We start from the raw sequence: 144,179 nt of genomic DNA on the forward strand, positions 1-144,179 counted from the left end.
ACGGAGACGTATCAGCATCCCCAAGCTTAATTCCTGCTCATCCTCGAGTAGGTAAATGATAAAATAGATAATTTTTTATGTGGAATGCTACCTAGCATAATCTTGATCATGTAATCATGGCATGAATATTAAGATACGAGTGATTCAAAGAAATAGTCTATCATTTGACATTGAGACAATAATACTTCAAGCATACTAATAAAGCAATCATGTATTTTCAAAATAACATGGCAAAAGGAAGTTATCCCTACAAAATCATATAGTCTGGCTATGCTCCATCTTCACCACACAAAATATTTAAATCATGCACAACCCCGATGACAATCCAAGCAATTGTTTCATACTTTTGACGTTCTCAAACCTTTTCAACTTTCACGCAATACATGAGCGTGAGCCATGGACATAGCACTATAGGTGGAATAGAATATGATGGTGGAGGAGACAAAAAGGAGAAGATAGTCTCACATCAACTAGACGTATTAACGGGCTATGGAGATGCCCATCAATATATATCAATGAGAGTGAGTAGGGATTGCCATGCAACGGATGCACTATAGCTATAAGTGTATGAAAACTCCAACTGAAACTAAGTGGGTGTGCATCCAACTGGCTTGCTCATGAAGACCTCGGGCATTTGAGGAAGCCCATCATCGGAATATACAAGCCAAGTTCTATAATGAAAATTCCCACTAGTATATGAAAGTGATAACTCAAGAGACTCTCTATATGAAGAACATGGTGCTACTTTGAAGCACAAGTGTGGAAAAAGGGTAGTAGCACTGCCCCTTCTCTCTTTTTCTCTCATTTTTTTGTTTTCCTTTCTTTTATTTTTTTCTCTTTGTTTTGGGCCTTCTCTTTTTTTGGCCTTTCTCTTTTCTTTTTTTTCGTCCGGAGTCTCATCCCGACTTGTGGGGGAATCATAGTCTCCATCATCCTTTCCTCACTGGGGCAATGCTCTAATAATGATGATCATCACACTTTTATTTACTTACAACTCAATATTACAACTTGATATCTAGAACAAAGATATGACTCTATATGAATGCCTCCGGCGGTGTACCGGGATGTGCAATGATCTAGCGTAGCAATGACATCAAAAAACGGATATGCCATAAAACATCATGCTAGCTATCTTACGATCATGCAAAGCAATATGACAATGAATGCTCAAGTCATGTATATGATGATGATGAAAGTTGCATGGCAATATATCTCGGAATGGCTATGGAAATGCCATGATAGGTAGGTATGGTGGCTGTTTTGAGGAAGGTATATGGTGGGTTTAAGGTACCAGCGAAAGTTGCACGGTACTAGAGAGGCTAGCAATGGTGGAAGGGTGAGAGTGCGTATAATCCATGGACTCAACATTAGTCATAAAGAACTCACATACTTATTGCAAAAAATTATTAGTCATTGAAACAAAGTACTACGCGCATGCTCCTAGGGGGGGTAGATTGGTAGGAAAAGACCATCGCTCGTCCCCGACCGCCACTCATAAGGAAGACAATCAATAAATAAATCATGCTCCGACTTCATCACATAACGGTTCACCATACGTGCATGCTACGGGAATCACAAACTTCAACACAAGTATTTCCACAATCCACAACTACCCACTAGCATGATTCTAATATAACCACCTTTATATCGCAAAACTATTGCAAGGAATCAAACATATCATATTCAGCGATCTACAAGTTTATGTAGGATTTCATGACTAACCATGTGAATGACCAGTTCCTATCATCTCTCTAAATAGATATAAGTGAAGCAAGAGAGTTTAATTCTTTCTAAAAAAGATATGCCCGTGCTCTAACAAATCTAAGTGAAGCAAAAGAGCATTCCACAAATGGCGGTTTTCTATGTAAATAGAAACAGGCAATCCAAACTTCAAATGATATAAGTGAAGCACATGAAGCATTCTATAAAGCCATACTCAAAAGATATAAATGATGTTCAGAGAGAATTCTATAAATAAACCAAGGACTATCTCATACCAGCATGGTGCATAAAAGAAAGATGAAAACTAAATGCAAAAAACGCTCCAAGATTGCACATATCACATGAACGAAACGAATCCGAAAACATACAGATACTTGTTGAAGAAAGAGGGGATGCCTCCCCAGCATCCCCAAGCTTAGACGCTTGAGTATCCTTGAATATTTACTTGGGGTGCCTCGGGCATCCCCAAGCTTAAGCTCTTGCCTCTCTTCCTTCTTCTCACATCGATACCTTCTCAATCATCGAACACTTCATCCACACAAAACTTCAACAGAAAACTCGGTAAGATCCGTTAGTATAATAAAGCAAATCACTACTCTAAGTACTGTTGCAAACCAATTCATAATTTGTTTTTGCATTGTGTATACTTTAAGATAACTTTTTCCTGGCTTAATCCACTAATATAAATTGATAGTTTCATCAAAATAAGCAAACTATGCATCAAAAATAGAATCTGTCTAAAAAAGAACAGTCTGTAATAATCTGAATATTCACCATACTTCTGATACTTGAAAAATTCTGCCAAAATTAGGAAAAATAAAAAAATTGTATAGGAAGAGATTGCAAAAAAGAATCAGAACCATTTGACGTTCCAGCTAAAAATGTAAAATCGCACACTACAGCCAAAGTTTCTGTCCTGCACCGTACAAATCATCAAGCAAATGTAAACATCCTAAAGGCAAAACTTGGCACATTATTTTTATAATACAATGGAATTGTACAAGCGGATAATTATTTTTTGTTGAAAATTTTCTATAATCAAGATTCACAAAGTTTCCGTGAGCATGAACAAAGTTCAAGGCTAGCTCCCACTTCGACAATGCTTGTCTCTTTAACTTTCACTTTCCTTTTTGAAAAAGTTTTGGGTTCCCCTCTTTATTTTTGTTGTTTTTAAACTATATAAAAGCACTCAACGGAAATAAATGACTCTCTAAAACTTCCGGGTTGTCTCCCTGGCAGCGCTTTCTTTAAATCCATTAAGCTAGGCTTATAGTGCTAAAGTAGTGAATCCACCCGGATCCCAAGGTATATCAAAGCCAAGTTTGATTAGCAATGATTTGGCATTTAGCAGTGAGCACAAAGAAACATATATCATGTAACGACGAAGTCTAACTCTCGTCCTATGCATAGGCATGTCATAAAAGAACAATTCATGCACACGAAGTAAAGGCCAATGCATAGTATAAACAGTTTCTTGCAATTTTATCATATGGGAAGCATAGAGAGGTGAAGATATAGTTCCTCTCTCATAATAATTGCAAGTAGGAGCAGCAAGCACATGCATATTATAACTATCAAAATCATCATGTGTAACGGTAAAAAGGCAACCCATCGATATAATCCTTAATAAGGGCAAACTTCTCCGATATAGTGTAGTCTGGAGAATTCAAAAAGATAATAGGACTATCATGCGTGGGTGCAATAGCAACAATTTCATGTTTAACATAAGGAACTATAGCAAGTTCATCTCCATAAGCATAATTCATATTGGCATCTTGGCCATAAGCATAGCAAGCATCATCAAAAAGGGATATTTTTTTGACTGTGAACTGTGGGGCAAAACCCCCACAGCAGATCAAAACTTTATTGAAAAAATAACAGATACAACAAGTTGATTACAAGGAGTAACCAGGTAACAAGGAAGAAGAAAAAAGAAAGCCCTACATAACTAGCTTAGGGTGGGAGGTAAGAGATCCATTTGAGCAGGTCATCCTTGTAAGCAGCTCTGATCCTGTGCTGCATGAGGCTAATATCCTGCCTAAAAGCAAACCTCCATTTATTGAAACTGGACCTCTCATTTCTGAACACTTTGGAATTTCTGATGATCCAAATATGCCAGCAAGCAATGAATACCACTTCAGAAAAGAAAGGCCTAGCAAAACCTCTCCTTGCCTGAGTAACCAGCTCAATCATGGAGGTGCCAGCAGACCAATCAATCTGTAGATAATTCTAGACCCTTACACTAAAATTGCAATTGAAGAACAAGTGATCTCTGGTTTCCCTAGCCTGCAAAGGGCATAGCCTATAGTGGACTCCATCCTCCATGTGCCAGTGCCTTCTTTCAACCATATCCTTGGTGTTTAACCTGTCCATAATAAGCATCCAAGCAAAGACCTTGACCTTGAGAGTACAGGAGGATTTCCATATCCAATAGAGCAAACGATTGAAGGACTCAAACTGAAAGGAGTGTGAGTAAAACATCTTCGGCTTGTAAAACTTGTAAGAGCCCTACCAGAACCAACAGTCCTTCGAGCTGGGGTCTCTTCTGTGTGAGTTCATTAAATCCTTTATCAGATTTAACTCATCAAAGGCTTGAGCCGATAAGGGAAGGTGATAAAATTGGTGCAGATCCTGGGTGTTGAAAATTTCCTTAATTGAGACCCAGGGGTCCTTGGCAAAAGAGAAAAGCCTTGGGAATCTTGCCTGTAAACTAGATGTTTCAGAGCCAAGGTTCCAGTTATCAGACCAAAAGAGAGCAGTGTCCCCTTCATTGATCTGCACCCAGGAGCAGTCCCTAAAATGCTGCATGACTTTGCAAATATCTCTCCACTAGAAGGAGCCACAATCATTTGTTCCCTGGGGCATTCTCTCAAAATAATATGAGTCCCAAACTAGAGATACCCAAGGAATTTGTCGTTTGTTCAAGAAATTACTGGCATGCTTGAGAAGGAGAGCCACATTCTGAACCCCCAGATTAAGAATACCAAGACCTCCTTTGTTTTTTGGCCTACATATGAGTTCCCAAGCCGCCAGAGAAGGGGCAGGCTCATCTCTATGCTTTCTCCACAAGCACTGTCTTTGAATTCTTTCGAACTGCTTGAGAATACCAGCTGGGAGAGCAAGACTACCCATAAAGAAAATTGGTAAAGAGGATAGAGAAGAGTTTAGGAACTGTAGCCTTTCTCCTTGGTTAAGGAAAGAAGAACTGGCAGTCATTCTTCTCTCCATACAGTCAACCAGTGGCATGAAGTCTACCATTTTGGGCCTTGTGGTCCCCACAGGTAATTCAAGATAAGTAAATGGCATTGTACCAATTTTGCAACCAAAAGCAGTTGCTAAATCCTTCATTACAGCAGAGTCAACATTGATTGGTATAATGAAGGAATTTTGATAGTTGACATCCAGACCAGTGGACTGAGAGAACACCTGTAGCATATCCTTCAGAGCCAGGAGTTGAACCCTGTCTGCAGGGAGGATGATCAAAGTATCATCAGCATACTGGATCACAGGGTAGTCTGTATCATGGCAGGGTATAGGTAAATGCAGAATTCCCTTCCTGTACATATCATTAATCACTGTTTGTAGCAGGTCAGCAGCTATGACAAATAGCAGGGGAGATACAGGGTCACCCTGTCTAACTCCTTTCTTACAAACAAACTTCCTCCCAGGGACTCCATTGAGCAGAATAGAAGAAGTACCAGTGGTAAGAAGCTGTTTCATCCAAAGAATCCACTTATCATTAAAGCCCTTATATCTGAGAATTTGAAAGATAGCTTCATGCTCAATGGAGTCAAAGGCCTTTTCAAAATCCAATTTGAGGATTACTATTGGCCTCTTTGACTGGTGGCATTGATGCAAGTATTCGAAAGTCCAACCTAGGCAGTCCTGTATTGTTCTGGTCTTAATGAAACCATATTGGTTCTTATGGATGCACTGCATAATCATTGCTTGGAGTCTATTTGCAGCCATTTTGGACAAAAATTTAAGCCCCATACTAGCGAGAGAGATAGGTCTGTAGTCTCCCACTTCCTCAGGAGAAAGTTTTTTGGGCACAAGAGTAATAAAAGAACTATTGATGTTTTCTAAGACAGCCTCTCCCTCATGAAAAGCCTGGGCTAGCTCATAAAATTCCCCAGAAATAAGGTGCCAGCATTTCTTAAAAAACTAGCCATTAAATCCATCAGGACCAGGTGCCTTATCCATAGGCATATGCTTGACCACATTGTCCATTTCCTCCTTTTCAAAAGGCCTAGTGAGCACCTCAAGGCCAGACACTGGTGAGATAAGTGAAGACAAGTCGAAACCCATCACAATCCCTCTAGAGGTGCCCATTCTATTCTTAAAACAGCTCCAGATAATTCCAGCCATTTGGGAGTGATCAGAGACTACAGTTCCATCAGGTAGTCTTAAACTAGCTATAGAGTTCCTCCTATGCCTCTCAGTGGCCATAGCATGGAAAAATTTAGTGTTTTCTCCCCCCACCTTAAAGTATCAGATAGAGCATCGCTTCTTCCAGTACAGAAACTGTAAGTGCAGAAGCTTTTCCAAATGGGTTTTGACAATTCTTCTGAAGTTGTTCTCTTGAATAACAAGAGGCCTCCACTCCTCTAATTCGTCCAGAAGGAAAATGACATGATTGCATTTGCTAATCAATAGCCTCAATTTGGAAATATTCATTTGCCATCTCTTAAGACAAATTCTCAAACATTTAAATTTGTCTGCAATTATAGCAGTTATGTGTGTTTTCCGAGAAGGCTACTTCCAAGAAGATTCAACACAGTTCATGAAACCCTCCAGTTCAAGCCAATAGTTTTCAAACCTAAAGATGTTTGATTTTGGAATGGAAGTCTTGATGGATACTAGACAAGCCACATGATCTGATGCAGTCCTAGCCAGGGGCAGAACTTCAGTCATGGGGTAATCAGAAATCCAATCTACAGAAGTAAAAAACCAGTCTAGCTGCTCAAGAAGTGGGGTATCCTGCATATTGGACCATGTGTAGGATCTGCCTTTGATTGGAAGCTCAAGGAGGCCCAGGTGACCAATAATCTCATTAAAAATGAACATGTCATTTATGTCCCCACCAGGTAGGTTTCTGTTATCCACAGATTGGAGGAAATTAAAATCGCCAAGTAGCAACCAGTGCTCATTGACAGGGATAGCCAGGTTGTATAACCAATTAACAAAGTTGTCCCTGGCTACACCCTGACAAGGGCCATAAACAGCCACAAGAGTCCAAGTTTCATTATTTTGCCTGGAAGTAAACTGAACAACCACGGCAAACTGCTGCACCTCAATTATAATGCCACTAAAAACTGCAGAATTCCAGACAACAATAATTCCACCAGAAGCTCCAATTGAAGGAGAACAGACAAAAGAGTCAAATCTTTTAGGGCAGAAAGATTTGATTGTCCTAGAGTCCAAAGAAGCACATTTTGTTTCTTGCAGACAAGCTATTGAACATTGGCTTTCCTCAATTTTCTGCCTAACAGCTCTCTGTCTGGCTTCAGAATTCAGGCCTCTTACATTCCAACAAAGAACATTCCAATTTCTACAGCTATTACTCATTATAGCAAAAGATAAAGACCAGAAACGACATGGCACACAATACCACATTTCTAAAAGGGCACAGTTTAGTCTGTCCCAACATCATCAAGCACCAAAGTTCCAGAAGCAGAAGATTGCCTAAAAATAAAGATAAAGCAAAATTAAGGGCTTGCGAAACCCAATATGCCAGGGACACTCTAATCATCATGTTTAGGCGAAGCTACAGCAGGTGGGTCCACCATAAGTGCATCCATAGATAGCAGAGCAGCATCAATCTGAAGCTCACGTCCAACTTCTTGGAGTCTACTGACAGGGGTTGCAGGAGGAATTTCATCAGAAGCAGGCTCTTCAAACATCTGGGCCGTGAAAGGCTTGGCCTTGGGCTTCTTCCTCTTGGGCTGTAGTGCGAGCTCTTGGAATGTGGGCTTGAATCCATCACGCTGAGCCGAGCTTCTGGTGCAGCGTCGAACTGTGGTGTCAACAATTGGAGTTGGCGCCAGAGTCTTCCGTGGCCTGCGAGCTTTAACCGCAGCAGAAGGGGGCACATGCACAGGTTGCACATCAACAGGATTAGAAAAAAGCACCCTGGCAACTGGCCTAGCTGGCTCCTCTTCCCTCCATGTAAGACGTGGCAGGTCCGAATCGCTGAAAGCCAAATCCCAGCTCCTCTTAGACAGAACAACCGGCGACAAAGGCTGCAGCATCACTGGCCTGGGTACAGAGAAAGCTACAGGAGCTTGCAGAAGGTTCTCAAAAGACCTCCAAATCATCTCCGGGGGCAAAGGAGGCCCAAAAGGAATCGCAGGCAGAGCAATCTCCTCCGTGACAGTAGGAGGTTGATACACCACAATGGCCCAATTGTTCGCTGCATCTTCATTGACCACAGGCAACATAATTGCTTCAGATAGATCATCCTCCACCACAATGACGGGTGGATCCTGGTCAGTAGCGGAGCTTGGCTGGGCGGAGAGATCCACCACCATTGATTCTTGATCTTGAACAGGTTCAAGCTCAACATTGTCTTGGCCATTCCCCCAATTGTCCTCGGCCACTTCAATGATCACAGGCTCTGGCGGCGAAGGAGGGACTACATTCCACCCCAAGGCGGGGTAGACAGGAAGAATAAACGGGGGTAAATCCGGGAAAGGAACACCCGGAACTGGATGCGGATTTCCATTGAGGGGCATCCAATCTTCATCCTGGGGCATCTGCTCAGCAAAGTTTGCTCCCAAAATGTATAGAGGCGCAGTCCAAGAAACCCGCGCCCCACCATAGGCCGCAAAATCCATGAAGACCACGTCACGTGGTACAAGGATATCCTCTGGGAATGAAGCAAAAACCAAAGAGCGAACCATATAGGGGTCCTCACTGATCCAATGGTGGAATTTGCCAAAAGTATTCACAGCTGCCCTAATGCATTCAGTGTTGCGAAGGTCCAACGGAATACCAAGAAACATAAGAAGTCCCTGATGAAAACCCTGAACTCCCCGAAAATTTTCACCCTCGTCATGCTTCATAAATCGCACAAAACGGTCATTACCCAGCGGCCGAGGCGGAAGTTGCAGTAGAGAAAATCTGACGGCAGCGTCTCGAAGCTCAAAGAGCCCAACAGACCGGACCCAAGGCTGAGCTGACCGAACATGAACACCATGCCCTTGCAACCACTGCACTACTTCCTCTCTAGCAGCACCAATCTCATCTGGTTGAGGAATAGGCATTACCTCCGCAAGCATGAACTCCTCATGGCGGCGCACAATTGGGGTATGTGGCGTCACAAAGGTTTGCGGCAGACAATCTTCTCCACCATCAATGATGTGGTGACCAGCAGGTACATACCGCAGGGGATCCAAATGGAAGTTGGCCATCGGAGTCGGGAGCTCCGCCTCCAGTGACGGCGAGTGAAGGGGTGGGGGAGGGATTGCAGGCGGCGAGGTCGGCGGTGTCTTGGGGCCGGGGCTGATGGAACTGGACGACGGTGTAAATGCGGAAGTGCAAGGGAGGTCCAAGTTTGGTAAAGGATTTGTCAAAGAGATATTCCCGCAGCGCGCCTCGGAAGATGGAGCGTTAACGGGTTTGGCTTGCCACACGAGCCCCAAGATTCTAGCAAATTTGTTGCAATCTTTTTTAACGTGACCAGACCGAAGGCAAGAGATACACCAAAGCGTAGATGTACACGCAGAAGCGAAATGACCCTTCTCAAGGCACTTCTGAGACGTAGAAATTTCATCGACCATATCAGAAATTAAATTATCAAAATCTTCCCTTGCTTGTTGAGACGAGGGGATATCCAGCTGCTCCCCAAAGGAAACCGGCGAAGCCCGGCCCACCTCAGAGGAGGATGATGACTCATCAAGGCCCTCCGAGTCCACGGAAGCAGGCCCAACATGGCCCGGTACGTCCTCATTCAAAATAACAGAATTCCCGCCCGAGATTGGTGGCGTGCGATCAGCATGGGGCCTAAGATCATGCATCGTACCAAACGGGATAGATGGTCTCGCCGACGTCCACCGGAGAGTCGCCGGCAATGTTGGACGAATAATAACCCGCTCATGAGAATAAATTGAGTACCCCGCATGTTCAACATCGCGAATGCAACTTTCCGTAGCTGGATAACGATAATCCTGGCAAGCACCATAGCTCTGAAAAACTTCAAATGAGAGCTTTTTGCCAATTGAATGAGCAGATTTGAAAGAAGACTTAGAAGGCTTAGAACGCAGGGCTAAAACCCCAAGAGCAGCACGTCTCTTTGAGGGACTCACTAGGATCCACTCAGCATCACACTCCAAATTCCAGATCTTGAACTCACGACTCCAATTAGGACCACCGTTACTCCACAGATGGAAGTAACATTTGAATTGTTCACAAGAAAAAGACCGAAGGCGAAGAATAATCATGGCAACAACCTTGCAAGAGACTTGAAATCCAAATACCTTGTCCTTTATCAAAAACACCATGAAATCAATGCCCCGACCACCAATAGCTGCTTCCAGAGCTACGGCCACAGAATCTTCGTTCAAACGAAAATTGTGGCGTCCAAACGAACCCACCATGGTGAAGATGTAGGAATCCTCCATGGGGTGTACCAAAAAGCCCGTAGATTTGAAAACCTTCTCCGCAAAAGCCAAACCCTTGGAGAAGTCCAAGCCAAGGGTGGAACCCTCCATGGAACCCATTAAAGATGGGTATGAACGTGTAGATCTCGGAGCGCCGAAGAGATCCGCTGGAAGGGAACTAGAATTTAGTGGCTAGTGGAGGAGATCGCCGGAAGGGGGTGGAGATCGCCGGGGTGGGGGTGGGGGTGGGAGCGCCATTTTCTTCGGACGACCAGATAACTGACCCAAAACAGTTATCATAGCAATCATCCTTCGGTAAGCACGAAGGGGAATTGAACAATGTATGAGTTGAAGAGTTACTCTCAGTAGAAGGTGGGCACGGGTGATCAATCCGCTCTTCCTCCTTTTGTTCTTCGCTCTCCTCCTCATCTTTTTCATCCAATGAGCTCACAGTGTCATCAACTTCTTCTTCCATAGATTCCTGCAAAATATTAGTCTCTTCTTGGACAGCGGAGATTTTCTTAATAAGTGCATTAATTTCATAATTGTATTCATAATTCTCATAGCAATATTTGAGGATAGCTAAATTTTCAGATCTATAACAAGCATCATCAATATTATCGAACTCTTTAAACATAGATTCAATTTCATAAGCACCCATAAAAGCAACAAATTCTTCTATTTGTTCCACATCATAGTAATCATATATACCTCTAGCATAAGAAGCCAAGGTTACATTATCATTAAATTTGCATGAAAAGGGGAGGTGTGGAGAATTCATCCTAGAGCAACAAGTATAATCATATTCCGAGCATAGTTGTCTAGCATACCACTTCAATATATAAATTTGATCCCATAATAGTTTCCCTTTTTGTGTCAAGCAATAATCTCTAGAGTATTCCCGTTGATCCAACGTTACTCCCATTACATAATTGAATGGGGTTTTCTCAGGATTATTAAAGTAGTACATAATATCTTTCACATAACTAGCATCGAGGGTTTTAGGAGGTTCCCCATCTTCATGAGCAGAAAGTACACCTAATTTTTTTGGTATTTCGTGTTCCATATCCGTAACTAAAGATAAAGAACAACTAAGAACAGCAAATAAAAATTACTTAGAGATAAAGCAAACAAGCACACACGAGAATATTCACCCCACGCTATTGCTCCCCGGCAACGGCGCCAGAAAAAGGTCTTGATAACCCACAAGTATAGGGGATCGCAACAGTTTTCGATAAGTAAGAGCGTCGAACCCAACGAGGAGCTAAAGGTAGAACAAATATTCCCTCAAGTTCTATCGACCACCGATAGAACTCTACGCACGCTTGACGTTCGCTTTACCTAGAACAAGTATGAAACTAGAAGTACTTTGTAGGTGTTGTTGAATAGGTTTGCAAGATAATAAAGAGTACGTAAATAAAAAGTAGGGGCTGTTTAGATAAAGAAACAATAAAGTAAATATAGCGAGTGTGGAAAAGTGGTGGTAGGAGTTGTGAAATTTCCCCTAAGCAATTGACTACTTTACTAGACCGATAGCAAGTATTATGTGGGAGAGGTCACTGCTAGCATGTCATCCCTGACTTGATTTCTATGCACTTATGATTGGAACTATTAGCAAGCATCCGCAACTACTAATGTTCATTAAGTTAAAACCCAACCATAGCATTAAGATATATTGGTCCCCCTTCAATCCCGTATGCATCAATTTCTATGCTAGGTTGAAGCTTCTGTCACTCTTGCCCTCCAATACATAGTCCTATAAACATACAACTAACCCTATGGTGTGATCCACGCACGCAATAATATGATGGGCACCAAAGGACGGCAACATAACTACAAGCAAATTAAATCAATCATAGCAATTCATCAACCACTGATAGGACAACGAAAATCTACTCACACATCATAGGATGGCAACACATCATTGGATAATAATATGAAGCATAAAGCACCATGTTCAAGTAGAGGGTACAGCGGGTTGCGGGAGAGTGGACCGATGTAGATAGAGGGGGGGGAAGGTGATGGAGATGTTGGTGAAGATGGCGGAGGTGTTGGTGTAGATCGCGGTGATGATGATGGCCCCCGGTGGCACTCCGGTGCCACTGGAAGCGAGTGGGGGAGAGCCCCCCTCCTTCTTCTTCTTCCTTGACCTCCTCCCTAGATGGGAGAAGGGTTTCCGCTCTGGTCCATGGCCTCCATGGCATGGGAGGGGCAAGAGCCCCTCCGAGATTGGATCTGTCTCTCTGTTTCTGCGTTGTCAGATTCTTCCCTTTCACCGTTTCTTATATTCCCGGAGACCCGTAACTCCGATTTGGCTGAAATTTTGACACGATCTCTATCCGGATATTAGCTTTCTTGCGGCGAAAGAAGGGCACCAACGGCCTTAAGGGGTGGCCACGAGGGTCAGGGGCGTGCCTGACACCCTGGGGTGCGCCCCCTACCTCGTGGGCCCCTCGAGCATCGTCTCGCGTGGATTCTTGTTCCCAAAAATCATATATATTCCAAAAAAAATCTCCGTCAGTTTTTATTCTGTTTGGACTCCGTTTGATATCGATATTTCGCGAAACAAAAAACATGCAACAAACAGGAAATGGCACTAGGCACTGGATCAATATGTTAGTCCCAAAAATAGTATAAAAAGTTGCCAAAAGTATATGAAAGTTGAATAATATTTGCATGGAACAATCAAAAATTATAGATACGACGGAGACGTATCAGCAGTCTGTCTGGAGACCGGAGATGGCATTTAATTGCAAAACTCATGGAATATTGAGCATCTCCGCAAGTTCTACCCGTAAGGCGCAGCTGTCAGGCCCTTCCCGACAGCCTCCCTTTTTTACAAGCCTTTGCCTCAGTTGCATGTAACCCTAAGCAACAGAGAAATAAACGAAGGGCTGGGGGGCCCCCGACCAAGTTGCATGCATGCATGAGCATTCCAAGAGCATTGCATAAGCATTTCGTGAGCATTGCTTATGCATATAGATAGGGTCGCATCTTGCATCATTTCCATCTATATAAGACTGCAGGTTCCTGCCGTGAGCTTAGCCTCTACCGGGAGTTGGGAAGATGAACCAGCAATGGGATCTCCGGCAAGCCGAACAGATAAGGTCCATAAATGTTCTGTAAGCTAAAACTCATGCATGAGAAAACCTCTCCGCTCTTTGAAACTTAGGTGCCCCCATCCCTAGGCTCGAACGTTGCTTCGGCCAGGATGGTCGTAGTGGCCTTTGATGAAAAGTGATTGGCTGGGGGCTGGTCCTATTATTATGTTCGGTAGGCTCAGTTCTCCGGCAGCAAAATAAAAGGGTACCGGCAGGATAGACTGCCAGGGAAGACTCATTTATTTAAACTAAAGAGGCATTCTACCTCTACCGGCAAGGTTCTTCTTTTTCATTAATATGTTGATAGTACAAGTACAAACCTTTCATAACATAGACATGGACTCGAGAGATTACATTAATTCTGCAAGTTCTACGCGTAAGGTGCGGCTGTCTGGCCCTTCCCGGTAGCCACCCTTTTGTACAGGCCTTGTCTCAGTTGCATGTAACCCCTTGTACAAAGCCAGGCACAGACCTTGGGCAACAGAGAAATAAATAAAGCGGTGGGGTGCCCCCAACAAGTTCCATGCATGCATAAGCATTTCATGAGCATCGCGTGTTCATATAGATAAGATCGCATCTGGCATCATTTCCATCTGCATACAATTGCAGGTTCCTGCCGATAACTTGGCCTCTAAAGGAAGCTGGAAATATGAACCAATACTGCGATCTCCGGCAAGCCAAACAGATAAGTTCTATCTCTTGTCCATACGTGTTCTGTAAGCAAAAACTTGTGCATAAGAGAACCTCGCCGCTTTTCTGAAACTTAGGTGCTCCCATCCCTTGACTCGAGCGCTACTTTGGTCAGGATGGTCGCAGTGGTCTTTGTTGAAAAAAGATTAGCGGGGGGCTGGTCCGTCGTCACCATTTGTGCTCGGTAGGCTTAACTCCCCGGCAGCAAATAGTGGGTACCGGTAAGATAGCCTTCTGAGGGAAACTCGTTTATTTAAAAATAAAGAGGCACTCCACCTCTGCATGGACATATACATGCACGAGTCCGTGACAAGGTTCATCTTTTTCATTAATATGCTGATCAAACAAGTACAAACCTTACAAGACACAAACATGTTTGCAAGAGATTACATTATTTGAACTAAAATTTGGCAACTTCATGTAGATTTAAGATTGAAAAAAGATAAGTGCCCCATAAACTCCTCTCCCTGTCCCTCTTATCCCAGGTAGTGCGGTGGGAAGAGAAAAGGGTGGGAGACGCGGCAACACAACACCACCCCGATCCCGTCGGGGCCTGCCAAAACATAGCCCGACAAGATCAGGAGTGGCAAGGCTACAAAGGAAGAAAATGAATGGAGCACCTCATAGACCCCCTGGTCACAGCTTCCTGGACCAATCCAGAGGCTCCAGCACAGCCACCAGCAAGAAGGACGTCAGTGCCTAGCAGGAAGGCCACTGGAGGAAGCGGAAGCGCCAGGAGGGCGACCCTTTCCCCGACAACTGATAAAATTGTGATGACAGTGCCGGGGAAAGGAGGGGAAAGACAGAAAGACGAGGCAGCAAGTCGCTAGTACGAGACGAATGCATCGGTGCTATCATACTCCAACTGGACGGCCTGCCTCCCTCCTTCTTCATCTCCCTGGCTTCATCTTCATCAACACTGTCCCAGGGGAACACCGACCTCGCGATCCAGCACCTTCCTCGGAGAGAAGGCGAGCGACCAAGACGGCTAGGGTGCTCGGGGGGCGCCGCTCCCCACGTTGGCGGGCAAGAAGGCACACCTCTCATCAACATTGGCCCGAAGGCCTCCGGAAAGGGCAGCGCTAGGATTACCAACGATCGCCGGCCCTGCCTCCTAGGCGAGCATCGAATACGCCGAGAGCTTGGTCGCCAAGCCAACAAGCAGCAGCAGCCCGGGGCTGAATGCCACACTACCCTATGGGAAACCAACCATGGTGGAAGGAGTAAGAATTTCCCCACAATGGGGAAGCTTAATATCCCCCATGCCACGGGCGGCTTGTCCGCGGCATCTTCTCCAAGCAAGGACCAGACTCACTCCCCAAGCACCAACACCAACACTTTGTGGCACCAACCCCAGGCTGGAGCGTTGGGCCTGGCCCAAGGCTCATCTCTTCGACATAAATAGCAGGAGGCAGAGAACGGAGGGGAAGGGATGAAAAGATGGATGACTCTGCTTTCCCCTCGCCCTCCTTTTATAGGCGGTCCGAGGAGGGGAGCCGCTCGCTCAACGTGCGACCACCGTCCTCCCCTGCCAATTCAAGAAGACTGAGCCCTCGCCTTGATGCTCTCTCGCACCACACACCTCCATTTACCTACCCCGTGCAATGCATGCAGCATACGTGGCTAAGGATAAGGGCGTGGTGGGAAGAGTGAATTGGCTGTTTCTACCCCGTGCATTAAAGTCATTCACGGGCCATTACAAGGGCGGCCCCACCACGATTGGCTTTACATGACGCGCAAGAAAAACGGAAACTGGCCCAGGCTCAAGATTATTGAAGAAAGCAAAGAAGACCTCAAGGAGCCAGTGCACTTATTGGGGCCTACCCCGAGGACGCTCGCTAGCATGTTCGGTGCAGGCCCGGGGCATCTGTCGGTGCAACAAACCCTAGGTCTGTTGCCCAGACTGTGCGCAGGCACAGGAGCAAGATTATAGTACCGTACCAGGCCAAAGTAAAAGAGACCAAGATCTTTAAAGGACCAACATACAGATCAAGAGGACTAAGACCAAGCCAGAAAAGTAAGAAACCACTAGGAGAAAGGCCTCCCTTGCCAGGTAGGCCAGCCTGGCGAGGACGGGGTTACCCCCGGAGGAAAACCTCCAAGGCACCATGGTAGGGCCTGCCGGGACTCGCGGAGGTGGAACCACCTCACCAAACCACCTTTCCATGACGCACGTCGTCGATCAGTGTAGTGTCAAGCCGCAAAGTGTACAAGTGGCAGCCATTTGCCTACAGATGACACCCGTCCTACGACATGTCAAGCGAGCAGGCGTGAAGCTGGCAAAACAACCCGACAACGCTTGCCGGGCAAGCGACGATGTGACGTTGAGCGGTGCATTTAATGCACTCTGTCAGCCTGCAGAGTTAGGTATGATAGCACTATTTGCTATCTTATGAGTGCATAATGACTGATTTGCCACTGTGATTACCCCTTAGCCTATAAAAGGAGGCCCATGGCAACCTTAGAAAGGGTGGGACCCTGTGTTAGTGAAACCACCCCCTCATATTTCCTACGCTCGTAGCCGTTTTGCCCTGAGGCAACCCTGTCGAGAAAACGCACTAGGACCACCACCATTTTTCCACCATTAGTCCACCAAAGAAGGAGTAGGGTTTTACGCCTCATAGCAGCCCGAACCTGGGTAAAATTGCTCATGTGATCTCTGCTGTGCTACCCCGTGCTCTTCTGCTCTTATTGTAATGTGACACCCCCCCCCCCCCCCCGCCGAACCATCAAGGGACCCATGGAACCATGGGTGGCCGTGGTTTGCCGCGACACCTAGCAGTGCATTTAATGCACTCTTTTCCTAACTAGTAGAGTTATGTATCATTGATCTGCATCAGTCCAATCATCCTGTAATGATCATTTTTCCACTTTGGTAACCCCTTTATTTATAAAAGGAGGGCCAAGGCAACCTTTACAGAGGTTCGAAACCTTGCAACACACACGCATAGATATCCGTGTAGCTGCCCTCTCCTGGCGACTTGCCGGGGGAGAGCGCTCCGTGTATTTTCTTCCACATTCACCCAATACATCCAAGCACTTATGTTTCTCAGCGGCCTGAACCTGGGTAAAAACCATGCCGTCTCCTGTTGTACTTGCTCTTCGTGCCAACTGATCCCCAGTCGAACCAGCAAAGGGGCAGCCCTGCCTCATAGATCGCCGGCTCCATGCCAACATCTTTGGTGTGCCAAGCAGGGGATTCGTTGCCGAGAACCCAGGTAGCAGGCGGCGCATCGATTCCATTGAGTTCATTATTGAGGGAGTCCTAGATTAGGGGGTCTCCGGATAGCCGGACTATATCCTTTGGTCAGACTGTTGGACTATGAAGATACAAGATTGAAGACTTCGTCCCGTGTCCGGATAGGACTCTACTTGGCGTGGAAGGCAAGCTAAGCAGTACGGATATGGTTATCTTCTCCTTTGTAACCGACCTTGTGTAACCCTAGCCCCCTCCGGTGTCTATATAAACCGGAGGGTTTTAGTCCGTAGGACAACATACAATCATACCATAGGCTAGCCTTTAGGGTTTAGCCTCTCCGATCTTGTGGTAGGTCAACTCTTGTAATACTCATATCATCAAGAATATATCAAGCAGGACGTAGGGTTATACCTCCATCAAGAGGGCCCGAACCTGGGTAAAACATCGTGTCCCCTGCCTCCTGTTACCGTCCGCCTTAGACGCACAGTTCGGGACCCCCTACCCGAGATCCGCCGGTTTTGACACTGAAATTGGTGCTTTCATTGAGATTTCCTCTATGTCTTCGCCGTTAGGCTTGATGGCTCCTACGATCATCGATAGGGATGCAGTCCAGGGTGAGACTTTTCTCCCCGGACAGATCTTTGCGTTCGGCGGCTTCGCACTGCGGGCCAACTCACTTGGCCATCTGGAGCAGATCGAAAGTTATGCCCCTGACCACCAGGTCAGGTTTGGAAGCTTAAACTACACGGCCGATATCCGTGGAGACTTGATCTTCGACGGATTCGAGCCCCTGCCTTGTGCGCCACGCGGTCACGATGAGTACGATTTAGCTCTACCATTGGACAGTGTTCAAGAAATCGCACTGGCAGCCGCTCCGACCTTCAATTCGGAGCCAGTTGCGCCATTCATGGACGGGTGGATAGACCCCGCCACGGAGGCCGTATCCTCTGCGGCGGTCGAGCCAAATATCGACCTTACCCTTCACGAGAGCCGTGTTGTCAAACTGCCGGATCCTTCTCTGGCCACGGACTTTGAACCGCCTGCGCCCGTTCCTGTCGAATCCGATTGGGCACCGATCATGGAGTTTACCTCCGCAGATATTTTTCAGCACTCGCCCTTTGGCGACATACTGAACTCATTATGGTCACTCTCCTTGTCAGGAGAGTCCTGGCCGAACTACGTCCGGCAGGATTGGGATGCGGATGACGAAGAAATTCACCACCCACCCACCACCCACTTAATAGACACTGTCGATGACTTAACCGACATGCTTGACATCGACTCCGAAGACATTGACGGTATGGACGATGATGCGGGAGGCGAAGAGGAACCACTGCCCACAGGGCACTGGACAGCCACCTCATCATATGACGTATACATGGTGGACACACCCAAAGAAAACGACGACGAGGAACGGAAGGATGCAGCAAAGGGTCGTTCCCTCGAGAAACAGTCAATGCGGCAGCGTAAGCGCCGCTCCAAATCCCGCCTCGGCAGAAGCAACGATCACATAGACCCATCGTTAGAGCAGGGTGAACCATCGCCTAACCACGGCAGCACGGAGAATCAAACCGAACAACCCAACCCCGTCAACGATAACAGTCCGGACGACATCACACCGGACAGGCGCCAGGAGCAACATAATGCCCACCAAAGGCTTGTTGCCACGACGAGGAGTCTGAGAAAACAGAAGCAAAGGCTCAAGGTTGCATAAGACACACTCAAAATCAAATCGAGTGAAGTACTCAACACCGCAGCGAAGTACGGCAGTAATCTCCACACCAAGAGCTATCCGAAGCGAAAGTTGCTACCTGAATTCGATGAGGAGGCCTTAGATCCTCCACAATTTAAAAATAAAATGGCCATCCGGTCGGATAGACGACCTCATAGACAACATGAAGCGGCAAACAATGCCGCACATAAACCAGTACGCGATCCGCGTAAGGGCTCGCATCAAAAGGACGGCGCAACCAGATCCATCTATGGACCACACAAGCCCGCTCCAACATACAATGCAACACAACAAACATCCGAACACCACGGTACACCCAAATACAGGGGTGCCACACACCCCCTAAGTTTCACCGACGAGGTGCTGGACCATGAGTTTCCAGAGGGATTCAAACCTATAAACATGGAGGCGTACAACGGAACAACAGACCCTGGGGTCTGGATTGAGGACTATATCCTCCATATCCATATGGCTCGAGGAGATGATCTCCACGCCATCAAGTACTTACCCCTCAAGCTCAAGGGGCCAGCTCGGATCACCGGATGCAGACGATTTAAGTCATATAACTCCACAGCCCGGTGAGTCAGCCCAAAAACTTTGGAACAGGTTCCTCACTAAAAAGAACCAAATAGTCAACTGTCCGGAGGCCGAAGCCTTAGCAGCTTTCAAGCATAGTGTTCGAGACGAATGGCTTGCCAGACACCTCGGTCAAGAAAAGCCGAGAACAATGGCAGCATTAACAAGCCTCATGACCCGTTTTTGCGCGGGCGAGGACAGCTGGTTAGCCCGATGCAGCACCAGCAACCCAAGTACATCCGAAGTCAAGGATGGAAACGGGAAATCACGATGCAGCAAGAATAAGCGCCGGAATGAAGAAGACAGCCCGAAGAGCACGGCGGTAAACGCCAGATTTAGAAGCTCTCGGCCAGGTCAGCAGAAGCCGCCCTCCAAAGGCAACAGAGACCAACTGTCCAGCCTAAACAAAATTCTAGACCAAATATGTCAGATCCATAGCACTCCTGATAAACCCGCAAATCATACCCATAGAGAATGTTGGGTCTTCAAACAGTCCGGCAAGCTCAACACCGAGCACAAGAGGCGGGATACACCAAGCGAAGACGAGGATGAGCCTCGCAAGCAAAGCACAGGGGAACAGAAGAAATTCCCACCAGAAGTCAAAACAGTCAACGTGTTACACGTGTTAAAGGGGAAAAACAAAGCGGCACCCCTAGAAAGACATGCCCGAGGGCCTATCACCACAGAATTCCGCCACTGGTCATCCCAACCGATCACCTTCGACCATCAGGATTACTCGGCAAGTATCCGGCATGCAGGATGGGCTACCTTGGTATTAGATCCAATAATTGATGGATACCTCCTCACACGAGTCCTGATGGACGGCGGCAGCAGTTTAAATCTGATATATCAGGACACAGTCCGCAAAATGGGGATAGACCCAACAAAATTTTTCCGCAGCAATGCTACCTTTAAAGGAGTAACGCCAGGCCCAGAGGCCCATTGCAGGGGCTCCCTGCTACTAGAGGTTATATTCGGCTTCCCCGATAACTTCCACAGTGAAAATTTAACCTTCCACATCGCTCCGTTCCAAAGTGGCTATCAAGCACTGCTTGGATGCGAAGCTTTCGCTCGCTTTAACGCAATACCGCATTACGCTTCCCTGACGCTTAAGATGCCTAGTCCACGCGGCATCATCAAAGTAAATGGAAACATTGAGCGCTCCTTGCGCGCCGAAGACAAGGTAGCCGCACAGTAAACGGCCTCACCAACTAAAGTATCTGATATGTCGTTAAGACCACAGACACGGTTGGACGAGTCCGGTACAGCTATATATAATTGATACAGGTGTGATGGCTATACCCCTATTACAATACAAGGGGCTCAACGCGCGCGGACAAGTGGCAATAAGGCTCACCTTTACTCATTTTGAACTATATATCATTTATTTAGTATAACTTAAGTTTTGCACGTCAACTTTTCAATCAAGTTCCTCTCTTTTTTAGATGACCATCGTGCTACACCCGTCCAGGATACGGCACAACGGATACATAGGCGCAGACCTGTAGCAGGGACCTGTTCCAAGGATTCTTTGTAGATTAAGACCCTGCGTAAACCTTTTTTACTGTCTCTTGTTGATTTACATCCCTCGGATTCTCAGTACAATCGAGAAGGATGCTCACGTCTTGGCATGTGGCCACGCCAGAATAATGCACGTACCTGGAAACCAGGGGCTTATTACAAAGGGTACTGTTTAGACCCGGTTTATACCATAAACACCGAATACCTTAGGGAGTGTTCGGCGTCGCGAGTTTGGCCTTATATGCATCAGCTCCAAATCATGTCTTTGGTCAAATGTTGGGTTTGCCCGGCTCATGTGTTTTGCTGCCTTACGTTTCGCTCTATCGGCTAAGGCGGCACCAGGAGAACTACTGCGATTGTGCCCTGGTTCATCCGAACGAGCACCTCAATAGCGAAAGCCAAAAACTGACTGTCATGATATAGCATGGGACTAGTCAACCACTCGATGACCTATTGGAATCTTCAGGATTCCTCCACATTACCGAAGGGCCGTTTCCCGGCCAGGCATGTACGCACCCCGAATCCGGATGAGTCCGGAGCCACCAGGAGCTATATAGTAGCCCCACTGTCAAACTCCTCTGGCTAAGTGAATGTGTTAAAGCATTATAGTCAGGTTGCCAGTTCCTTGTGCTATCACCTCCTTAATAGGACCAAGACGTTGGATTAAGTGTGAATATGCGTCTTCTGCGAACACCCCCGCATTATATGCATGGGGGCTGAAGCCGACGACTGCAATCTTTCAGGTTATATACATGTATACATAAACGGCCCCACAGGAGGCATCACAATACTTTCGGGGAAAAGTATAAATACAGCCTTCATAAATTCAATAAAATGTTGTTTTTACTATGGGAATACATGTCACTCAAACATAACATTCTTCGAGCATTGGGCCTCTATCGAATGAGCACCCTCAAGAACTTCTTCAAAATAGTGCTCGGCAGCCACTCGGCTTATGGCCGAACCCTGTGCCGCGACAGTGGTGGCATCCATCTCCGCCCAGTATGTTTTGACATGGGCAAGGGCCATCCGCGAGCCTTCTATGCACGCCGACCTCTTCATCGCATTAATGCGTGGCACCGCACCAAGGAACTGTTGCACCAAGCTAAAATAGTTGTTCGGCTTTGGCCTTTCCGGCCATAGATGATCCACGACAGACCTCATGGCGAGTCCAGACAATCTATTGAGTTCGGCCCATTCGGCAAGCTGATCAGTCAGTGGAAGCGGACGCTCTAGAATGTTAAATTGCGACCAGAATAGCTTGTCCACTTCATGATCTATTTGATCTCGGAAATATTCAGCCGCATCGACAGCGCTCGCCGCCAAGTCCAGATATGCGTCGGCTGAACTCCACAGCCGCTTCAGAGGGGCATACCGCGGATCGCCGACCTTCCTCCGCAGCATAAAGGGGTTCCCAGCCACAATGTCCCCGGCTTCACGCAGTTCCTCCTTCTTGGCTCTCATTGCAGAACGGGTGTCTTTGGTCGCCATTGTGGCCTTTTCGTGGTCCGTAGCCTTCGCCCGGTTTTCTTCTTCAAGAAACAGGCAGCGGTCGGCTGTGTCTTTTAACTTCACAGCCATCTTGGCCATTTTTTCTTTGTTCTCGCTATGCGCGGCCTTCTCTGCTCTCAACTCTTCGTCCGCCTTCAAAGCAGCCGCATTACTACTTCTTGCTTGCTCCTTGGCTCGGGCAAGCTCCGCCCGTAGGGCCTCCACGGTGGCAGCTCCATCTGCAGTCACAACATATTGAAGATACTGGCATCACGCTGCTCTTACTATGTGACATTCACTAAAAACATCACCTACCCTGTGCCTCGTCAAGCCGCTTGTTAACATGCTCGATGTCGGCATCCGCCGCATCCAGTCGCCGCTTTAGTTCAGCGACCACATCAGTCCGGCTAGCCACCGGAGCTTCAGACACTTGCACATAAAGGCGGTCTGGTTGTTGCCTGGGACTATGATCCTCTGTTCGCCGCCGTTCTCGACGACAACCAGAGTGTCAGAGGCTACTATCTACACAGGGCAGACCTAAAACTGTGCGGTACTATCACAAATGCATATCATTTCACATACCTCAAAGCCCGTCAGTAGACTCATAAAAGCTTCATGCAACCCGCTTTCGGCGGACGAAATCCTTTCAATCACCGTATCCATCAATGTACGATCCTCTTCTAAGATAGTGGCTCGCCCTAGCAGATCCCTCAGTGCGTCCAACCGCATACCAGACGGTGCCGGATTCTTTTGGTTGCTCTCTTCAAGATCCGGATACTGGGGACTTCGGGCGACCATAGGATTATCTTCTGGCCTCACCGGATCCGGAGTGACCCTCCGCAACGACACTTCAAGGTCGCCCGCTTCTTGAGCTGGGGAGTCCGGGGGAGGCGTTTCGCTCTCCATCATCTCCGGAAGAAGATGCCCCGAAGACGAGCTCTGCTGAAAAGGGCTCAGATCCGAACTGCAAGATAAATGCTTCGGTTATTTTCCTCAGAAGGTAGTATATCTTCGCTATTAAGTACTTTTTAATTACTTACAGCTCGTTAGAGGGATGATCCCCGCATGGACTTTGTGCGGCAAGAGCACCCTGTGAGGCAGGACCCTCTGGTGGAGTTTTCTTCTCCTATTTGGAAACCTTGGTTTCCGGATCTTTAGGGGTAGTCCTCTTCCTCCCCCGGGGCGATGGAACATCAGATGCTTCCCCTTGGTTATCCTCCCTCACGGAGGCGCTCGTTCCCTCGGTTGGAATAGGTAGCAGTGGAGGCCCGCTTTTGCCCCCTTTATTCCCCCCTTCATCTTCCCTTGAGGGCACCAGGCAAGGTGCTGGCTCGAGCATCTTTTCCAGCACCGTATTGTCCAAGCCCTCGCGAAGGGGAGCCAAACACCGGATCATCTTCTCCTTTGTTATCCAGTCCTGGTCAAGGAGAGATTCTTCAGAATGATGTCATGATAAAAGAAAGACAGTGTGTTCGACTAGAGGATTACTTACTTGGGCCGCGGTGCGGTTGCTGCTCAGGCCCACGTCCTCGGTGGTGTCCGGACACTCTATTTGGGGTCCAAAGAACGACTTGTACATCTCCTCATGCGTCAGGCCGAGGAAATTCTGAATAGCGCGCGGTCCTTCTGGGTTGAATTCCCACAAGCGGAGGGGCCGGTGTTTGCAAGGCTGGACTCGACAAACCAGCATAACTTGCACTACCATAACCAAACTAAAATATCCCTCGAAGAGATCTCGGATGCGGCTCTGCAGTATGGGCACATCCTTGGCTGGACCCCAGCTCAGCCACCTGCTGATCCATGACATTAGTTGTGGCGGAGGGCCCGAGCAAAAGGCGGGGGAAGCTACCCACTTGGCACTTCTGGGAGCGGTGACGTAGAACCACTCCCGTTGCCATAATCCGGACACCTCTGGAAAGGAACCCTTTGGCCATGGAGCTCCAGCGATCTTGCTTATTAACGCACCTCCGCACGCCGCATGTTGCCCCTCGACCGTCTTCGGCTTCACATCAAAGGTCTTGAGCCACAGGCCGAAGTGAGGGGTAATGCGGAGGAAGGCCTCACATACGACAATGAATGCCGAGATGTGGAGAAAGGAATCCGGGGCTAGATCGTGGAAATCAAGCCCGTAATAGAACATCAAACCCCTAATGAAGGGATCCAGAGTAAGGCCTAGTCCTCGGAGGAAGTGGGAGATGAACACGACGTCTTTATTGGGTTCAGGAGTAGGGACGACCTGCCCTCGGGCAGGCAGCCGATGTGAAACTTCGGCGGTCAGGTATCTTGTCTCCCTCAACTTCTTGATATCCTCTTCCATGACGGAGGAGGGCATCCACCGGCCCTGGAGGCTGGATCCGGACATGATTGAAGGTCTGAAGCACCTGAACTGGCCTTTGGGTGTTAGAACTCGAGGCGGGGGAAGGATTCGATTGAGCACGGGATGAAAAAAGTAAAAGCCTTGTCCCTTTATAAAGAGGGTGAATGTCAAGCGTCCTCCTCGTGGCCGTTTGGGACTTGCCTAAAATCTAGGAGTCCTATGCATGGTTGGGTTACCCACGCCCGTATTGATGAGAATCACGTAATAAGGGGGACACGATCTCTTCTTTAACAAGACGTGTCAAGAAACTGTCTCGCGTTATGTGCGGGGCTAGTTAAAGAAAAACGGTTCGAATAATCACCGAGCCATGGCATGATGTCATGTTGCCGAAATGTGTCAGCAGATTAGATTTGTGGAAATATTATTCTCTCTACGGTGGTATGTGGAACTCATTTTGCAGGGTCGGACACTACCCTTTTATTCAAACTCTTCTGTGGTGTATCCGGAGGAGGAACCCGCCTTGCAATGCCGAAGACAACACTGTGCGCTGAATTCATCGTCATTGAAGCCTGGTTCAGGGGCTACTGAGGGAGTCCTAGACTAGGGTGTCTCCGGACAGCCGGACTATATCCTTTGGCCGAACTGTTGGACTACGAAGATACAAGATTGAAGACTTTGTCCCGTGTCCGGATAGGACTCTACTTGGCGTGGAAGGCAAGCTAAGCAGTACAGATATGGTTATCTTCTCCTTTGTAACCGACCTTGTGTAACCCTAGCCCCCTCCGGTGTCTATATAAACCGGAGGGTTTTAGTCCGTAGGACAACATACAATCATACCATGGGCTAGCCTTTAGGGTTTAGCCTCTCCGATCTCGTGGTAGATCAACTCTTGTAATACTCATATCATCAAGAATAAGTCTAGCAGGACATAGGGTTTTACCTCCATCAAGAGGGACCAAACCTGGGTAAAACATTGTGTCCCCTGCCTCCTGTTACCATCCGCCTTAGACGCACAGTTCGGGACCCCCTACCCGAGATCCGCCGGTTTTGACACCGACGATTATCATCATCACCGCCCATGGCACCCAAGAAGAAGGGCTCCATGGCTGTCAAGCCTTCTACGTCCCAGCACCAGTCGCCTTTATCTGCGGGCGGCGCAGGTGGCGTCGCCACCGCGGATGGAGCGAATACCATGGTGGGCACGACCGGTGCACGCGCTGCGGTCACCGATCCCGCCATGACGGGAGAAAACGATGGGGATGCTGGAGGTGGACGCTTACCTCAATGCTTAGGCGAAGACGACGGTCATGGCGGAGGCGACGCGGGTGCTCTACCCCTGCCTCCTCCGCATTCCTGCGAACGCGGCCACCGGAGTGACCCCGTTCGATCGGGCCCAGACCATGACTTTCCCGCTATGGTAGCACAGGCGGCGACCAGGCGAGGCAACCCTTGCAACGAAGCATGCGTTGTTAGCCCAGTTGTCGACAAGCCAGCGCCCTGCGACACGGGTACCTACTTAGCGGGGTCGGGTACCCGGCAGTACTACCGGCCGCGGCAAGTCCACTGTATATCCACTGGTCCCTGACAAGTATGGGATGCTGCTGGGATGTCGTGGCAAGATATCCACCTTATTTTTCCACAATGGAATTCCCAACACGTTAAGATCCTTGGTACGAACCATGTGTAGAGGAAAGAGACCTTCGCGTACAAGGTTTCCAGAGGGGGGGAAGAAAGGAGAAAGGGTCATCTGTCCCACAAGACGAGGACTATAGCAAAAGGAAATGCTAAGTTCAATTTTTTCTCAACTTCCTATTCCTAGTTTATTCTTTGTGATTCCCTTCCTGAACCTGATGAATGTATAAGAAACTTGCATGCGAAGGAACCTTGCCATGGTCATTCGCGCCCTTGTCTATTTTGAGCCTGATCAATAGCTTAGGTGGATGCGTTGATAGCATCGACGAATAACTTGTTGGTGGCAGCACTACTAGCAGGCTTCTAAGGATCCATCCTCAAAGTGCTCGTGGCTAGTGATTAGCCTCAACAAAGTTCCAACATGTATAGGGTGCTCAATTGTACAATGACAGAAGGAAAAATAAATCGAAGGGATAACATGAGTTTGTGCCACTACTTAAAAGTAATATTACATCACGAAAGTAGCAAAGACTTACCATAAGGTCAAATTTTGTCTTTTGTTTGGCAGTGTGGGGATAAACATAATGACGAGCCTAATTAGTGCGGTCGCCTTGGACCCTGGGAACTATGAGTACCTTGTCAGAGATGGGTGATACGTCTCCGTCGTATCTACTTTTCCAAACACTTTTGCCCTTGTTTCGGACTCTAACTTGCATGATTTGAATGGAACTAACCCGGACTCACGTTGTTTTCAGCAGAATTGCCATGGTGTTATTTTTGTGCAGAAATAAAAGTTCTCGGAATGACCTAAAAATCAAGGGAGAATTATTTTGGAATATAAAAAATACTAGAAGAAAGATCCATGTCAGGAGCCCGAACACCTATCCACGAGGGTGGGGGCGCGCCCTAACCCCTGGGTGTGCCCCCTGCCTCGTGGGCCCCTGATGCTCCACCGACATCAACCTTGAATCTATATATTCACTTTCGGGGAGAAAAAAATCAGAGAGAAGGATTCATCGCGTTTTACAATACGAAGCCGCCGCCAAGCCCTAAACTCTCTCAGGAGGGCTGATCTCGAGTCCGTTCGGGGCTTCGGAGAGGGGAATCCGTCGTCATCGTCATCATCAACCTTCCTCCATCACCAATTTCATGATGCTCACCGCCGTGCGTGAGTAATTCCATTGTAGGCTTGTTGGACAGTGATGGGTGTTGGGGAACGTAGTAATTTCAAAAAAATTCCTACGCACACACAGGATCATGGTGATGCATAGCAACGAGAGGGGAGAGTGAGTCCATGTACCCTCGTAGACCGAATGCGGAAGCATTAGCACAACGCGGTTGATGTAGTCGTACATCTTCACGATCCGACCGATCCAAGTACCGAATGCACGGCACCTCCGAGTTCTGCACACGTTCAACTCGATGACGTCCTGCGAGCTCCAATCTAGCAAAGCTTCACAGGAGAGTTTCGTCAGCATGATGGCGTGGTGACGGTGATGATGATGCTATCAACGCAGGGCTTCGCCTAAGCACCGCTACAATATGATCGAGGTGGATTATGGTGAAGGGGGGCACCACACACACCTAAGAGATCAATGAATAATTCTTGTGCCTATGGGGTGCCCCCTACCGTCGTATATAAAGGAGCAAGGGGGAGGAGGCGGCCAGCCAGGGAGAGGCGCGCCAAGAGGGGAGTTCTACACCCACTCGGAGTAGGACTCCTCCTTTTCCTAGTAGGAGTAGGAGAGGGGGAAGGAAAGGGAGAGGAGGAGAAGGAAAGAGGGGGCCAGCCCCCCTTGCCCTAAACAAATTCGGTTTGGGCCTTGGGGGGAGCGCCCCGCACTCCCCTTTCTGCCCTCTGTTTCCACTAAGGCCCATGTAGGCCCATTAAGCCCCACGGGGGGTTCCGGTAACCCCCGGTACTCCGGTATATGTCTAAAACCTTCCGGAGCCTTTTTGGTGTCCGAACATAGTCGTCCAATATATCGATATTTATGTCTCGACCATTTCGACACTCCTCGTCATGTTCGTGATCATATCCGGGACTCCGAACTACCTTCTGTACATCAAAACACAAAAACTCATAATACCGATCGTCACCGAACTTTAAGTGTGCGGACCCTACGGGTTCAAGAACTATGTAGACATGACCGAGACACGTCTCCGGTCAATAACCAATAGCGGAACCTGGATGCTCATATTGGCTCCCACATATTCTACGAAGATCTCTATCAGTCAAACCGCATAACAACATACGTTGTTCCCTTTGTCATTGGTATGTTACTTGCCCGATATTCGATCGTCGGTATCTCAATACCTAGTTAAATATCGTTACTGGCAAGTCTCTTTACCCGTACTGTAATACATGATCCTGCAACTAACTCATTAATTACAATGCTTGCAAGGCTTATAGTGATGTGCATTACTAAGTGGGCCTAGAGATACCTCTCCGACAATCAGAGTGACAAATCCTGATATCGAAATACGCCAACTCAACAAGTAGCTTCGGAGACACCTGTAGAGCACCTTTATAATCACCCAGTTACGCTGTGACATTTGGTAGCACACAAAGTGTTCCTCTGGTAACGGGAGTTGCATAATCTCATAGTCATGGGAACATGTATAAGTCATGAAGAAAGCAATAGCAACATACTAAACGATCATCGTGCTAAGCTAACGGAATGGGTCGAGTAAATCACATCATTCTCTAATGATGTGATCCCGTTAATAAAATGACAACTCATGTCTATGGCTAGGAAACTTAACCATCTTTGATTCAACGAGCTAGTCAAGTAGAGGCATACTAGTGACACTCTGTTTGTCTATGTATTCACACATTTACTAAGTTTCCGGTTAATACAATTCTAGGATTAATAATAAACATTTATCATGATATAAGGAAATAAATAATAAATTTATTATTGCCTCTAGGGCATATTCCCTTCAGTCTCCCACTTGCACTAGAGTCAATAATCTAGTTCACATCTTTATGTGATTAGTTCACATCTCCATGTGACTAATACCCAAAGGGTTTACTAGAGTCAATATTCTAGTTCACATCGCTATGTGATTAACACCCAAAGAGAGATCATGTTTTGCTTGTGAGAGAAGTTTAGTCGACGGGTCTGCAATATTTAGATCCGTATGTATTTCACAATTTTATGTGTCTACAATGCTCTGCACGGAGCTACTCTAGCTAATTTCTCCCACTTTCAATATGTATCCAGATCGAGACTTAGAGTCATCTAGATCGATGTAAAAAGCTTGGATCGTAGTAATTCTTTACGACGAACTCTTTTATCACCTCCATAACCGAGAAATATTTCCTTAGTCCTATAAGGATAATTTTGACAGCTGTCCAGTGATCTATTCCTAGATCACTATTGTACTCCTTTGCCAAACTCAAGGCAGGGTATACAATAGGTCTGGTACACAGCATGGCATACTTTATAGAACCTATGACTAAGGCATAGGGAATGACTTTTCATTCTCTTTTTATTTTCTGTCGTGGTCGGGTTTTGAGTCTTTACTCAACTTCACACCTTGCAACACAGGCAAGAACTCCTTCTTTGACTATTCCATTTTGAACTACTTCAAAATCTTGTCAAGGTATGTACTCATTGAAAAAACTTATCAAGCGTCTTGATCTATCTCTATAGATCTTGATGCTCAATGTGTAAGAAGCTTCATTGAGGTTTTTTTTTGAAAAACTCTTTTCAAACACTCCTTTATGCTTTCCAGAAAATTCTACATTATTTCAACAATATGTCATTCACATATACTTATCAGAAATGTCATAGTGCTCCCACTCACTTTCTTGTAAATATAGGCTTCACCGCAAGTCTGTATAAAACCATATGCTTCGATCACTTTATCAAAGCATATATTTCAATTCCAAGATGCTTGCGCCAGTCCATAGATGGATAGCTGGAGCTTGCTCACTTTGTTAGCACCTTTATGATCGACAAAACCTTCTAGTTGCATCATATACAACTCTTCTTTAAGAAATCCATCAAGGAATACAGTTTTGACATCCATTTGCCAGATTTCATAAAATGCGGCAACTGCTAACATGATTCAGACAGACTTTTAAGCATCAATACGAGTGAGAAAATCTCATCGTAGTCAGCACCTTGAACTTGTTGAAAACATTTTACGATAATTCGAGCTTCGTAGATAGTAACACTACTATCAGCGTCCGTCGTCCTCTTGAAGATCAATTTATTCTTAATGACTCACCGATCATCGGGCAAGTCAATCAAAGTCCATACTTCGTTCTCACACATGAATCCCATCTCAGATTTCATGGCCTCAAGCCATTTGGCGGAATCTGGGCTCATCATCGCTTCCTCATAGTTCATAGGTTCGTCATGGTCTAGTAACATGACTTCCAGAAAGGATTACCGAACCACTCTGGTGCGGACCATACTATGGTTGTCCAATGAGGTTCGGTAGTAACTTGATCTGAAGTTACATGATCATCATCATTAGCTTCCTCACTAATTGATGTAGGAGTCACTCGAACTGATTTATGTGATGAACTACTTTCCAATTCGGGAGAAGGTACAATTTCCTCATCAAGTTCTACATTCCTCCCACTCACTTCTTTTGATAGAAACTCCTTCTCTAGAAAGGATCCACTCTTAGCAACAAAGATATTGCCTTTCGGGTCTGTGATAGAAGGTGTACCCAACAGTTTCTTTTGGGTATCCTATGAAGACGCACTTTTCCGATTTAGGTTTGTGCTTATCTGGCTGAAACTTTTTCACCTAAGCATCACAACCCCAAACTTTAAGAAACGACAGCTTAGGTTTCTAGCCAAACCATAGTTCCTACGGTGTCTTCTCAACGGATTAGATGGTGCCCCTATTTAATGTGAATGTAGCTGTCTCTAATGCATAATGTGACGCCCCCGATTTGACCGTACACTAATCATGCACGCAAATGTGTACGACCAAGATCAGGAACTCACGGGAAGATATCACAACACAACTCTAGACACAAATTAAAATAATACAAGCTTTATATTACAAGCCAGGGGCCTCGAAGGATCGAATACAAATGCTCGAAGGCACAAGAGTCAGCGGAAGCAACAATATCTAAGTACAGACATAGGTTAAACAAGTTTGCCTTAAGAAGGCTAGCACAAAAGTAGGAATGATCGAAAAGGCGAGGCCTCCTGCCTGGGACCTCCTAACTACTCCTCGAAGTCGAACTCCACGTAGAATAATCCTCGGGATCCTCTGGCTCCTGGACTCCGTCATCTGGTCGCAACAACCGGGTACAGAAAGGGGGAAAAGGGGGAGCAAAGCAACCGTGAGTACTCATCTAAAGTACTCGCAAGCAAGGAGCTACACTACATATGTATGCATTGGTATCAAATGGAAAAGGGGTATCATATGTGGACTGAACTACAGAAAGCCGGAATAAGAGGGGGATAGCTAGTCTTATCGAAGACTACGCTTCTGGTAACCTCCATCTTGCAGCAGGAGAAGAGAGTAGATGGTAAGTTCACCAAGTAGCATCGCATAGCATAATCCTAACCGATGATCCTCCCCTCGTCGCCCTGTGAGAGAGCGATCACCGGTTGTATCTGGCACTTGGAAGGGTGTGTTTTATTAAGTATCCGGTTCTAGTTGTCATAAGGTCAAGGTACAACTCCAAGTCGTCCTGTTACCAAAGATCACGGCTATTCGAATTGATTAACTTCCCTGCAGGGGTGCACAACATTTCCCAACACGCTGATCCCCTTTGTCCGGACACACTTTTCTGGGTCATGCCCGGCCTCGGAAGATCAACACGTCGCAGCCCTACCTAGGCACAACAGAGAGGTCAGCACGCCGATCTAAATCCTATGGCACAGGGGTCTGGGCTCATCGCCCTTTGCACACCTGCACGTTGCAAACACGGCCGGTGAGCAGACCTAGCAACCTCCATTACAAAGGAAGTTGCGTTACGTGGTCCAACCCAGCGCGCGCCGCTCAGTCCCTGATGTCACGAAGGCTTCGGCTGATACCACGACGTCGAGTGCCCATAACTGTCCCCGCGTAGATGGTTAGTGCATATAGGCCAGTAGCCAGACTCAGATCAAATACCAAGATCTCGTTAAACGTGTTATCTTGAAGACACCGCGAACGCCGACCAGGGCCAGACCCACCTCTCTCCTAGGTGGTCTCAACCTGCCCTGTCGCTCCGCCACAAAGATCCACCCAGAGAGCCATCGGGACAAAGGTCCTTTCAGCCCCCAATCCGTGAATCACTCGCGGGTACTCCTCGAGCCAACCCGACATTAGTCATCACATGTATCATGTATAAGGTACAGGTATATATCCATGATCAACTCCCGAGTGATCATGGCCCGATAGTATAGCATGGCAGACGGACAAGAATGTATGACCACTGATGATAAACTAGCACCCTATACTAAGCATTTAAGATTGCAGGTAAGGTATCAACAGCTGGAGCAACAATGACAGGCTATGCATCAGAATAGGATTAACGGAAAGCAGTAACATGCTACACTACTCTAATGCAAGCAGTAGAGATACGGGTAGGCGATATGTGGTGATCAAAGGGGGGGCTTGCCTGGTTGCTCTGGCAAGAGAGAGGGGTCGTCAACACTGTAGTCGTACTGGGTAGCAGCGGTGTCGGTCTCGGTGTCTAGCAAGAGAAGAGGGGGAAGAAACAATAAATATAATGCAAACAAATGCATGACGATGCATGACATGACAAAGCGTGATGCTAGGTGTGCGCTAACGCGGTATGAGGTGGTACCGGTGAGGGGGGAAACATCCGGGAAAATATCCCCAGTGTTTCGCGTTTTCGGACAGATGAACCGGAAGCGGAAAGTTGTGTGTTCGCTATGCTAGGGATGCGTGGCAGACGAACGGGCCGCGTTTTCGGATTCGTCTCGTCGTTCTGAGCAACTTTCATGTACAAAGTTTTCCCATCGGAGTTACGGTTAATTTTCTATAATTTTCCAAAGTTTTATCAATATTCTAGAATTTTGTGTTTAATTTAAATCCGAATTGACCAAGTCAATGTGACTAGTCAAAAGGAGAGGTGGTGGCCCACATGTCATGGTCATAGGTGTAGATTACTTAGGCTAAATTAATTTAAACTAGGGGGGCACATGGCATTGTTTATAGACTAATTAGCACTAAATTACATCCTACCTAAACTAGTCCTAATTAATCCTAGCCTAATTAAACCATGGGTCGGCCGGTGGCATAGCCAGCCGTGGCTGTGTACACAGACGCAACGCACATAGCTAGGGGTTACTTTTGTTCCAACAAAGCATTTTGCGATTTTTATAGAATTTATGCCATATTTGAATTTGGTCCAATGGAATAATTTGGAGGTTGCTATGTGTACTCCCAACACAAATTAATTTCAACGAAGTTAGACTTTGTTTGACCATAGTTTTGTTGCCATCCAGAGAGCTAAGACGATGGAAATAGCAAAAGCTAGCCAGCGCTACAGTAACATTCAGTTACTGTAGCAGCGGCAGCAGAGCAGCGAAACGCAGTGGCAGGAGTTAAGGAATAGCAGCGGCGGCATCACCTATGCATCCGTAGTAGTAACAAGAAGCAGCAGTAGGAAGCAAGCAACAACAGCAGAGTTTCAGCGGCATCAGCAGTAAAGGTAGCAGGCAGCAGGGACAACACGGCTGGGCGCGGGCGCGCGTTGTGCAGGGCCGGAGCTCAGGCACGCAGGGGCAGGGCGACCAGGGGGCGCGTGGGAGCACGCACGGGGGCGAGGCCATGCGCAGGCGGGCAGGCACGGAGGCGCGCGGGCATGGCATTTACGCGATGGGCGCGGAGGCATGAACAGCAGTACGCGGCAAGCGACGTTGGCAGCAGAAGCAGGTCGGGCACGAGCGAGCGCACGGGCAAGGGGACGCGGGTGTGGCGGGCAGAGGCTCATGGTGTGGCCAAAGGGCTTGAGGACGCGCACGGTACGGCGGTGAGCTTCGATCGCGACGAAAACGTCGGCTACAGGCAGGAATTCGAGTACTAGTGAGAGGGCTTTCAAGCGAGTTCTCACCAGGGAGCACAGGAAAGGCTCGGCGAGGGACGGGAGCAGCAGAGGGTGCCGGAATCGACTGTGGCGCCGTGGTGGCCGTAGGTGGAAGAAGGCCTCGATCCACTCGACTCGGCACGTTCCAGCTCGATCCGTGGACGTAGTCGAAGTAGCGGACGGCGATGAAACGTGGGGAAAAAGTCTCAGGTGCCCGGGAGCTCAGTGAGCGCGGGAACGGCGAAGGCCATGGCGGTGGTGGTTCGGCCTAGCGGGGGCGGGGAGGCCGATGGCGACGCGAGGAAGGGAGGGGGATGGATCTAGGGTTCGGGGGGCGTCAGGCGAAGACCTTATAGGCGGGGGCAGGGGGCGGATGGCCGCCACACACGGCCATCGCCGGCTGATGGCCGCCACGGCACCCCTCCCTCCTGTAGCGAGAGGTGGGAGGCAAGTGGGGGGTTGGCCAGGGCCGTTTTGCTAGATGGGCCAAGGGGCCAGTAGATTAGGTTTCTGATCCTTTTACTAGTATTTTTCCATTTACTTATCTGTTTATTTACTTAGCTACTATTTTGTACTTTCTTTTTAAATCAATTAATTTTGTAAAATGTAAAACCTTGCCATATAATTACTATGCATTATTTTACTCTGCCACAAAAAGTTTGGGTTCGAAATAATTTATTAAGTTTGAGTTCATATTTAAATGGGATAAAAGGTGTTGTTGGTCCATTGTTTTAATATCGAGAGGCAATTTTATATTTTGCAAAATGTTAATTCTTTCATGACAAATTGTTAGTGAATATTTGCAACCTACCGAACATTTTGTTTTACCGTTTCCAGAAATAATAATTTGACTTGTTATTTAAAATTTTGAATTGTTTTTGAATCTTCATGAGATTAATAATAGTAATCGCAGTGACATGGCATCATTAGAAGAGATTCACTATAGTTTAATTATCCGGGCGTCACAATTCTCCTCCACTACAAGAAATCTCGTCCCGAGATTTAGGAGAGGGAGTAAGGGGGGGGGAAGGGATTTGGTTATGAAATTCTAACGGGTCTTCTCGGTGTTGGTTGCTCTTCCTGAAGTAGTTGACCCTCTACATTGACGTCTTCATTTCTCTGCTTCAGGTTATCATGGTGAAGTCGGCATCCTTTCTTCAAGAACTCCATCATAGTTACGAAAAGGATAAGGGATAGCTCTACAACGATAGAATGTTATAAGGGAAAATCATCTGGGGGTTATCCCAAGAATGAACATAGGAGTATCTCTTGAGTTGAACAAATGAAACACATCGAGAGCAAAGTAAGAAAGCACCATAAGAAGTTTCAAGCGGATAGAAAATTGTCGTTGCCTAAAACAATGCGTGTAAGGGGTTCAGAGCAACGAGAATTCGTATTGTGTCTGATACTAGAATTGATCACTAGGAAGGTGGCTCGTGAATTAGATACGAAGCCAAGCGCAAGGGATAACTTTGAAACAAGGATGTATAGGAGAGTCAGGTTTTGATCCTGTGGAACTGTGGGTTATGGGCCCACCATGTGGTTAAAAGTAGGAAGGTCGGTGACATCTTGCACGATCATGTAAGCAAGGCATGTCAGAGGATAGTTTGTCGGTCATGTCGGCAACACATCAGTACCAAGGGCGAGGGACAAAGAGAACCATTTTCCTGCTCGTTGAACGAGGCGGACCAGTAGGCAAGATTCTCGTCCATTGGTGGTTACCGGAATGCCATCAACAAAAGTAACAGGGTCTTTCTAAAATAGTGGTACAACGAGGTGTTCACATAAGCAAGGATATATTACTGCTTATACAATATAGATCACAAGAAGGTTTAAACAAACCAATGGAAAGGAAAAGTGATTATCAGGTTTTAAACAGAACAATGGAAAGGAAAATGTGTTTAAACACATATTTCAAGGGTATATTCTTCCCAAGGACAAGCAGAACATATTATCCATGACAGGATATAATGTAGAAAACTCTTTAGGTAGGGGAGAGAGTTTTCATGACATTACTCGTACAACGGTGTTTGGATAATTGAGCAGGAAACATTTAACATTAGGCTTTAAATGTTCTTGTTGAAAATTGGAGTACCATATATATGCTTCGAGATAGCTTTGACATGGTATTCAGGCAAAGGTCAGACTTTGGAAACACAAAGGATCCATCAGGAATAACTTGTAGAATAAGTCTTACAATTTCCTCATGGAAGAATGGATAACCTTGCTGAAAAGGAATCTATAACCATAGGGCCTCCGGCCCGGTGTGCTAAGCACGACATCCTTGATATAAAAGATGGTAATACTCCAAGGTAAAGAAGAACAAATGTTGGATAGCAAGGATCTCCAAGTATAACTCAAAACACGAATAAATTTGTGTTGGAGGGAAGTCAATAAGGTGGTCGATGATAGCACAGATCATCGAGGGCAAGGATGGTACTTCTCATAATGAACTCAATTGACATCCTGGATGAGCTCAGAATGCTGATGCTGATCACGACACAATTGTTGAGAGATTTCATGAAGATGTAATCGGCCGGCGATGACATCCAGCCAAAGGAATGATGAAGCGAAAGGTTATTGAACCCAAGGGTATGACACAAACTCGAAACCAAGCTCGTTGTTTAAGGCTAAATGGTATGATGAGGAAGATTGACGTAAGCTTAGCTCATCGTCGAAAGTTGTGCTCCAGGAATAAGGACCGTATAGCACAGTTAAAATCATCACAGTAATGATATAGCCAAATAGGGTAGGAAGGACGTGACCGGGTACAAACTCGTAAGCAAAGATGATTTATAATAGTTGTTGAACCGTAGTGTGGACTCGGTTCAGTTATCGGTCTTTGAGTGTTTAATAACTCAGAGCCCGTGAAAAATTGGAATCAGTGAGAATGTAGTAATCGATGAAGAACTCGTAAGAGGTTATGTAGTACTTGATATTATCGAGGTACCATGGTGTAATACTCGACGGAAGATCAAAGTAAAGGTTGGACTGGTGTATTGATCTACAGAAGACAAGTGCTAAAACTTTACTGTGAAATGGGTCAAAGAAATACATATGGTCGAAACCACGATTGCAAAAGGCCGAGTCCCAGATATAAGAACTTATACCAAGGGAAAGTTTAATTTAAGAGAAGCTCTAATGATAAGATCTACATCGTGTCCATGGGCATGAACACAAAGTTCAAGGTCAACTCCCACTTCTTCAATGCATAACCTTTCATTCACTGCTCTAGATAAAAATGATTTCAGTGTCAAAACCTACCTGGTGAATTACCAGAGGAGTATGACCCGTGAAAACTTTCGGGTTCACACAGATTAAGAAAGGCATAGGTTCAACCCGTTAGGGTATCGTGGAAACATATACCACTAGCTTCAATGGTAAATACCACCAGCTAAAAAACAGAGCATGGTTGAGAAAACAGAGGATACAATTTACCAAAAGCATTATGTATCCGAGGAAAAACTCACAAGGTTATTGAATAAGGAGGACACTGTCGAATAATAATCCAATAAAGGATCTGATGGTCCATAGCGGAGCTGATGTGAGCATCGGCATACAGTCAGTTGAAGAAAGGATGCAAGGGCATCAGATTATAGGATACCTGAATGATTCGATGCTTAGATATCAAAGGAATTATGATTTCCAAATAGAAGGATCAGAAGCAGACGCTCTGATCAAGGGTGGATAAGTTCAATAGACCAAAGGGTACAATTGACGGCAAACAGATTGGTCGAGAACAAGCTTATGTTCAAAAATGACGTCCGAGCCAGAAAGATAATTTAAAAGGATCAAGTGATGATTGCGTTCATTCGCACTCATGTTGAATCAATAGGATCAAAATGACGGTGTCTAAGGATACTAACGAATATTGCCAGACATATGGAAAGCATCCATAATGCAAGCAGACAAGTATTGCAGAGCAATAAGCTACTGAGGAATTTTGGAGGATCGAATAGTACTTCGAAGACAATTGTGAAACACCTGAACAACTGGGGATGAGCGGATACTCGATAAGGGCGAGCAATTATCCGTAGGGGTATTCAGGTGGCAAGGAACTGCAAGGCAGTCGGAAAAAGGATTCTCGAAAGTCAGAGAATACTTTCGGGTATCTTGTAGTAACAAGAACAACTAGGGATGAAAGTATGAACGGCTAGGGTACACAGTTATCCATAAGGATTCAACGGTGTTAAGGGATTTCAAAAGAAATCAACACAAGTTCTCGGGAGTAGATCGGAGAATATCTTCGAAGTCTTCTGGTGATGTAGGCAACCATCTGGAATGAAGGGGCTCTCTAGGGAAAGTCGTTACAAGAACCTAATGTAGTTAGTAAAATCATTTAACCCGAATAGAAGAGAGAACAGAGTCCCAGAGTATAGACGAGGAATAAAATATCCTGTTACCACCCAGATGGCGACGTGGGCCCATGGGCCACACAGCCATGTTAGTAAAACATTTTTCACTGACTAGACTCGACTTCGGCCAAGGAGTGTGGAAGGGAACTCCTTCTTTGACTGTTCCATTTTGAACTACTTCAAAATCTTGTCAAGGTATGCACTCATTGAAAAAACTTATCAAGCGTCTTGATCTATCTCTATAGATCTTGATGCTCCATGTGTAGGAAGCTCATCGAGGTTTTTTTGAAAAACTCTTTTCAAACACTCCTTTATGCTTTCCAGAAAATTCTACATTATTTCAACAACATGTCATTCACATATACTTATCAGAAATGTCGTAGTGCTCCCACTCACTTTCTTGTAAATATAGGCTTCACCGCAAGTCTGTATAAAACCATATGCTTCGATCACTTTATCAAAGCATATATTCCAACTCCGAGATGCTTGCGCCAGTCCATAGATGGATAGCTGGAACTTGCTCACTTTGTTAGCACGTTTATGATCGACAAAACCTTCTGGTTGCATCATATACAACTCTTCTTTAAGAAATCCATTAAGGAATACAGTTTTGACATCCATTTGCCAGATTTCATAAAATGCGGCAACTGCTAACATGATTCCGACAGACTTTTAAGCATCAAGACGAGTGAGAAAATCTCATCGTAGTCAACACCTTGAACTTGTCAAAATAATTTTACGATAATTCGAGCTTCGTAGATAGTAACACTACTATCAGCGTCCGTCGTCCTCTTGAAGATCAGTTTATTCTTAATGACTCACCGATCATCGGGAAAGTCAATCAAAGTCCATTCTTCGTTCTCATACATGGATCCCATCTCAGATTTCATGGCCTCAAGCCATTTCGCGGAATCTGGGCTCATCATTGCTTCCTCATAGTTCGTAGGTTCGTCATGGTCTAGTAACATGACTTCCAGAAAGGATTACCGAACAACTCTGGTGCGGACCATACTAATGGTTGTCCTACGAGGTTCGGTAGTAACTTGATCTGAAGTTACATGATCATCATCATTAGCTTCCTCACTAATTGATGTAGGAGTCACTAGAACTGATTTATGTGATGAACTACTTTCCAATTCGGGAGAAGGTACAATTAACTCATCAAGTTCTACATTCCTCCCATTCACTTCTTTTGATAGAAACTCCTTCTTAGAAAAGATCCACTCTTAGCAACAAAGATATTGCCTTTCGGGTCTGTGATAGAAGGTGTACCCAATAGTTTCTTTTGGGTATCCTATGAAGACGCACTTTTCTAATTTAGTTTTGTGCTTATCTAGCTGAAACTTTTTCACATAAGCATCACAACCCCAAACTTTAAGAAACGACAGCTTAGGTTTCTAGCCAAACCATAGTTCCTACAGTGTCTTCTCAACGGATTAGATGGTGCCCCTATTTAATGTGAATGTCGCTGTCTCTAATGCATAACCCCAAAACGATAGTGGCAAATCGGTAAGAGACATCATAGATTGCACTATATCTAATAAAGTACGGTTATGACGTTCGGACACACCATTATGTTGTGGTGTTCCAGGTGGCATGAATTTGTGAAACTATTCCACATTATTTTAGTTGAAGACCGAACTCGTAACTCAAATATTCGTCTCCGCAATCAGATCGTAGAAATTTTATTTCCTTGTTATGATGATTTTCCACTTCACTCTGAAATTCTTTGAACTTTTTAAATATTTCAGACTTATGTTCCATCAAGTAGATATATCCATATCTTCTCAAATCATCTGTGAAGGTCAGAAAATAACAATACCCGCCACGAGCCTCAACACTTATAGGATCGCATACATCAGTATGTATTATTTCCAATAAGTCAGTTGCTTGCTCCATTCTTCTGGAGAACGGAGTCTTAGTCATCTTGCCTATGAGGCATGGCTCGCAAGCATCAACTGATTCATAATCAAGTGATTCCAAAATCCCATCAGCATGGATTTTCTTCATGCGCTTTACACCAATATGACCTAAACGATAGTGCCACAAATAAGTTGCACTATCATTATTAAGTTTGCATCTTTTGGCTTCAATATTATGAATATGTGTATCACTACGATCGAGATTCAATAAATCATTCACCTTGGGTGTATGACCATTGAAGGTTTTATTCATGTAAACAGAACAACAATTATTCTCTGACTTTAAATGAATAACTGTATTGCAATAAACATGATCAAATCATATTCATGCTTAACGCAAACACCAAATAACATTTATTTGGGTTCAACACTAATCCCGAAAGTATAGGGAGTGTGCGATGATGATCATATCAATCTTGGAACCACTTCCAACACACATCGTCACTTCACCCTTTAACTAATCTCTGTTCATTCTGCAACTCCTGTTTCGAGTTACTAATCTTTAGCAACTGAACTAGTATCAAATACTAAGGGGTTGCTATAAAAACTAGTAAAGTACACATCAATAACATGTATATCAAATATACCTTTGTTCACTTTGCCATCTTTTTATCCGCCAAATACTTGGGGCAGTTCTGCTTCCAGTGACTAGTCCCTTTGTAGTAGAAGCACTTAGTATCCGGCTTAGGTCTAGACTTGGGCTTCTTCACTTGAGCAGCAACTTGCTTGCCGTTCTTATTGAAGTTCCCCATCTTCCCTTTGCCCTTTTCTTGAAACTAGTGGTCTTGTCAACCATCAACACTTGATGCTTTTCTTGATTTCTACCTTCGTCGATTTCAGCATCACGAAGAGCTTGGGAATCGCTTCCGTTATCCCTTGCATATTATAGTTCATCACGAAGTTCTAGTAACTTGGTGATAGTGAGTAGAGAAGTCTGTCAATCACTATCTTATCTGGAAGATTAACTCCCACTTGATTCAAGTGATTGTAGTACTCAGACATTCTAAGCACATGCTCACTAGCTGAGCTATTCTCCTCCATCTTGTAGGCAAAGTTCTTGTCAGAGGTCTCATACCTCTCGACACGGGCATGAGTATGAAATACCAATTTCAACTCTTAGAACATCTTATATGTTCCGTGGCATTCAAAATATTTTTGAAGTCTCGGTTATAAGCCATAAAGCATGGTGCACTAATCTATCAAGTAGTCATCATACCAAGCTTTGCCAAACGTTCATAACGTCTGCATCTACTCCTGCAATAGGTCCGTCATTTAGCGGGGCATCAAGTACAAAATTCTTCTGTGAAGCAACGAGGATAATCCTCAGATCACGGATCCAGTCCTCATCATTGCTACTATCATCTTTCAATATAGTTTTTTCTAGGAACATATCATAAATAAAATGGGGAAGCTATATGCAAGGAATTGACTACAACATAGATATGCAAATACTATCAGGACTAAGTTCATGATAAATTTAAGTTCAATTAATCATATTACTTAAGAACTCCCGCATAGATAGATATCCCTCTAATCATCTAAGTGATCACGTGATCCATATCAACTAAACCATAACCGATCATCACCTGAAATGGAGTAGTTTTCAATGGTGAACATCACTATGTTGATCATATCTACTATATGATTCACGCTCGACCTTTCAGTCTCAGAGTTCCGAGGCCATATCTGCATATGCTAGGCTCATCAAGTTTAACTTGAGTACTCTGCATGTGTAAAACTCTCTTTCACCCGTTGTAGATGAACGTTGAGCTTATCACACCAATCATCACGTGGTGTCTCGGCACGACGAACTTTGGCAACGTGCATACTCAGGGAGAACACTTTTACCTTGAAATTTAGTGAGAGATCATCTTATAATGCTACCGTCAAACAAAGCAGAATAAGATGCACAAAGGATAACCATTACATGCAGTCAATATAAGTGATATGATATGGCCATCATCATCTTGTGCCTTTGATCTCCATCTCCAAAGCACCGTCATGATCACCATCGTCACCGGCGCGACACCTTGATCTCCATCGTAGCATCGTTGTCGTCTCGCCAACTATTGCTTGTACGACTATCGCTACCGCTTAGTGATAAAGTAAAACAATTACATGGCGATTGCATTGCATACAATAAAGCGACAACCATATGGCTCCTGCCAGTTGCCGATAACTCCGTTACAAAACATGATCATCTCATACAATATAGCATCATGTCTTGACCATACCACATCACAACATGCCCTGCAAAAACAAGTTAGACGTCCTCTACTTTGTTGTTGCAAGTTTTACGTGGCTGCTACGGGCTGAGCAAGAACCGTTCTTACCTACGCATCAAAACCACAACGATAGTTCGTCAAGTTAGTCTTGTTTTAACCTTCGCAAGGACCGGGCGTAGCCACACTCGATTCAACTAAAGTTGGAGAAACTGACACCCGCCAGCCACCTGTGTGCAAAGCATCTCGGTAGAACCAGTCTCGCGTAAGCGTACACGTAATTTCGGTCCAGGCCGGTTCATCCAACAATACTGCCGAACCAAAGTATGACATGATGGTAAGCAGTATGACTTGTATCGTCCACAACTCACTTGTGTTCTACTCGTGCATATAACATCTACGCAATAACCTCGCCTGGATGCCACTGTTGGGGAACGTAGTAATTTCAAAAAATTCCTATGCACACACAGGATCGTGGTGATGCATAGCAATGAGAGGGGATAGTGTGTCCACATACCCTCATAGACCGAATCCAGAAGCGTTAGCACAACACGGTTGATGTAGTCGTACATCTTCACGATCCGACCGATCCAAGTACCAAATGCACGGCACCTCCGAGTTCTGCACACGTTCAACTCGATGATCTCCCGCGAGCTCCGATCCAGCAAAGCTTCACAGGAGAGTTTTGTTAGCACGACAGTATGGTGATGGTGATGATGATGCTACCGACGTAGGGCTTCGCCTAAGCACCGCTACGATATGATCGAGGTGGATTATGGTGGAGGGGGGCACCGCACACAGCTAAGAGATCAATGATCAATTGTTATGTCTGTGGGGTGCCCCCTGCCCCCGTATATAAAGGAGCAAGGGGGAGGAGGCGGCCGGCCAGGGAGAGGCGCGCCAAGAGGGGAGTCCTACTCCCACTAGGAGTAGGACTGCTCCTTTTCCTAGTTGGAGTAGGAGAGGGGGAAGGAAAGGGAGAGGAGGAGAAGGAAAGAGGGGGACGGCCGCCCTTGCCCTAAACCAATTCGGTTTGGTCCTTGGGGGGCGCACCCCACACTCCCCTTGCTGCCCTCTGTTTCCACTAAGGCCCATGTAGGCCCATTAAGCCCCCTGAGGGGTTCCGGTAACCCCCCCGGTACTCCGGTATATGTCTGAAACCTTCTGGAACCTTTCTGGTGTCCGAACATAGTCGTCCAATATATCGATCTTTACGTCTCGACCATTTCGAGACTCCTTGTCATGTCCATGATCATATCCGGGACTCCAAACTACCTTCGGTACATCAAAACACAAAAACTCATTATACCGATCGTCACCGAACTTTAAGCGTGCGGACCCTACTGGTTCGAGAACTATGTAGACATTACCGAGACATGTCTCTGGTCAATAACCAATAGCAGAACCTGGATGCTCATATGGGCTCCCACATATTGTATGAAGATCTTTATCGGTCAAACCGCATAACAACATACGTTGTTGCCTTTGTCATCGGTATGTTACTTGCCCGAGATTCGATCGTTGGTATCTCAATACCTAGTTCAATACCATTACTGGCAAGTCTCTTTACTCATTTCGTAATACATCATCCCGCAACTAACTAATTAGTTACAATGCTTGGAAGGCTTATAGTGATGTGCATTACTGAGTGGGCCCAGAGATACCTCTCCAACAATCGGAGTGACAATCCTAATCTCGAAATACGCCAACTCAAACAAGTACCTTCAGAGACACCTGTAGAGCACCTTTATAATCTCCCAGTTACGTTGTGACGTTTGGTAGCACACAAAGTGTTCCTCCGGTAAACGGGAGTTGCATAATCTCAGTCATGGGAACATGTATAAATCATGAGTAAAGCAATAGCAACATACTAAACGATCATCGTGCTAAGCTAACAGAATGGGTCAAGTCAATCAGATCATTCTCTAATGATGTGATCCCGTTAATCAAATGATAACTCATGTCTTTGGCTAGGAAACTTAACCATCTTTGATTCAACGAGCTAGTCAAGTAGAGGCATACTAGTGACACTCTGTTTGTCTATGTATTCACACATGTACTAAGTTTCCGGTTAATACAATTCTAGATGAATAATAAACATTTATCATGATATAAGGAAATAAATAATAACTTTATTATTGTCTCTAGGGCATATTTCCTTCAAGGGGTTGGATGAGATTTATCATGTAATCGAGTTAGTTTTGTTAGGGTTTGATCCCTATTATCCACTATGTTCTGAGATTGATGTTGCTATGACTTTGCTATGCTTAATGCTTGTCACTAGGGCCCGAGTGCTATGATTTCGGATCTGAACCTATTATGTTTTCATCAATATATGAGAGTTCTTGATCCTATCTTGCAAGTCTATAGTCACCTATTATGTGTTATGATCCGTTAACCCTGAAGTGACAATAATCGGGATACTTACCGGTGATGACCATAGTTTGAGGAGTTCATGTATTCACTATGTGTTAATGCTTTGGTCTGGTACTCTATTAAAAGGAGGCCTTAATAGCCCTTAGTTTCCATTAGGACCCCACTGCCATGGGAGGGTAGGACCAAAGATGTCATGCAAGTTCTTTTCCATAAGCATGTTTAACTATATTCGGAATACATACCTACATTACATTGATGAACTGGAGCTAGTTCTGTGTCACCCTATGTTATGACTGTTGCATGATTGATCACATCCAGCATAATTCTCCATCACCCATCCAATGCCTACGAGCTTTTCCTATATTGTTCTTCGCTTATTTACTTTTCCGCTGCTACTGTTACCATCACTATAAAACTCAAAATATTACTTTTTGTACCGTTACCTTTTGCCACCGTTACCACTACTATCATATTACTTTGCTACTAAATACCTTACTGCAGATATTAAGTTTCTAGGTGTGGTTGAATTGACAACTCAGTTGCTAATACTTGAGAATATTCTTTGGCTCCCCATGTGTCGAATCAATAAATTTGGGTTTTGTACTCTACCCTCGAAAACTGTTGTGATCCCCTATACTTGTGGGTTATCAAGAACATTTTCTGGTGCCGTTGCCGGGGAGCATAGCTCTATTGCTTATCATTATGAAGAACACGAAAGATCAAAGAACCAAAATCTTTCCTTCAACTACGAGGGGAGGTAAGGAACTGCCATCTAGCTCTGCACTTGATTCACCTTCTGTTTTGAGTAAACTTGCGACACCTAAACCTGCTTCTGCTATTAATTCTGATATGTCGCATGTTATTGATGATTCCACTTCTACTTTGCATGATACTTATGATGAAACTACTTCTATGCTTGATAATACTGTGCCACTAGGTGAATTTCTTGGTGAACAACTTGCTAGGGCTAAGGAGAATGAAATTATTGAAGCTGATAATATTGATGAAAGTGATGATGAAGATTCTCCCCCTAGATATGAACTGCCTATTGTTCCTAAGGGTTATGTTATGGATGAAGAAACTACTAGAGACTTTCTTGCCTGCAATGATAGAAGTGATCTTAAGACACTATTAGCTAAGCTTAAAGAAAAAACTCTGAATACTAGAATGAAATATGATCCTGCTTATGCTACTTCACCAATCTTTATTACTGATAAGGATTATGATTTCTCTGTTGATCCTGAGTTAATTACTTTGGTTGAATCTGATCGTTTCTATGGCTATGAATCTGAAACTGTTGTGGCACATCTTACTAAATTAAATGATATAGCTACCCTGTTCACTAATGATGAGAAAACTCGGTACTATTATATCCTTAAATTATTTCCGTTCTCATTAAAGGGTGATGCTAAGATATGGTTTAGTTCTCTTGATCCTGGTTGTGTGCATAGTCCCCAAGATATGATTTACTACTTCTCCGCTAAATATTTCCCCGTTCATAAGAAACTTCTTTAAGGGAGATATATAATTTTGTGCAAATTGAAGAAGAGAGTCTCCCACAAGCTTGGGGGAGGCTTCTCCAATTACTTAATGCTTTGCCTGATCATCCTCTCCAAAAGAATGAAATACTTGACATCTTTTATAATGGACTAACCGATGCTTCCAGAGATTACCTGGATAGTTGTGCTGGTTGTGTTTTCAGGGAAAGAACTGCTGATCAAGCTGAAATTCTATTGAATAATATGTTGACCAATGAAAATAATTGGACACTTCCTGAACCAACTCCTAAGCCAACTTCGAAGAAAAGGGGCATTCTATTTCTCAGCCTTGGAGATATGCAAGAGGCAAAGAAATCTATGAAAGAAAAAGGTATGAAAGCTGAAGATGTTAAGAATTTATTGCTTGTTGAAGAAATAAATGGTCTTAATTCATCACCTATTGAATAAACACACAGTCTTGGTAACCTGACATAGGTAGTAAAGGTAAATTCTCTCTATAGATATGATAAAGCTGAAATCCCTCCTCCTAAGTTTGCTCGCCAATGCTTAGATGAGTTTGATAACTTTATGGTTAAGCAACAAGATTTTAATGCTTATGTTGGTTGACAATTGAAACGTAATGCTTAGATGATTGAACACTTGAGTGATTATATGGCTAGTGTTAAAGGAGAACTTGAACTTATTAGTAAACATGCTTCTATGGTTACCACTCAAGTAGAACAAGTACTTAAAGCTCAGAATGATTTGCTTAATGAATTGAATAGTAAAAATAATGACTTTGTTGTTAGAGTTGCAACTAGAGGAGGTAAAGTGACTCAGGAGCCTTTGTATCCTGAGGGCCACCCTAAGAGAATTGAGCAAGATTCACAGAGAAATAACGTTGATGCACCTAGTCCTTCTAAGAGGAAGAAAAAGAAAAATGATAGGACTTTGCATGCTTCTAGTGAACTTGTTATTGACACACCTAAGAATCCCAATAATATATCTATCTCCGATGCTGAAACACAATCTGGTAATGAACATGAACCTAGTGATAATGTTAATGATGATGCTCAACCTAGTAATGATAGTGATGTAGAGATTGAACCTGCTGTTGATCATGATAACCCACAATCAAAGAATCAACGTTATGATAAGAGATACGTTGTTGCTAGGAAGCACGGTAAAGAAAGAGAACTATGGGTTCAGAAACCCATGCCTTTTCCTCCTAAACCATCCAAGAAAAAGGATGATGAGGATTTTGAGCGCTTTGCTAAAATGATTAGACCTATCTTTTTGCGTATGCGTTTGACTGATATGCTTAAAATGAATCCTTATGCTAAATATAGGAAGGAATTGTTACTAATAAAAGAAAGATACCAGAAGCTGAAATTTCCACCATGCTTGCTAATTATACTTTTAAGGGTGGAATACCAAAGAAACTTGGAGATCTAGGAGTACCAACTATACCATGCTCCATTAAAACAAACTATGTTAAAACTGCTTTATGTGATCTTGGAGCCGGTGTTAGTGTTATGCCGCTCTCTTTGTATCATAGACTTGATTTGAATAAGTTGAAACATACTAAAATATCTTTGCAATTGGTTGATAAATCAACTACTATACCTGTCGGTATTTGTGAGGATGTGTCTCTTGTGGTTGCAAACGTTACTATTTTAATGGACTTTGTTATTCTTGATATACCCGAGGACGATAGTATGTCTATTTTTCTTGGAAGACCCTTTTTGAATACTGCAGGGGCTGTTATTGATTGCACCAAAGGCAATGTCACTTTTCATGTTAATGGTAATGAGCATACGGTACACTTTTTGAGGAAACAACGTCAAGTCCGCGGTATCAATTCTATTGGAAAAATTTCAACAATCACTATTGGAGGTTTTGAATTCCCTCTTCCTACGGTCAAGAAGAAATATGATATTCTTACTATTGGGGACATGCATATCCCCGTTGAGGTAACCTAGTGTTATTCGAAAATTCTCCAGTTTCATGCAATTCAGAATGAGTTTGTTAACAAGACATGATCAACCTTGTTAGTGGATTCCTTTTGATGAGCATGAGATGATGAATTTAGAAAACACAACTCTCTATACCCTCTTTTCACTTTCTGTTATTTATATTAAATAAAGAAAAAATAGTACTTTTCTGTGTGTTTTTTGAATTATCCATGCAATAAAAAAATACCCCAAAAATAAAAGTTCTCCAAATGCCCTGAAAATTAAATATGATTTTTTCTAGAATATTTGAGAATATCTGGCGCTGAAAACACAGCAGGGGGAGCAGCCACGTGCCCACGAGGGTCGAGGGCGCGCCCTACCCCCTTGGGCGCCCTCCTGCCTCGTGGACCCCACGTGGGTCCCCTCCACTTATTCCAGCCACCACACACTCCTTCTTCCTCCCAAAAAATTCACCAGCCAGCTCAAGCACGAGTTCTAGCGCATCTTGTTGCCATTTTCGATCTCCTAGATCAAAGCCCCATTCACAAAACTGCTTTGGGGATTGTCCTTTGGCATGTGACTCCTCCAATGGTCCACTTAGTTTTTGTTCTACTGCTTTATTCATTGCAAATTTTTGCTGCTTAGGTGACCCTGTTCTTGAGCTTGCATGTTAAATTTATGTGGTCAAAAGTAGTTTTGATGCATGATATTGCCTCTAGGCACTTGTAGGAGTAGTTGCTATCAATATTTTTGAGTTTGGTTCACTTTTATTTTGAAGTTACTAAAAAATTTAGAAATTTTTCAGAGGAAGAAATATGTTTAGGAAAATGTACCAAGGTGGTTCTTCAAGGAAGCAAGGACCCAGGCCTGCAATACGCGATGAGGACGAGGAACCACCAAGAGACGCTCAAGTGCGGCCTTGTGAATGGCCGTCAGAGGATTTCATGATCCGAGCAGGAATTAAAGAGGAATTTGATTCATATGTGCGTAATGCTGAGCTGGAGAGCTTCGAGGCAGATAAGTGCCGTGAATATCTCTATTTAACTGATTCATTTGTGAGAAGGTTTAAATTGTCATCATCACGCAATTCTCACACTGTCCTGTTTGATCTTTATGATAAATCTTATACAATGGACTTAGAAGATTTTACCACTGCTTGTAAACTTCCATAGTGGGGTGATGTTAGTGAAACTCGCAAATCTGAATTTAGAGATTTTCTTGCTAGTATAACTGTGGGGGAATCTAGAGATGTAACACAAGCCATCATAGGGAGCATTCATTTTCCTGCTATACATTATTTTGCTCTCTTCATAGGAAGGTGCATAAACGGTAAAGATGAAGCATGTCACATGTGTGTACCTGATCTCAGCGTTCTCAGGAGCGCTGTTTCAGGAGATAAAAAATACAACTTGGGGGCTACAGTTGCACGTAGGTTGCATAATAATCGTATTCATGGAGATTTCTTTGGTGGAATTTATGCAACTCGTATAGCTAACTTTCTTGAGATACCCATACGTGGAGATGATATTGGGTTGCCTCCTTCTTATCTAGATTATGATGTTATGGTTCGTCATTAGTTTGTTGAGAGGAACGATCAGTTCCTCCAGTACCGACTAATCTTTGACAGACGATGCACCTATCACGTTGCTCTCCCTGCTCCTACTTTCTTTGACTTTCAGGCAAAGGGGAGATATGTTATAACCAGGGAGGAGGCGACCGAGTATGAGAGGAGGGCGGAGACAGCTCACCTCCAAGCTACAGCTCAAAAGGCAATTGCCGCTGCATCTCAGTATGACTCCAGCTACAACTTTGGATATCCGCCAGGCCAGCTGTGGCCATATACCAACTTAGGCCAAAATCCTAAGCTTGGGGGAGTACGTATTTCTCACTGACATTACATTCATGTTCAAACACTCATGCTAGTTGTCAGTGCTCATACTTTTTCACTGTAATATCCATGCTAGTTTATTTTCCTTTTTATGCTTTCTTCTTGTGTGTTTGATAAACCTTAAGAAAAAACAAAAAATTAGTTGTAGCTTTTTAGCTAGTTTACTTTCCATTCCTGTAGTGCTAGTAATTAAAAAGAAAACCTAAAAAGATTTCTCGTTCTTCTTTTTCTTGTTGGGAGCTTTCCCGTGTAAATAGTTTTGTTTCTTTTCTTTGGGGTCGAGAGGAGAAGATCGTAATGAAAATGTTGAGTGGCTCTTATATGCATTATTGTTGATCTAACAAAGAGCCCATATTACCTTGTCTTCTCTTTTGAATTGAATGCTTGTAGATTCCAGCTTAGTCCAATGCATGTGCACTATTATTATTATCCACACTATTCGGTCGTGCAAGTGAAAGGCAATAATGATGATTATATGATGAACTTATTGAGATGGGAAAAGCTGGTATGAACTCGACCTCTCTTGTTTTGGTAAATATGATTAGTTCATCGTTCCTTATTCAGCTTGTTATGAAAAAACATATTTGCAATGACAATTAGGGATTATAGTTGCTTACGCCATGCTTAATTAGCTAGGAGTTTATAATGGTTTACCTTGTGTGCCAACATGCTATTAAAATGGTTGTGATGTGGTATGATAGGGTGGTATGCTCTTTTGAACGATTCGAGTGGCTTGACTTGGCACATGTTCACGCATGTAGTTGAAACAAAATCAACATAGCCTCTATGATATTTATGTTCATGGTGCATTATATCCTACTCATGCTTGCATTCAGTGTTGATTAATTTTAATGCATGTTCATGACTGTTGTCGCTCTCTAGCTGGTCGCTTCCCAGTCTTTTCTAGCCTTCACTTGTACTAAGCGGGAATACTGCTTGTGCATCCAATTCCATAAACCCCAAAATTTTTCCATATGAGACCACCATACCTACCTATATACGGTATCTACCTGCCGTTCCAAGTAAATTTGTATGTGCCAAACTCTAAACCTTCAAATAAACATTCTGTTTTGTATGCTCGAATAGCTCATGTATCAACCAGGGCTGTCTGCATCTTCTATGCTAGGCGGGTTATTCTCAAGAGGAGTGGACTCCGCTCCTCACTCATGAGAAAATGGCTGGTCACCGGGATGCCCAGTCCCATGCTTTATGCAAATCAAATCAAAATAACTGCAAACAAAACTCCCCCGGGACTCTTGTTAGTCGGAGGCACTCGTTGTTTCGAGCAAGCCATGGATTGGTGCTTGTTGGTAGAGGGGGAGTATAAACTTTACCATTCTGTTTGGGAACCGCCTATAATTTGTGTAGCATGGAAAATATCGAGATCTCTCGGTTGTTATGTTGACAATGAAAGTATACTGCTCAAAATATTATTCATATCTATTTCAAAATCGAGCTCTGCCACCTCCACAAATCCCTGCTTCCCTCTGCGAAGGGCCTACCTATTTATTTTTATGTTGAGTCATCATCCTCTTATTAAAAACACCAGTTGGAGAGCACCGTTGTCATTTGCATCCATTACTGTTAGTTTACATTGAGTGTGACTTGACTGGATCTCTTTTACCATGAATTACAATGTCTAGTCAGTCCTTGATCTTTAAAGGTGCTCTGCATTTATGTTTTGCGGTCTCAGAAAGGGCTAGCGAGATACCATCTTGTTATATCATATCATGATTGTTTTGAGAAAGTGTTATCATCCAAGATTTACTATTATTGCTCGCTAGTTGATTATGCCATTTATATGAGTAAACATGAGACCTAAATGTTATTGTGAATATGGTTAGTTCAAAATATTTGCTGAAAACCTGAATGCTGGCTTTACATATTTACAACAACAACAAGAGCAAACAGAGTTTGTAAAAGTTTTTCTTTATAACTTTCAGTTTATCAACTGAATTTCTTGAGGACAAGCAAAGGTTTATGGTCGGGGGAGTTGATACGTCTCCGTCGTATCTACTTTTCCAAACACTTTTGCCCTTGTTTTGGACTCTAACTTGCATGATTTGAATGGAACTAACCCGGACTGACATTGTTTTCAGTAGAATTGCCATGGTGTTATTTTTGTGCAGAAATAAAAGTTCTCAAAATGACCTGAAAATCAACGTAGAATTATTTTGGAATATAAAAAAATACTGGAAGAAAGATCCACGTCAAGGGCCCACCACCTATCCACGAGGGTGGGGGCGTGCCCCCTGCCTCGTGGGCCCCCTGATGCTCCACCGACATCAACCTTGACTCCATATATTCACTTTCTGGGAGAAAAAACCAGAGAGAAGGATTCATCACGTTTTACGATACGGAGCCGCCGCCAAGCCCCAAACTCTCTCGGGAGGGCTGATCTGGAGTCTGTTCGGGGCTCCGGAGAGGGGAATCCATCGCCATCGTCATCATCAACCTTCCTCCATCACCAATTTCATGATGCTCACCGCCATGCGTGAGTAATTCCATCGTAGGCTTGCTGGACGGTAATGGGTTGGATGAGATTTATCATGTAATCGAGTTAGTTTTGTTAGGGTTTGATCCCTAGTATCCACTATGTTCTGAGATTGATGTTGCTATGACTTTGCTATGCCCAGTCCGTTTGGAAATAACACCAATGGCAACGGCATAGTAACGTAGCAAAGATCAATATTTTAAAAGCTCGTAGGCAATGGATCAGTGATAGATAATTATGTCGGATGGCATTCATCATGCAACAGTTTTAACCTAGGGTGACACAGAACTAGCTCCAATTCATCAATATGATGTAGGCATGTATTTTGAATATAGTCATACGTGCTTATGGAAAAGAACTTGCATGACATATTTTGTCCTACCCTCCCATGGCAATGGGGTCCTAATGGAAACTAAGGGATATTAAGGCCTCCATTTAATAGAGAACCGGACCAAAGCATTAGCACTTAGTGAATACATCAACTCCTCAAAGTACGGTAATCACGGAAAGAATCCCAATTATTGTCACCTTGGTGTATGCGGATCATAACTTGTAATAGGTGTCTACAACTTGCAAGATAGGATCAAGAACACAAATATATTCATGAAAACATAATAGGTTCAAATCTTAAATCATGGAACTCGGGCCCTAGAGACAAGCATTAAGCATAGCAAAGTCATAGCAACATCAATCTCAGAACCTAGTGGATACTAGGGATCAAACCCTAACAAAACTAACTTGATTACATGATAAATCTCATCCAACCCATCACTCTCCAGCAAGCCAATGATGGAATTACTCACGCACGGCGGTGAGCATCATGAAATTGGTGATGGAGGAAGGCTGGTGATGATCATGGCGATGAATCCCCCTCTCCGGACCCCCGAACGGACTCCAGATTTGCCCTCCTGATGAAGAACAGAAGGTGGTGGTGGCTCTGAATCATAAAACGCATCGAATACTTCTTTCTGATTTTTTTCTTCGCGGATGTGAATATATAGAGTTGGAGTTAGGGTCGGAGGAGGTCTAGGGCATCCACAAGGCAAGGGCGCGTGCCTATGGGGTAGGGTGCGCCCTCACCCTTGTGGTCACCTGGTGGGTCCCCTCAGGTTGATTCTTTCACCGGTATTTTTTATTTATTGCAAAAATATTTTGTGTAAAATTTTAAGTCATTCCGAGAACATTTATTTCTACACAAAAATAATACCAAGGCAATTCTACTGAAACAGCATCAGTCCGGGTTAGTTCCATTCGAATCATGCAAATTAGACTCCAAAATAAGGGCAAAAGAGTTTGGAAAAGTAGATACAATGGAGATGTATCAACTCCCCCAAGTTTAACCCATTTCTTGTCATCAAGCAATTTAGTTGAAAAACTAAAAGGGATAAAGAAAAACTTTTACAAACTCTGTTTGATCTTGTTGTTGCAATTATGTATAACTAGCATTCATGTTTTTAGCAAAGATCATAAACTAACCATATTCACAATAACATTTAGGTCTCACATTTACTCATATCAATGACATAATCAACTAGCGAGTAATAATAATAAATCTCGGATGACAATACTTTTCCAAAAGAATCATGATATGATATAACAAAATGGTATCTCACTAGCCCTTTCTGAGACCACAAAACATAAATGCAGCGTGCCCTTAAAGATCGTGGACTGACTAGACATTGTAATTCATGGTAAGAGAGATCCAGTGACACTCATGCTCAATATCAATTAATAGCAAAGCATTGAAATGATAGTGGTGCTCTCTAACTGGTGTTTTTTATAAGAGGATGACGATTCAGCAATAAAAGTAAATATATATGCCCTTCGCAGAGGGAAGCAGGGATTTGTAGAGGTGCCAGAGCTCGAGTTTTTTGAAATAGAGATGAATATAATTTTGAGCGGTATGCTTTCATTGTCAACATAACAACCAACAGATCTCGGTATCTTCCATGCTATATACATTATAGGCGGTTACCAAACAAAATGGTAAATTTTTTACTCCCCATCCACCAACAAGCACACCCCATGGCTGGTCTGAAACAACGGGTACCATCCATACCAATAACAGTCCTGGGGGAGTTCTATTTGAAATTATATTTTGATTTGATTTGAGCATGGATCTGGGCATCCCGAATACTAGCCACTTCCTCGTGAATGACAAGTTAATCAACACTCACCATGAGAATAACCCACCTAGCATGGAAGATACTAACAGCCCCCAGTTGCTACATGAGCGATTCGGGCATACAAAACATATTATTATTTGAAGATTTAGAGTTTGGCACATGCAAATTTACTTGGAACGGCAGGTAAATACCGCATATAGGTAGGTATGGTGGACTCATATGGAACAACTTTGGGTTTATGGAAGTGGATGCACAAGCAGTATTCCCGCTTAGTACAAGAGAAGGCTAGCAAAAAGGTTGAGGAGCGACCAACTAGAGAGCGACAACCACTACTACAGGATACTGCTAACACGAAACTATGATCAGAGACCCTTTGCCAAAACTATGTGTGATGCAATAACTACAAACGGTGGTGTTAAAAAACCATCAAAAGGTGCAAAACGTTGGCGATGGAGGATGCATCAAACACGGTTCAGATTTTTTTTGCATGTGCGATGCAGGACACACGGTTAATCCATTTAAACTGTCTACGATGAGGCAGAACAACAGAAACGGGCAGCCATAACAATGTGTGTGCGATGCAGGACACACGGTTAATCCGTTCGAACTGTTTGCACTGAGGTAGAACAATAGAAACGGGCAACCATATTAATGTGTGTTCGATATACGACATACGGTTAACTCGGATGAACTGGTTTTGATTAGGGAACACTACAGGAATGATTCAACTTAACAAGATGTGTGTGATATGTGGCAGATAGTTGACATGGATGAACTGTTTGCGATGAGCCAAAAGAACACAAACGGGTCGTGTAAACAAGATGGGTGTGATACGTGGCAGACAGCCGACTCGGATGATCTGTTTGCGATGGGAAATTACAACACGGACGGTCAATGCAGTTACTTCATGTGCAATTCTGTGTGTACAAAAAACATTGAAAAATGCAAACTAGTAGCTTGCGGTGGCAGAGTATCACACACGATGCGTCTATGAGTACTCGTGTGTGATGATTAGTATGTTACACATACGTTTCCTTATGTTAACATGTGTATGAATTTGCAATATGGATAGTTAATCTGCAAATGCCTTTTGGTCGTCGGGCACACGCTTAAACTCAATGAACTATGTACGGTACTAATACTTTCCATGAAATTTATGAACTTGGGTAACAGCATTTGAGTAACATATATATAGTGGTTACACTATCGACAAAAGGAGGATCTTCGTAACACTTATTTGATAACCATATGGTCCATATCTACATACTTAACATAGTAACAACTATCACATTTTAAGAGGCTAAGGGCCATCAACCATATGGTCGATATCTACATACTTAACATATATAGTAACAGCTAGCACATTTTAAGAGGCCGAGGTCCAACAACCACAACTATCCACTGGAAGCAGCTTGATCACGGTGACTCGGCATATCGTCAATGAAAAGGAAGAGCCCTCCTATGCCTTGGTAGATCATGAGTAGAACAGTGTCTCCAATTTTCCAATATGGATGCATTGCCACGAGAAGCGAGAACTTGTTAATTTGAATGGTTCCATTTTTGTGGGAAATGCAGTACCTTGCAATCACTTTGGCGTTATTAGCAGGCACAAGTGTAATTCGACCACGCCGGGAAATCGATCCAGGAACTGCTACAGGGGGCAATTTATGTTGACATGTAGAATAACAACAATTGTAACATATCGTTGAAGATATATATAGTTTATGGGCATCAACATTAAAATAAGACTTTTTACCAGCGTTTTGTGCACACAAATGGTCTTGCTCAGTGTGTGCACCATAGGTCTAATTAATCCCATCCAAAATCTAGCGTTCATACGCTGCGCTATCTCTGTCACATTATCAACAAAGTTTATGACATGCTTCAAGTCCTTCCAGTGAAATTGGGTGCGCTTAGTAACATACAGATCGTTCATTATGCATCCAACATATCCTGCTTAAAAGGTGGAAAGGTATTATTTATTCAGAACATGGCAGAAGAATATATAGTGTGCATAAATTGGTAAAGAGAATTTGTTACTACGTAGGAATGGAGTCAGTATATGATATCACAATTGGTTGCTTAAATAGTGATAAATTGGTTGCTTAAATAGTAATATGGCTGCAAGGAGAAAGTTGAAAGGACACTAACCTCGATCAGACTTTGATCAGCTGATGATGTTGGGGAAGTAAACATCCATGTTAATTAGACTAGGCTGTGGTGCATGCACTAGAATTTTATGGCCAGCTTTCACTTCATAACACTTAGACATTTTTCTCCAAACTTCCGCATTAAAATAGGAGTGACCAGCTTTATCAAGTTTTACGCTAACCGTCATTGTAAATCGATGCTGCGTTGTCAATATGACATCCTCGGAGTCATCAGCAAAGTAAAGCCCAAGATTTCCTTCTGCTCCTGTTCTTGCAAAGCAAGGGATGTACAACTTGAAATGAAAATTAAGATCGTAAATTAGATATATTGAAATAACAAATCAAGATGCAAATATGGGAGTAACTAATAGAACAGATCCATATATATATTGATGAAAGCAAAGTACAAAAATATAGAATTAAAAATAGATAATTTAACAAAGATTTGATGCAAATATATAGATAATGTAGCAACAGACGGTGTATGTTCACAAATTTAGGCCATGCCGACCGTGGTAGGTTGAGATTGAACATACCGAGCGCTCCATGAAGTCATCCGGAATGGTTAGATAGAACTTCGTTTCCGACTGGCCATGACCACAGTTGCCCGATTTGTGCTCGCACTGTGGACACATGAATGAATACCCAGAATCAGCTAAAACAAAAATGATTCCATGGTGATTTCCACCGGTTGATTAACAACGACGGACGGACTGCGATAAGAGATGAGTGAATATTTTGCTAATTAAGTTCATTACCTTCTCGATGAGAAAAATCACCGGCCCAATCCTGAAGAAAACCCCAGTCGGCCAGAGTCTAGAATGTCGGTGCAGGTAGGCAGCGAAAAGCGGTGGAGGCAAAATCCGGTGTCGTTTGGAGCGCGACCTATGCCCGCTGCCAACAGCCGTCGAGCTTAGGGTGCAGAGTTGCGGAGGATTCCGCGGGGAGTGAGTAGGGACGAAGTGGGCGAGGGTTTTCATTTCCTTTTGCATGTGTGAGTGAACACACACGGTTCACAGAGGCGACGGAGATGAATCGCGTGCGATAGTAAATCACCGAGATTGAATGGGAATCCAAATTTCCTTTGTCCTTCATCCATGAGTTTTTTTCTATGATGAACATAAACCCTCTAATCACCATGTTCAAATTTGACACCTTTCCGGGTTCATTTACAATATTTAGGTGATTGTGTGCATTTTGTAGGCATTAGTGCACGTAATTCAAATTCAAACAATCGGTGGATGAAAGGGTGCACAAGAACGGTCTAGAAAACCATGCTCGTGCTATTTAGTACATTCTCATGCCTTTTACAAGGAATGGGCAGATATTTCAAGAAAATGTGTGGCAATAGTCAACCATAAACACGTCGTTTACTTGGTTAACAACTATACAAAAATGAAATACATGCTTGGAGAGCAGATGACGCCTGGTATGGTGCCATGGTAGGACCTCACCGTGCCTTGGTAAAAATGCGGTCATGCACGTCTTTCATAAAACGAACCATCAGTGAGAAAGTTTCATGGTTTCAAGTGGGAAATCACCAAGATTGAAGGGGGATCCAAATTTCCTTTGTCCTTTGTCCATGAGTTTTTTCTATGATGAACATACAACCTGCAAATCACTTTGTTCAAGTTGGCACTTTTCCGGGTTCATTTGCCATATTTAGGGGATTGTGTGCATTTCCTTGGCATTAGTGCACATAATTCAAGTTCAAACAATCGGTGCATGAAAGGGTCCACAAGAATAGCCTGGAAAACAAAGCTCGTGCCATTTAGTGAATTCTCATGCCTTTTACAAGGAATAATGGATAGATATTTCATTGAAATGCGTGGCAATAGTCAACCACAAATGTTTGTTTGTTGGGCTTTCAAATACAGAAAAAATGAAATAAATTCTTGAAAAACATGACGCCTGGCATGGTGCCATGGTATGACCTCACCATGCCCTGGTAAAAATTTGAGAAGGTTTGGCTTATGTCGTCATGCACGCCCTTCATAAATCCAACTTCACCGAGGAAGTTCTATGCTTTCAAGAGGGAAAATCCCCAAGATTGAAGGGGAATACAAATTTCCGTCCTAGTTTGTCACTCAGTTTTTTCCAACGATCAACATAGCGCCGCAAATGCAACTTGTTCAAATTTGACATTTTGCCGGGCACATTTACCATATTTAGGGGATTGTGGGCATTTTCTTGGCATTAATGGACATAATTCAAGTTCGAACAATCGGTGCATGAAAAGGTGCACAAGAACAGTCTGGAAAACCATACTCATGTTATTTAGTACATTCTCATGCCTTTTACAAGGAATGGACAGATATTTCAAGGAAATGTGTGGCAATATCAACAATAAACGCGTTGTTTAGTCGGTTAACAACTATACAAAAAATGAAACACATGGATGGAAAACCTGACGCCTGGCATGGTGCCATGGTATGGCCTCACCATGCCCTAGTAAAAATTGGAGAATGTTTTCCTTATGTCGTGATGCGCGTCTTTCATAAATCAAACCATCATCGCGCAAGTTTCATGGTTTCTAGGGGGAAATCACCAAGATTGAAGGGGGGTCCAAATTTCCTTTGTCCTTTGTCCACGAGTTTTTTTCTACGATGAACATACAACCTGCAAATCACCATGTTCAAATTAGGCACTTTTCTGTGTTCATTTGCCATATTTAGGGGATTTTCTGCATTTCCTAGGCATTAATGCGCATAATTCAAGTTCAAACAATCGATGAATGGAAGGGTCCACAAGAACAGCCTAGGAAACCATGCTCGTGCCATTTAGTAAATTCTCATGCTTTTTACATGGAATGGACAAATTTTTTGATGAAATGTATGGCAATAGTCAACCACAAATGTTTGTTTGTTGGGTTTTCAATTATAGAAAAAATGAAATAAATACTTAAAAAACATGATTCCTGGCATGGTGCCATGGTATGACCTCACCATGCCCTGGTAAAAAATTGAGAAGGTTTGGCTTATGTCGTCATGCATGCCCTTCATAAATCGAACCATCACCGAGGAAGTTCCATGCTTTCGAGAGGGAAAATCCCCAAGATTGAAGGGGAATCCAAATTTCTGTCCTAGTTTGCCATTCCGTTTTTTTCCAACGATCAACATAGCAACTCAAATGCAACGTGTTCAAATTTGACATTTTTCCAGGCACATTTACCATATTTAGGGGATTATGTGCATTTTATTGGCATTAATGGACATAATTCAAGTTCGAACAATCGGTGCATGAAAAGGTGCACAAGAACGGTCTGGAAAACCATACTCATGTTATTTAGTACATTCTCATGCCTTTTACAAGGAATGGACATATATTTCAAGGAAATGTGTGGCAATAGTCAACCATAAACGCGCCATTTACTCAGTTAATAACTATACAAAAAATGAAACACATGGATGGAAAACCTGACGCCTGGCATGGTGCCATGGTATGGCCTCACCATGCCCTGGTAAAAATTGGAGAATGTTTTCCTTATGTCGTGATGTGCGTCTTTCATAAATTGAACTATCACCGCGAAAGTTTCATGGTTTCAAGGGGGAAATCACCAAGACTGAAGGGGGATCCAATTTTCCTTTGTCCTTTGTCCTCGAGTTTTTTTCTATGATGAACATACAATCTGCAAATCACCGTGTTCAAATTAGGCACTTTTCCGGGTTCATTTGCCATATTTAGGGGATTATGTGCATTTCCTAGGCATTAATGCGCATAATTCAAGTTCAAACAATCGATGCATGGAAGGGTCCACAAGAACATCCTAGAAAACCATGCTCGTGCCATTTAGTAAATTCTCATGCCTTTTACATGGAATGGACAGATTTTTTGATGAAATGTATGGCAATAGTCAACCACAAATGTTTGTTTTTTGGGTTTTCAACCATACAAAAAATGAAATATACTTAAAAACATGACGCCTGGCATGGTGCCATGGTATGACCTCACCATGCCCTGCTAAATATTTGAGAAGGTTTCGCTTATGTCGTCATGCACCCCCTTCATAAATCGAACCATCACCCAGGAAGTTCCATGCTTTTGAGAGGGAAAATCCCCAAGATTGAAGGGGAATCCAAATTTCTGTCCTAGTTTGTCATTCAGTTTTTCTCCAATGATCAAAAGAGTGCCTCAAATGCAACGTGTTCAAATTTGACATTTTGCCGGGTACATTTACCATATTTAGGGGATTATGTGCATTTTCTTGGCATTAATGGACATATTCAAGTTTGAACAATCGGTGCATGAAAAGGTGCACAAGAACGGTCTGGGAAACCATACTCATGTTATTTAGTACATTCTCATGCCTTTTACAAGGAATGGACATATATTTCAAGGAAATGTGTGGCAATAGTCAAGCATAAACGCTTCGTTTACTCGGTAAACAACTATACAAAAAATGAAACACATTGATGGAAAACCTCATGCCTGGCATGGTGCCATGGTATGGCCTCACCATGCCCTAGTAAAATTGGAGAATGTTTTCCTTATGTCGTGATGCGCGTCTTCCATAAATCGAACCATCACCTTGGAAGTTTCATGGTTTCAAGGGGGAAATCACCAAGACTGAAGGGGGATCCAAATTTCCTTTGTCCTTTGTCCACGAGTTTTTTTCTACGATGAACATACAATCTGCAAATCACCGTGTTCAAATTAGGCACTTTTCCAGGTTCATTTGTCATATTTAGGGGATTATGTGCATTTCCTAGGCATTAATGCACATAATTCAAGTTCAAACAATCGATGCATGGAAGGGTCCACAAGAACATCCTACAAAACCATGCTCGTGCCATTTAGTAAATTCTCATGCCTTTTACATGGAATGGACAGATTTTTTTGATGAAATGTATGGCAATAGTCAACCACAAATGTTTGTTTTTTGGGTTTTCAACTATAGAAAAAATGAAATAAATACTTAAAACATGACGCCTGGCATGGTGCCATGGTATGACCTCACCATGCCCTGGTAAATATTTGAGAAGGTTTGGCTTATGTCGTCATGCACGCCCTTCATAAATCGAACCATCACCCAGGAAGTTCCATGCTTTCGAGAGGGAAAAACCCCAAGATTGAAGGGGAATCCAAATTTCTGTCCTAGTTTGTCATTCAGTTTTTCTCCAACGATCAACATAGCGCCTCAAATGCGACATGTTCAAACTTGACATTTTGCCGGGTACATTTACCATATTTAGGTGATTATTTGCATTTTCTTGGCATTAATGGACATAATTCAAGTTCGAACAATCGGTGCATGAAAAGGTGCACAAGAACGGTCTGGGAAACCACACTCATGTTATTTAGTATATTCTCATGCCTTTTACAAGGAATGGACATATATTTCAAGGAAATGTGTGGCAATAGTCAAACATAAACGCTTCGTTTACTCGGTAAACAACTATACAAAAAATGAAACACATTGATGGAAAACCTGACGCCTGGCATGGTGCCATGGTATGGCCTCACCATGCCCTAGTAAAATTGGATAATGTTTTCCTTATGTCGTGATGCGCGTCTTTCATAAATCGAACCATCACCTTGGAAGTTTCATGGTTTCAAGGGGGAAATCACCAATATTGAAGGGGGGTCCAAATTTCCTTTGTCCTTTGTCCACGAGTTTTTTTCTACGATGAACATACAACCTGCACATCACCGTGTTCAAATTAGGCACTTTTCTGGGTTCATTTGCCATATTTAGGGGATTATGTGCATTTCCTGGGCATTAATGCGCACAATTCATGTTTAAACAATCGATGCATGGAAGGGTCCACAAGAACATCCTACAAAACCATGCTCGTGCCATTTAGTAAATTCTCATGCCTTTTACATGGAATGGACATATTTTTTGATGAAATATATAGCAATAGTCAACCACAAATGTTTGTTTGTTGGGTTTTCAACTATAGAAAAAATGAAATAAATACTTAAAAAACATGATGCCTGGCATGGTGCCATGGTATGACCTCACCATGCCTTGGTAAAAATTTGATAAGGTTTGTCTTATGTCGTCATGCACGCCCTTCATAAATCGAACCATCATCGAGGAAGTTCCATGCTTTCGAGAGGGAAAATCCCCAAGATTGAAGGGAATCCAAATTTCTGTCCTAGTTTGTCATTCAGTTTTTTTCCAACGATCAACATAGCAACTCAAATGCAACGTGTTCAAATTTGACATTTTGCCAGGCACATTTACCATATTTAGGGGATTATGTGCATTTTCTTGGCATTAATGGACATAATTCAAGTTCAAACAATCGGTGCATGAAAAGGTGCATAAGAACAGTCTGGAAAACCATACTCATGTTATTTAGTACATTCTCGTGCCTTTTACAAGGAATGGACATATATTTCAAGGAAATGCGTGGGAATAGTCAACCATAAATGCGTCGTTTACTCAGTTAACAAGTATAAAAAAAATGAAACACATGGATGGAAAACCTGACGCCTGGCATGGTGCCATGGTATGGCCTCACCATGCCCTGGTAAAAATTGGATAATGTTTTCCTTATGTCATGATGGGCGTCTTTTATAGATCGAACTATCACCGCGGAAGTTTCATGGTTTCAAGGGGAAAATCACCAAGATTGAAGGGGTGGTCCAAATTTCCTTTGTCCACGAGTTTTTTTCTACGATGAACATACAACCTGCAAATCACCGTGTTCAATTTAGGCACTTTTCCGGGTTCATTTGCCATATTTAGGGGATTATGTGCATTTCCTAGGCATTAATGCGCATAATTCAAGTTCAAACAATCGATGCATGGAAGGCTCCACAAGAACATCCTATAAAACCATGCTCGTGCCATTTAGTAAATTCTCATGCCTTTTACATGGAATGGTCAGATTTTTGATGAAATGTATGGCAATAGTCATCCACAAATGTTTGTTTGTTGGGTTTTCAACAATAGAAAACATGAAATAAATACTTAAAAAACATGACGCCTGGCATGGTGCCATGGTATGACCTCACCATGCCCTGGTAAATATTTGAGAAGGTTTGGCTTATGTCGTCATGCACGCCCTTCATAAATCCAACTATCACCGAGGAAGTTCTATGCTTTCAAGAGGGAAAATCCCCAAGATTGAATGGGAATCCAAATTTCCGTCCTAGTTTGTCACTCAGTTTTTTCCAACGATCAACATAGCGCCTCAAATGCAACTTGTTCAAATTTGACATTTTGCCGGACACATTTACCATATTTAGGGGATTATGTGCATTTTCTTGGCATTAATGGACATAATTCAAGTTCGAACAATCGGTGCATGGAAAGGTGCACAAGAACGGTCTGGAAAACCATACTCATGTTATTTAGTACATTCTCATGCCTTTTAGAAGGAATGGACATATATTTCAAGGAAATGTGTGGCAATAGTCAACCATAAACGCGTCGTTTCCTCGGTTAACAACTATACAAAAAATGAAACACATGGATGAAAAACCTGACGCCTGGCATGGTGCCATGGTATGGTGTAACACCCTCGATGCGACTATATCTCACACGTGTCGAGGCACGACTTAGAGGCATAATCGCATTGAAGGCATATGTCGCAAGTAAGGCAATCTTCACAACATCCCATGTAATATAAATGATAAAAGGGGAGATAACATAGTTGGCTTACACTCGCCATGTCAATCAAGTACATAAATAACATTACATCATCCAAAACACTCATGGCCCAACTACGGCGCCAAAATAAAAGATAACCCAACAAGCGACACGGTCCCGATCACCCCCAACTGGGCACCACTACTGATCATCACGAAAGGAAACATAGTAACGTTGAGAGTCCTCGTCGAACTCCCACTTGAGCTCGAGCGCGTCACCTGGAGCAGAATCATCAGGACCTGCATCTGGTGTAATAGTAATCTGTGAGCCACAGGGACTCAGCAATCTCGCACCCTCACGATCAAGACTATTTAAGCTTATAGGTAAGGTAAGGTAAAATATGTGGAACTGCAGCTAGCGACTAGCAAAATATGGTGGCTATCCTGTTCGCAAAAGAGAGCGAGAAGAGGAGGCAAAGCGTGAGCGAGAAACTAGATGGCAAACCTGCGCAAACATTACTCCAACACCGTGTCCACTTCCCGGACTCCACTGAGAAGAGGCCATCACGGTAACACACTCAGTTGATTCATTTTAAATTAAGTTAAGGTTCAAGTTATGTACAACCGGACATTAACAAATTCCCATCTACCCATAACCACGGGCACGACTTTTGAAAGTTCAAATCCCTGCAGGGGAGTCCCAACTTAGCCCATGACAAGCTCTCACGGTCAATGAAGGAATAGACCTCCTCCCAAGACGTTCCGATCAGACTCGGTATCTCGGTTCTTCAAGACACTTCGACCGGTTAAAACAAATCCAGCAACACCGCCCGAATGTGCCGACAAATCCCAATAGGAGCTGCACATATCTCTTTCTCAGGGCACACTCAGATTTTCCTAGGTACGGGTAAGATAGCCCAGAGTTTCCCCTGGTGGCCACAGGTAGCTGACAGGTGGACCAACACTCAGAGGAGCACTGGCCCGGGGGGTTTAAAATAAGATGACCCTCGGGCTCCGGAAACCCAAGGGAAAAAGAGGCTAGGTGGCAAATGGTAAAACCAAGGTTGGGCATTGCTGGAAAAGCTTTAATCAAGGCGAACAATCAAGGGGTTCCCATTATAACCAAACCGCGTAAGGAACGCAAAATCCGGGAACATAACACCGATATGACGGAAACTAAGGCGGCAAGAGTGGAACAAAACACTAGGCGAGAGGCCGAGCCTTCCACCCTTTACCATGTGTATAGATGCATTGTGATAACAAGATAATATAATGATATCTCAAACAAGTAAATAAATGTTCCAACAAGGAACGGCCTTCAATCTTCACCTGCAACTAGCAACGCTATAAGAGGGGCTGAGCAAAGCGGTAACATAGCCAATCAACGGTTTGCTAAGACACGGTGGGTTAGAGGTTTGACATGGCAATTTGGGAGGCTTGAAAGCAAGTGGTAGGCATCGTAGCATTGGCATAGCAAAAGAGCGAGCATCTAGCATAGCAAAGATAGTAGTGATTTCGAGGGTATGATCATCTTGCCTGCACAGTTGTCAGAGTTGACTGGATTCTCGAAAGCAAACTCAACGGGCTCCTCGTTAGCGAACTCGTCTCCCGGCTCTACCCAAACAAGACAAACAAGAAACAAGGACACAATCAACCACGTGCAAGGATCAAACAAGATAATGCAAAGATGATATGCTATGCGGGATGCGATGCGGGATGCATATGCAAGATGTGACAAGGAATGCATGAACCTGGCCTCAACTTGGAAATCCAAGAGTGCCACTGGAAAGATGAGATGAAATCGCTTGAAAACGATATAAAGAATGCCGGAACCGGAGTTACGGTTTGGAAATGGCAAGCGATTCAAATATGACCACGTTCTGCGATTTACAACAAGTAGCCATCTAAATGCAACAAGATGAACATGATATAGCACCCAAACATGACAACAAAATACATGGCAGGGATGCATTCAAGATGCTTAACAAAAGTCTAGCACTGAGCTACGGCCAAACCATCCATTAACAGGTTCAAACAAGCATGGCAAAAATGCATATGGCAAATAGATCTCAGACTTTGTGAAATTAACACTTGTCTGGAATTTCAGATCAGGTAGCACTCTTCGGAGCAACAAAACTACATGCTAGAGGACCTGAACATGGCAAAGTAAAGCATGGAATGGAGCTACTCAAAGAGCTTAACAAAAGTCCCTTAGTGACCTTGAGCCAAAAGGGATCAGAAAATACAATTGCAAGTATGTGAACATGGCAAAAACATAATCAGATCAGACTTGGTGAAAACTGGCACATGCTGAAACATAACTCAAGTAGGCATGTTTACGAGCTCGATGCACTCACTACAGAGCAAGTCATGATAATCTAAGCTTACACCCATCAAGAATACACAAAATGCAGGCTAGACATGGCAAGAACAATAGCATAGCATGCACGGATCAACTACAACATCCTCGGCAAAATCGCAAACAAGTTGACAATCTGCCCAGATTCATGAAGTAGCAAAAGTAGAGCTCGATTGACTCAAGCTAGGATGCTCCATAATTGCAAACAAAGACATCGATGGATAGAGCACTAAAAGATTAACAAAATATCATTACTGATCATCCTCAAAAGAGGCACGGATCACTATGAAACAACATGAACATATGACCATATGAGATAAACAGCTCAAGGACTTAGTGGAAATGCTAAGTCCCTGAAATCGGAATTACCAAGTGCACCACTTTGCAAGCTTGTGCTAGTCACCACAGACATCACAAAAATACATGGGTTGCACCTCTGGAAATATGACAAAACCCTTAACAAAACATATGTAGAACTCAGGGGCATATCATGCACGCATTAATCATGGCAAAAATGACAAAAAGCTAAATGGAGTAGCAGATCTGACAATTATCTCAAGTAGCCTCCTTCTAACAGCATTTCAGGCATCAAGATGAACTCAAATGAAAATGATGCAATGGAATGAAATGATGTACTCTCTGAGGTGAACATTTTGATATGCTATATGCCAAAAACGGAGTTACGGATGCAAACTTACGATGCGATGAACATGGGCATATGGATTAGGGTTTCGAGAGAAAAAGTCAACCCGAGGAGATAAAACTCAGATCTGGATCGCACGCTTCCCGAGGTTGGATCCAAGCTCGCTGGAGGACTGGTCGGCGACGATGGATGGTGGTGGGCTGAGTTCTCCGCGGGGAGGAGGGAGGCGAGGCCGCCCGGCTTCGGAGGGGGCCGGAAGGGCGGAGGAGCTCGCCGGAGTGCTCCCGGCGGCGAGGGCGACACGGAGGCGCGGGGCGGCCAGGAGGCGTGGCGACCGGGCGGCGGCGCCGAGCTCACCGGCGGCGGGGCGTGCGGCCGGGCGCGGGAGGCGGCGGCGCGAGGTTGGGGATGAGGCAGCGCCGCGCGGATCCGGCTCGGCCCGGATGGACGGCGGGAGGGCCCGCTTCGGGCTCTCGGGCCCGCGGCGGCGAAGTGGGCGCTGGTTGCCACTTGGCGGCCGGTGAGTGGCTAGGCGCGGCGTGTCCGGCCCGGGGTGGACATGTCCTGCCCCTCAATAGCCGCGACCTTCGCGGCTTATTCTGTGGTGGACCTCCCTTGTCCGCCATCACCTCCAACAAGTCTGGTTCTTCGACCTGGGGGCTGCAGATGGAAGGGGCTAGTGAAAAAACAAAGGAATGGAAATATCGAAGCGAATAAAGAAGCCAGTGGAGGCAGCCAGAGAGTGAAAGGGAAAAAGGGTTAAGCTAGATACCTGGGGAAGTCTACCGGGTAGGGTTCTCTGTTTCCCCGGCAACAGTCATTGCCGGGTCACGAGTATCGCCCTCTGCCAGGGTCGACTCGGCGGCGTTCTACCCATGACGACATCTTTGGTTTGAGCGGCGGGGACACGTGCTCCTCCCGGAGTGGCTCACCCTACGTTGCCTCGCCCCCTCCCCTGCGTGAAGGGACGGAAAGGCTATCTCCATCATCTCCAGCGAGCGGGGTTAACTCTTTGCTCCTAGGTCGGGGGCTGTGTTGGGGGCTCGACACGGGGTCTTTGGCATCCTTCCCCGCCGAAGTTGATCCCTCTACGCCCTCCAGTGACCCGAGGTGCCGGAGCTTCCTCTGGGAACAATGGATGAGGGTCTCCGTCTCCTCTTCCACTTCCCTACCGGTGACAACAAGAACAAGAGGTCAGTCGGCAAAAGCATTCATGTCTGCTGGGAGAGATATCAACCACAAAAAGAAATCCTCCTTACTCTTCCGCAATGAGCATGGAGTTTAAGTTGAACTCCGTGGGAGGAGGGGACTCTCGTCTTCTCTTCAGAGACGGAAGGATGGAGCTTCTCGGTAGCTTCGACACTTTCCGTGACATCAAGGGATCTGGGGGAGACGAGCTCTGTGAGGAGCTCGAGCCAGAACGGGAGCTGGACTCCGCCTTCGTGGCCACCGGCCGTTTGGCGGGAGGGGGTTTGGCTTGAGCAAGAAGGTGCTTTGGCTTGAGCAAGGCGAGGAGATTGGTGACACGCCACCTCAGACTTGGTAGACTTGTTGGAGATCTTCTTCACCTTCTTGGTGGGTGGTGCCGGGTTGGAGGTTGCCGCCCCTCGGGCGGCGGCGCGCCTACGGGTATGCTGGTCTAGGTCCGGTGAGGGGGCTTGCGGTCCTGCTGCAAGCCATTCCACTTCAGGGGTTGCTACCGCGCCCCCATCCCTCTCCGCCTCCTCTCCCTCCTGGAGCTCCTTTGCTGCCATGGCTAGAGCGTCTAGCCCGGCGAAGTTATCCCCGACAAGCTCTCCCCCGGCAATATCTTCCGTGGTTTGCGCCTCGCTACCACCCTGGGCAGAGCTCCCGTTCCCAGCCGTCCCTATGCCTTTCCCAGCATTAGCGGCCTTCTCCATCTCTGCGCAGTGGGCATCTTTGTCCTCTACTAGACTCTTCAGAATATACGCTACCTCTGCAACAGAGGTGCGTTTATACATTCCCTCTTTGTCCCTGGTGGCCTTCTCCACCAAGGTGCTCGACCACTTGAGCTCTTCATCAAGGGAAGGGATAGTGTTGCAATCCGGCATCCACTTCAGTATCTGGTCCCGGGCAGAGTTGATGTTCAGGGGAACGATGGTTGCCAGGAGCTTGAACATCTCGATGCGACCAAATAGTTGGTCGCACAACCAAGCATGGCTATAAACTAACAAGTTATTGGCCAGCCCCGGTAGCAGTCTCATCCTATCCGCAGCACCGCCATACATCCACGCAAGCCTATCCCTTTCCTGCAACGGTGAGATGCGGCGGAGGAGGAAATCTGCTCCCACATGCTCGATGGTTAACCCGGCAGCTGCCAGGCAGATGATCCTATTAATTGTCGGGCGCGACTTGTCATCAGCAAGGCCCTTGGATCTCCAATCCTTGCCGCGCTCGACGCACTCCTGTCGCACTTCACAAAACTCGGGGGCTTCTTTGTCCTAGATCCAACACCAATCCCCTCTCCATTAATCCCATCTCTCGCGTTGGTACCCCAGGAGGTAATTCTTCTTCGACCGTGGTATCCAGATGATGATCCCAGAGCGGTTAACTCTGCTCTCCACCCGCGGGACGAAGTAATGCCGGAATAAATCCACATTGGGCTTCACCCCAATGAAATTCTCACATAAATGCGCTAAGATGGCCATGGTCTCCATTGCATTCAGCGTGAAATTAAGGAGGTGAAATCCATAGATGTTCATGATTGCCTTAAAGAACTCCAAAAAAGGAGGACACGGACCACAGATGAAATAAGTGGCGAAGAACTGATAAGAATCGGGGGGATTCGCCTCGCCCGCTTCATAGACCACGGACGCTCCCTGCCCTTCCTCAACAGGCCGCCCCCACAGATAGCCGTACTTTGCCTGAAGGACGGGCCCGCTCGAGGTGGATGGGATGAAGACGACGTCCTGGCTTCGCTTCTTGCTTAGCTCCGCCGACCTTTTGTTACCCTCGGCGGTAGGCTCCTTCACCGCGGTCGTTGACTTCTTCTTGTCCGCGGGTCTCTTCCCCATTGCTGCGACAACGTGAGAAGGATTCGTTGGAGAGGATGGAAGTGGAAGGAGAAGCGAGATGGGGAACTATCGCTTGGCTTGCGGAGGAAGAAGGTGGGGGAGCGGGGCGAGAGACAGATGAATCATATCGCTCTTATTTACCCTGCTCTTAAGAGGGGGGAAAGTGGGACAGAGGTGCGATGCTTCAGAAAGTTACCATTTTACCATAACTGCAACCGCCACAGGACCCCACGACATGCAGTAATTGCACAAAGTGAATGTTGTATTGACTAGTCATTGTGGCAAACCGTCACGCACAACCCTCTCCTGACACGTGTCTGCGCACTGTTTGGAGCCTAACCCAACGTGCCACGCGACACGTATGGCTCAGGCCCGGGGGCTTATGTCCGGGAAAATATATAGGGGCGGGCATTTTCCCCGGACTCGTGCACGGAAAAGCCAGGGACAGGTCAGAGATTGAAGGGCTAAGGGATTAGAAGAACCAACATGCAGCTCAGAGGGATCAAGATCGAGCCTAAGGAGCAAGATATCGGCAAGAGAAGGGCCTCCCTTGCCGGGCAGGCGAGCCCTCCAAGGGGCAAGGCCACCACCAGAACTAAGCAACTGAGGCTCCCCGGCAGAGCCTGCCGGGGCTTGCGGGGGCAGAACCACACCACCAACCACTCAAGCACAACTCACGTCGTCAATCAGTCCGGTGTCAAGCCGCAAGATGATTAAGTGGCAGCCGTTCACCACATGTCATCCATTTCCTACAGAAGAAGCCTATAAATGAAAGATGTCCTGCGACATGTCAAGAGAGCAGGTGCGGAGCTGGCAAGATAGCCCGACAGGCCTTGCCGGGCAACCAGTGATGTGACACTCAGTGGCGCATTTAATGCACCCTGTCAGCCCGCAGAGTTAGTTATGATAGCACCGTTCACTATCATATCAGTGGATAATTACCACTTTGCCACTGTGGTGACCCCTTAATCTATAAAAGGAGGCCCATGGCACTTGTAGGAGGGGTTAGAAGATTGGAAAGTTAACAAACCCAAGCCACCACACGCGCGTAGTCCCTGCGCCCCCGAGGCAAACCTTGCCGGGCAAGTGTACTATGCACCACCACATTCATCCCACCACCAATCCACTAAAGCAGGAGTAGGGTCTTACGCCTCGCGGCGGCCCGAACCTAGGTAAATCGCTTGTGTGCTCTCTGTCGCACTACCATACGCTGGTCTACTCTTTGTGCAACATGCCGTCCCCCCGCCGAACCAACAAGGGGCCACCCGGTCCCATAGGTGGCCGCGGAAATCCCGCGATAACTTCAAATAAAACTCTTCCAGCAAGGCCCAACATTGGTTTTACCATTTGCCTAATGATAATGAAAAACTTGCATAAGGACTTGTCGGCCCCCAATGTCTCTTTATCAACCCCTGGGCCAATGCTCCTCATGACTGTTGGTCCAAACAGGTTTAAGTCCGGCACCCCCAGGGCAACCAGGGTCACAGCCAACCCGACGTTTTGCCCATCCGATGTACCTTCAGAACGAGATACATGCGACTCCTATCAGGCTAGGTCAGTGCATCGAGAGGTCTTGCTAGTTTTGTTTTACCATTGTCGAAATGTCTTATGCACCGGGATCCCGAGTTTGATCGGATGTCTCACGATGGAGGATTGTCTCCGCGGATCATGGGCTTGTCATGGGCTAAGTTGGGACACCCCTACAGGGTCTAAACTTTCGACAGCCGTGCCCGCGGTTATGTGGCAGATGGGAATTTGTTAATATCCGGTTGTGGTGGACTTGAACTAAACTCAATTAAAATACACCAACCGCGTGTGTAACCGTGACTGTCTATTTTTGGGTGCGTTCTAGAAGAGAACACAGTTGGGTTATGTTTGAACGTAAGTAGTTCAGGATCACTTCTTCATCATTACTAGTTTGCGACCGTTGCGTAGTTTCTCATCTTATTCCTGTACACGTAAGTTAGCCACCATACAATGCTTAGTCGCTTGCGGCAACCTCACCACTTATCCATTCCATACCCATTAAGCTTTGCTAGTCTTGATACCCATGGTAATGGGATTGCTGAGTCCTCGTGGCTCACAGTTTACTACAATAACTGTTGTAGGTGCAGGTAATGCGATGATCATAACATGAGAGCGATGTTTACTTGTTTTGGAGTTCTCCTTCCGCTTCTTCTTCGTTCAGGGGATAGATTCCTGGTCGGCAGCCTGGGCTAGTAGGGTGGATGTCGTTTGAGTTTCTATTTGTGTTTCGCCCGTAGTCGGATGTTTTTCTTATGTATGATGTTTGATGTATTCTTGTGGCATTTATATGCCTTTTGTATGTATCCCCATCTATTATGTAATGGTATGTAATGATATCCACCTTGCAAAGCGTTTCAATATGCGGCTCTATCCTTTGTGGGACCTTCAAGTTCCTCTCGGATAGGATCACATATTGGGTGTGAGAGATGTCCTACCCCGGACTAAGTGTCATTGCTTAGGCTGTGCCCATCGGTGAGAGGTGGGGGTGGGAACGGAGTGAACCCCTCGCCTGCACCTTGCGGAGCGTGACCGTCGAGGCACTGCTGATGCTGTTCTCCTCCGATATCTCCCATCCCCATGTCGGCCACGGGGGAAGTGGTGATGGAGCCACCTGCTCCAACCATGTCCCGAGCAGCGTTCACGTCCTCGCGTGCCTCCGCATCCCCCATCGAGTTAGAGGTCACCGGCGGCGGAGCCTTCGAGGTGGATGGATGGGTCGAAGAACCGGACTTCTTCTTGGGTGCCACGGTCGATGGCATCGTCGAAGATAAAGATGGTGATGAAGATGACGTGATACACACACTTTTAGGTTCGCGCAAGCGAGACCCCCACCTGGCACGCGAAAGATGTCGCATGATATCTATGGCAACCTATGGGACCGGGAGGCCGCTTGCTGGTTCAGCAGGGGGACGTCACATTGAACAAACAACAAACCAGCGCGCAACAGCATGCAAGAGAGCACAGAAGCAATTTACCCAGGTTCGGGCCGCCGTGAGGCATAAAACTCTACTCCTGCTTTGGTGTATTGATGGTGGAATGAAGGTGGCGAAGCATAGTACACTTGCTCGGCAGGGGTTGCCTGAGGGCACTAGCAACTACACGCGTATGGGGGTGTGAGTGCATCAACTTTCCAACCCTTTCTACGATTGCTATGGGCCTCCTTTTATAGATCAAGGGTCACCACAATGGCAAAGTAGTCATTATGCACTGATATGATAGCATATAGTTCTATCATACCTAACTCTGCAGGCTGACAAGGTGCATTAAATGCGCCGCTTAGTGTCACATCAATGGTTTCCCGGTAAGGCTTGTTGGGCTATCTTGCCAGCTCTGTGCCTGTTTTCTTGACACGTCGTAGGACAGGTGTCATCTGTGGGTTCCTTCTGGAGGAAATGGCTTCCATGTGGCGAACGGCTGCCACTTAATCACCTTGCGTCTTGACACTGTACTGATGGACGACGTGGGTCATGCTTGGAGTGGTTAGTGAGGCGGTTTTGCCTCCGTGAGCCCTGGCAGGGCCCTGCCGGGGTGTCTTGGTCGTCTTCTTCTGGGGCGGCCTTGCCCCTTGTCGGGCTGCCGCGCAAGATCTTTGGTCTTCCCCTGGAACCGATGAAAAAAAGGCCTGTCCGGCAAGGGAGGCCCTTCTCTTGGCAATATCTTGCTTCTCTGGCTTGGCCTTAGTCTCTTTGAGCCGCATGTTGGTTCTTTGAATCTCTTGACTTCTTGTATCCTAGCTAGGGTTGGTGCTTCAATCTTGTTCCCATGCCTACACAAAGTATGGGCAGCAGACCCAGGGTTTGTTGCACTGTCAATGGTATATGATTATCATAAAGATCAAAAAAATAATATGAGTATTGTGCTAGGATGTAATCTTTAGTCTCCGCACAAATGAATCAATGAGGTGATAGTACCGCCAACACTTATCTGACACGAAGTCCTCAAAGCCAGCATTCTACATGTACGCATCAAATTCTTCCTTGAAACCTGCATGCACCATGAGTTGATCCGACGGCCATTCGCCAGGCCGTACTAGATCTTCTCTTGGTGTTTCAAGGTCCGGCTCATGTATCGTGAGCCTTGGGGCTTCCTTCCATGAGGAACAACCTTGATATATCTTCGTAAACATTTTTCATCTTCTGAGAAATTTCTGAATTTTTTAGTGACTCAAAATAAAAGTGAACCAAACTCAACAAGATTGATAGCAACTACTCCTACAAGTGTCTAGAGGCACTATCATGCATCAAAACTACTTTGGACAATATAAATTTGACATGCAAGCTCAAGATCACAGCAGCAAAAATGTGCAATATATAAAGCACTAGAATAAAAACTAATTGGACCACGGGAGGAATTACATACCAAAGAACAATCCCCCAAAATAGTTTTGCTGATGGAGCTTTGCAGCAAGATGAGCAAGAACATGGGTTTGAGCAATGGGATGATTTTTTCTAGAGGAAGGCGAAGTGGATGGGTGCTGGAATAAGCGAGGCGGACCTACATGGGATCCACAAGCCACCAGGGTGCGCCCAGGGGGTGGGCAAGCTCCCAGGGCTTGTGGCCCACTGGTGCAGCCCCCTAATGCAGCCCCCTGGTGTGTTCTCATTGCAAAAAATTCTCAAATATTTTATAAAAAATCATACTAAGTTTTCAGGGCATTTGGAGAACTTTTATTTTTGGGACATTTCTTATTGTACGGATAATTCAGAAAATAGACGGATAATACTATTTTTGCTTTATTTATTCTAAATAACAGAAAGTAAAAAGTAGGTACAAAAAGTTGTGCTTTCTTAATTCATCCATCTCATGCCCATCAGAATTGATTAACAAGGTTGATCAAGTCTTATTAACAAACTTCTTCCGAAAGACATGAAACTAGAGAACTTTCGAATAACACTAGGTTACCTCAATGGGGATATGCATCTCCCCAACAATAAGAATTTCATATTTCTTGTTGACAGAAGGAAGAGGGAATTCAAAACCTCCAATAGCAATAGTTGAAATTTTTCCAACAGAAATGATGCTATTCACTTGAGGTTGTTTCTTCAGAAAGTGTATCTATGCTCATTACCATTAACATGAAAGGTGGCATTGCCATTGTTGCAATCAATAACAGCCCCTGCAATATTCAAAAAGGGTCTACCAAGGATGGTCGACATACCGTTTTCCTTGGGAATATCAAGAATAACAAAGTCCGTTAAGATAGTAACATTTGCAACCACAACAGGCACATCCTCACAAATACTGATGGGTATAGCAGTTGATTTATCAACCATTTGCAAAGATATTTCAGTAGGTGTCAACTTATTCGATTCAAGTCTATGATATAAAGAGAAAGGCATCACACTGACACCGGCTCCCAAATCACATAAAGTAGTTCTAACATAGTTTCTTTTAATGGAGCACGATATAGTTGGTATTCCTGGGTCTCCTAGTTTCTTTGGTATTGCACGGCTGCACCCTTAAAAGTGTAAATAGCAAGCATGGTGAAAATTTCAGCTTCCAGTATCTTTCTTTCATTTGTAACAATATCCTTCATATACTTAGCATAAGGAGACCTTTTCAGAATATCAGTCAAACCCATAAGCAAAAAGACAAGTCTAAGAATTTCGACAAACGCTCAAACTACTCACCATCCCTTTTTCGGATTGTTTAGGAGTAAAGGGCATGGGTTTCTGAACCCATGGTTCTCTTTCTTTACCATGTTTCCTAGCAATGAAGTGTCTCTTATCATAACGTTGATTCTTAGATTGTGGGTTATCAGGATCAACATCAGGTTCTACCGCCACATCATTATCATTACTAGGTTGAGCATCAACATGAATATCATCATTAACATTAGCACTAGGTTCAAGCTCATTACCAGATTGTGTCTCATCATCGGAAATAGAAATATCATTAGGATTCTCACGTGTGTATATAACAGGTTCACTAGAAACATGTAAAGTCCTATCAGTTTTCCTCTTATTTTTAATAGATGGACGAGGTGCATCAGTATTAATTATTTGAGAATCTTGCTCAATTCTCTTAGGATGGCCCTCAGGATACAAAGGTTCGTGGGTCATCTTAGCACCTCTAGTCATAACCATAACAACATTATCATTGTTCTTACTATTCAACTCACTGAGCATATCATCATGTGCCATAAGTACTTGTTCTACTTGATTTTTTACCATGGAAGCATGCTTACTAATAATATTAAGATCACTAACAGTTCTACTAACAGTCAAGCATGTACGCATTATGTTCCAATTGTCTACTAACATACACTGGTACAACAAGGTGCTATACAAACAGTTTTTAACCCCTTTCCATGACGGTGTTCTGAACCGTCACCTAGTGAGTGACTGCGATAGGGGGTCCTTCCCACATAACCCAGAAACTGCCGGGGATATGCCCTCCTAGCACACACACTCGGCAAAATGAGCTCGCGTGCGACCGGCAAGTGATCAAATACGGTTATACATACAGTAGTCCTAGAAAAATACAATTATACATGCGAAATCATTTTCGGTCATAAGTACACCCCACACAGTCAGTCCTCGCTAAACGTTTCCATTTGTATATACATCCCACACCGTCGCTCCAAGGAAAATGTTTCTGTTCGCACGTACATCACACACAATTTTCCCTGTTAAATCGTTTGTGATAGCTTTGCCATTGCACATTGAAAGCACAAGTGCTCCCTGGGTGGTTTTGGTAATTAATGTTAACATATCTCTTGTTGGACTAACACTTTTACCTAGTATGTTTCAGATAGGTTCAACAATGGAGTGGCATGGACTAGAGGATGTGGAACCCCTTCAAGATGCTAAGGACAAAGGATTGGCTCAAGCTTCAAGATCAAGACTCTACATTTTCTATTTTAGTGATCCAAGGTCACATTGAGTCTATAGGAAAAGCCAATACTATCAAGAGGGGATGAGGTGTTGCTTAATGGCTTGCTTGCTCAAAGTGCTTAGTGATATGCTCCAAAACCCTCAACTACCTTCCCACATCCACATATGACCTAAACCAAAAGTCAAACTCGGCCCCACCGATTCTTTCTATCCGGAGCCACCGAGTTCAGTTAACATAGCCACTGCCAGAAACCCTAATCAGTTCGGTCTTACCGATGGGATCTTGGTCTCACCGAGATGGGCTTGCAAACTCTCTGTTACCTGTTGCAATATTTTTGGTCCCACCGAGATATGCAATCGGCCCCACCGAGTTTGCTTGGCCAACTCTCTGTTTCGCTTATTACCCAAATTGGTCCCACCGAGTTTGAGTAATCGGTCAAACCGAGTTTTGGTTTTACCCTAACCCTAGCACATCGGTTCCACCAAGTTGAACTAGTCGGTCCCACCGAAAACCCTAACGGTCACTAGGTTTACTAATCGGTCCGACCGAGTTTTTCCCTTCGGTCTCACCGAGATTGGTAAATTGAGTGTAACGGTTAGATTTTGTGTGGAGGCTATATATACCCCTCCACCCACTCTTCATTCGTAGAGAGAGCCATCAGAACATACCTACACTTCCAATACACATTTTCTGAGAGAGAACCACCTACACTTGTGTTGAGGTCAAGATATTCCATTCCAATCATATGAATCTTGATCTCTAGCCTTCCCCAAGTTGCTTTCCACTCAAATCTTCTTTCCACCAAATCCAAATCCTGTGAGAGAGAGTTGAGTGTTGGGGAGACTATCATTTGAAGCACAAGAGCAAGGAGTTCATCATCAACAGACCATTTGTTACTTCTTGGAGAGTGGTGTCTCCTAGATTGGCTAGGTGTCACTTGGGAGCCTCCAACAAGATTGTGGAGTTGAACCAAGGAGTTTGTAAGGGCAAGGAGATCGCCTACTTCGTGAACATCTACCGCTAGTGAGGCAAGTCCTTCGTGGGCGACGACCGTGATGGAATAGACAAGGTTGCTTCTTCGTGGACCCTTCGTGGGCTGAGCCCTCCATGGACTCCCACAATCGTTACCCTCCGTGGGTTGAAGTCTCCATCAACGTGGATGTACGATAGCACCACCTATTGGAACCACGACAAAAACCTCCGTGTCTCCAATTGCGCTTGCATGCTCCAAACCCTTCTCTTTACATTCTTGCAAGTTGCATGCTTTACTTCCCGCTGCTCATATACTCATTGCATGCTTGCTTGATATGTATTGTGTTTGTTAAACTTGTGCTTAAACTCCACTTAAACTTAAGAATATTAAAAACTGCAACTTTTGGCACTTAGTGTCTAATCACCCCCCTCTAGACACCTCTTCTCGATCCTTTCACACATGATATTATCAATTTTATACTTTGCGTTATTGAATGCATCACACACGGTTCTTAGAAGAAACTGTTTGGCAAAGGCTGTCCATCACACATAGTTTTTACGTGGTAAACGTTTGGGCAAGGTGGCCTAACACAAACAGTTTTCAAGAGAATGTCGTGTGTGATTGTTCATTGATCCAACACGGTTTATTCCTAGAAACTGTGTGTGTTGCGTGAGGTCTTCGCCCACGGTGTTTTCTCAACAACAGTTTGCAATAGAAAAACCCAATTAGCAGGCTAATTGGTCATTAGCATGCTAATTGCCCTATTAGTAATAATCCATTTATTAATCTAACTGACATTCATATTAAGCACATAATATATTTTATTTCCACATTAAGGAAGCAGGATTTCATAATTGAAATTGTTAGATTTCGGGTTTTGCAGACCCTTGAGAGGTTTGAACTCTGGGGTGCGTGCGAAGAACTTGTCCTCCCCAATCTGACTGCTCGCTAATCTCACAGCCTAGCTCGACGAACCGAATGGACAAGAAACACAACAGTTACCCAGGTTCGGGCCACCTTGCGGTGTAAAAACCTACTCCTGCTTTATGGTGGATTAGCCTCGAGGGGCTGAGGATGAACTAGTAAAGTGGAGAACAACCTCAGGAGGAGGTGTGTTCTTCATCTGGTGGGAGAGGAAGATCTCCAGGGTTCGGATCCCTCTCTATGGTGGTGGCTAAGCCCTATTTATAGTGGCCTTGGTCCTCTTCCCAAATGAATGGCGGGAAGGGATCCCACAACGGCCAAATTCAAAGGGAGACAACTAGTACAAGTTATCCTGACAAAAGTAGTCTTTGCCTGCAAAGGCTCTGGTGGTGACGTTGTAGTGGGCTCTGCGATGACCTCTGTCCTGTCATCCTGGCAGTCTTGGTTTTGTTGCACCAATATGGAAACCTTTGCCTGATTCCTCGGGACTCCACGCCTGCGCCTCCTTAGCACCAAAGGGAAAACTGGTACACTACGCCCGCTGGCTCCCGCCTAGCCTTGGTCGTCATGGCTCACGTCACACGAACCTCGTGAGTTTCACCTTGCATTGATATCTCCGCTCCTCGAGAGCTATCCTGGTGAGGCCGCCCCTAGGGAGGTCTTGGTGTCGTCCGCCTCGCAAGGCTTGGCCCCTCGCAGGGGTCTTGGGTCGTTGCTGCTGAAACTAGGCCGTTGATACGTCTCCAACGTATCCATAATTTTTGATTGTTCCATGCTATTATATTATTTGTTTTGGATGTTTATGGGCTTTATTATACACTATTATATTATTTTTGGGACTAACCTATTAACCCAGAGCCCAGTGCCAGTTTCTGTTTTTCCCTTGTTTCATTGTTTCGTAGAAAAGGAATATCAAACGGAGTCCAAACGGAATGAAACCTTCGGGAGCGTGATTTTTGGAACGAACGTGATAACGGGACTTGGAGTTGCAGTCAAGGAAGCTTCAAGGTGGCCATGAGGCAGGGAGGCATGCCTGCCCCCCCTAGGCGGGCCCCCACCCTCATGGGCCCCTCATGGCTCCCCTGACTGACTTCTTTCGCCTATATATGTCCATATACCCTAAAAACATCAGAGAGCAGAATAGATCGGGAGTTCCGCCGCCAGAAGCCTCCGTAGCCACAGTAAACCAATCGGGACCCTGTTCCGGCACCCTACCGGAGGGGGGATCCCTCACCGGTGGCCATCTTCATCATCCCGGCGCTCTCCATGACGAGGAGGGAGTAGTCCACCCTCGGGGCTGATGGTATGTACCAATAGCTATGTGTTTGATCTCTCTCTCTCTCTCATGTTCTTGAGGTGATACGATCTTGATGTATCGCGAGCTTTGCTATTATAATTGGATCTTATGATGTTTCTCCACCTCTACTCTCTTGTAATGGATTGAGTTTTTGAAGTTATCTTATCGGATTTAATCTTTAAGGATTTGAGAACACTTGATGTATGTCTTGCCATGCTTATCTGTGGTGACAATGGGATATTCATGTGATCCACTCGATGTATATCTTGGTGATAAACTTGCGGGTTCCGCCCATGAACCTATGCATAAGGGTTGGCACATGTTTTTGTCTTGACTCTCCGGTAGAAACATTGGGGCACTCTTTGAGGTTCTATGTGTTGGTTGAATAGATGAATCTGAGATTGTGTGATTCATATCGTATAATCATACCCACGGATACTTGAGGTGACATTGGAGTATCTAGGTGACATTAGGGTTTTGGTTGATTTATATCTTAAGGTGTTATTCTAGTATGAACTCTTGAATAGATCAATCCGAAAGAATAACTTTGAGGTGGTTTCGTACCCTACCATAATATCTTTGTTTGTTCTCCGTTATTAGTGACTTTGGAGTGACTCTTTGTTGCATGTTGAGGGATAGTTATATGATCTGATTATGTTATTATTGTTGAGAGAACTTGCACTAGTGAAAGTATGAACCCTAGGCCTTGTTTCCTAGCATTGCAATACCATTTGTGCTCACTTTTATCATTAGTTATCTTGCTGCTTTTATATTTTCATATTACAAATACCTTTATCTACCATCCATATTGCACCTGTATCACCATCTCTTCGTCGAACTAGTGCACCTATACAATTTACCATTGTATTGGGTGTGTTGGGGACATAAGTGACTCTTTGCTATTTGGTTGCAGGGTTGTTTGAGAGAGACCATCTTCATCCTACGCCTCCCACGGATTGATAAACCTTAGGTCATCCACTTAGGGAAATTTTCTACTGTCCTACAAACCTCTGCACTTGGAGGCCCAACAACGTCTACAAGAAGAAGGTTGTGTAGTAGACATCAAGCTCTTTTCTGGCGCCGTTCCCGGGGAGGTGAGTGCTTGAAGGTATATCTTTAGATCTTGCAATCAAATCTTTTTGTTTCTTATTTTATCACTAGTTTAGTCTATAAATGAAAACTACAAAAAAATGGAATTGAGTTTGTCTCATACGCTTCATCTTTTTAATATCTTTCGTGAGAATGATGGAAAGGAAAATTGTGCTCAAGTACTAGGAGAAGAAATCTATAAAATGTTTGGCACTAGATCTCTGAATGATGAGCATGATTCCAATGTTGTTAGTATGAACTCTTTGAATATCCATAGTACTAATGATGATTGCACTAGTCATGATGAAAATATCTCTTATAAGCATGTCGATTTTTGTGGAGTGCATTGGGTTTGGAAGTACACACCAAATAGGGAAGATAGATATTGCAAGAGGCATAAGAATTTAGAAACTAAATTGTTGCAAGAAAGGCTAGATGTTTGTGCTGAAAATTTAATTTTTCTTAGCCATACTTGTGAACTTTGCAATGAACGGGGTCATTTAACTATCCAATGCAAATTGTTTCATGATCTAATCATGTCCAAAAATTGTGATGACTTGATTTTCCTTGCACATTATAATGAACTTAGTTTGCTTATGGGTTACGAAGAAATGAAACGTATAACTAAGCATCTTCCAGAATTTGCCCGTTATAAACTTCTTGATTTTGATCTAGAGAAAATTTATATGTATTGTATGGTGAATTGCATTGAAAATCCTTATATTGCCAATTACATAAAGACAAGAAAACAAATAGAAGATGAAGAGAATACTAATGAAAGGGAAGAGACTTCCCAATATCCTCCTATTATTTCTTATGATGAATCAGGTAACGAGGAGGAGCCTTCTATTCAACCAATCTCATTAATAAGGAGCTCCAAAAAGAGGATTGAACCCACACATGATGTGGTGAAGAAGAAGAAAAGAAAAAGGAAGAGAGGTAAAAAGATATCTCTCCCAAATAATGTTGCTCCTATTATTGTTGTGCCTCATGAAAATGAATCAAAAATAATTGTGGCAGATGATGCACTTGATGATGATCTCATTATGCCTATTGCTTGTTGTGATGATTATGATTGGGAAGATAATGATACTTCTTATGATCTTGAAAATCTTTTTGGCACCTGCTTGGAAGAATATGATAATTGCTATACTATTGGTGCTATCCATACTATTAATGATGAGAGTGATTATGCTTATGATATGGAAAGGCCCAAGCTTGGGGATGCTATGTTTGATGAAGATGATGTTTTTGAGAATATATTTTCAGCAATTAATTTTTTTCCCAATCTTGGGGATGCTACGTTTAATGAAGATGATATTTTTAGTCTCCCAAGTTTTGATATGCAAATTTATAATGATGATAGCATGCCTCTTACTTATGATGATTATATTGATGAAAGTGAGTTTGGAAGAGTGTCAACTTTAGGAAGTAATGATCCCACTATTTTGGAGGATGTTGAATCTTATTGTAATAATTATGAAAGTGGATTTGGAGAGGTCATGACTTTATTTAGTAATGATTCCACTATCTTGGAAAAGGTTGCAATTGATTATGATGAGAACAAAGTTGCTACCTATGATAATTATTGTGATGATACTTATGCTATAAAGAGTAGTGATGATTATATTTATAAAACTTTCATGATTATGATTACCCTTTTTCCGAACATTACTCTTTTAATGTGGAAAGAATTTATAGTACTCGAGTCTCTTATGATACTCCCACTATTCTGAATGAGAAGAATTTTGCTTACGTGGAGAGTAATAAAATTTATATGCTTGTAGATCATGAAAAGAATGCTTTAGGTGCTGGTTATATTGTTGAATTCTTTCATGATGCTACTGAAAATTATTATGAGGGAGGAACATATGCTTGTAGGAATTGCAATAATATCAAGTTTCCTCTCTATGTGCGTAAAATCTTGAAGTGATGCTTGTTTTGCCCTCCTATGCTAGTTGATTATTGTTCCCATAAGTTGTTTGCTCACAAAATCCCTATGCATAGTAAGTGGGTTAGACTTAAATGTGCTATTCATATTCTTCATGATGCTCTCTTTATGTTTCAATTCTATTCTTTTATGTGAGCATCATTGAAATCATCATGCCTAGCTTGGAGCGTTAAACGTTAGCGCTTGTTGGGAGGCAACCCAATTTTATTTTTGTTCCTTGCTTTTTGTTCCGGTTTAGTAAAAAATAATTCATCTAGCCTCTGGTTAGATGTGGTTTTACTTTTTAATTAGTGTTTGTTCCAGGTGGAACCTTTGGGAAGACTTGGGGAAAGTCTTTGTGATCATGCTGTAAAAAATAGAAACTTTAGCACTCACGAGATTAGCCACAAGGTTTTACTGGAGAGCGCTATTTAGTTGATTGTTTTTTCATATGATTAATAGATAAATTCCTCACGTCCATCAATTTATTTTAGAATTTTTGGGGCTCCAGAAGTATACGTTTGATACAGATTACTACAGACTTTTCTGTTCTTGACAGATTCTATTTTCTATGTGTTGTTTGCTTATTTTGATGAATCTATGAGTAGCAAAGGAAGGTATGAACCATAGAGAAGCTGGAATACAGTAGATATTACATCAAGATAAATAAATAATGAGTTCATTACAGTACCTTATGATGTTGATTTGCTTTCTTATACTAACAGAGCTTACGAGTTTTCTATTAAGTTTTGTGTTGTGAAGTTTTCAAGTTTGGGTAAAGATTGGATGGACTATGGAATAAGGAGTGGAAAGAGCCTAATCTTGGGGATGCCCAAGGCACCCCAAGGTAATATTCAAGGACAACCAAAAGCCTAAGCTTGGGGATGCCCCAGAAGGCATCCCCTCTTTCGCCTCATTCATCGGTAACTTTACTTGGAGCTATATTTTTATTCACCACATGATATGTGTTTTGCTTGGAGCATCATTTTATTTTATTTTGTTTTTCTTGCTGTTTGAATAGTATCCCAATATCTGAAATTCTTAAATGTTAGAGAGTCTTCACATAGTTACATAATTATTTAGCTACTCATTGATCTTCACTTATATCTTTCGGAGTAGTTTGTTGTTTGCTCTAGTGCTTCACTTATATCTTTTTAGAGCATGGCGGTTGTTTTATTTTGAAGAAATAGATGAAATCTCATGCTTCACTTATATTATTTTGAGAGTTTTTAGAACAACATGGTAGTTTGCTTTGGTTATTAAACTAGTCCTAATATGATGGGCATCCAAGATGGGTATAATAAAAACTTCCATATAAAGTGCACTGAATACTATGACAAGTTTGATACTTGATGATTGTTTTGAGATATGGAGATGGTGATATTAGAGTCATGCTAGTTGAGTAGTTGTGAATTTGAGAGATACTTGTGTCGAAGTTTGTGATTCCCGTAGCATGCACGTATGGTGAACCATTATGTGATGAAGTCGGAGCATGATTTATTTATTGATTGCCTTCCTTATGAGTGGCGGTCGAGGAAGAGCGATTGTCTTTTCCTACCAATCTATCCCCCTAGGAGCATGCGCGTAGTACTTTGTCTCGATAACTAATAGATTTTTCTACACCTTGATGCACTCACATTTGCCCACAATTCAACCGTGTAAATGGTTGTGGAAAAGCAGGTGCACCTTGAACATAAAAGTCTTTGGCTGGTTACTTTTCTTTGACAGGCTTAACAACAAGGACCTTGTGATCCGCAGGCACTGGAGATCCCCTCTGGATGATAATCTTTCTGTTATCTGTCAGGTTCTCATATGAGGATAGGCTCCATTTGTTCTTCAACTGCAATTTTAGTCGGAGGGTTTGGAACTACCTTTCTATTGATTGGTCAAGAGGGATGGATATTTTGCAATGTATCCAACATGCTAGATCAAGTTTCGGGCATACTTTCTTCTTTGAAGTAATGCTGACGGCTGCCTGGAACATTTGGATCCTCAGGAATGGCAGAACTTTTAGAGGGGAGAGAGCTACTTTTTCTGCTTGGAGGTCTAACTTTGTACATGATCTCACACTACTATCTCATAGGCTCAAGGAGGATAGTAGCATCAAGCTTAGAGCTTGGATAAATGCTTTAGTCTAATTAGTCCAGGTAGCTTGTGGTAGTCTGGTACTTTAGCTTTGTACACTAGTTCCTTAGCTCTTGTATGTACTCCTTCTGTTCTTTTTGTACAGTCGTTTGATTTTAATAAAGGGCTGTGGGGCTTTGCCTCATAGTAAATATTCAAAAAAAACTAATAGATTTTTGCAATCAGTATGTGAATTCTTTATGACTAATGTTGATTCCATGGATTATACGCACTCTCATCCTTCCACCATTGCTAGCCTCTTTAATACCACAACCCTTTCGCCAGTATCATACACCAACCATATACCTTCCTCAAAACAGCCACCATACCTACCTATTATGGCATTTCCATAGCCATTCCGAGATATATTTCCATGCAAACTTCCACCGTTCTGTTTATTATGACACGCTCCATCATTGTCATATTGCTTTGCATGATCATGCAGTTGACATTGTATTTGTGGTAAAGCCACCGTTCATAATTCTTTCATACATGTCACTCATGAGTCATTGCACATCCCGGTACACCGCCGGAGGCATTCATATAGAGTCATATCTTGTTCTAAGTATCGAGTTGTAATTCTTGAGTTGTAAGTAAATAAAAGTGTGACGATCATCATTATTAGAGCATTGTACCAGTGAGGAAAGGATGATGGAGACTATGATTCCCCCACAAGTCGGGATGAGACTCCGGACGAAAAAGAAAAAAAGAAAACAAAAAGGAGGCCAAAAAAGGGAGAATAGGCCCAAATAAATAATAATAATAATAAAAATAATAATAAAATGAGAGAAAAAGAGAGAAGGGACAATGGTACTATCCTTTTACCACACTTGTGTTTCAAAGTAGCACCATGATCTTCATGATAGAGAGTCTCCTATGTTGTCACTTTCCTATACTAGTGGGAATCTTTCATTATAGAACTTGGCTTGTATATTCCAATGATGGGTTTCCTCAAAATTCCCTAGGTCTTCATGAGCAAGCGAGTTGGATGCGCACCCACTTAGTTTGTTCTGTTGAGCTTTCATACACTTATAGCTCTAGTCCATCTGTTGCATGGAAATACCTACTCACTCACATTGATATCTATTGATGGGCATCTCCATAGCCCGTTGATAAGCCTAGTTGATGTGAGACTATCTTCTCCTTTTTGTCTTCTCCACAACCACCATTATATATTCCACCTATAGTGTTATATCCATGGCTCACGCTCATGTATTGCATGAAGATTGAAAAAGTTTGAGAACATCAAAAGTATGAAACAATTGCTTGGCTTGTCATAGGGGTTGTGCATGATTAAATACTTTGTGTGATGAAGATAGAGCATAGCCAGACTATATGATTTTGTAGGGATAGCTTTCTTTGGCCATGTTATTTTGAGAAGACATAATTGCTTAGTTATAATGCTTGAAGTATTATTATTTTTATGTCAATATTAAACTTTCGTCTTGAATCTTATGGATCTGAATAATCTTGCCACAATAAAGAATATTACATTGATAAATATGTTAGGTAGCATTCCACATAAAAAATTCCGTTTTTATCATTTACCTACTCGAGGACGAGCAGGAATTAAGCTTGGGGATGCTGATATGCCTCCAACATATCTACAAATTTTTTATTGTTCCATGCTATTATATGTAACATCCCAAATTTTCAATTTGGAATGTTATACAATAGATCATCAGTGCATATCATATTTTTTATTTGCATTTTGGGTTGATCCTAGAAATTCTACACAACTCAAGGACCCTCGGAGAGAGTTGGGGATTTCGTTATTTTCATATTTGAGTTTCCTCAAATTTTGAAAATAGGATCATTTGATTTTATTTAATTTTATCTTCAATTATTTATATATTCAAAATATGAGAGAGGGAATAAAATGACTTTCCCAAAATAAAGAAATATTGAGGATTTGATAATAAAATCAAATAAGATTTTATTTTGGTTTTATTTACTATTTTATTTGAATTTAGGAAAAAAGCGCGTTTTTCAAAATTGCATTTAGGCCCCAAATAAATGTTCATCCTGTGCGGCTTGATTTTATAAGCCGGGGAAAATTTATTTAAGGATTTTTGGAGTCCGTTTAGTATTTCTTTTGTTTTTTTCTGAGTGTAATTATTTAAAAAAAGTCCGAACCGACCTAAGGACCGTGTCCGGCCGGGACTCCATGGCCGAGGCCTTTTTATAGCGCACCCCGGGGGCCCGAGCATCCCAAAGCCGCCGCCGCCCCAACCCTAACCCTAAGCCGCCCGCTGCTGCCGCCGCCGCCGCCCCGCCGCCACCGATGAGGTCGACTCCGCTGTCGCCGCCGTTTTTTTAGAAAGCCGTTCGTTTTCACCGGTTTATTTTTGGTTTTTTTTAGTTTCCGTTTTTTAGATAGATCGGTTTTTTTCTCGGTTTAGATAATTAGCGAGCATTCGCTCGTTCGTTCATTTTAACGAACGCGTTCATCGTTTAGATCTAGATAACGAACGTTCATTCGTTAATTTGTCCATCGTTTTTCTTTTTCTCGGATTTATTCCGCGATTTTTCTGATCGCGATTTCTGATCCGATATTCGTTCTAGTATAACTTTTCACTCGTTTATCGGAATCACGCGATTCAAGCGCATGGAGTTTCGTCTCGAAACCCTCTTTCCGTTTAACCAACTCAAACCAGTTTTTGCCTCTGTAAAATTTGACGTAGATCCAGATTAGTAAACGAAGCTTGTTTCCTTTGCCATTTGTCTTTCGTTGCTTCGTTCGATTTGATTCTTTTTGCCAACTGGAGTTCTTAAGTTGAACTTTCTGGTTAGATCTCTTATTTGAGTTTTACCTGTGCATTAGTTGAGTACTTATTGTATGCTTGTTTGTTTGCGATAGAGTACCCGGAGTGCGCCGCTTGCTACTTCGAATCGCTAGGTTTTGCGGATCATCAGCAAGGCAAGTAACACTTTGATCATACTGCATATTACCCAGTTTTTATTGCACTAGATCAATCCTCACACATTGCATGATTAGGAGATAATTAAATTGTGGGTCTGGGAACTAGATGAGGTAGTACCTATTACCTGTTATTATCAAACCTTTGGGAGTTACTTCAACGTTTGCTTATTATGCCATGCTATGCTAGTAGACGTGGATTGGGTGAGTGTATCCATGACAGATGTGAGTTTGTTAAATTAATGGTTTTTCCAAGGTGGCAACTTAAATAGACATCTGGGTGGATTGAGGCACCTGGGTATTCCAGCGATTGCCTGTTTTTCTTTTGGACCGCCACCCAGGCTCAAAGGGATCATGAGATTACTCATACTAGAAACTTCCATGTGTAGCCACAAGCTACTATGGGCTCTAGCATAGTTGACTAAGTTGTGCGAACTCTTACAGTGGTGGACTAGCAGATGTAGGGGAAAGTAGGTGTAACGGTCAACCCGATCGTAAGGTGCTAGCGCTTCTGAAAGACTATGTCTCGGTCATCCGTTTCTCAAAAACCATGTAGTGCGATAATCCCAACGGAGGAGATCGAGTCTTGTGGGGAAAAGTGCGCAAACCTCTGCAGAGTGTATAAACTAATCATGGTTAGCCGTGTCCCCGGTTCTGGACATTTTGAGTATCTAGTACTTGGATTATCATGTGAATCTCATCATGTTACTCTAATTAGTTTGTTGGGTTTTAATGATGATGTTTAATTGGGATTGGGAGGGTGTCTACACTCTCAATGGTTAACAACCACCATGATAGTTAAATAAAATTTATTCCTTTGTAGTAGGGAAAAATTGGCTTTATGCAAAACTGTAACCATAGAGCTTTCCACCAGCCAAATATGCATGTAGTATAGTCTTATTCCTTCATTGCTCTCTATGTGTTACATTGTCAGCATATTCCATGTGCTGACCCGTATTGGGCTGCAATGTTCACTTTTCAGACGACGAGTATGGTGCTGTTAGGTCGTGGTTCTGTACTCAGTGATGCCGTTGGAGTTGATGGACTCACTTATCTTCCAAGTCTTCCGCTGTTATCGTTATTAGATGGCCTTAAGCCATATTTATTGCAATAAGTTCTCTTTTGAGACACTCGATGTAACAAGTGTGTGATTGCTACTCTATTATAAATCCTTCTAGTACTGTGTGGTGTCAGCATTACCGATCCAGGGATGACACCGAAGCCCAGAGATTGGACCATTTGAGGTCTGGTCGCTACAAGATGGTATCGGAGCACATGCTGACTGTAGGACACGGCCACTAAGCTAAAGCCCTAGATCACTACTCACTCTTCTCATTCTGACTCCTCATCTTTTCTACTCTTTTATGATGGTGGATGCAAGGAACAAGTTCACGCAACCGGATGAAGATACACCCTTTGGACGTCACTTGAAGGAAGTCACTAGATATCTGAACAAGTTCACCGGAACCTACAACACCACTTTACCTGAAGAGGAGCGCTGGATGATTCAAGTTCAAGTTCCAGGAAGGACGTTCATGCCAGTCACTGAGCCCATAGAGTTTTCCTCTGATGCACTAACCTGGAGTCTAGGAAAGAGCATGGCAGCTCACATCGCCATGGGACGCATTGGAGAAGTTTACCGCAATGATCTCAAGGATACTATATACCAGATTTGTGGGCGCCGAGATGAGCACTGGGAGATGATCAGCACCAGGAAGGATAGATCAATTACAGCTTTTATCCAGGAATTAAACCAGCACATTCGACGTCAGGAGAACTAGATGTGCACCGACATGATAGATCTAAAGAAGGCGAGGACAAGAATCAAGGAACTGGAGAAAGAACTCAAGGCTACACGTGAAGATTATGAAGAGGAAATCGAAATATTAGTGGAGAAGAATGATGATCTGATCAAGAAGATCGGAATATTTATGGGAGGCCCTACACCAGTAGAAGAAGACAAAGAACCCAAGGAGATTCGCTCGGAGGACTACATCATCATCGACGACACTGACTCGGATCCAGATGATAGCGATGATGACTATGTTGATGAAGCAGGAGGAGATATCATGGAGTCTGCAACCGAAGAATATTTCTAGTAGACCACCCCAACAGTTGTAGTAGTAGTCCACCATGTAAATATAGTAGTCCGAGCACTTTTGCGATAGTTAGATCGATTGTATGCTCTTGTTTGATTGAATGAAGTGAATTGTTTGCTTTTGCCTCATGTGCATATGGGTAGTGTTTTCTCTCTAGACCCCTCTCTATTCTTAAATCTCATCTTTTCTAAACACTCAGATGCCTCCAAGACGTGACCCCGGATTTACCTTCCCACCGTAGCTCGCTCAGTTGATCCAGCAGCAGAACACATTGATGCAGTTGCTAGTCCAGAATCAGAATCAGGGGAACAACAACAACAACCCACCACCACCACCACGTGTTGATCACTTAGCCCGTTTTCTTAGGCTGAACCCGCCGGTGTTTTCCAGTAGCACTGAGCCTATAGTAGCAGATGATTGGCTCCATAAGACCGCAAGGGAATTGACCACGGCAGGACGCACATATGCAGAAAAGGTGAAGTTTGCCGCACATCATCTTGAAGGACCCGCAACATCATGGTGGGAGAATTTCACCGCCACTTTCCCTATCGACACTGTCACATGGGACCAGTTCCAGCAGGCTTTCCGTACTGCCCATGTTTCAGCAGGAGCTATGGTCATGAAGAAGCGTGAGTTTCGCAACTTGCGCCAAGGAGGACGGACAATTGGCCAGTATGTGGAGGACTTTAGTAAGCTAGCACGTTATGCCTCAGATGATGTTGCTACGGATGCAGCTAAACAGGAGAATGCAGCTAAGCAGGAGAAGTTTCTGGAAGGACTGAATGATGAGTTGAGCATGCAGTTGATGGTAGCAACCTTCAACAACTACCAGGAGTTGGTAGATCGTGCTCTTATGATTGAAGGGAAGCAGCAGCAGATTGAGAATCGCAAGAGGAAGTATGGACAAGGGAAGTACACTTCAGGAGCTCAGCAGAAGCCACGTTTTACCCCTAAGCGGGAGGACATTTTCAGCATACCCATGGAGGAGGTAGCTCGCACAATCATAATGGCCCAAGAATGGTAATGGGAATGGAGGAAGCAACGGCCAGAACCGTACCAACCCATCAACCCAGCCAAGAGACCTGAGCCAAGTCACTTGCTTTAAGTGCCAGAAGACCGGACATTATGCCAATGAATGTCCTCAGAATGGAAATGGCAATGGAAGCTCTGGGAAGAAGCCGAACCCTTTCAATAGGGGACAGGTGAACCACGTTAACGTGGAGGAGGTTGAAGAGCAGCCGATGCAGTAATCGGTAAGTTTTTGGTTAAGTCATTTACTGCACTCATTCTTTTTGATACTGGTGCATCGCATTCATACATATCAAGGGGATTTGTGGATAAGTATAACTGCCCACTAAGGTCTTAGAACACCTATGTTAGTAAGCTCACCAGGAGCGGAGTATATGGCAGTAAGGTGTTTTCAAGTGCCATTGAGTATAGGTAGGCATGTGTTTCCTCGATTTAATCATTTTGGAATCACAAGGTTTGGATGTAATTCTGGGTATGGATTGGCTGTCGATGTATGGAGGAAACATCGATTGCGCCAGTAAGTCAATTTTGCTTACCACCCCAGAAGGGAAGAGGATCAAGTATGTATCCCGGCATGTGCCTAAAAGGACTCAAGTAAATTCGTTAACAGGAGTTGTGCAAGAGAAAGTACCAGTGGTAAAGCATTTCCCTGATGTGTTTCTAGAGGAGTTGCCAGGCATGCCACCGGATAGAGAGGTTGAGTTTTTGATTGAGCTTTTGCCAGGCATAGGGCCAATATCTAAGAGACCATATAGGATGCCCGCAAAGGATTTGGTGGAGATTAAGAAGCAGATTAAGGAGTTACTGGATAAAGGATATATCCGCCCAAGTTCTGCGCCTTGGGGATCGCCAGTACTTCTAGTGGATAAGAAGGATGGATTGTTAAGGATGGTTGTTGATTATCGAGGATTGAATGAAGTAACCATCAAGAACAAGTACCCACTACCGATGATTAATGATCTGTTTGATCGATTGCGAGGTGCTAAGGTATTTTCCAAGATCGATCTGCGATCAGGATACCATCAGTTGAAGATTCGAGAACAGGATATACCTAAGAAGGCTTTTCCCACCAGGTATGGGCTGTACGAGTATACCGTTATGTCATTTGGTCTGACTAATGCACCTGCATATTTTATGAACATGATGAACAAAGTATTTACGGAGTTTTTGGATAAGTTCGTCGTAGTGTTCATTGATGATATCCTGGTTTACTCAAAAAATGAAGAGGAGCATAAGGAGCATTTGCGTTTGGTACTTGGTAAGCTCAGAGAACATCAGTTATATGCCAAGTTTAGCAAATGTGAGTTTTGGTTCAAGGAAGTTGGATTCCTCGGACACGTTATATCCGGAGAAGGTTTAGCAGTAGATCCCACGAAGGTTGACACTGTGACAAATTGGGAAGCCCCAACAACAGTTGGAGAGATCCGGAGTTTTTCTTGGACTTGGTTCTTGGACTTGCAAGATACTACCAAAGATTCATTAAAAATTTCTCGAAGATTGCGAAGCCTATGACGGAGTTGTTGAAGAAGGATACCAAGTTCATATGGACCGAGGAATGTGAGACCAGTTTCCAGGAGTTGAAGGTCACATCACCAGTGTTGATTTTGCTAGATCAGACCAAGGATTATGAGGTGTATTGCGACGCTTCACGTCGAGGACTTGGAGCCGTGCTTATGCAGGAAGGAAGAGTTGTTTCATATGCCTCACGACAGCTTAAGCCTCATGAGTTGAATTATGCTATGCATGATTTGGAGTTAGCAGCTGTAGTGCATGCGTTGAAGACTTGGAGTCACTTTCTCATTGGAAATCATTGTGAGGTGTACACGGATCACAAGAATTTGAAGTACATTTTCACACAGAAGGAGCTAAATCTCAGGCAAAGAAGATGGTTAGAGCTCATCAAGGATTATGATATGAGATTGCATTATCACCCCGGAAATGCTAATGTAGTAGCCGATGCGCTGAGCCATAAAAGTCATGTCAACACCCTAATGATGGGAGATTTACCAAGGGAGTGAGCCGAAAATCTTCGTGAGCTATGTTTGGAGATAGTACCGAGAGGCTATGTAGCAGCATTGGAGATTCGGTCTACTTTGTTGGATAAGATCAGAGAAGCTCAAAGGACTGACAAGGAGATTGCTTCTATTAAGGAGAAAATGAGAAGTAAAAGCTAAAGGATTTCATGAGGATGAGCACGATACCTTATGGTTTGAAGACCTTGTTTATGTGCCTAATAATTCGGAGATCAGGAAGTTGATTCTGCAAGATGCCCATGATTCACCATATTCGATTCACCCAGGAAATACAAAGATGTATTTGGATTTGAAGGACACTTTCTGGTGGACTGGAATGAAGAAGGATATTGCGGAGTATGTAGTAGTTTGTGATGTATGTCAGAGAGTAAAGGCAGAGCATCCGAAGCCAGTGGGATTGCTACAGCCATTGCCGATACACGAATGGAAGTGGGATAAGTTAGGCATGGATTTTATTACAGGATTGCCCAGAACTCGTTCAGGCTATGACTCGATTTGGGTTGTAGTCGATCGTTTGACAAAGGTAGCTCATTTCATTCCAGTGAAGACTACCTATACTAGTGCCAAGTTGGCAAAGAAATACATGACCAGAATCATATGTCTGCGTGGAGTTCCTAGGAGCATTGTATCTGATAGAGGAACCCAATTTACCTCAAAGTTCTGGAATCAGTTGCATGAAACTTTAGGTACCAGGCTAGAGTTCAGTACAGCTTTCCATCCGCACACAGATGGACAAACCGAGAGAGTCAATCGGATTTTGGAGGATATGCTGAGAGCTTGTGCGCTAGATTACGGATCTAGTTGGGACGAGAATTTTCCATACGCAGAGTTCTCTTATAACAACAGTTATCAATCCAGTTTGAAGATGGCCCCTTTCGAAGCCTTGTACAGAAGGAGGTGTAGGACCCCATTGTCGTGGGATGAAGTTGGAGACCGCCAGTTGTTTGGACCAGATCTGATTAAGGAGTGTGAACAAAAGGTGAAATTGATTCGCGATAGGCTCAAGGTAGCCCAGTCCAGACAGAAGAGCTACGCAGATTCTAAACGCAAGGAGACAGTTTACGAATTCGGAGGCCGAGTTTATCTTCGAGTATCTCCACTTCGAGGAGTTAAGCGCTTTGGAGTTAAGGGAAAGTTAGCGCCACGTTTTGTAGGACCATACAAGGTTTTGGAGCGTATGGGAGAAGTAGCTTATAAGTTGGAATTGCCCGAAGGATTGTCAGGAGTTCACGACGTGTTCCACATTTCACAATTGAAGAAGTGCCACGTGGAGATGGCTGATATACCGCTGAGAGATACAGTGCCGCTGGAAGCGATTCAGTTGGACAGTGATTTGACCTACAAGGAGAAACCAGTTAAGATTCTTGAGTATGCCAGCCGAGTCACCCACATCAAGGTTATCAAGTTTTGCAAAGTTCAGTGGAGCCACCACACGGAGAATGAAGCCATGGGAGCGAGAGGAAGATTTGCTGAAGGACCACCCCCACCTATTTTCTAGCCAACCCGAATCTCGAGGGCGAGATTCACCTTAAGGGGGGTAGGTTTGTAACAACCCAAATTTTAAATTTGGAATGTTATACAATAGATCATCAGTGTATATCATATTTTTTATTTGCATTTTGGGTTGATCCTAGAAATTCTACCCAACTCAAGGACCCTTGGAGAGAGTTGGGGATTTCGTTATTTTCATATTTGAGTTTCCTCAAATTTTGAAAATAGGATCATTTGATTTTATTTAATTTTATCTTCAATTATTTCTATTATCAAAATATGAGAGAGGGAATACAATGACTTTCCCAAAATAAAGAAATATTGAGGATTTAATAATAAAATCAAATAAGATTTCATTTTGGTTTTATTTGCTATTTTATTTGAATTTAGGTAAAAATGCGCGTTTTTCAAAATTGCATTTAGGCCCAAAATAAATGTTCATCCTATGCGGCTTGATTTTAGAAGCCGGGGAAAATTTATTTCGGGATTTTTGGAGTCCGTTTAGTATTTCTTTTGTTTTTTTTCTGAGTGTAATTATTTAAAAAAAAAGTCCGAACCGAACTACGGGTCGTGTCCGGCCAGGACTCCCTGGCCGAGACCTTTTTATAGTGCGCCCCGGGGGCCCGAGCAGCCCAAAGCCATCGCCGCCCCAACCCTAAATCTAAGCCGCCCGCGCCACCGCCCGCTGCTGCCGTCGCCGCCGCCCGCCGTCGCCGCGCTGCCGCCCCGCCGCCGACGAGGTCGACTCCGCAGCCACCACCGGTTTCTTTAGAAAACCGTTGGTTTTCACCGGTTTATTTTTGGTTTTTTTAGTTTCCGTTTTTTAGATAGATCGGTTTTTTTTCTCGGTTTAGTTAATTAGCGAGCGTTCGCTTGTTCGTTCATTTTAATGAACGCGTTCATCGTTTAGATCCAGATAACGAATGTTCGTTCGTTAATCTGTTCGTCGTTTTTTTTTCTCGGATTTATTCCATGATTTTTCTGATCGTGATTTCTGGTCCGATGTTCGTTCTAGTATAACTTTTCACTCGATTATCGGAATCACGCGATTCAAGCGCCTAGAGTTTCCTCTCGAAACCCTCTTTCTGTTTAACCAACTCAAACCAGTTTTTGCCTCTGTAAAATTTGATCTAGATCCATATTAGTAAACGAAACTTGTTTCCTTTGCCGTTTGTCTTTCGTTGCTTCGTTCAATTTGATTCTTTTTGCCAACCGGAGTTCTTAAGTTGAACTTTCTGCTTAGATCTCTTATTTGAGTTTTACCTGTGCATTAGTTGAGTACTTATTGTATGCTTGTTTGTTTGCGATAGAGTACCCGGAGTGCGCCGCTTGCTACTTCGAATCGCTAGGTTTTGCGGATCATCGGCAAGGCAAGTAACATTTTGAACATACTTCCTATTACCCAGTTTTTATTGCATTAGATCAATCCTCAAACATTGCATGATTAGGAGCTAATTAAATTGTGGGTTTGGGAAGTAGATGAGGTAGTACCTATTAGCTGTTATTATCAAACCTTCGGGAGTTACTTCAATGTTTGCTTATTATGCCATGCTATGCTAGTAGACGTGGATTGGGTGAGTGTATCCATGACAGATGTGAGTTTGTTAAATTAATGGTTTTTCTAAGGTGGCAAATTAAATACACATCTGGGTGGATTGAGGCACCTGGGTATTCCAGCGATTGCCTGTTTTTCTTTTGGACTGCCACCCAGGCTCAAAGGGATCATGAGATTACTCATACTAGAAACTTCCGTGTGCAGCCACAAGCTACTATGGGCTCTAGAATAGTTGACTAAGTTGTGCGTACTCTTACAGTGGTAGACTAGCAGATGTAGGGGAAAGTAGGTGTAACGGTCTACCCGATCGTAAGGTGCTAGCGCTTCTGAAAGACTTTGTCTCAGTCATCCGTTTTTGAAACACCATGTAGTGCGAGAATCCCAACGGATGAGATCGAGCCTTGTGGGGAAAAGTGTGCAAACCTCTGCAGAGTGTATAAACTAATCATGGTTAGCCGTGTCCCCGGTTATGGACATTTTGAGTATCTAGTACTTGGATTATCATGTGAATCTCATCATGTTACTCTAATTAATTTGTTGGGTTTTAATGATGATGTTTAATTGGGATTGAGAGGGTGTCTACACTCTAAATGTTTAACAACCACCATGATAGTTAAATAAAATTTATTCCTTTGCAGTAGGGAAAAATTGGCTTTACGCAAAACTGTAACCATAGAGCTTTCCACCAGCCAAATATGCATGTAGTATAGTCTTATTCCTTCATTGCTTTCTATGTGTTACATTGCCATCATATTCCATGTGCTGACCCGTTTCGGGCTACAACGTTCACTTTTCAGACGACGAGTAAGGTTCTTTTTGGTCGTGGTTCTATACTCAGTGATGCCGTTGGAGTTGATGGACTCACTCATCTTCCAAGCCTTCCGCTGTTATCGTTATTAGATGGCCTTAAGCCATATTTATTGTAATAAGTTCTCTCTTGAGACACACGATGTAATAAGTGTGTGATTGCTACTCTGTTATAAATCCTTCTAGTACTGCGTGGTGTCAGCATTACTGATCTAGGGATGACACCGGAGCGTAGAGATTGGACCGTTTGAGATCTGGTCGCTACATTATATTATCTGTTTTGGATGTTTATGGGATTTATTTTACACTATTATGTTATTTTTTGGGACTAGCCTATTAACCCAGAGCCCAGTGCAAGTTTCTGTTTTTTTCCTTGATTCAGTGTTTCGCAGATAAGGAATATCAAACGGAGTCCAAATGGAATGAAACCTTCGAGAGCGTGATTTTTGGAACGAACGTGATATAGGAGACTTGGAGTTGAAGTCAAGGAAGCCTCGAGGTGGCCACGAGGGAGGGAGGCGCGCCTGCCCCCCTAGGTGCACCCCCACCCTCATGGGCCCCTCTTGGCTCCCCTGACCGACTTCTTTCGCCTATATATGTCCATATACCCTAAAAACATCAAAGAGCAAAATAGATCGGGAGTTCCACCGCCAGAAGCCTCCGTAGCCACAGAAAACCAACAGGGACCCTGTTCCGGCACCCTGCCGGAGGGGGGATCCCTCACTGATGGCCATCTTCATAATCCCGGCGCTCTCCATGACGAGGAGGAAGTAGTCCACCCTCGGGGCTGAGGGTATGTACCAGTAGCTATGAGTTTGATCTCTCTCTCTCTCTCTCGTGTTCTTGAGGTGATACGATCTTGATGTATCGCGAGCTTTGCTATTATAGTTGGATCTTATGATGTTTCTCCCCCTCTACTCTCTTGTAATGGATTGAGTTTTTGAAGTTATCTTATCGGATTGAGTCTTTAAGGATTTGAGAACACTTGATGTATGTCTTGTCGTGCTTATCTGTGGTGACAATGGGATATTCATGTGATCCACTCGATGTATATTTTGGTGATCAACTTGCGGGTTCCTCCCATGAACCTATGCATAGGGGTTGGCATAGGTTTTCGTCTTGACTCTCCGGTAGAAACTTTGGGGCACTCTTTGAGGTTCTATGTGTTGGTTGAATAGATGAATATGAGATTGTGTGACGCATATCGTATAATCATACCCACGGATACTTGAGGTGACATTGGAGTATCTAGTTGACATTAGGGTTTTGGTTGATTTGTATCTTAAGGTGTTATTCTAGTATGAACTCTTGAATAGATCGATCCAAAAGAATAACTTTGAGGTGGTTTTGTACCCTACCATAATCTCGTCGTTTGTTCTCCGCTATTACTGACTTTGGAGTGAGTCTTTGTTGCATGTTGAGGGATAGTTATATGATCCGATTATGTTATTATTGTTGAGAGAACTTGCACTAGTGAAAGTATGAACCCTAGGCCTTGTTTCCTAGAATTGCAATACCGTTTGTGCTCACTTTTATCATTAGTTACCTTGCTGTTTTTATATTTTCAGATTACAAATACCTTTATCTACCATCCATATTGCACCTGTATCACCATCTCTTTGCCGAACTAGTGCACCTATACAATTTACCATTGTATTGGGTGTGTTGGGGACACAAGAGAATCTTTGCTATTTGGTTGCAGGGTTGTTTGAGAGAGACCATCTTCATCCTACGCCTCCCACAGATTGATAAATCTTAGGTCATCCACTTGAGGGAAATTTGCTACTGTCCTACAAACCTCTGCATTTGGAGGCCCAACAACGTCTACAAAAAGAAGGTTGTGTAGTAGACATCACCGTGCCGGGCCGTCGATGAAGCCACGCCGTGGGCCGTAGGCAGGCAAGTCTAGGTACCCCCGTTCCGAGGATGCCGGCACTTAAGTCTGTCAGAATCATGTTAGCAATTGCTGCATTTTATGATTATTAAATTTGGCATATGGACGTCAAAATTGCATTCCTTAATGGATTTCTTAAAGAAGAGTTGTATATGATGCAACCAGAAGGTTTTGTCGTTCCTAAAGGTGCTAACAAAGTGTGCAAGGTCCAGTGATCCATTTAGGGACTGGTGCAAGCCTCTCGGAATTTGAATATATGCTTTGGTAGTGTGATCAAAGCATATGGTTTTATACAGACTTTTGGAGAAACTTGTATTTACAAGAAAGTAAGTGGGAGCTCTATAGCATTTCTAATATTATATGTGGATGACATATTGTTGATTGGAAATAATACATAATTTCTTGATAGCATAAAAGGATACTTGAATAAGAATATTTCAATGAAAGACCTCGATGTCGGCGTCCTAGGAATGGGGGTACCCAGACTTGCCTGCCTGCGGCCCTGGGCATTGCTCCCCCAGTAGCCTGGTACTGCCCATCTTCATCAACAACCACTCAAGACACTCACGAGGCACCAAGCCTAGCGAGGCGGATGACACAAGACCTCCTCAGGGGAAGCCTCACTAGGCTGGCTCATGAGGAGCAGAGAGATCAAGGCAAGGGGCACCTCGCTTGGAGCGTGTGAGGTAAACCATGACGACCAAGGCCAGGCAGGCGCTAGCGCGCATAGAGTACCGGTTTCCTCTTTGGTGCTAAAGGAGCAGGCAGGACGGCAGGACGGTAGGACCAAGACCAGGAGGAGTCCTGAGTCATCAAGCAAAGGTTTCAATATTGGTGCAACGAGACGAAGACTAGCAGGACGGCAGGACGGAGGTCATCATGGAGCCCACGACGGCGTCACCACCAAAGCCTTTGGCAGGCGAAGACCCCCTTTTGTTAGGATAACTTGTACTAGTTGCCCCCCTTCAAATTGGCCATTGTGGGATCCCTCCCCGCCAAATATTTGAGAAGAGGACCGGGGCCTCTATATATAGGACTAGCCACCACCATAGGAAGGGGACCGAGGTCTGATCTTGGAGAGGGACTAGACCTTCCACACACACACACAAGCTCATCGAGCTCAAGAACACCTCTCCTCTGGAGGCCATTCTTCCCTTGTACTTGTTCATCCCCAGCCTACAAGGCAATCCACCACACCCCACTAGAGTAGGGTATTACACCGCAACGGTGGCCCGAACTAGTATAAACTCTTGTGTCCCTTGTTCTTCGGGTTAGGCGTGCTAGGCTTTGATATCTCTGCGAGAGTGTGAGCTAGGGGAGAGAGATCTTCATGTGCACCCCAGTGTTCGAACCTCAAGGGTTTGCCGGAAACCGTAATCCGACATTTGGAGCACCAGGTAGGGGTGTGATGAAGCTTTTCTTCCGTCGATCCACGCTCCGCTGCTCCACCACGTCCATGGCGGATGCACGCCTAGCCCGCGCCGAGCGTCGAGCCGCCCTCGCCGCCCGTGTCGTTTAGAAAGCTCCTACCGCCGGGCCTCCCCATCCTTCTCCATCACCCGCCGCCAACGCCGCCACAGGCTCGGCGGGAAACGAGCAACAAGCGTCATCGTTGCACCCCTCTGTGCGGCGGGAGGGCCGCACCGCCACCCCATCGCTGACTCCAGCCGGCTCATCGTCCCACGCTCATCGCACGACCATGGACGTGCAGGCAGCGCTGCTCATGGCACGCGAGCTCCTACGCTACCGCACGGTCGACGACCTCTATGAGGACTGGCTGCACCGCATCACCGAGCTCATCAGCGTCGCTGGGGGATCTTCCACACCATCTCTCTCGCTGCCTCACCCTCCCCCAGCTGAGGGTGACGTAGCTCATGGAGTGCCTCCGCCACCTCCGCACCAAGACGGTGTCCTAGCGCCAGGATGCGCGGCCCCTCGGTGCTACCCGCCACGCCGGGTGCCCGCGCGCGAAGAAGTAAGCTGCCAAGAAGTTCCCCGACCGCCGGAAAACGCTCCTGCTCTTGTGGCGCCACCACGTCAAGACTGCGTGCCGCTTGTGGCAGTGGTGCGTAGGCATCAAGATCAAGCTCTGCCCCCGCGACGGGAACCGGTGGCCACAGCAGGCTGCCGTGCCTTCACTCTAGAGCTGTGTTGCGTAGTCTGGCTAGGCAAGTTCAAGCCAGACCTGCCTCCATGCTACGACGACACCCCCGACCATGCGGAGTTCTTGCATCTCTACGAGCTGAGCATCGAGGTGGCCAATGACGACGAGAAAGTCATGGCGAACTAGTTTCCCATGGCTCTCAAAGATGGTGCTTGCTCATGGCTCCTGAATTTGTCCCCGGGGTCAATCTCCTCCTGGGGTGAGATGCGCGACCACTTCGTCGCCACCTTCCAGGGCACTCGCGACCGCCCACCAGTCACGGGTGACCTGCGCCGCATCAAACAGTAGCCATTAGAGACCCCTGCAGAAGTACATCCAGCGCTTCAACATCGTTCGCCTCATGATTCCCAAGGTAATGGACGAGGCCATCATCTCAGCGTTCTTTGATGGTGTCCGCGACGTCAAGATGAAGGAGGAGGTCGCCATCCACGAGGAGCTATGCAGGGCACTGGAGACGTTCAACATGGCGACCAAGTGCGCAAGAGCTGAGGAGGGGCGCCTCTCCCTCCTCGAGCTCCCTGCTGCCGATCCAGAAGAGAAGAAAGCCAAGGCCAAGGACGTGAAGTGCAAGGGAGTAGCCGTGCTCGCGGTGGAGCCGGACACGAAGCGCGACCGGGACCACCCCGAGTCGTCTAAGAGCAGCCGTCCGTTCTGCGCCTTCCACAACGTACATAGCCACAACACCAATGACTGCCAAGAGCTCAGGGACATTCGAGATGGACTCTTTGGTCGACACACCGAACGCAACGACCGGGGCTACGGCTGAGGAGGAAGAAGTGGGGGACGCTGGGACAACCACGGCCCCCGTCAGGAGTGGCGCGACTGGCCTCGCGAGGACCACTGGCAGGAATAGCCTCGTGAGGGTGCCTAGAGGGACTAGCCTCATGAGGACCGTCCTCAGGGCAATGCTGCCCTCCCTCCGCTGCCGCCACCACCAAGGAGGAACGATGACCACCATCAGGACGAGGGGCTGGAAGCTTCTAGGAGCCACACGCTATTGCCTGCATCTTGGGCAGTGCACAGGCCCTGGCTTCCCAGCGCATCTTTAAGTAGTTTACTTGTTAGGTGAACGCGGCCCTTCCCAGGCTCGAGGCCACGCGCCCGCTCAGGTGGTCCAAGTGCGCCATCACCTTCAGCTCGGCGGACCAGCTCAAGTGCGCGGCGACCGCCGGCGTCCTTCCGATGCTTTGTTCACCCGTCATCAGCACCATCCAAGTCAGCAAGAACCTCATCGACGGTGGCGCAGGGCTCAATGTCCTGTCCGTCGAGACGTTTGATAGCCTCCAAGTGCCATACGATCAGCTACAGCCTACCAAGCGTTTCTCAGGAGTGGCTGATGGCTCCCCCACCCCGATAGGGCAGGTCCGCTTCCCTGTCACCTTCGGCCAGCGTAACAACTACCGCACCGAGCTCATCGACTTCGATGTCACCCACATCTGTCTGTCGTACAACGCCATCCTTGGGTATCCAGCATTGGCCAAGTTTATGGCAGTGACCCACCACAGTTACAACGTCCTCAAGATGCCAGGGAGTGGCGGACTCATCACGGTCCCCTGCGAAGAAAGAGATGTGGTGTGCTCCATTGAGCGCGCCTTCCAAGCCGCTGTGATCGAAGACCCCGACAACGAAGGCACCACGTACCCTCCTGAGGCCATCCCCAAGAAGAAGAAGCAGCCACTCCACCCAGTGCCTTAGGAGAGCGGTGTCTCCAACGGCACAACCTCAGGACATGTGCCCACATCTAGGCACCTCCCTCCCTCACATACGAAGGCGCGCCCGGTGCCCACCTCGAGCAAGGCCTGGGGGCTCTCTTCTAGAGGGCCTCAAACCTAGCCAACACCATGAGGGAGGCGCTCGGGCACCATGTGGAGGCGTGCTTCGCCGCACATTTCCCTCAGGAGGGCACTAGTTGAGGAGGGCGCTAGGCGAGGAGCGCCCGGTGCTCAGCAGTTCATTGTCAAGGCGACCCAGGAGCTTTAAGAGGCAAGGGCCATACGTGGCGACCGCCGCCCACCGCCCGGCGTAGCTCCCCATCCTGGCGAGGATGGCGGGCTGCGCGTCTGCGTCGATATTCCAGGCCTCAAGAGGGCTGCATCTCAGGAGCGCTTCTGGCCTTCGCGCGTTGGTCGGTGCGAGGGTCCACCTCACAGCTACGTTCGCATGCCATTGGGCTTGCTGAGTGCGGTCGTCACCTTCCAGTGCCACTTGCGGAGCATTCTGGCGGCTCAGGAGGCCAGACATCACGCCGTCCTGGAGGAGATCGCGACAGTTCTCTAGGAGCCACCAAGGCTCACGGAGCCTCCCGAGGCTCAGGACCCTGGCGGCTCATGAGGAGCATCTTCTTCAGCATGCACTTTCAACTACTACAACACCACTCCAGCTACAGTATTAGGTGACCCTTTCCAGTTTGTTCAGTTGGGGGTGCCCCTCGGGCAGCATCACCCCCAAGTCGCACGGGCCTGTCCCTGTGACATGTATCCTTTGATGGGGGCGCCCCTCGGGCTACATCATCCCCAGGCCGCATGGGTCCGTCCATGGGGCATGTATTGTTCTTGCATCTATCCAAGGTAACCTGCCTCTTTGCTTGAGTCGTTTTATGATTATCACCTGCTTATCTGGTACTTCGATACCCCACCCGCGACCGCCCTCGTTACCACGGGAGCCGCGCGCCGGTTGTCTTTCTTTAGGATCCCTCGCGTGAGTAGGCTAGGCACGGCGTCTGTGCTCGATTCCGTCCCTGCAGCTTCGATAAACCCAACGGCTGAGATCTATCTGGAGGGCCTGCCCCGTTCACGTCACGTCCTGGGGTCGTTGGTGTCTGGCCTTCTCATGTGACCGCCTTAGGAAATTCGTCTGGCGCAGGTTGCCTAACCATGTTACAGGACCGCTGAAGCTATCAAGAACCAGGACCGGGCGCAACCCGCCTTGAGGTAGAGCCTCATGAGTCCCGCACTAACTCACGGGTGCCCAGACACACCTCGTCTAGCCCTGTCATGCAAGCCACATGTCAGGGTGGGGCTGTACACGCCCCAGGGGCTCCATTTATAGGGAGCCCTCACCCACGCACCAATGGAAGCACAAGGCTCCGTGCTGGCAGTCGACACGGTTGAGGAGCGGCTATGCCCGTGCAAGTGCGGAAGCGCTACGCTCCGCGCTGGTGATAAATAACTTAGGGCGGCCCCATGGCCGTACCAACCTCAGGGAGCCACCGGCTCAGTGTCCAGCCTCACCGCAACGCTCCCCCCTCGGGAGAGTCACGCGAGGGGGCTGGGCACGGGGACTGCGCTCAGGCCTTGCCCAGCGTACGCCGCCCTGCTAAGTCCCTTGGACCTGGTCGTCGCGCACCCCTCCCGATCGGGACCTCAGTGAAGGCAGGTATGAAGGTCTATTTGAGCGTCAAGGGGACTCATGAGCATCGCGACTCAGGAGACTAACTGGCCACGTAGCCCTCACCCCTTGGTCCCGTCCTAGTGATCCGGACGGCCCAACGGCGGCGAGGTATGCGCGGGGTCGGGCCCTGCCGACGTAGAACCCTAAGGCCTATTTTTGCATTTCCTACCCGCAGGCCATTTGCACGTCGAGGGGGACTCCTGAGCAACGCGACTCAGGAGCCTAACTGGCCACGTAGCCCCTCACCCCTTGGTCCCATCCTGGTGATCCGGACGGCCCAACGGTAGATGAGGTATCCGCAGGGTCGGGCCTTGCCGATGAAGAACATCAAGAAAATGGGAAGGAAATCGCGGAACCTAAATAAATTATTACACATCATATTGTCCTTCAAACATCAAGCAGAGTTTTACCACCTCCACTAGGCATGTCTCATGTCACAGGGGAGTTCAAAGGAAAATAAAACAAGAAGGAGCACCGCCCTTCACCAGCAAGCATTATCTTCAGCCTTGGGCGTCATCGTCAGGAAGCGCCTTCCCGTCAGCAGCGTCACCATCGGTCGCATTGTTGGCCTTGGTCGCGAGATTGGTGGCATTGTCATTTGGAGGTGTAGGCTCGATGGTGAGGAGCTTCTTCAACAAGGCCTCCACCTGGCCCTCCACGGCTACAGCAGCAGCTTCACAGCGCTCCTCCTCCACGGGCTCGAGCAGCTCACCGAGGTCAACGCTGGGGTCACGAAGATAGAGATGGCTAAAGACACGCGTTAGGGCAGATGAGGAGAGCGCGTGAGCTTCCCCCACCACTAGGGGACCGGTTCCATCGGCAACACCCTCGAGCGCCATGACAAGAAGAGGAAGTAGCTGGGCAGGGCCTTTGTCATCAGTCGCCATCGGCTTCTCCAAGCCCTTCTCATAGAAACCCTGCAGCACCGCGTGGGACCTCTCCTCAAGAGATTTGAAGGCGGCGCGGTCCTCGGCAAGAACCTTCGCCTTGGCTTCCAGCTGGGCCTTCTCTGCCGCTACCTTCTTCTCCAGCTCCTCCAGGCGGCTGCGTTCTACGGCCTACGCCCTCGCCGACTGCTCTAGCTTGGCGTCACGACTGGTGATCGCGTCTTCTCTGGCCTTCATCTTCTCCTCCTCTGCCCTTTGACCGCGGGCCTCAGCCACGCGCTCGTTGCGCATGGTCTCCAGCTCGACTTCTATCGACCGACAGCGCTCCTTGGCAGCCTCGGCGTCCTTCAGCGCCAAATCATGGGCGGTTGCGGCTTGGTCAGCGGCTCACTTGTCCTCCACGGAAGCTGCCACTGCCTGGCCCAATGCCACCCTGACAGACGCGTCGGAGTGCAACCAACCCGAGATCAGCTCTAGGTGCCCCGCCACCAAGCGACGGTCGGTCCCTTGAAGATTATCCCGCAGCTGGGTCAGCATAGAAAGAGCCTCCCCCAGAACATCAGGTGCGTCGGAAGAATCAAGGGCCGACGGCATAACGGGAGGAGGAGGATGCAGCGGTACCGTCGTGGCTTGCGCGTCCGGCAACAGTGGAAGAAGGAACCAGGGGCTCCTGACACATTGAAACATCGGCGGGCGAGCTGGGGGTAGGTACCTTTGGAGCCGGCTTGGCGGTGGATATCTCCTTCTCCTGAGGCCAGTCCCCCAGGCCTCGTGAAGAGGACCAAGCGGGAGAGGCATGGGCGCCGTCACCACCCTTTCACGCAGGAAGAGGCGCGGCCACGACAGGGTACTGGGTCACATAAGGCATGGGCACCCCTTCTTTATTCTTCTTCACCGCCGACGTTGGCCTGGCGGAGCAAGGAAGGGCGTCAGAAGTAGCGGCAAGAGCAAGAACGAAATCAAGACGAGGCACTTACCTATCCATGGCGGCGTAGTCCCTCGGCCTCTTCAGTACTGCGAAGCCCGTAGGCTTCACAGCCTGGGGCACCGACGCGCGGATCTCAGGAGCGTTGCCTTGGGAGATTAGCGCCGACCGGCTCTTCGTTAGGACCCCAGCTGGCAGCTTCTTCGAGGGGGTAAACCGAGATCTCGTGGAGACCCCAGCAGAGGGCAGGACCTCCTTCACCGGATGGTCGTCAGCGTCGTCATCGTCAAGTAAGGCACGAAGGAGGTCGGCCTTGCACGGAGGGGAAGTCTCCCCTGCCCCCTCCCAGGTCGCCTCCGAGTCTCGCTCATCCTCCTCATCAAAGTCACCGGAAGACACCACCACCGGAGTCGTTGCCACTAGGACCTCGGGGGGCGCCGGAGGCATAATCCCGTATTCATTGAAGACGGGCATGGTGGCGGCGATCTCTGCCCCATCAGCGTGGCGGTACAGTGGAAGATGTGAGTCCGGTGGGAATCCATGGTCCTCCCTGACCAGGAGTTGCAGGGCAGCATCCAGCTCCTCATTGGACAGAGAGTCAGGGCGCAGGCAGAGGTCGTCGCCCTCGTCCTCGAGCTTCCAAAGGGGGCGTGAATGCGCCTGAACGGGGCTAGGCGCTACGCCAGAAATTCCTTGATTATCATGCCCCCTGTCAGCTTCTGCTCCCTCGGATCATGGGGCTTCAGGTCAGTGGCCTTCTTCTCCAGCACATGCTTCGCCCGGGGGTCGGAGAGCTTCGCACTGAGCCAGCTCTCGTCAGAAGAGGGCATCTCAGTCGGCAGCGACAGCCGGGGGTAGGAGCACATGGCGTGCATAAGGACCCATTTGTTCCTGAAGCCCTCAGCCTTCTTTCCCACCTTCGAGATTGTGTTGGTCCCGTTGGCTGCAACGAAATTGGCGCATCCTGAGCAATGGCCATCCTTGATTCGAAGGTAGAAGAAATGGCACAGCAGCGCCAAAGATGGCATCACCCCACAAATGCCTCGCAGTAGAAGGCAAAAATTGACAGGAGAAGAACAGAGTTGGGATGGAGGTGAAGAGCATGGAGGCCGTAGTGGCTGAGCACGGCATAGAAGAAATCAGAAAAGGGAGGAACCAGCTCCGCGAACACGCTATTTAGGAAGAAGGGACGAAAGGTGCTACCCGGAGCCTCAGGCATGGTGGAGCCGGCCCGCAGCGCCGCTACTCTTCCCTCGTCATCGTCACCCACCGTCATCCGGCGCACGACGGCGAGCTTCTCCTCTGAGACAGTGGGCGCGCTCAAGGCTAGCTCATACGATGTGGGTGAGCTGCGCGAGGCCTTGGCCTTGTCGGGCGCCATCAGATGCGATCTTAGGGAGAATACCTAGCAGATAGGAGGTCTCTTGGGGCGATAGGAGCAAGAAAGGGGATCTGGAGCAAGACGAAGGGAAGCAATGAGGGCAATACGACGTGCGCTAGCCTTTTGTCAGACGGGCAGTTGCCGAGGTAGCATGGGGAAGTGGAGACGCCCACGACCGGTTAATCGCCACGCATCTATCAAGGCTGCTGGCGGTTTGGGCCCGCGGCGTTCCACACTTGCCCCTTGGCTTTGCCTCGAAGCCATGTCCAAGCGCGCCTTGGGCTCGGGGGCTACTGTCAGCGTCTTGGGAACAGGGGTACCCAGACTTTCATGCCTGCGGCCCAGGGCGTGGCTCCTCCAGCGGCTTGGTACGACCCATTTTCATCAACAACCACTCAAGATCCTCGCGAGGGGCCAAGCCTGCGAGGCGGATGACACAAGACCTCCTCAGGGGAAGCCTCACTAGGCTGGCTCATGAGGAGCAGAGAGATCAAGGCAAGGGGCACCTCGCTTGGAGCGTGTGAGGTAAACCATGACGACCAAGGCCAGGCAGGCGCTAGCGCGCATAGAGTACCGGTTTCCTCTTTGGTGCTAAAGGAGCAGGCAGGACGGCAGGACGGTAGGACCAAGACCAGGAGGAGTCCTGAGTCATCAAGCAAAGGTTTCAATATTGGTGCAACGAGACGAAGACTAGCAGGACGGCAGGACGGAGGTCATCATGGAGCCCACGACGGCGTCACCACCAAAGCCTTTGGCAGGCGAAGACCCCCTTTTGTTAGGATAACTTGTACTAGTTGCCCCCCTTCAAATTGGCCATTGTGGGATCCCTCCCCGCCAAATATTTGAGAAGAGGACCGGGGCCTCTATATATAGGACTAGCCACCACCATAGGAAGGGGACCGAGGTCTGATCTTGGAGAGGGACTAGACCTTCCACACACACACACAAGCTCATCGAGCTCAAGAACACCTCTCCTCTGGAGGCCATTCTTCCCTTGTACTTGTTCATCCCCAGCCTACAAGGCAATCCACCACACCCCACTAGAGTAGGGTATTACACCGCAACGGTGGCCCGAACTAGTATAAACTCTTGTGTCCCTTGTTCTTCGGGTTAGGCGTGCTAGGCTTTGATATCTCTGCGAGAGTGTGAGCTAGGGGAGAGAGATCTTCATGTGCACCCCAGTGTTCGAACCTCAAGGGTTTGCCGGAAACCGTAATCCGACATTTGGAGCACCAGGTAGGGGTGTGATGAAGCTTTTCTTCCGTCGATCCACGCTCCGCTGCTCCACCACGTCCATGGCGGATGCACGCCTAGCCCGCGAGAGATCAAGGCAAGGGGCACCTCGCGAGGAGCGCATGACGTAAGCCATGACGACCAAGGCCAGGCAGGCGCCAATGCACGCAGAGTTCCGGTTGACTCTTTGGTTCTCAAGGGGCAGGCGCAGACGAGGAGTCCCGAGGCATCAGCCAAAAGTTTCCATATCGGTGCAACGAGACCAACACCAGCAGGACGGCAGGACGAAGGTCATCACGGAGCCCACGACGGTGTCACCACCAGAGCCTTTGGCAGGCGAAGACCACCTTTTTCAGGATAACTTGTACTAGTTGTCCCCCTTCAAATTAGCCATTGTGGGATCCCTTCCCGCCTAATATTTGGGAAGAGGAGTCGGGCCTCTATATATAGGACTAGCCACCACCGTAGGAAGGGGACCGAGATCTGATCTTGGAGAGGGACCAGACTATCCACACACACAAGCTCATCGAGCTCAAGAACACCTCTCCTCTGGAGGATGTTCTTCCCTTGTACTTGTAAATCCCCAGCCTACAAGGCAATCCACCACACCACACCGGAGTAGGGTGTTACACCACAATGGTGGCCCGAACTAGTATAAACTCTTGTATCCCTTGTTCCTCGGGTTCGGCGTGCTAGGCTTTGATATCGTGGCAAGAGTGTGAGCTAGGGGGAGAGAGATCTTCATGCGCACTCCAGTGTTCAAACCTCAAGCGTTTGCCGGAACGCGAAATCTGATACTCAGTGAAGCTCCTTATATATTGGGCTTCAAGATCTATAGAGATAGATCAAGAAGCTTAATTAGACTTTCACAAAGCACATACCTTGATAAAGTTTTGAAGATATTCAAAATGGATCAGTCAAAGAAAGGGTTCTTGCCTATGTTACAAGGTCTAAAGTTGAGTCAGACTCGATGCCCGACCACTAAAGAAGATAGAGAGAAAATGAAAGTCATTCCCTATACTTCAGCCATAGGTTCTACCATGTATGCAATGCTGTGTACCAGAACTGATGTGTGTCTTGCTATAAGTTTAGCAGGGAGTTACCAAAGTAATCTAGGAGTGGATCACTGGGCAGCGGTCAAGAAAATCCTGAAATACCTATAAAGGACTAAGGATATGTTTCTCATTTATGGAGGTGACAAAGAGCTTGTCGTAAATGACTCTAAGTCGCAAACCGGATACATATTTATATTGAATGGTGGAGTTGTGAGTTGGTGCAGTTCCAAGAAGAGCATCGTGGCGGGATCTACGTATGAAGCGGAGTACATAGTTGCTTCGGAAGCAGCAACTTAAGGAGTTTGGATGAAGAAGTTCATATCCGATCTAGGTGTAATACCTAGTGCATCGGGTCCAATGAAAATCTTTTGTGACAATACTGTAATAATTGCCTTAGCGAAGGAATCCAGATTTCACAAGAGAACCGAACACATCAAGAGACCCTTCAACTCCATCCGCGATTAAGTCAGGGAGGGAGACATAGAGATCTGCAAAATACATATGGATCTGAATGTTGCAAACCCGTTTAATAAGCCTCTTCCACGAGCAAAATATGATCAGCACCAAAAGACTCCATGGGTGTTAGAAACATTACAATGTAATCTAGATTATTGACTGTAGTGTATGTGGGAGGCTGAAGGAAATATTCCCTAGAGGCAATAATAAAGTTGTTATTTATATTTCCTTATATCATGATAAATGTTTATTATTCATGCTAAAATTGTATTAACCGGAAACTTGATACATGTGTGAATACATAGACAAAACAAAGTGTCCGTAGTATGCCTCTACTTGACTAGCTCGTTAATCAAAGATGGTTAAGTTTCCTGACCATAGGCATGTGTTGTCATTTCATGAACAGGTGATGTGATGGACAAGACCCATCTGTTAGCTTAGCATAATGACCGTTAAGTTTTATTGCTATTGCTTTCTTCATGACTTATACATATTCCTTTGACTATGAGATTATGCAACTACCAAATACCGAAGGAACACCTTGTGCGCTATCCAACGTCACAACGTAACTAGGTGATTATAAAGATGCTCTACAGGTGTCTCCAAAGGTGTTTTGTTGGGTTGGCATAGAATGAGATTAGGATTTGTCACTCCGAGTATCGGAGAGGTATCTCTGGGCCCTCTCGGTAATGCACATCATGATAAGCCTTGCAAGCAATGTGACTAATGAGTTAGTTGTGGGCTGACGCATTACCGAACAAGTAAAGAGACTTTCCGGTAATGAGATTGAACTAGGCATGAGGATACCAACGATCGAATCTCGGGCAAGTAACATACCGATGACAAAGGGAATTACTTATGTTGTCATTGCGGTTTAACCGATAAAGATCTTCGTAGAATATGTAGGAACCAATTTGAGCATCGACGTTCCGATGTTGGTTATTGGCCGGAGATGTGTCTCGGACATGTCTACATAGTTCTCGAACCCGATTGGTCCGCACGCTTAACATTCGATGACAATTTGTATTATGAGTTATGTGTTTTGGTGACTGAAGATTGTTTGGAGTCCCTGATGAGATCACGGACATGATGAGAGTCTCAAAATAATCGAGAGGTAAAGATTGATATATTGGACGATGGTATTCGGACACCGGAATGGTTCGGGTATTTTTCAGAGTACCGAAGGGTTACCAGAACCCCCTCGGGGAAAGTAATGGGCCTACATGGGCCACAGGGGAGAGTGGAGGCAGCCCACAAGGGGTGGCCATGCCCTCCTCCCATGGGGGGTCCGAATTGGACTAGGGGAGATGGTGCGCCCCCCTTTCCTTCTCCTCTTCCCTCTCCCTTCCTCTTCCCCCGTCTCTAAGAAAGGAAGGGGGCTGAATAGGACTTGGAGTCCTATTTGGTTTCCACCCATGGCGCACCCCTAGGGCCGGCCACCTCCTCCCCTCATCCTTTATATACGGGGGCAGGGGGCACCCCAAGAGACAACAGTGGTTCCCTTAGCCATGTGTGGCGCCCCCTCCATAGTTTACTCCTCCAGTCATAGCATCGTTGTGCTTAGGCAAAGCCCTGCGCGGATCACATCACTGATACGTCCATTTTGCATCATGCATTTATATCGATATTTATTGCATTATGGGCTGTTATTACACATTATGTCACAATACTTATGCCTATTCTCTCTTATTCTACAAGGTTTACAGAAGAGGGAGAATGCCGACAACTGGAAAAGGAGAAAATATTAGAGACCTATTCTGCACAACTCCAAGAGTCCTGAAACTTCACGGGAGCAAGTTTCAAAATATATATAAAATATTGGGCGAAAGAAGTAATAGAGGGGGCCACCCAACATCCACGGGGGTGGGGGCGCGCCCTACCCCCCTGGGCGCCCCCCTGACTCATGGGCCCCCAGGCAGCTCTCTGATGCCCATCATTGGCTATATGGAGTCTTTTGTCCAGGAAAAAATAATAAGCAAGCTCACGGGATGAAACTACGCTGCCACGAGGCTGAACCTTGGCAGAACCAATCTAGGGCTCCAGCGGAGCTGTTCTGCCGAGGAAACTTCCCTCCGGGAGGGGGAAATCATCACCATCGTCATCACCAACGATCCTCTCACAAGGAGGGGGTCAATCTCCATCAACATCTTCACTAGCACCATCTCATCTCAAACCCTAGTTCATCCCTTGTATCCAATCTTTGTCTCAAAACCTCGGATTGGTACCTGTGGGTTGCTAGTAGTGTTGATTACTCTTTGTAGTTGATGCTAGTTGGTTTATTCGGTGGAAGATCATATGGCCAGATCCTTTATGCATATTAATACCCCTCTGATTATGAACATGAATATGATTTGTGAGTAGTTACGTTTGTTCCTGAGGACATGGGAGAAGTCTTGCTATAAGTAGTCATCTGAATTTGGTATTCGTTCGATATTTTGATGAGATGTATGTTGTCTTTCCTCTAGTGGTGTCATGTGAACGTCGACTACATGACACTTCACCACTGTTTGGGCCTAGAGGGAGGCATTGATAAGTAATAAGTAGATAATGGGTTGCTAGAGTGACAGAAGCTTAAACCCTAGTTTATGCGTTGCTTCGTAAGGGGATGATTTGGATTCATATGTTTCATGCTATGGTTAGGTTTACGTTAATACTTCTGTTGTAGTTGTGGATGCTTGCAATAGGGGTTAACCATAAGTGGGATGATTGTTCAATGAAGGATAGTACCCAAGCACTGGTCCACCCACATATCAAATTATCAAAGTACCGAACGCGAATCATATGAGCGTGATGAAAACTGGCTTAACGATAATTCCCATGTGTCCTCAGGAGCGCTTTCCTTTATATATAAGTTTGTCCAGGCTTGTCCTTTGCTACAAAAAGGATTGGGCCATCTTTCTGCACCTTACTAACTTTTATTACTTGTTACCCGTTACAAATTACCTTATCACAAAACTATCTGTTACCGATAATTTCAGTGCTGGCAGAGAATACCTTGCTGAAAACCGCTTATCATTTCCTTCTGCTCCTCGTTGGGTTCGACACTCTTACTTACAAAAAAGGCTACGATAGAGCCCCTACACTTGTGGGTCATCAAGACTCTTTTTTGGTGCCGTTGCCTGGGAGTGAAGCGCCTTTGGTAGGTGGAATTTGGTAAGGAAACATTTACATAGTGTGCTGAAATTTACTGTCACTTGTTACTATGGAACATAATCCTTTGAGGGGCTTGTTCGGGGTATCTTCACCCCGACCAGTAGAGCAAAGAGTTTATCCTCAACCTACTGAACCTACTAAAAATGTTTACTTTGAAATTACTTCGGGTATGATTGAGAAACTGCTAGCTAATCCTTTCACAATGGATGGAACATTACATCCCGATTTGCACCTAATCTACGTGGATGAAGTTTGTGGATTATTTAAGCTTGCATGTATGCCTGATGATGTTATAAACAAGAAGGTCTTCCCTTTATCTTTTAAGGGAAAGGCATTGACATGGTTTAGGGTATGTGATGAGATGGGATCATGGAACTACAACCAATTGAAATTGGAATTTCATCAGAAGTTTTATCCTATGCATCTTCTTCAACATGATCGTAATTATATATATATATATATATTGGCCTCGCGAAGGAGAAAGCATCGCTCAAGCTTGGGGGAGGCTTAAGTCAATGTTATATTCATGCCCCAATCATGATCTCTCAAGAGAAATTATTATTCAAAATTTTTATGCTTGGCTTTCTATCGATAATTGCTCCATGCTCGATACTTCTTGTACTGGCTCTTTTATGATGAAGACTATTGAATACAAATGGGATTTATTGGAAAGAATTAAATGCAATTCTGAAGATTGGGATCTCGACGAAGGTAAGGAGTCAGATATATCACCTAAGTTTGATTGTGTTAAATCTTTTATGGATACCGATGCTTTCTGTGAATTTAGCACTAAATATGGACTTGACTCTGAGATAGTAGCTTTCTTCTGTGAATCCTTTGCTACTCATGTTGATCTCCCTAAGGAGAAGTGGTTTAAATATAATCCTCCCATTGAAGTAAAAGTAGTTGCACCTATTAAAGTTGAAGAAAAGACTCTCACTTATAATGATCCTGCTGTTCCTACCGCTTATATTGAGAAACCAACTTTCCCTATTTGAATAAAGGATCATGCTAAAGCTTCAACTGTGGTTCGTAAGAGTAATACTAGAATACCTACACCCTCTGAGTAAATTAAAGTTGAACCTAGTGTTGCTATGGTTAAAGATCTCTTGGCCGATAATATTGTTGGGCACCTTATTTACTTCTGTGGTGAAGCTGCTAGAACTGCTAGACCCGATACTAAAAATAAACATAGACCTGTTGTAGGCATGCCTGTTATTTCTGTTAAAATAGGAGATCATTGCTATCATGTCTTATGTAATATGGGTGCTAGTTCAAGTGCAATACCACATTCCTTATATAAAGAAATTATGCATGATATTGCACCTGCTGAGATAGAGGAAATTGATGTTACAATTAAGCTAGCCAATAGACACACTATTTCACTAGTGGGGATTGTTAGAGATGTTGAAGTCTTGTGTGGGAAAGTTAAATATCCTGCTGATTTTCTTGTTCTTGGTTCCCCACAAGATAACTTTTGTCCCATTATATTTGGTAGAACTTTCTTGAATAGTATTAATGCTAAGATAGACTGCAAAAAGGATGTTGTTACTATTGGTTTGGGGGATATGTCTCATGAGTTTAATTTTGCTAAATTTCGTAGCCAACCCTCTGATAAAGAATTGCCTAGTAAAGATGAAATTATTGGTCTTGCTTCTATTTCCGTGCCTCCTAGTGATCCTATAGAACAATATTTGCTTGACCATGAAAATGATATGTTTATGAATGAAAGAAGGGAAATAGATGAAGTATTCTTTAAACAGGGACCTATTTTGAAACACAACATGCCTATTGAAATTCTAGGGGATCCTCCTCCACCCAAGGGTGACCCCGTCTTTGACCTTAAACCTTTACCTCCTACTCTTAAATATGCTTATCTTGATGAGAAAGAGATATACCATGTTATTATTAGTGCTAACCTTTCAGAGCATGAAGAAAAGAAATTATTGAAAACTCTGAAGAAGCCCCGTGCCGCTATTGGATATACTCTTGATGATCTTAAGGGCTAAACCGGTTGTTGATCACCAATGACGGTTAAATCCTAAGATGAAATAAGTGGTAAGAAAGAAATACTAAAGCTTCTGGAGGCAGGTATAATCTATCCCGTTGGTGATAGTCAGTGGGTAAGTCCTGTCCATTGTGTCCCTAAGAAGGGAGGTATTACTGTTGTTCTTAATGATAAACATGAATTGATCCCACAAAGAATTGTTACAGGTTATAGAATGGTAATTGAATTCCGCAAATTAAATAAATCTACTAAAAGGATCATTACCCTTTACCTTTTATTGATCAAATGCTAGAAAGATTATCCACACATACACATTTTTGCTTTCTAGATGGTTATTCTGGTTTCTCTCAAATATCAATGTCAAAAGAGGTTGAAGAAAAGACAACCTTTACTTGCCCTTTTGGTACCTTTGCTTATAGACGTATGCCTTTTGGTTTATATAATGCACCTGCTACCTTTCAAAGATGTATGACTGCTATATTCTCTGACTTTTGAGAAAAGATTGTTGAGGCATTCATGGATGATTTTTCTGTATATGGAACTTCTTTTGATTATTGCTTAAGCAACCTTGATCGAGTTTTGCAGAGATGTGAAGAAACTAATCTTGTCTTCAATTGGGAGAGGTGCCACTTTATGGTTAATGAAGGTATTGTCTCAGGGCATAAAATTTCTGAAAGAGGTATTGAAGCTAATAAAGCTAAAGTTGATGCTATTGAAAATATGCCGTGTCCCAAGGACATTAAAGGTATAAGAAGCTTCCTTGGTCATGCCGGTTTTTATAGGAGGTTCATTAAGGACTTCTCTAAAATTTATAGGCCTCTGACTAATCTCTTACAAAAAGATGTTCCTTTTGTCTTTGATGATGATTATGTAGAAGCATTTGAAATACTTAAGAAAGCTTTGATTTCTGCACCTATTGTTCACCCTCCTGATTGGAATTTACCATTTGAAAGTATGTGTGATGCTAGTGATTATGCTGTAGGGGCTGTGTAATGCCCCATATGTAACTTACCATATTTCTATTCCAACTCTTGCCATTTTCGGCACTAAGTTATGATATTTCCTCGTTGTCAGGTTTTTTCTTCGTGTTGCTTTTGTCTTTGTCATGCATATCATATCATGTCATCATGTGCATCGCATTTGCATACGTGTTCGTCTCATGCATCCGAGCATTTTCCCCGTTGTCCATTTTGCATTCCGGCGCTCCTATGTCCTCCGGTGTCCCCTTTTACCTCTTTTCGTGTGCGGGTGTTAAACGTTCTTGGATTTTACCGAGACTTGTCATGTGGCCTTGGTTTACTACCGGTAGACCACCTGTCAAGTTTCGTGTCATTTGGACTTCGTTTGATACTCTAACGGTTAACCGAGGAGCCAAGAAGGCCTCGTGTGTGTTGCAGCCCAACACATCTCCAAAGTAGCCCAAAACCCCCTCCATCATCTCGGTCGTTTGATCACGATCGCGTGGCCGAAAACTGTGCTCAATTTGGAGCCTCCTAGCTCCCTCTACCTATAAAAAGGTCCTCCCATTCCAAATCACGGATCAAACCCTAGACCCCTCCCTCTCCTCGCACCGCCTGATGAAAACCCACCGTCCGGACGTGTCCGTTCCAGCCGTCCGCCGACACGTGGCGTCGTCTGATTCACCGCTGCCCGTGCACCCAGTTCACCACGTCGCGGGGCCCATCGCCGGCCCGCCTCCGGGCTGAACCGAGCCGCGCCCCGCGTCGCCGCCTGGGTCTCCCACGCCGCCCCGCTGCTCGTCTCCAGCTCTCTGCGCCGCCGCCCTACACCGCGCCGGCACTGCCTCGTCCGCTTTGCCGCCCACCGCCACCCTCCTCGCCGACCGCGCCAAGTCCGCCGCCTCACCGCGTCTCGTCGTCGACCGCGCCAAGTCCGGCCACCGGCGAGTCCCCGTGATGTCGGATCCGGCTCCTCCCCTATTCTCCGGCGAGTTCTTCAAATCCGGCGTGTTGTTCCAGTGAACCTCGAAGAACGTGCCCATCCAGACCTGGAAACCCTAAGTGTTGACTTTTTGCCCTTGTCCCAGTATTTTTATGCATTTTTCATCGCATCATAACTCTGCACCCGTGGTTCCATTTTGGGCGTGTAGCATATCAAATTGTTCGTCTCGACGAGTACTTCATTTAATTCCATTGCACCATGTTCATATGAGCTCATCTTGATGCCCTAAATGCTGTTGCAAGAGTGCTATGCAATGTTAGTTTCAGATGCTTAGCAGAGATTGGACATTTGTCATTTTTGCCATGATTAATGTGTGCCTCCTATGAACTTGAGCCCTACATGTGTTTTAAAGTATGCCATGCCATATTTACAAGGTTGTATGCCATGTATTTTTGTGATATTTGTGGTGACTAGCACAAGCATGCAAAGTAGCTCTCGTAATGTTGCTGATTTTAGGGACTTAGAAATCTTCTAAGTCATTGTCCTGTTAATATTTTTATGCCATGTATTCTTGTTGCTACAGAGTGATCCATGCCTATTTTGAGCATGTTCAGTAAGGAAGTTTTGAGATATTGTTGTGCTCTATCCATCCATGTCTTTGTTCGCATTTATGGAGTACCTAGATTGACTCAATCGAGCTCTACTTTTGCTATAAAATGTTCCTCGAAGATTGTTTACGTGTTAAGCAATTTTGCCGAGGTTGTTGTAGTTGATCCATGCATGCTATGAGGTTGTTCTTGCCATGTTTAGATTCTATGCCATGTCTACTTGCTGGGTGTATTCATAGTTTGTCATTCAATGCCTTGTGGTGAGTGCATCGAGCTCATAAACATTCCTACGTGAATCTGTTTTGCCATGTTCCAGTTTTCTGTTAAGTCTGAATCTGTTATCGAAACTTCCTATGTTCACATGGTTGCCATTGTATTTTCTAATCCCTTTTAGCTTATGGTCAGTAAGGGACTTTTGTTGTATGCTTTGAGTAGCTTCATGCCATGCCTTGCTTTGCCATGATATGTTCCTGTAGCATGTTGTTATCTTGCTCTAAACATTGCTTTCCATGTTAAAATCTTGACATGTTGTTATTTTCACTAAGTCTGTAACCTTATATCTTTTGTACTTTTGCCATGCTTGTTTGAACCTACTATTGAGTGAATTAGCCGTAGCTCAGTGTTCATCTTTTGTCAAGCATCTTGAGTGGATCACTGCCATGTGCTTTGTTGTTATGTTAGAGTGCAGTAGCTTGTTGTTCTTGATGCATTTAGATGGCCTTGTGTTGTTAATCGCAGATCGGTGCCATATTTGTTTTGCTTGCCATTTGCAAACCGTGCATCCGGTTCCGGTAATCTTTATATCGATTTCGACCGAAATCAACATATCTTTCCAGTGGCACTCTTGGTTTTCCAAGTTGAGGCCAGGTTCAACCTTTCCTTTTCGAAACATGCATATGCATTGTAGATCACATCTCGCATATCATGCCATGTTTTGCATCATGTTGTTTCTGCATTGCACGTGGTTGATTGTGGTTCCCTTTGTTTGTGTTCTTGCTTTGGGTAGAGCCGAGAGATGAGTACGTGAACAAGGAACCCATTGAGTACGCTTACGAGGATCAAGCTTACGTCATCTCGGATAACTTTGCAGGCAAGATGACCATACCCTCGAAATCACTTCTATCTTTGCTTGCTAGATGCTCGCTCTATTGCTATGCCTATGCTACGATACCTACCACATGCTTTATCATGCCTTCCATATTTCCATGTCAAACCTCTAACCCACCTTGTCCTAGCAAACTGTTGTTTGGCTATGTTACCGCTTTGCTTAGCCCCTCTTATAGCGTTGCTAGTTGCAGGTGAAGATCGGAGTTTGTTCCTTGTTGGAACATGTTTATTGTTGGGATATCATTATTATATCTTGCCTATTTTAATGCATCTATATACTTGGTAAAGGGTGGAAGGCTCGGCCTTATGCCTGGTGTTTTGTTCCACTCTTGCCACCCTAGTTTTCCGTCATACCGGTGTTATGTTCCTTAATTTTGCGTTCCTTACACGGTTGGGTTATAATGGGAACCCCTTGACAGTTTGCCTTGAATAAAACTCCTCCAGCAATGCCCAACATTGGCTTTACCATTTTCCACCTAGCCTCTTTTTCCCTTGGGTTCCGCGGACTCAAGGGTCATCTTTATTTTAAACCCCCCCGGGCCAGTGCTCCTCTGAGTGTTGGTCCAAACTAGAGCCCCTTGCAGCGCCACCTCGGGGAAACTCGAGGGCTGGTTTTAGTTGTACGGATTGCTTATCCGGTGTGCCCTGAGAATGAGATATGTAGAGCTCCTATCGAGATTTGTCGGCACATTCGGGTGGTTTTGCTAGACTTGTTTTACCATTGTCGAGATGTCTTGTAACCGGGATTCCGAGTCTGATCGGGTTGTCTTGGGAGAAGGAATATCCTTAGTTGACCGTGAGAGCTTGTGATGGGCTAAGTTGGGACACCCCTGCAGGGATTTGAACTTTCGAAAGTCGTGCCCGCGGTTATGGGCAGATGGGAATTTTTTAATGTTCGGTTGTAGAAAACCTGAAACTTAACTTAGCTAAAATGACTCAACAGAGTGTGTGGCCGTGATGGTCTCTTTTCGGTGGAGTCCTGGAAGAGAACACGGTCTCGTGTTATTCTTGAACGTAGGTTGTTCTAGGATCACTTCTTGATCATAGTTTCTCGACCGTGCCTTGCCTTCTCTTCTCGCTCTCTTTTGCGTATGTTAGCCACCATATATGCTAGTGCTTGTTGAAGCTCCACCTCATACCTTTTACCCTACCTATAAGCTTAAATAGTCTAGATCGCGAGGGTGTGAGATTTCTGAGTCCCCGTGACTCACAAATTACTTCCAAAACCAGATGCATGGACCGATGATACCATTCCAGAAGATGCGACTGAGCTCAAGTGGGAGTTCGATGAGGACTCACGACGTTACTATGTTTCCTTTCCAAACGATCAGTAGTGGAGCCCAGTTGGGACGATCGGGGACATTGTTGCATTTGGGGTTGTCTTCATTTTGGTTCCGTAGTCGGACCTTGATTATATCTGGATGATTGTAATGTTATATTTATGCTATTGTGTGACGTGGCGATTGTAAGCCAACTATGTACGTCTTTTCCTTATTCAGTACATGGGATGTGTAAAGATTACCCCTCTTGCGACATTTCCTTCAATGCGGTTATGCCTCTAAGTCGTGCTCCGACACGTGGGAGATATAGCCGCATCGAGGGTGTTACAGGCTGTTCTAGGACAAAGAGTTGATAAGAAATTAAATGTTATCCAATATGCTTGTAAGACTCTAGATAATTCTCAAAGAAATTATGCTACTACTGAAAAGGAGTTTATAGTAGTTGTGTTTGCTTGTGATAAGTTCAGACCTTATATTGTTGATTCCAAAGTAATTGTGCACGTTGATCATGCTGGTATTAAATATCTTATGGAAAAGAAAGATGCTAAACCTAGACTTATTAGATGGGTTCTCTTGCTACAAGAATTTAATTTGCATATTATTGATAGAAAGGGAGATGAGAACCCTGTTGCAAAAAACTTGTCTAGGTTAGAGAATGTTCTTGATGACCCACTACCTATTGATGATAGCTTTCTGATGAACAATTAGCTGTGATAAATGCTTCTCGTACTACTCCATGGTATGCTGATTATGCTAATTATATTGTTGCTAAATTTATACCACCTAGTTTCACATACCAGCAAAAGAAAAAGTTCTTCTATGATTTAAGACATTACTTCTGGGATGACCTACATCTTTATAAAGAAGGAGTAGATGGTGTTATTAGATGTTGTGTACCTAAGCATGAACAGGAACAGATCCTACGCAAGTGTCACTCCGAGGCTTATGGAGGACACCATGATGGAGATAGAACTGCACATAAGGTATTGCAATTCGGTTTTATTGGCCTACTCTCTTCAAGCATGCCCGTAAGTTTGTTTTGTCTTGTGATGAATGTCAAAGAATTGGTAATATTAGTAGACGTTAAGAAATGCCAATGAATTATTCACTTGTTATTGAACCATTTGATGTTTGGGGCTTTGATTATATGGGACCGTTTCCTTCCTCTAATGGGTATACACATATTTTAGTTGCTATTGATTATGTTACTAAGTGGGTAGAAGCTATTCCAACTAGTAGTGCTGATCATAACACCTCTATTAAGATGCTTAAAGAAGTTATTTCTTCGAGGTTTGGAGTCCCCAGATACTTAATGACTGATGGTGGTCCACATTTTATTCAGGGTGCTTTTTGTAAAATTCTTGCTAAGTATGATGTAAATCATAGAATTGCATCCCCATATCATCCACAGTCTAGTGGTCAAGTAGAATTGACTAATAGAGAGCTTAAATTAATTTTGCAAAAGACCATTAATAGATCTAGAAATAATTGGTCCAAGAAACTTGATGATGCATTATGGGCTTATCGAACTGCATATAAAAATCCTATGGGTATGTCTCCGTATAAGATGGTTTATGGAAAATCATGTCACTTACCTCTTGAACTAGAACATAAGGCATATTGGACCATTAAAGAGATCAATTATGATTTCAAACTTGCCGATGAGAAGAGGCTTTTTGACATTAGCTCGCTTGATGAATGGAGTACCCAGGCTTATGAGAATGCCAAACTATTTAGAGAAAAAGTTAAAATATGGCATGATAAAAGGATACAAAAGCGTGAGTTTAATGTAGGTGATTATGTACTGCTATACAACTCTCGTTTAAGATTTTTTTGCAGGAAAACTCTTCTCTAAATGGGAAGGTCCTTACATTATCGAGGAGGTTCATTGTTCCGGTGCCATAAAAATAAACAACTTTGAAGGCACAAATCTGAGGGTGGTGATCGGTCATATAATCAAACATTATATCTTAGGTAATCCCATAAATGTTGAAACTAATGTTATTGAAACCGTAACCCCGGAGGAACACATAAGGGACACTTTCCAGAACGTTTTATACTCCAAAAAGGAATAGGTACGTGGTACGGTAAGTAAACCGACTCCAAAAAAGTTCTAATGGAAATTTTGCTCCGTTTTGGAATATTTAAGAAAATAGGAAAATAAGAAGCAGTCTGGAAAGGACATGAGACTTCCACGAGGGTGGAGGGCGCGCCCTACCCCCTGGGCGCGCCCGCCTACCTCGTGGGCACCTCGTGTACCCTCCGGACTCCGTTTTCTTGCACGACACTTCTTTTGGTCGATAAAATTCATTATATAATCTCCCGAAGGTTTTGATCACCGTACCATGCAAATATCTCCTGTTTTTGTTTCGAGTTGTTTTCTGCCAGGGTTGTCAAGGCTAGGCAACATGGCGTCTCCCTCCTCCTCCAACAATGAGGGAAATGATGCTTGGCTAATGAAGATAGAGCTGAAGAGAGAAGAGCCCGGAGAGATCAACAAGGATGATGGGATCAACAACGGCCATGGGGGATCAAGTTCCGGCAGCAGTAGATGAAGACATCCTTCAACCTCATCACATTCTCTTTACCCCGACGAAGATTGAAGATTTCAAGATGATTGAGTTAGCTCGAATTCAAAAAAAGTATCTCACAAGTGAAAATATTTTGTTGAAGGAGCATATCGTCGCACTCAAGGGCATTATCCACAAATTGGAGGACCTCCTACGCTCGATGTGTGATTATCCATCATCACCAACACCTTCTTCACCTCCAAAGAACGAGACATAAACACATGGGTATGGGCACTCCCCTTGGCAACTGCCAAGCTTGGGGGAGTGCCTCGGTATCGTATCACCATCACACTTTTATATTTACCGTCTTTCTTACTTCGATCCTTTTGGTAATATCTTGATCTAGTAGAATAAAGTCTTACTATGATCTAGTTTTTAGTTTTGCTTTATGATCCTTCTATGTAATCGAGTCCGTGAGATATATATATAATAAAGATTAGTGTTGAGTCAAGGGCTTGATTATCTTGATATGATCTTGAAGGAATAAAATAAAAGATATAGAATAAAAATAAATAAAGATATCATATGGATCTTATGGAGAGTAATGACTTCACAAATAAAGAGTATGATGAATAAAAGCAGTTGAGAGTTGACAAGCATAGTTTTGGTCATCATTGCAAATAATAGGAAGTAAAAAAGAAAGAGAGGTTTTCACATATAAATATACTATCTTGGACATCTTTTATGATTGTGAGCACTCACTTAGATGACATGCTAAAGAGTTGACATTGGACAAGGAAGACAACGTAATGGGTTATGCTTTCCTACATCTAAAATAAATTATATTTTCATGGATCATCCAACATGTTGAGCTTGCCTTTCCCTCTCATGCTAGCAAAATTCTTTCCACCAAGTAGAAATACTACTTGTGCTTCCAAATATCCTTAAACCCAGTTTTGCCATGAGAGTCCACCATATTTACCTATGGATTGAGTAAGATCCTTCAAGTAAGTTGTCATCATTGCAAGCAATAAAAATTGCTCTCTAAATATGTGTGATTTATTAGTGTGGAGAAAATAAGCTTTATACGATCTTGTGATGTGGAAGAAATAAAAGTGACGGACTGCATAATAAAGGTCCATATCACAAGTGGCAATATAAAGTGACATTCTTTCACATTAAGATTTTGTGCATCCAATCATAAAAGCACATGACAACCTCTGCTTCCCTCTGTGAAGGGCCTATCTTTTATTCTTGTCTTATACTTCATACAATGCAAGAGTCATGGTGATCTTCACCTTTCCTTTTTTACATTTTATCCTTTGGCAAGCACAATGTGTTGGAAAGATCCTGATATATATAGCTAATTGGATGTAAGTTTTCATGAACTATTATTGTTGACATTACCCTTGAGGTAAAAGGTTGGGAGGCAAAACTATAAGCCCCTATCTTTCTCTATGTCCGACTGAAACTTCATACCCATAAATATTGCGTGAGTGTTAGCAATTGTGAAAGACTAAATGATAGTTGAGTATGTGGACTTGCTGAAAAGCTCTTATATTGACTCTTTCTGATGTTATGATAAATTGCAATTGCTTCAATGACTGAGATTATAGTTTGTTAGTTTTCAGCGAAGTTTATGATTCATACTTAAAACTATGAATGAATTGTTACTTTAGCATAAGAGATCATATGAAAATATTTATATATGTTGATGCCCTCATGTCTGTATTTTATTTTATCGACACCTCTATCTCTAAACATGTGGACATATTTTTCGTTATCGACTTTTGCTTGAGGACAAGCGAGGTCTAAGCTTGGGGGAGTTGATACATCCATTTTGCGTCATGCTTTTATATCGATATTTATTGCATTATGGGCTGTTATTACACATTATGTCACAATACTTCTGCCTATTCTCTCTTATTTTACAAGGTTTACATGAAGAGGGAGAATACCCGCAGCTGGAATTCTGGGCTGGAAAAGGAGCAAATATTTTAGACCTATTCTGCACAACTCCAAAAGTACTGAAACTTCACGGGAGCAAGTTTCAGAATATATAAAAAATATTGGGCGAAAGAAGTACTAGAGGGGGGCACCCACCATCCACGGGGGTGGGGGCGTGCCCTACCCCCTGGGCGCGCTCCCCTGCCTCATGGGCCCCCTGGTAGCCCTCTGATGCCCATCTTTGGCTATATGGAGTCTTTAGTCCAGGAAAAAAGAATAAGCAAGCTCACGGGACGAAACTCCGCCTCCAAGAGGCTAAACCTTGGCGGAACCAATCTAGGGCTCCGACGGAGCTGTTCTGCCGGGGAAACTTCCCTCCGGGAGGGGGAAATCATCACCATTGTCATAACCAACGATCCTCTCATCGAGATGGGGTCAATATCCATCAACATCTTCACTAGAACCATCTCATCTCAAACCCTAGTTCATCTCTTGTATCCAATCTTTGTCTCAAAACCTCAGGTTGGTACTTGTGGGTTGCTAGTAGTGTTGATTACTCTTTGTAGTTGATGCTAGTTGATTTATTCGGTGGAAGATCATATGTTCAGAACCTTTATGCATATTAATACCCCTCTGAATATGAACATGAATATGATTTGTGAGTACTTATGTTTGTTCCTGAGGACATGGGAGAAGTCTTGCTATAAGTAGTCATGTGAATTTGGTATTCGTTCGATATTTTGATAAGATGTATGGTGTCTTTCCTCTAGTGGTGTCATGTGAATGTCGACTACATTGCACTTCACCATTGTTTGGGCCTAGAGGGAGGCATTGGGAAGTAATAAGTAGATGATGGGTTGCTAGAGTGACAGAAGCTTAAACCCTAGCTTATGCATTGCTTCGTAAGGGGCTGATTTGGATCCGTATGTTTCATGTTATGGTTAGGTTTACCTTAATACTTCTGTTGTAGTTGCGGATGCTTGCAATAGGGGTTAATCATAAGTGGGATTCTTGTGCAAGGAAGGACAGTACCCAAGCACTGGTCCACCCACATATCAAATTATCAAAGTACCGAACGCGAATCATATGAGCGTGATGAAAACTAGCTTGATGATAATTCCCATGTGTCCTTAGGAGCGCTTTCCTTTATATAAGAGTTTGTCCAGGCTTGTCCTTTGCTACAAAAAGGATTGGGCCATCTTGCTGCACCTTATTTACTTTTATTACTTTTTACCCGTTACAAATTACCTTATCACAAAACTATCTATTACTGATAATTTCAATGCTTGTACAGAATACCTTGCTGAAAACCGCTTATCATTTCCTTCTGCTCCTCGTTGGGTTCGACACACTTACTTATCAAAAAGGCTACGATAGATCCCCTACACTTATGGGTCATCAATCACTATCACCATCACCATGCCATCATGCTAATGAAACTCTCCCTCGACCCTCTGCTTGATCAAGAGTTCGAGGGACGTCATCAAGCTGAACGTGTGCTGAACTCGGAGGTGTCGTATGTTCGGTACTAGATCGGTTGGATCATGAAGACATTCGACTACATCAACCACGTTACCCTAACACTTTCTCTTTCGGTCTATGAGGGTACATGTACACTCTCTCCCCCTCTCATTGCTATGCATCTCCTAGACAGATCTTGCGTGATTGTAGGAAATTTTTGCAAATTACATGCTACGTTCCCCAACAATCTCCGCTCCTCGGGAGCCAGCCTGGGGAGGCCGCCCCACGTGGAGGTCTTGGTATCGTCTGCCTCATGAGGCTTGGCCCCTCATGAGGGTCTTGAGTTGTTGATGTTGAAGCTGGGCCAAACCAGGCCGTCGATGGAGCCACGCCATGGGCTGCAGGCAGGCAAGTCTGGGTACCCTCGTTCCCAGAATGCGGATAGTAGCCCCCGGGCCCAAGGCGCCCTCGAACTTGGCTTCGAGTCGAAGCCAAAGGGCAAGTGCGGAGAGCCGCGGGCCCTAACCACCTACGGCCTTGGTCGTTGTGTGGCGATTGATGGGACGTGGGCGCCTCCGCTTTCCCATGCTGCCTCGGCAACCGTTCGACTTGACGAGACTCCGCCGCATGCAGAGAAAAACCATCATTGTGTGAGATCATGGAGGCCGGCGGTTGGCCTCCCTCGGGCTACTAATGACGAGAGGGGCGGAGCCCCCCTTGCTCATCTCCATCTTCTCGCCGCCCGCTTCTTCTTCTTCCTCTCTGCCTTACCGTCTTGCCGGAGCTCCCATGGCACCGATCCGGAGGTTCTCTGTGGCAGAAAAGGGGAAGGCCCCTCTGAAGGAGCCTGAACCGCTTCTGCCGAAGAATAGGTCCAGTCGTCCTCGCGATGCCGGCAAAAGGCAAGAGGTGAAGCGGCCTTGGTACGAGCAACCACCGCTTGATTTCCCGCTCCCTGTGTACGCCCACACGCAGGGCTCTGGAGATGGCGGCAGCGCCCAGCACTGCGCGGGCCATGGCCACGGTGGCCAGGCTGGGGCTCTGCGGCCAGCCGGCCCACGAACCCACACTAAGGACTCCTCGCGCGAGTTCGTGGGGTGGGAGACAATGCTGCCGCGCACATGGATCTGGTTCCCACGTTTCTTCGCCAAGGAGATGCCGCCGAGGGGGCGCTCGAGTTGTGGCTACAGCATACCGGGTGCTGCAACCTAGCCATGGGGGCGAAGCTCGAGGTCATCCCCCCAGGCGGCATCTTCATGACGTGAGGATGGGGCGAGGTCGGCCACGCCTGCTACGCAGAGGGGGCCCTCACCATCCACTTCGAGTACGATGGCACCTCCACATTGTTCTTCAAGGTCTTCGATGAGGAAGGACGACGGCTGGAGTGCTGCCCCGGAGGAAGCAGCCTGCATGGCGTGGTTGCGGGCGTGGAGCCCGCCCCCGGCCTCGCGGACAGCTCCTCCAGCAGCAGCGGCGACTCTTGGGAGTCGAGCAACTCTCTCGAGCCTGGCAACACTCCGTAGTCGAGTGACGATAGCTATGTGCCACCGAGCTCTCGCCGTTCCCGGAACACAACAGCGGCGTCCGCTTGGCGCCGTCGGTGATGCCCAACAGCCGGGGTTCCTTGAAGTTTCCTTCTTTTGTTTCCCTATGAGGAATCGAGACAAACCCCGTGGGGGTATGTAAAAACTGTAATGCTTTTGCTCCGAAGTTTATTATTCCTACTATGAGGTTGCAACTTTGTATCTTGCTTCGGCATCATCCCCCTTTTCGTTGCCGCGGTTGCTTTGCGCTCTACGCCGACAGGTCCTAGTCCCCAGATAGGCTTCAGCCATCGCTAGTATGCCAGGTTGCGATGTCGTGGTCAAGGCCAGGAGGTGAGCGGCCCGAGGTCCGGTTAGAGCTCCTGAGCCATGATGCTCACGAGGTCCCCTTTCGCTTGCAAGCAACTTCCCCGAGGACGAAATGGAAGGTGGTGTTGCCGGAGCGAGATTGCGAGAGTCAAAATTCCAGACAATGTCCTCATACTGACATGTATAGGTGACTTAACTTAATGTGCAAGAGAATAGGTGACTTGACTTAACTTAATGTGCAAGCGAATTGCCTCCAGACAGTGCTATGCCAGGTCGCGATGCCGTGGTCAAGGCCAGGGGTGAGGGCCGGAGAGTCAGTAGGAGGTCCTGGGGTGTGATTCTCAAGAGCCCCTCCCCCTTTAATGTGCAAGCAAATTGCGTCGAAAAGGGATGCCCGGCGAGGCCACCTACTGCCGAACTCCATGGATTTCTACAGGTTAGTCCGAGAAGAGAGCGCTACTCACGGTTGTTGTCCTGCCGCTCATCTTTCCGCAACAAGATGAAGGCACTAAGGATCTGGTGAGGTGATGTGTGCGGGGCGGGCCGCAAGCCAGAGCTCGATCTCTCAGGTTTGTCAGTGTTGCAGGGACAGACCCAAGCACAAGCGCCATGCCAGCATGTGTAGCCCCCGTTGCGGGATGAGCAAGAGGCTGGTCAGCAACATGGGAAGCTGCAGAGGTCGATAAACGACAGGCAAGTGGGTGATAACCTAAATCATCTCATGGATAAGGTAAGCTAGCTCTAATAGATGCGGAAGACGGTACACGCCACAGGGACAGACCCACGCGGCCTGGGGATTATGCAGCCAGAGGGGCGCCCCAACTGAACAACTAGAAGATGCAAGAAAGATACATGTCATAGAGACAGATCCACACGACCTGGGGATAAAGCAGCCCGAGGGGAGCCCCCAACTGAATAAACCGAAAAATGTCACCTGGCACCGTTGCTGAACAGATGTTGGAGTAGCTGAAGACGCGTGCTAAAGAAGTCACTCCTCATGAGCCACCTAGGCCTTGAACCTCAGGAAGCTTTGGAGGTCCGGGAGGCTCATGAAGAACCGTCGCCATCTCAGTCAAGACCGCCTAGTGCATGGCCTCCTGAGCCGCCAGGACGCTCCGCATGTAGTGCTGGAATGTGACAGCCACGTTTGGCAAGCCAAAAGGCATGCGAACATAGCTCTGAGGGGGACCCTCCCACCGGCCAATGCGCGATGGCCAGAAGCGCTCATGAGATGCGGCTCTGTTGGGCCCAAGGATGTTGACGCAGGTGCGCAGCTTGCTGTCCTCGCGAGGACAAGGAGCCGCGCCAGGTAGTGGGTGGCAGTCGCCGCGGATGGCTCTCGCCTCTTGAAGCTCCTCCATTGCCTTGGTGATAAACTCCTGAGCACCTGGCGCCCCGTGCCTTGTGCCTTCCTGGCGGAGACGCGCACTAAAGCACGCCTCCACGTGGTGCCCGAGCGCCTCCCTCGTGATGTTGACTATGTCAAAGGCCCTCCAGAGGAGATCCCCCGAGCCCAACATGAGAGGGCCGCCGGGCGCGCCTTCCTATGCAAGAGAGGGAGGCGCCCCATACGTGGGCGCAGCTCCTAAGGTGGTGCCACTGGATACACCGCTCCCTTGAGGCTCTTGGCGAAGCAGCTACTTCTTCTTGGGGATAGTCTCAGGAGGGTGGATGGCGCCTTCGTCGTCTGGGTTCTCGACTGCCGCAGCTTGGTAGGTGCGCCCGAGAGAGCACACCGCATCCTTCTCCTCGCAGGCAACCGTGATGACGTTACGGCTTCCCGGTATCTTGAGGACATTCTAACCATAATGAGTCACTGCCATGAACTTGGCCAGGGCCGGATACCCAAGGATGGCATTGTAAGGAAGAAAGATGTCGGCGACGTTGAAGTCAATGTGCTCTGTGCGGTAGTTCTCGCGGGCGCCGAAGGTGACAGGGAGGCAGATCTTCCCTATTGGGGTGGTGGAGCCGTCGGTCACTCCTGAGAAGGGCTTGGTGGGCTGCAGCTGGTCATATGGCACCTGGAGTCGGTCGAAGGTCTCGATGGACAGAACATTGAGCACCGCACCACCATTGATGAGGGTCTTGGTGACGAGGACGTTACTGATGACGGCTAAGCAAAGCATTGGGAGGGCATCGGCAGTTGCCGCGCCCTTGAGCTGGTCGGACAAGCTGAAACTGATGGTGCACTTGGACCACCTGAGCAGGCACGTGGCCTCGAGCTTAGGGAGGGCCACGTTCACCTCACGGGCAAACTTCTTGAATATGCGATGAGAGGTAGGGGCCTGAGCGCCGCCCAGGATGCAGGCGATGGCACGAGGCCACTGGAAGCCCCCATCCCCCTCGTCCTCGTGGTGGTCGTCGTTCCTTCTTGGTGGTGGTGGCAGCGGAGGGAGGCCAGCATTGCCTTGAGGACAGTCCTCACGAGCTGGTCCATCTAGGAGCCCTCGCGAGGCTGGCCCTGCGAGCGGTCCTCATGAGACTGGTTGCGCCACTCCTGGATGGGGCCGTGATCGTCCCAGCGTCCTCCACTTCGGCCTCCTCCACGGCCGTAGCCTCGATCGTTGCGCTCTGGGCGACGACTGAGGTGCTCGTCGCGGATGGCCCTGAGCTCCTAATAGTCGTTGGTGTTGTGGCTGTGCACATTGTGGAAGATGCGGAATGGGCGGCTGCCCTTGGATGACTCCGGGTGATCGCAACCGCGCTTCATCTCTGGCTCAGCCGCGAGCACGGCTGCCCTCTTGCGCTTCACGTCCCTGGCCTTGGCTTTCTTGTCCTATGGTTCAGCTTCGGGGACCCCGAGGAGGGAGAGGCGTCCGTCCTCAGCTCTCACACACTTGGTTGCCATGTTGAACATCTCCAGGGATGTGCACAGGTCCTCATGTATGGCGAGCTCCTCCTTCATCTTGACGTCGCAGACGTAATCGGTGAACACGGAGATGATGGCCTCATCCGACACCTTGGGGATCTTGAGACGGACGTTGTTGAAGTGCTAGATGTTCTTCTGCAGGATCTCCCCTGGCTGCTGCTTGATGCGCCTCGGGTCATGAGCGCCCTAGAAGTTGGCGACGAAATGCTCGCGCATCTCACCACAGGAGGAGATCAACCCCATGGGTAGGACCAGCAGCCATGAGCGCTCGCCATCCTTGAGGGCTATGGGAAACCAGTTCGCCATAACCTTCTCATCGCCATTGGCCACCTCGATGCTAAGTTCATAGAGTTGCAGGAACTCAGCAGGGTTGGGGGTGCCGTCATAGCGTCGAGGCAGGTCGGGCTTGAACTTCCCTGGCTAGATGAATCTGCGCAGCTCCGGAGTGAAGGCACTGCAGCGCGCTGTGGTCACGGGGGCCCGTCGTGGAGGTGGAGCTTGATCTTGGCGCTCGCGCGCTCCACCGCAAGCGGCGCACGGTCTTTATGCGGCGGTGCTGGAAGCGCACATGCCTATCCTTGCGGCCGCTAGACCACCTAGTAGCTTTCTTCATCACGCGTCGGCGCCCTACGCGACGGGTCGCGCCGCACGACTTTGTGCCTTGGCTCGACGATGGCGTCTTGACGGGGAGGTGTAGGAGGTGCCTCATGGGACATGTCACCCGCAGTAGGTAGTGTGCGAGGCAGCGAGATAGATGTTGCAGGAGAGCCCCCGACGGCACTGACGAGATCGGCGATGTGGTCCAGCCAGTCTTCGTAGAGGTCGTCGACGGGGCAGTTGCACAGGAGCTGGCGCGCCATGAGCAGCACTGGAACTCGTGCACCATCAGCAGCGCGGCCTGGGCGTCCGCCGGGCCGCGACAAGCATGAGATAATAAACCGGCCGGAATCAGCGACGGGGTGGTAGTGCGCCCATCACGCCGCACGGAGGGGTGTATCCACGAAGCTTGCTGGTTGTGCCCCGCCAGGACGGTAGCGGTGTTGGCGGCAGGCGATGGAGAGCAATGAGGAGGCCCACCGGCTGGCGACGTGAGAGGTGAGGGTGGCCCGACGCTCAGCACGGGCTCGACAGGTGTCAGCCATGGAAGCGATGGAGCGGTGGCGACTCGACCGGCGGAAGAGAGGCTCTGACGCACCCATACCTGGCACACCAAATGTTGGATTACGGGTTCCGCAGACCCTTGAGAGGTTCGAACTCTGGGTTGCATGCAAAGAACTCGCCCTCCCCAGTCTGACTGCTTGCTAATCTCACGGCCTAGCTCGAGGAATCGAATGGACCAGAGACGCAGCAGTTACCCAGGTTCGGGCCACCTTGCGGTGTAAAACCCGACTCCTGCTTTGTGATGGATTGACCTCGAGGGGCTGAGGATGAACTAGTATAGTGGAGAACAACCTAAAGAGGAGGTGTGTTCTTGAGCTAGCAGGAGAGGAAGATCTCCAAGGTTCGGATCCCTCTCTGTGGTGGTGTCTAAGCCCTATTTATAGTGGCCTTGGTCCTCTTCACAAATGTAAGGCGGGAAGGGATCCCACAACCGCCAAATTCGAAGGGAGACAACTAGTACATGCTATCCTGACAAAAGTAGTCATCGCCTGCAAAAGCCTCTGGTGGTGACGCCATGGTGGGCTAGGCGATGACCTCCATTCTGCCGTCCTGGCAGTCCTGGTCTTGTTGCACATGAATGGAAAGCTTTGCTTGATTCCTCGGGACCCCGCGCCTGCACTTGCCTCCTTAGCACCAAAGAGGAAACTGGTACATTGCGCCCGATGGCACTCGCCTGGCCTGGTCGTCATGGCTCATGTCATCTGAACCTCACGAGGAGAACCTTGCATAGAAATCTCTACTCCTCGGGAGCCAGCCCGGGGAGGCCGCCCCACATGGAGGTCTTGGTATCGTCTACCTCGCGAGGGTCTTGAGTTTTTGATGTTGAAGCTGGGCCGTACCAGGCCGTCGATAGAGGCACGTCGTGGGCCGCAGGCAGGCAAGTCTACCCCATTACACAACTGCACCAGCACCATGTTTCACATGCATCCTCTAGAATCTTTTGAAATTAGCACCATAGACAGTACATAGACAGATGCATCTCATCTGGAAAATTGCTGAAGCGGAGGGCGAATATTGAGCATTCATTCATGTTGAAGGTCTTTGCAACTTTGGGTCAGTGCCCGTGGATGATTGACCATCCATCCTTTGTCCTCTTCAGGACCACTTCAATATTGAACTGTGGGTGTTGTATGAAAAACTTCCTCGCCTCCTTACCATAGAGGTGGTTTGAGAGGTAATCATCAGTGAACTGCTTTGGAAAGGCTTGAAAACAAGGGTGTGCATAAATATCTTCTATTTATTGGAAATGGGGCAAAGGAAAAAAGGGCAAGGTATAATAGTTAGTACCATCATGTAGTGAACTGATGTCTTCTTCATTGTGCAGACAAAGATCTTGTTGTTTTTTGTCGCTAATTTCTTTAACCTAACAATATTTCTGAGTTTCTTGAATCGATTGATATTCATGGACAACTCATTTCCCCACATGCAAAACGGTCAAACAGTGGGTCAAAACCTCTAACAGTAGGACCTACATGTGCATGACTAAATTGTTAAAAACCTAAATTTTGGAATGGTTCCTACAATTGCACAATAATGTGCTATTAGACAACAGACCATGCACATGCTAACCTCGATTGTAAACCTCAGTGCTTCCCATTGTTACCATGCAACACATATAAGGTAGTTAGTCATCAGGTTAAGTAAGGGTTCGCATGCGATCAGTAAAATATGTTGATGAAAAATAAGCACATTACAGATTCATCAGATTAATTCAAGCCACATGGAAAACCCATTTATCCAAAACAAGCATGATTAAGAACTAGGAAATATAGCACATGTATCCCATGTATTAAGTGCAGCCAAATTTGATTTATTCCTCACATGTACAACAATACAAAATTCTACTCACGACAATTGGACATCGCATTGCAGAATTGAACCAAGCAGTTAACTAAACACCACAACAAATGAACCAAACATTAACTGACCACCACATTGCACAATATAACATACTCCTAATAGAAGATCAGACAGTTAACCAAGCCAAGCATGCTTAACAACCTAGAAATATAGCAATTGTATTTGTTTCTCATGTATTTAGTACATCCAAATTCAATTTACTCCTCACATGGTATACAATAATAGAATGCACCCACAAAAATTGGAAATTGCATTGTAGCATTGAACCAAACAGTTAACTAAATACCACAATAAATGAACCAAACATTAATTGAGCACCACATTGCACAATATAACATACTCCTAATAGAAGATCATACAGTTAAACAAACCAAACATGATTAACAACTTGGAAACATGTCAATTCTATTTTTTTTCTCATGTATTTAGTACAACCAAATTTTATTTATTTCTCACATGGTATACAATAACAGAATGCACCCACAACAATTGAACATCGCATTGCAGAATTGGACCAAACAGTTAACTAAACACCACAACAAATGAACCAAAAGTTAATTGAGCATCACATTGCACAATATAACATACTCCTAATAGAAGATCAGACAGTTAACCAAACCAAGCAAGCTTAATAACTTGGAAATATATCAATTGTATTTGTTTCTCATGTATTTAGTACAACCAAATTTGATTTATTTCTCACATGGTATACAATAACAGAAAGCACCCACAACAATTGAACATCGCATTGCAGAATTGAACCAAACAGTTAACTAAACACCACAACAAATAAACCAAACGTTAACTGAGCACCACATTGCAAAATGTATAACATACTAGAAGATCAGACAGTTAAACAAACCAAGCATGCTTGAAAACTTTGAATATAGCAATTGTATTTGTTTCTCATGTATTTTATAAATAAAACTTCGATTTATTTCTCACATGGAAGACAATACAAAATTGCACCCTGAAGAATTGAACATCACTTTTGCAGAATTGAACCAGACAGTTAACTGAACATGACAACTAATTAACCAAACAGTTAATAAGTGAGCACCACATTGCATGACATATAGAACATGTACACTAGTGCAACAGATTGCATGGTAAAAGTAGATAGAAAAATTCACTAGAATTTGTTAAGGAAAGGCAGTAGCTAGCAAACTGAACGGGTCCTTATAGTGAGCTAATAAGACAAGCTACTCATCGTTGTTGGAGATATCGATGATGATTGGCTCCTTGGACATGGAAGAGGCCAAGGCCTCCGCATTATGGGTGACCTCGTCTCAAGTTGCCTGAGCCGCTCCGGGCACCAACCTGCTGGCTCTCGAGTTGAGGTAAGTACGTGCACATTGAGAAAACACCTTGTAGTCTTCGTCGAAGGCACCAAGGGTGGCCTCAAGAAAACACCATGAATTGTTGTTTAAACTAGCCAACCGTGTCGCCGCATCGACGGTGGCCTCGACGGCGAGGTGTTCCTCCAAGATCTGGGGGTTGGCACGAATGGCAGCCATCGCGACCGCATCCGTGCGTGCGGCTGTGATTTGCTTCTCCGCTGCCAAATGCTCCTTGAGCTACTGGCTATACTGCATGCACCATGGCTTAGGGCGGCACTTATTTGCTGGAGGGGTCAGTGATTTGGGTGGAAGGTGTCGCGCCGGCGGTCGGGGCATGTGGGATGTGGAAGGAGGAGGAGGATGAGGGTCGGTTGTGGATTACCTGCCTGGATAGACGAGGTCGACCAGCATGAAGGAGGATCGCCGGTGAGGCGGCGCTGCAAGCAAGGAGTGAAGGTTTCAACCTGGAAAGGAAGGCGGAAACAGGGGAAATGTGGCTTTTGGTGATGGGGAGGGGGAGGGGAGGTAGATATTTCCGCGCAAGCCGAAAATTTTGAATCGGTTCAGTGAAAAAACTAGCGCGCAAAGTGTCATCAGATGGTGCTCTAGGATATTTATACTGTATCTCACACGGTTGGTGATAATAAACTGTGTGGGATCTACTTGATTTTTCATCTTGATTTCAATTACGTTATGGGGTCACAGCGGCAATGGACAGTGTTTGAATTGCTAGGACTTTTATCTGCAGTGAACATGCAACTATATGTGTGTCATAAAGAATTGGAATTATTCAGGGTTCGTTTGGACATTTTATACATTAAATTGATTTTCTAGCCATTTCAGGTGCATAATTCAAAATTAAACTACATGCACATGCTCCGGTGCACCAACATGGGTTGTAAAATCATATAGGTGTCCATGGGTTTATGCTTATGTCCCATGCAAGAAATAGGGATGAATTTCGAACACCACGGCACCGTGGCTCTCCGGCAAACGTTGAGGTACTTTCTTTTGTAATTCTAGTAAATCCAAAACCTGTCTGAAATTCATGAACCTTGGCATGCTATCATGGAATGGCATCAACGTGCTAGGGTAAAAAATATTGTGCAATTTGGAGCAGGTTATGATATAAGCTTATCACAAACCAGAGCTTCTCAGAAGAAGTCTCATGGTTCTGTTAGGGAAACGTGTCATGTTTGTGGACAAACGATATTCGTCGCCTCTTCTTCCTTTCAATTTTTTTCCTGGTGTCAACATAGAACAACAAGAGTGTCGTGTTAAATTTTGGATTTTTTGGGGATCGTTTGGACATTTTTATACGTTTACTGAGTTTTCTAGGAATTTACGTGCATAATTCAAAATTGAACTACATGAACATGCTCCAGTCCATAAAAATGGGTTGCAAAATCAAATGTTTCTCCTTGGTTGCAAGCTTAGGTCACATGCAAGAAATGAGAATGAATGTTAAACACCTTGACACTGTCGCTCGGCTGCTAACATTAAGATACATGATTTAAAAATTCTAGTAATTCGAAAACTCGTATGAAATTCATGAAACTTGACATGATATCATGAAACGACATCGACATTCCTTGCTAAAAATATTGTCCCATTTGGGGCAGGTTCGGGTATAAGCTTCTCGCAAACCAGAGCTTCTCTCGCAACAATCCTGATGGTTTCAGTAGGGAACATGCCACTTTGGGGGACGAACGATATATGTTGCCTCTTCTTACTTTCAAATTTTTTCTCATGTCAACATAGCACAACACGAGTGTTGTGTCAATTTTCGGGATTTTTCGGGGTTCGCTTCGACGTTTTTATACATTAACTAAGTTTTCTATGCATTCATGTGCATAATTCAAGTTTGAACTACATGCACAAGCTCCAGTGCATATAAATTGGTTCAAAATTGGAATGTGTGTCCTTGGTTACATGCGTAAGTCCCATGCAAGATATGAGAATGAATGTCAAACACCTTGCCACCGTCGCTCGGCCGCTAACATTGAGATATATAGTTTTTAAATTCTAGTAAATCGAAGACGCGTCTAAAATTTATGAAACTTGAAATACTAGCATGGAACGACATCAACATGAAGTGGTAAAAATATTGTCCCTTTTGGGGCAGGTTTGGGTATAAGCTTCTCACAAACTAGAGCTTGTCACAACAAGCCTGATCATTTCGGCAGGGAACGTGCCACCTTTGGGGATGAAGCCATACCAGTTGCTTCGTATTGCTTTCAAAAAATTTCTAGTGCCAACATAGAACAACAACAGTGTTGTGTTAAATTTTGGAATTTTTGGGCGTTTGTTTGGACATTTTTATACATTAACTAGGTTTTCTAGGCATTTTATGTGCATAATTCCAATTTCAACTACATGCACATGCTCTAGTGATTATAAATTGGTTGAAAAATCAAATCTGTGTCCTTGGGTGCATGCTTAGCTCCCATGCAAGAAATGGGAATGAATTTCAAACACTAGGGCACTGTTGATTGCCGGCAAAATGTTGAGATACTTTGTTTTTAAATTCTAGTCAATGCAAAACTCGTGTGAATTTCATGAAACTTTGCATGCTATCGTGGAATGGCACCAACTTGTTGTGGTATTTTTCGTGTCCATTTTGAGAGAAGGTGCACTCAAATAACAGCCAACAAAGGCATTTTGAAAAAATAGCTGCCACTTTAATATCTCAAACGTTTGTAATATATAAATCATGTGCGTTCTGTTAACCATTCACGTGACGCCATGTGTCTTGGTTTTAATGGCTAGAGGAGGTGTCATGCGGACAACTGCTTGACTGGACGGGAGGCGTGCGAGCTCAATCCGGTCCACAGGCTCACCGAGAGGCATTCAAGCTGCCTCCAATGCGCAGGCTCACCGGGAAGCATGCGAGCTATTCAACGCAGGATTTGTGCATCTCTTCAACACAAACGGTTCATATTGAATACGGTATGCAAAGCCAGACTTCGGCACTAAGCCAAGAGAAAATGTGCCGAGCAGGATTTGTACATCCCTTCCACGCAAACGGTTGTTTTGGATGACCCGTGTGCAACCACGTACAAACAATTGGTAAGATTTGCATATGTCATATTGGGTATGTTGCCATTTGTCAAAATGGAAAGATTGACATTTGTTGACCTAGTAACATTGCCATTTGTCAACCTTGTAACACTGCGATTTAACAAAATATGCAGCTAAAAATCACTAGCACTATCTAATTTTTGCAACTGAACTTGAGTAATTAATCATAGATTTCATTCATAGATTAAGCAGTCGTTCTCACCGGGAAGCGAGACAGTCTATGACTGCCGCCCGCCTCGCTCACACTTGTCTGTATTAATGGCACGCCCAAGCAGCCGCACCCCCCATCCTCGCCACACACACAATTCTCTCCCTCCGCCCGCATCCTCGACGCCGCTCTCAGTCCTCAAAGCCGGCACCCCATCCTCGCCACACACACTATCCTCTCTCTCCGCCCGCATCTTCGATGCCGCTCTCAGTCCTCAAAGTCGGCAACCCCCATCCTCGCCACACACACAATCCTCTCTCTTCGCCCGCATCCTCAACGCCGCTCTCAGACCTCAAAGCCGTCAGTGTATGAGGATGCCGCCGAAGCGCCCCATCGAAGCACTACAGAAAAAAGACACATCCGTGACATTTTGGGCCGAACGGATTTTTTCTATCATACTTATGACACTTCTATGATAATAATTGTGACAAAACCTGGTATCATCATAGATGTGGTGGCACTTACTTCTGTGACAAAAAATCATGATAGAAAATGGGCTTTTCATCCTGGGCGGGCCGGATACGCAGCTGCAAGACATTCTTTGGGCCGTCCATGACGGAAAAAACAGTGGTAGAAGCGAGGGCGAGGAAAATATCGGGGAGTTCCCGGTTATGGTGGGTGGTCGGGGCTGAGCAATGCGCATTTCTCTCGTAGATGTACGTGCATGGGTGCGGGGCATTGGGCTCTAACTGAACCCGAGCGAGGCATTCGCCTACCGAACCCGAGCGATTGAAGTGTAGGCTACGCATTACTGAACCCGAGCGATCAATCGATCCCTGGCTATTAACTGAACCTGATCGAGCGATGCCTTCGCTACTGCTACTAACTGAAGCCGATCGAACCCGCTGCCTCTTGATGAATAGTGAGCATTATTGGGGGTGGATGAACAGTTCCCAGTGGCGGTTGGATGAACAGGACCCCGTGATAGTAGAGGTCGTTGCCGCTAGATCAACAGGACCACGATCGATCAAGCCGTTTGGGGGTGGATGAACAGGAACCCCGTGGATGGCTGGATGAACAGGCCCCCGTGGAGGGATGGTTGAACAGTAGCCGGTGGAGGAGCGGTGGAGGTTGGAAGATCAGGAGCTCGTGGATGAGCAGTAACTAGTGGAGGCAGGAGGGAGATGTCGTGGATGAACAGTCATTGGTGGAGGTGGGAGGAGGTCGACGGTAGATAAAGGTGGAGATGACCGTAGCCCATGGAGTCCCGTTGCGGTATGCCACACCCCTCCCGATGAACAGGACCCCCATTTCGACTGTAGCGCTCCGACACAAGTCTGTTTCCTCTATTTTGCGGTACGCCACACCCCTCCCGATCGACAAGACCCCGTTTCAACCGTAGGAGGTCGAAGAGAAGTCTGTTTCCTCCGTTTCACGCTATGCCACACCCCTCTCGGTGAACAGGATCCCGATTCGACCGTAGGCGGTCGAACACAAGGCTGTTTCCTCCGTTTTGCGGTACGCCAGGCCTCGTTCGACTGTTCCGTCCAAGTCGGTTGGCTCCCAATGAACACGGCGCATTCCGTTGCCTCTCGATGAACACAAAGACGCAGTTTCTCTGTTCCGAACCAGACATGTACACAAGCCTGGCCATACGTATGCGCGAGTAGGTGTTTGAGACCCCACCCTTATGTACGTACGTGGCCGTATTTACTTTCTTGCCCCCTGGCTATACGTATGTGTACATGATACGTGCACACCTCTACTGCGACATGCGCCCTTCCTTACTCAGCCATGATTCATCGCTTCAGCCTACAGACAGGCCGATCGAACAGTATGTACGTACACATACGCGACCAGAATGACAACGCTACGTACGCTTCGACCAGGTGGGTCCCGACTATCCAGGAGGATATGGAGGCACTTCCTTGTGTGCGAAGATCTAGCTAGTGGGTCCCAGCAGTCAGGGGGGACATTTTTTTGCAAAATCCGGTGGCATGTCCGGTGGGTCCCTGTTGTCAGGTGGAGGAATCATTATTTTGCGCGTAATACGGAGGAACTTCCTTGCTGCGGCCGTGGACCCAGATGTTAGCCTCTCCATGTGCAGTACTCTTCCGATGGAAGTCGTTCCTTGACCACATTGACCATGCCGCGCCGAGAGCACCAAGGCAGTGGAAGACAATGAGGCCTAGGAGGAGACAACGCGGAGTTGGGGAAGACGCAGTAGTGGATGCCCACGCGGAGAGGCGTACGAGGGTTCACTGGTTCGGCTGCCGTGTGAGGTTGCCGTCACTACAAAATAACAGAGGGTGTGGGTGAGTAGAGGGATGGCTTAGCCAGAGGCGGGAGTAGTAGGGGGCGGTGAGGCCTCCGCGGCAGAAAAGCCGGCCACGAGAGACTAGAGCAGGCGGCACGACCGGCGCTCGTTTGGGCTGCTGGAGCAAGAAGACCAGAGGTTGAAGAATCACTATGACCATAGTATGGACATCGTACGGTCACTGGAGCTAGAGTCGTTCATATTAACTAAGTTGACAAAGCCCTCCATCGGCGTCAGTAGGCCCACAAGTCAGCCGCCAACTACGGTGGGTCCCAGCTAGCAGGGGGAGTATTCATTTTTTGTGCGTAATAAGGAGGAACTTCCTTACGTGCGAAGATATAGCTGGTGGGTCTGACCTATCAGTGGGAGGAACGTTTTTTCGCAAAATACAGAGGCCTTCAGGTGGGTCCCACCTGTCAGGTGGAGGAATCATTATTTTGTGCATAATAAGTAGGCATTTCCTTGCGTGCGGCCGTGGACCTAGCTGTCTCTCCACGTACAGCCCTCTTCCGATGGATGTCGTTCGTTGACCATGTTGACCACACCGTGCTGAGAGCACTAGGGCAGTGGACGACGGCGAGGCCTAGGAAGGGAACGACATGGAGCGAGGGAAGACTCGGTAGTTGTTTTCCACGCGGAGGGGAGTACGAGGATTTACTGGTTCATCTGCCATCACTGGAGAATAACAGCACGTGTGGGTGAGTAGAGGGATGGCCAGGCCAGCGATGGGAGTAGGGTGGGGCGGTGAGGCCTGCGCGGTAGCACAACCGGCCACGGGAGGAGGGAGTAGGCAGTCCCGCCGGCGCTTATTTGAGCGGCTGGAGCAGGAAGAGCAGAGATTGATGAAGCACGACGACCGTTGGATGGACATCCAACAGTCACTGCTCTCGTGTGTTGACTAAGTTGACACGGCGTTGCGTGTGTGTCAACCTTTTTTTCCGAAAGCGTACGCGTCGACCTATAATAGGCGCACATGTGAGCCTCAAATCTGGGGAAAACAGCATACAACCCATCTGCCATTATTTCTAATAATTTACAACCCATTTGCTAATTCCAAAGGTTTTTTTGGAGCCCATATTCTTTTTGTTAGCACTACATCCCATATTGTGGCCACATTTAAAAATTATACAAATTTTTGCATATTTCGGTGCGGTCCGAAATGTTTTTAATCCCGAAATTTTGAGCCACATTCAAACTAATTTTAAAAACAAATGTATATCAATATAAAATCCAACAAATTGTCCACGCATAAAAATCAATGGAATTTAAAATTTTAAATGAAAAAAAAGAAATTTGAAACTAATTGCAGGTTTGGTGTGTTTTAAAAATGTATAGCCCATTTGTCATTCGAGATAGCCCATTTTCTGGGCCAGCCGAATGAAGCTCTCCTCAACTTGAAAGATTTGCAGCCCAACATGGCTGACAAAGTGACCTACTTGACAAAGCACAAATAAATTGGGCTAGCCACTTTGAGAAAGAAGAAAACTATTGGGTTGGTTTTGTGGTAAACATAAAAGAAAAGGCTGTCTAGACAGGCCAGAGTGCCCCGCGCAACCTAGTTGACACCCTGCTTCTGTCTAAAAAACAAAAATAACTGGGCGAGCCGCTGGGTCCCTGGTGTCAGCCGCTCGTTGTGCAATTCTCTTATTTATTGACTATGTTGACAATGTCATGGGACCCAGATGTCAGAAATCCATTAGGAGGAACCATTTTTGGCTTGAAATAAGGAGGCACTTGCTTGCGTACTGCCATGACCTTGGTGGGTCCCTGCTGTCATCCTCTCCATGTACAATCATCTACTAATTGCGTACGCGTCAACCGGTAGGCCCACGAGTCAGCCTCTAAACCCGTGGCAGACAAATACAACCCATTTAAAAAATAACAGCCCATTCCATACGTTCAAACGGAA

Source organism: Triticum urartu, chromosome 6 (genome assembly GCF_003073215.2).
Source record: "Triticum urartu cultivar G1812 chromosome 6, Tu2.1, whole genome shotgun sequence".
NCBI lineage: Eukaryota > Viridiplantae > Streptophyta > Magnoliopsida > Poales > Poaceae > Triticum > Triticum urartu.